The sequence below is a fragment of the Trachinotus anak genome, unplaced genomic scaffold, assembly GCF_046630095.1.
Source record: "Trachinotus anak isolate AG129_WGS33_773 ecotype Australia unplaced genomic scaffold, CSIRO_AGI_Tana_v1 ptg000045l, whole genome shotgun sequence".
In the NCBI taxonomy this organism is placed as follows: Eukaryota; Metazoa; Chordata; class Actinopteri; order Carangiformes; family Carangidae; genus Trachinotus; species Trachinotus anak.
The window spans coordinates 364,906-508,564 of NW_027273896.1; the positions used below are offsets into that span (position 1 = coordinate 364,906).

General features: G+C 42.7%; 7 protein-coding genes and 3 long non-coding RNA genes across 15 annotated transcripts in view; 5 read left to right on the forward strand and 5 right to left on the reverse strand.

Annotated features, from left to right (window-relative positions):
* Positions 1-9,922: 9,922 nt before the first annotated feature.
* On the reverse strand, positions 9,923-17,184 carry LOC139615297 (uncharacterized). Its single transcript, XM_071473117.1, has 6 exons — positions 14,075-17,184; positions 11,617-11,661; positions 11,444-11,535; positions 10,781-10,891; positions 10,197-10,473; positions 9,923-10,060 (listed from the first exon to the last, which is right to left on the reverse strand). The coding sequence occupies exons 1-6, from the start codon at positions 14,102-14,104 to the stop codon at positions 9,971-9,973; spliced, it is 645 nt and encodes a 214-aa protein (XP_071329218.1). The 5' UTR covers positions 14,105-17,184; the 3' UTR covers positions 9,923-9,970.
* A 12,040-nt stretch (positions 17,185-29,224) lies between these two features.
* Positions 29,225-30,603, forward strand: LOC139615298 (uncharacterized). Its single transcript, XR_011687332.1, has 3 exons — positions 29,225-29,261; positions 29,343-29,549; positions 29,625-30,603. It is a non-coding gene; the product is annotated as an uncharacterized lncRNA (long non-coding RNA).
* Positions 30,604-41,096: 10,493 nt separating this feature from the next.
* On the reverse strand, positions 41,097-49,143 carry LOC139615263 (uncharacterized; the record flags this gene model as incomplete). Its single annotated transcript, XM_071473069.1, has 2 exons — positions 41,097-44,357; positions 44,859-49,143. A coding segment is annotated over one exon (693 nt), but the record flags the coding sequence as incomplete, so codon positions are not given.
* A 10,339-nt stretch (positions 49,144-59,482) lies between these two features.
* On the forward strand, positions 59,483-60,662 carry LOC139615291 (uncharacterized). Its single transcript, XR_011687331.1, has 3 exons — positions 59,483-59,702; positions 59,784-59,860; positions 59,942-60,662. It is a non-coding gene; the product is annotated as an uncharacterized lncRNA (long non-coding RNA).
* An 11,411-nt stretch (positions 60,663-72,073) lies between these two features.
* Positions 72,074-75,512, forward strand: LOC139615290 (uncharacterized). The gene is made up of 4 exons (XR_011687330.1): positions 72,074-72,391; positions 73,217-73,263; positions 73,626-73,677; positions 74,926-75,512. It is a non-coding gene; the product is annotated as an uncharacterized lncRNA (long non-coding RNA).
* Positions 75,513-80,279: 4,767 nt separating this feature from the next.
* Positions 80,280-85,021, forward strand: LOC139615289 (adenosine receptor A2b-like). The gene is made up of 2 exons (XM_071473108.1): positions 80,280-82,040; positions 83,403-85,021. Exons 1-2 carry the CDS (start codon positions 81,239-81,241, stop codon positions 83,696-83,698), a joined length of 1,098 nt encoding a protein of 365 aa, XP_071329209.1. The 5' UTR covers positions 80,280-81,238; the 3' UTR covers positions 83,699-85,021.
* Positions 85,022-89,682: 4,661 nt separating this feature from the next.
* On the forward strand, positions 89,683-99,954 carry ccdc65 (coiled-coil domain containing 65). Of its 4 annotated transcripts, XM_071473115.1 has the most exons (9): positions 89,686-90,407; positions 91,635-91,793; positions 92,976-93,143; positions 93,244-93,413; positions 94,084-94,234; positions 94,340-94,525; positions 94,950-95,168; positions 98,811-98,942; positions 99,052-99,954. In XM_071473115.1, the coding sequence occupies exons 2-9, from the start codon at positions 91,665-91,667 to the stop codon at positions 99,352-99,354; spliced, it is 1,458 nt and encodes a 485-aa protein (XP_071329216.1). In that variant the 5' UTR covers positions 89,686-90,407; positions 91,635-91,664; the 3' UTR covers positions 99,355-99,954. The 4 variants fall into 4 exon arrangements, with proteins under 4 accessions (XP_071329213.1, XP_071329216.1, XP_071329215.1 ...); XM_071473112.1 differs by having other exon boundaries at positions 89,683-90,407; positions 94,084-94,525; XM_071473114.1 differs by lacking the exon at positions 89,686-90,407 and adding an exon at positions 90,415-90,743 and having other exon boundaries at positions 94,084-94,525.
* A 9,608-nt stretch (positions 99,955-109,562) lies between these two features.
* LOC139615269 (acidic mammalian chitinase-like) lies at positions 109,563-114,300 on the reverse strand. Its single transcript, XM_071473080.1, has 12 exons — positions 114,110-114,300; positions 113,941-113,998; positions 113,828-113,854; positions 113,530-113,734; positions 113,197-113,253; positions 112,343-112,508; positions 112,110-112,234; positions 111,892-112,015; positions 111,559-111,741; positions 111,358-111,474; positions 111,136-111,268; positions 109,563-110,427 (listed from the first exon to the last, which is right to left on the reverse strand). The coding sequence occupies exons 2-12, from the start codon at positions 113,963-113,965 to the stop codon at positions 110,180-110,182; spliced, it is 1,410 nt and encodes a 469-aa protein (XP_071329181.1). The 5' UTR covers positions 113,966-113,998; positions 114,110-114,300; the 3' UTR covers positions 109,563-110,179.
* Positions 114,301-117,554: 3,254 nt separating this feature from the next.
* Positions 117,555-124,333, reverse strand: LOC139615270 (chitinase-3-like protein 1). 3 transcript variants are annotated; one of them, XM_071473081.1, is made up of 12 exons: positions 124,196-124,333; positions 123,373-123,433; positions 123,234-123,260; positions 122,931-123,135; positions 122,714-122,770; positions 119,937-120,102; positions 119,722-119,846; positions 119,491-119,614; positions 118,724-118,906; positions 118,513-118,629; positions 118,265-118,397; positions 117,555-118,087 (listed from the first exon to the last, which is right to left on the reverse strand). In XM_071473081.1, the coding sequence occupies exons 1-12, from the start codon at positions 124,316-124,318 to the stop codon at positions 117,756-117,758; spliced, it is 1,653 nt and encodes a 550-aa protein (XP_071329182.1). In that variant the 5' UTR covers positions 124,319-124,333; the 3' UTR covers positions 117,555-117,755. The 3 variants fall into 3 exon arrangements, with proteins under 3 accessions (XP_071329182.1, XP_071329184.1, XP_071329183.1); XM_071473083.1 differs by having other exon boundaries at positions 124,098-124,209; XM_071473082.1 differs by lacking the exon at positions 123,234-123,260 and having other exon boundaries at positions 122,931-123,145; positions 123,356-123,433.
* Positions 124,334-138,262: 13,929 nt separating this feature from the next.
* The window catches only part of LOC139615292 (acidic mammalian chitinase-like), a 7,601-nt gene continuing 2,204 nt past the window's right edge, over positions 138,263-143,659 (reverse strand). Inside the window, exons 5-12 of the mRNA XM_071473110.1 lie at positions 142,396-142,452; positions 142,137-142,302; positions 141,048-141,172; positions 140,611-140,734; positions 139,670-139,852; positions 139,146-139,262; positions 138,873-138,999; positions 138,263-138,660 (exon numbers count right to left, since the gene is read on the reverse strand). Of these exons, the coding sequence (XP_071329211.1) occupies positions 138,452-138,660; positions 138,873-138,999; positions 139,146-139,262; positions 139,670-139,852; positions 140,611-140,734; positions 141,048-141,172; positions 142,137-142,302; positions 142,396-142,452 (1,108 nt within the window). The 3' untranslated portion in view covers positions 138,263-138,451. The remainder of the gene's footprint in view (positions 138,661-138,872; positions 139,000-139,145; positions 139,263-139,669; positions 139,853-140,610; positions 140,735-141,047; positions 141,173-142,136; positions 142,303-142,395; positions 142,453-143,659) is intronic.

Genomic DNA, 143,659 nt, shown 5'->3' on the forward strand with positions numbered 1-143,659 from the left:
GAAACACCCAGGTTATAATAATCCAGCTCCATGGTCTCCTGTGGGCCTGGCTTCTGCCCCCTGGTGGCCTGGAGAGACATGGCAACACACAGATGTGAGTCAGTGTGTCCCTCCTGTCTGCAGCTGAGTGCTTCATGTCCGACAGTCCTCTAGTCAAAAGAGATGTGTTCGGTACCTTAAGGATGAAATAGATGACAGTGATCATCAACAGCAGACTCAGCAGCAGGGCGACCAGTCTGATGATAGGACCTGTTGGATCTCGCAACCACCAAGGCCGGTGCTGGAACAACTCCCCCACGAGATCGCTGCAGTGAGACGCTTCTACTCCTACCCCTCCCTCCCTTCCTCCACGGACACCTGTTGATTGTTGACTCGTCCGGGACCCAATCAAGGATGTCTCCATGGCAACTTGCTGTGTTATCGCGATGACACCCTGCGAACTGAGGCACTGATTGTGAACTAGACGAAGCGACTCTCCAGGCCTATGCACACACACACATTCACGGCACTCCGCACATGTACATATGCAACACACACCCCAACCCCCGACCCCCATCCCACGCCTTCGCCGCTTCCTCCCATCCAGTGCGGCGGGCGGGGTCCGATGGCTGCACCATAATGGCAGCGGCTAAGGCTGGCTGCCTGTCTGCACTGGAACCACCTCCTCCCCCCCTTCCCCCCTCTCCTGGAGCAAGTTGTTGCGTCGATATGTTGTAAAATGTGCTTATATATGTTTATGTTGCCGAGGGTTTTTCTTACCAACCCCCCCCCCCCCCCCCCCCGGAGTATAGTTTGGGTTTATTTCTTTTTTTTCTCCTCTCCTCTCCACATGTTTCTCCCCCTCCCCCCCCTTTTTGCTACAGTCATCCTGTTATGTTATGTGTTGACGGGGTGATTGTTGTAATTTCGCTGCAATTGTACTTGTACTGTTACAGTGACAATAAAGCCACATCCATCCATCCATCCATCCATCCATCTGATGAAACACAACACGTGTACCTGTTTCAATTCAGTTCTTAGAGAACAAGGTCGTCTGATCCTCTCTGTACACTGATGATGATGATGGTTCTCTTTGATACAAAGTGGAATTGGGGCGAAGGCTATTTTAGTTTCAGTACTCTGGACAGTGCCGCACCAACACACGCCCCCTAATTTTACCAAACTCATTCCACCATTCCAGCACAAACACCACTTGCTCAGCTGTGGGCTTTAAAGGAATCATATTCCAAAATATTTAGACACCACAAAGCGTTAAACCACGAGGGGGGGTCACAAACACCAATCTGATTATTGTGGGGGGCTCACTGCTGTATAGGACCCCCACACCAGTGGTGGTTGTTAGCATCTCCTTGTGGCCATTTTGTGTCTCTAACTGAGCTCTATAACTTCCTAATAAGAAACGTGAACAGTCACCTGATACAAAGACACAGGTCCATGGGCCCCTAAGCCTTTTGGGCCCCTGGGTCTTTCCCCCATATAGTTTACATCTTTAAAGTGGACAAATCTCATTCTACCTCAGGTCCCATAAGTACTTGTGCTGGACCTGGTGTCTGAGGACTTTTTAATCATGTTGTCCACCTGAGCTTGACTCTGTGCTTCAGCTCACCTGAGACAGTGAGGGACAGCTGACGGCTCTCAGAGGAGAAGGTATGACCAAAAACATAGACATGATAAACACAGCAGTAGCTTCCTTGGTGGGTGGGCTCTGCAGCAGGAAACAGGAAGTGGGCAGAGTGATTGACAGCAGGCTGGATGTAGTTGTGCGTTGTGCTGAAGATGAGCTGGAAGAATCCTCCTGGGTACTGTGGCTTGACAGAGCAGTTGATGGTGAAGTTGGAGCCCCTGAACACACGAGAATACCCCTGCTGCTGGGCCTCGGAGACCCCGTCCATGGAGGACACAGAGATGATTGGCTGAACCAGCAGGTCTGTAAACAGAGAGATGATTGGCTGAATGTTAATAATGAGTTTCTGATTGGAGTTTGGTCCAGATGTCCTGATCCACAACCTGGCAAAGACAAACTTGTTCTTCTTAATGTTTTATAGCTGATCTATAAAGCATCAGTAAATGATTTATTAACTCTCAATAAATCAATTATTTAAACCGTATAAAGTCATGGAGCCTCATCATGTTTGGGGTGGGAAGTGTCCCAAATCCAATGTCTGTGACCTTTAGGATGCTGTTGTCCTATGTTTTCAGTTGAGTCCAGTGGAATCTACTGATGCCACTGTGGAATATTAGAAATATTAGCCACTGATAGGCTTACCTGAACAGGTGAGCTCCAGGATGGAGGAAGAGGAAGCTGATGATGAACACTCCCTCAGGGTAAATCCAGACTGAACACACTCAGAGCTCATCCTCCATACAGACCTCCCTGAGGACTCCTCTCTGCGTCTTGTTGAAACAGCAGATCCACAGTCCAGCTCTCTACAGGCTACAGCTGCTTCCTTCAAGGTCCAGTCATTGTCTTCCACTGGTCTCCACTCTCTATGTTTCACCTCCAGTGTACCTGCACAGCGACTGGCTCCTCCCACCAACCTGACAGGCCCTGAACACAAAGAAGAGAGTCATCAGTAAAACAAGTAAAGTGAGTTTGATGAGAACAGAAACGAACCAAATCAAAGCTGCAGCTCCTCTTCTACCTGAGCAGGTGAGTCCAACAGCTTTGCCAGGTGAGCAAGTGGTTCTAGCTGAGCCTGAGCTTCTACAGTCCAGGAAAGCAGACTCATGGCCTCCACACTGGAACTCTTTGGTCCACATTGGAGCCTCCACTTCTCCATAGAGCGCCCCCTGGAGGACTGAAGGACGCCCACAGCCAAGCTGCCTACAGACCACCTCTGCATCCTGCTGGTCAAAGTCAGCTTCACACACTGAGGACCACCACTGGTGAGACTGGTTAGACTGGTGAGACTTGACCTCCAGTCTGCCTGAACACAGACTGGTCCCATTCACCAGCCTGACAGAGTCTGCAGAGAGGGGGAACATTTAAAATTCACCTTTATTTCCCATAATTCAAACTTTCAAATCATTAGTCATCATCACAGTCCAGGTGTTGAATCACTCTGTAAAGACTTAAGTCAACCAACAACCTGGACTCAACATCTTCACTAGCACTACATAGCAAATTAAAGAATCGTCACTAGCACTTATTGCTGTGCTAACACTTCTTATCGCACTTAACCTTGATTGTTCCCCTTTCTGTAAGTCGCTTTGGATAAAAGCGTCTGCTAAATGACTAAATGTAAATGTAAAAAGTAAATCTTCACTAATAACTAACTTTACCATTAGCAATTAAAGACACTAACATTTGTCTTACTGCTAACTTACACAGTCATCTTCGTCCCAAAGTAATGTCTGAGTTCAAGGTTTGTTTATTTGCACATGGTCCCTTCTTTATTTTTATTGGTGTTATAGTGTGACAAAAACACACACACACACACAAGACGACACAGAAAACAAGTGTTGACCTATAAAACCCACAATAGGCGAACATACAGACAATATTATGCAGCTATTATACTGATGTATATGGTGATGTAAAATGTTGGCTTAGTGTGCGTGTGTGTGTGTGTGCAGATCATGCCACCAACTGGGAAGGCGACATCCTCCCCCATCCAGCCCCCGGCCCTTCACACAGAGGCCCCAGAGGGAGACAGTCGGGGCGGGTCACTACAGGAGCTCCCCTCCCTCCACCTTCTCTCTCATTTTTTTCCCCCAATATCTTCACCATCATTTTCTTATCACGTCCCATACATATTGTAACATGCAGTAATTATACAACAATTTGGGGTAAAAAATACCTACATTACACATACTCACACAAACACATAGACTCACACTCAACCTGCACCAATATCAGAATACAAAAAAACATATATTTCCCTGTAATTGTTCAGAGTTTCCTGTCAGCTAAGGCCTATCTTTCTATCTTTTATGATATTCATGTGTGGTTTGCAGTAGGGATGTCCCGATTGATTGGCAGCCAATCATGATCATGATGGGAGTTTTTTGTTCTGCTCTGTGGAACAAAGTAAAAGCTTGTTGTTCACTGAATAAGGATGACAGTGGACTTTTTATCAGGTTACGCTGTTGCCTGTTGGAGGCCAGAACCGCTAAACCAGCTGCTACAACAAAACACAATAAATGATCAGTACTGGTGTGGATCGGCTGATCACACTCATAGATGATCAGTATCGGTATTGGCACTTGTGTCCCAAGTTTGCACAGTTGAAGAGAGTCTTTTGGCTTGCCCTCAGCAATGTTAGTTATTCTTTCCAGACCGAAACAGTCCAAAAGCTCCTTTCTCCACATTCTCAACGATGGAGCATCCATACAGTTCCACCATAGTGCAGTGGCTCTCCTGGCTTGAAGAAGTCAAGGGGTTTAGTCTTAAACATTTGACAAACATCCTTCCAGACGTTTTGGATCTTTGAACATTCCCATAGACAGTGACATGGAGTACCTTTCTCTTCCAAACTTTTCACATAAACATCTGGAATATGAGCAGACATATGATGAAACTTGACAGGAATTATCAACATTTTCATTTACCACTTGCATTGAAGCAGTTTAAAGCTTATTATTGTCTGTTTTTGCACTTTGAAACAAGCTATATTCCAGTTGATGGTGTCAATGTCTTGTATATCTAGTTTTTTCAGGCATTTCATTTATCTAGTGTTGATTCTGTACTACATGATACCAAAATGTGATCATATTTAGATATGTGGCCCTTCCCTTCTAAAATTACAGGTGTTATTTTCTCATGTTTTGATAAAGGTGGTATACACATTATCTTATCATACTCTGATGACATGAAGCTTTTTAACTGTAAAAAATTAAGTGTTTTAAGTGGTTTTAAGGATTGGATATGTATGACATACAGTGCATCCGGAAAGTATTCACAGCGCTTCACATTTTGTTATGTTACAGCCTTATTCCAAAGTGGATTAAATTCATTTTTTACCTCAAAATTCTATACACAACCCAAAAAAGACTAAGTGAACAAAGTTTGCTTTAAATTTTTGCAAATATATTAAAAATAAAAAACAAAAAAATATCACATATACATAAGTATTCACGGCCTTTGCCATGACACTCAAAATTGAGCTCAGGTGCATCCTGTTTCCACTGATCATCCTTCAGATGTTTCTACAACTTGATTGGAGTCCACCTGTGGTAAATTAAGTTGATTGGACATGATTTGGGAAGGCACACACCTGTCTATATAAGGTCCCATAGTTGACAGTGTATGTCAGAGGACAAACCAAGCCATGAAGTCCAAGGAATTGTCTGTAGACCCCTGAGCAAGGATTGTATCGAGGCACAGATCTGGGGAAGGGTACATAAACATTTCTGCAGCATTGAAGGTCCCAGTGGCCTTATTCATCCGTAAATGGAAGAACTGTGGAACCACCAGGACTCTTCCTAAAGCTGGCCGCCTGGCCAATCTGAGCAGTCGGGGTAGAAGGGCCTTAGTCAGGGAGGTGACCAAGAACCTGATGGTCACTCTGACAGTGCTCCAGCGTTGTTCTGTGGAGAGAGGAGAACCTTCCAGAAGGACAACCATTTCTGCAGCACTCCACCAATCAGGCCTGTATGGTAGAGTGGCCAGACGGAAGCCACTCAGTAAAAGGCACATGACAACCCACCTGGAGTTTGCCAAAAGGCACCTGAAGGACTCTCAGACCATGAGAAACAAAATTCTCTGGTCTGATGAAACACAGATTGAACTCTTTGGCCTGAATGCCAAGCGTCATGTCTGAGGAAACCAGGCACCACTCATCACCTGACCAATACCATCCCTACAGTGAAGCATGGTGGGTGCAGTATCATGCTGTGGGGATGTTTTTCAGCAGCAGGAACTGCAAGACCAGTCAAGGTTGAGGGAAAGATGAATGCCGCAATGTACAGAGACATCCTTGATGATAACCTGCTCCAGAGCACTCTGGACCTTGGACTGAGGCGAAGGTTCACCTTCCAACAGGACAACGACCCTAAGCACACAGCCAAGATAACAAAGGGGTGGCTTCGGGACAACTCTGTGAATGTCCTTGAGTGGCCCAGCCAGAGCCCAGACTTGAACCTGACTGAACATCTCTGGAGAGATCTGAAAACGGCTGTGCACCGACGCTCCCCATTCAACCTGATGGAGCTTGAGAGGTTCTGCAAAGAAGAACGGGAGAAACTGCCCAAAAACAGGTGTGCCAAGCTTGTGGTATCATACTCAAAAAGACTTGAGGCTGTAATTGCTGCCAAAGATGCTTCAACAAAGCATTGAGCAAAGGCTGTAAATACTTATGTACGTTATATTTTTGTTTTTTATTTTTAATAAATTTGCAAAAGGTTCAAGCAAACTTTTTTCACTTTGTTATTATGGGGTATTGTGTGTAGAATTTTGAGGTAAAAAATGAATGTAATCCATTTTGGAATAAGGCTGTAACATAACAAAATGTGGAAAAAGTGAAGCCCTGTGAATACTTTCCAGATGCACTGTAGTTGATCAAAAGGAAGTAAAACTGTCTACATAAAGATCCATCATTTTCTGGATACCTTTAATATTCCCTGACCTAAATCCTCTACAGGCATATCACCTGTATGTTTGTGTCCTGCATGTCAAACACATTTTTAATCAAAGGTTTCTTTAATGTTTTGATGTCCGAAGAGTATAGTTACAAATTCAAAGGTAGATCTGAAATGGACTCTTGCTGGATGCATACACTGGCTGGAGGCGCTGCTGTACAAAGATAATATGATGCTGAGCTCAGGCAAGGAAAGATTAGCATATTTGGCTTGCTACACCTGACAGGCCCCATGCCAGACACCACGCTGCTAAGGAGGCATCAGAAGCAGTGTGACTGGACACAGAAGTGTGGCAAACTTGGAGAAGTGAAGGCTAGGCTAGCAGCTAACCTGACCAAGCCAGCAGTCCCCTCAGTAATGCCAGCCAATGTTCGATCACTGGACTACATCAGACTTTTGAGAATTTCACTACAGAATGTGAGAGACTGTTGTGTCTATTTGTTCACTGAGACGTGGCTTAATGGCAGTGTTTGGGACACCACAATACAGCTGGTGGGGCTATCACTACACAGATAGCCTCTCTATCTGGCAAGCTACGTGGAGGAGGCCTGGCTGTATATGTGAACAAATCATGGTGTCATGACACTCAGGTAGTCTCCCAGCTCTGTTCACCACATGAGTTCATACTTGTGAAATGTCAACTGTTCTACTTGCTGGTGTTGGGATCTCAAGCCATGGGTTCTGAGAAGAGCAATGGAGAGGCCTACATGTCCCTCAAAAGCCTGAGTCTCAAGCCATGCATCCTGAAAGGAACAAAGGAGAGGCCTACATGCCTCTCCAGAAGCCTGAGTCTCAAACCATGCCTCATGGAAAGAACAAAGGAGAGGACTACATTTCCCTCCAGGCTACGGAGCCAAAACCACCCCCACAATTCACACCTATGTGTGAATTAGAGTTTTCAAAGAAAACTCAGCACCGGCATTGGTCGAGGCCAGGCATTCTCAGCAGGGATCCTCGGTGATGTCACTCAGGTAATAAAAGCGGCGCTGCGACCCTCCTCCTATGCTTAATTCCCATGCACCAGTTACAGTAGAGAGCTACTACAGCTCTCTCTGCGACTCGGCTGCTGAAAGGGAGCAATCTGCAACATTTGACCTTTTTCCACCACTTCTTAAAGCCCAGGTCACAGTCTTCAACTCGCGGGCCGAGCGCATAGACTGCTGTTTGTTTCCTTTTCTTTTCGGATCCGACGTAGATCACTGTGCAATCAGCTGATTTTACGTCCTGTGAGGACGAGCGCCGACTTTGTTAAGGACAAAACAAAGTTCACCGTCCCTCATCTGTGATCTTCCCGCTGCCGCCAAGGAACTCATCACTGTCATCGCCAGGAGAGCGAGACACGACCCGCCAAGCTCCCAGCCAAGGACTGAGCTGTGGAGAACCAGAGCAGACTTTCTGTTCTAACTCCGAAAGATCGGAGCAACTCACAGTAAGAGGCTGATGTCTGGGCAGAGACACAATTAGTGTCTAACCCATAACCTAACCGCGCGCCCGTGCCCAACGTAGCACTCTTCAGAGTGCTGCGCTTTTTACCTAACCTAACCCATGATGACCTTTAACCCTACCTCACTGTAAACCTAACAATAACCACCCCTGGACTTATTTTTTTCGAGTTGAGCTGTGTGACACTACTGCAGGGCGGCTGTGATGGAGTGAGCATGACTTGGCCACTGCTAGTCAGTGGCTGGGTAAACTTTTATTTTTTCTAACCCACACGACACACTTGGTGACCTTATCAGAACTAGAGGCTTAATCATAATCATATGTCCATGATGATTGATGTTATATACCTTATTGTCTTGAAGCTTGAAGGGGGATCCACACTGTCCAACAAGAATAAACAAAGAGTCCAGGACTTGGCATATGCATGGGACCTCCCATCCCTTACTGAGAACAACAGGAGGTGGCTTTTTGAGAAGCTGTTGATCCATGCTGTGAGTGAAAGTTTGAGAAATGTCTGTCTATCATAAGTCACACTTCATGTTTTTTTTGGTTTTTTAATCCTGTGCGTGATGTTTTGGTGATAAATACACATGGATAAGTTTCTAAAAAAATGTCTGACAAAATTAAAATGCTGCACTTATTCCTGATGGTTTCTGTTCTTGATGTCTTATTACTATTAACAGGTTATAGGACGTGTGACGAGGCAAATTAAGCAGCTGAGACGAGGTCTTAAAGAAACCCCAATGTGGACACTGGTGACCCAAAGACCTGACACAGTGGCCCTGCTTTTTCCTAAAGATGTGGCAGGGAATGTCAGCGCTGAGGTGAATTTAATTACTCTGATCTTTTAGTGATAAATTTGTAGTAAATATTATGGTTCATACCTGGTTGGCATCTATTACTGTCCGTTTTCAGTCTTGTTTTTGTTATTTATGTCTTCCTACATACATAACCCACAATTGACATCATAGGTCAAACATAACTGGTTGATACCCAAGAGTGCAAAGAGTATGCATTTAAGAATCAAAAATGATAAAAGTCTTTCTCATGCTATTTCTTTCAATGCAGATACTTCTTCAGCGAATCACATGGCCTCGTGAGGATGACAGCGATGATGAAGACTGTTCCATTGAAACCAAGTGCCGCGTGTCAGGCTATCTACGACAGTTCATAGCTAATGGTAGGTTCACTTGTCTTAGGGGTTTGGCTAATCTTCTATTCAATGTAAGCTGTTCATGCCATAGTTGGCTATTTATTTATGACTAATCATTATCCATTTAAATCTACTCCATAGCAACACCAACTGAACTGGCCAACCTAGTCAAATTCTGGACTGGATGGGAGGTCCTACCACAGAGTCTCTCTGTTGAAGTCATCGAGAGCAGATACCCCACAACCCACTTCAAAGGCTGGCTGAATTGTTGTATTTGTAGAACTATAACTTGAAGGGTAACCCACAGATGTTGTCCTTACTGGTTTGACACATCAGATGTATAAAATATCGAAGTTGTTAAATGGTGGACTGATTTTATTTTTACATTGTTACAGAGCTCAAAGTTCTTTGCAATATTACAAAATATCTGAAGCTCAACTGTCATAGAAAAATGTGGCATGTTAAATTACATGCTTACAGACAAACATTACATGTTTTGGTATGAGTGGCAGTTTAATGTATTGCTTATAACCAATCTCTTCACTCAACTAAACCATTGATGCAGGAGTTTAAAGTGGACTTGACTGTACTTTTCACTGATATAACTGAAGGGAACTGAAGTCTGCAAAAACATTAATAGATCAACACAAAACTGAAGTCTTTCTGATCAGTTCATTCAGAGGTCATGAAATTGCTCACAAAATTTAACAGCAGCAATGTAGATATCGGCACCAAAGGACTGAGATGCAGCTCTTGGGTCAACTGCATCTCTCAAAGATGTCAGTTGTCCATCGGTCATTGGGCATGCTGTGTGTGGAACAATGACAAGTGGTCATCACAAGGAAGTCCACTGTTTTCCCACTCAATGTCTGGAATATCCATGCCCTACAAATAGAGAGCATTTTAGATTGTATGAAGTAACAGTAGGCACACTTTAAAATACTTTATGCTCTTAGCTTCTAATTCAATAGCTTAAACATGTGAACCAAATGATTCATTCAAATCACATATTTGAACATACCTCTGTGTTATCTGGTTCTGGAACTGGGTAATGTGTACGACCGAGCTCCCACAGCTGGTTAGGGGTCATATGGCTCTCTGTTCTCAGTGGATGGTTGTCCCAACCATCGCGGAAAGTATCCAGGTCATCCTGCAGGCGTAGGAGGAACACAAAGTGGCAGCAAAAGAGGTGTGTTTCATTGGCGATGCTGAGGAAGCCCTCTTCTTCAAGGTAGAGGAGAACATCATAGTAGATGCAGGTTACAGCTGCCCACAGGTCTCTCCACAGCCACTCAGTCCTGGAAATTTTTAATTTAAAAAATACATTTTAAATATTTTTTTATCCACAGTGAGTGCACAAACATTTTAATTTAAAATATCTAACCTATTTAAAACCATTAATTTCTTCTTTACTTTGTATTTATGCATAACCCACTATACTTAGAACTTTCATACATACTGCATGTCATTACACCCTATGCAAATGTAACAAATAATAGTACATATTATACTCCTGTTAGCAATTGTATGCTAACATACTACCACTATATGGTATCAGTGAGGTGATTAGCAATTAGCATCTAGTATCTATTCTACTGAACAAACCGTTGGTTGTGAACACTCTTCCCGGATATAAAGCTGTTCCTTCCAGTGCCACGGACTGTAAACATGATGCGTGCAACATCCATGTTTTCAACTCCGTGATCTGCACGTACCCTAAAGGAGACACAAAACACTTTCAAAGATCATATATATGAAAAATTGGTTACATATAATTGGTTGATTAATGCAACTGTGCAATGAGAGTGGTTGAAGCATCTGAAAGTAAAATTCTGAAAATAAAATTTAACTGTTATTTATCATTCTAGTTTCGCATTCACAATCTTTCTTACCAAAAGTTAGGAAACAGGGGTAATATATGCTTTATATAGCCACAGAAATATATTATGAACCGTGCTTATCTTTGACCTGGTATTTTCCCTACCATACAACTCATCTCCCAGACACACAAGTTATTACTGTGCATTCAGTAGTGCTGTTCTAAATTCTAGCGTTCACTGAGACCAGTGAGTAAACAAAATCGTGTAGGAGATAAAGTTTAAGAAGTATTCAGATTTTAATTATTCCAAGTAAAGTTTTTTAACATACATCTTAACACTTCTCTGAAGGGGATGTTTTAGTACTGTAATTAAATAAATGTTGTTACTTTCCACCACTAATAGTGCTGCTGTAGTGCAAAATCCTGACGCTAACCCTATATTCATTTACCTGAGAGGAAAACCAAACTTCTCAACAGATTCTTGGAAGAATGCCAGGGTGGTTGATGCGAGGTTGTTGGAGGCTGCACCAAGATACATTATCTGCAGCACAAATGCAATTACACCTCTATGTGGCACTCAAGTAGAGAAATATGTGCACTTTGTCCAAACAATTCTACCAACCTTAGGAGAAAAGCCATCAATGCCTCCAAAGACAAAATGTTGTAGCTGAAAGAGAAAAAACATTTGTCAACTTGTAATGGGAAATTTTGGTATAACTCATGTGTGCCTATTCAAAACTGTGTAACCAATGACTGTGTGGATAGTTCTAATGAAGTTTTTGAACCTAACCTTTGTACACCCTTTATGGTTGTGTAAAAGACCTCTGTGTGAACTGATGAAGAACACATGTACACAATATATGTGGATGTCTTTGCCCTTCTTGTTGTGATAAGTGTGTTGTTCATTTGACCCCTGTGGAGACAGAGCTGTGAGTTACAGTGACATTGCGTTGGGGGAGAGGCAAGCAGGTGAAGACTCAGCACAGAGACAATCCCATGAGAGAGAGTATCGTATTTTGTCTTTGTGGAATGTGTTTTTGGAACTATAAGACTGTGGCCCTGGGTAACATCTTCAGGCCACTCACTCATTGACTGTACTGCTGTTCGGTTGTGTTTGTGTGACTCCATTCATGAATGTTTATTAAACTCAAGAAAGACAGCTGACGCGTGAAGATCTCCTTTTTCAACTCTTTATTGAACAAGGTAATAGTTTTTGCCACCACACTATAACATACTGCAAGTATGAGGTCCAAGAGGTTAGCTGTTATGGTGCATATACAGTGACATAAAAGAAGCAGTATAAAATGTGTCATGGTGCATACTGATAACAACTACATACTTTAAAAACACACTTTAAATTCATACACTTAGTCAAAAAGATTGCCAAATATGAATTTACCGAATCAATTTATGGTTCGTATCTATGTGCATCAAAGACTGGGGTCCTGGAACTGAGTAGGTCTGTCGAGCAATACATCCTACCTGGACCATTCGGTTAATGACACCAGTGGTGTCAACACAGTGCATGGAGGCTCTGATACAGTTATACTGCACCCTCAGTCCTCTGGCTTGCAGGAGGGCTTTCATCATTCGATACCCAGAGTTAGGCTGCCTAGATTTAATCTCTCTCACACACTGATCTAACTCGTCATCTGTCATAGTGCTATAGAGTGCCTTTACAGAGAGGTCAAACTCAGCCATGCGTCGGTACACTGTTCGTCTGGACATCCCCAAGAGTTTAGCTATACATGGAACAGACAGATTAAGTTCCAGAAGTTTGCTGAGGTAGTCTGGGGATATGGTCATCCGTTGTCGCCCAGCTGGTCCTTCCTCAAACTGCACAACTGCAATGTGTTGCTCCCTTTGCTCTTTCTCCAAATTGATGAGATTGTGTAGCTGTGTCAGTGCATCTAAAATAGCTGGACAAACAGTTACTTGACTGGACACAGCATTTAAAAACAAGTTCTTGTGTGCAAGTGAACTCTAAGAAGTCCAGAGTGGATATAAAAATGAATATTAGGCTGTATAAAAACTAATTACTGAGAAAAGACTGTAGCGCAAAAGCTGAGAAATGGTAACGTCGTAATAATTCCTATGACCACAGCTGGCCACAGTGGTCTACAACAGCTGTTTGAGAAGCGCAGTACAAGGAATACAACTCAAAAATGAACTAGGTTTGATTTTAATAAGTTGTAGGAAACCATCAAACACATAGTCTGAGGCGTTTCTTAAATATAGACCTAAGAGAACTGTAGTTTTCATGTAACAAAGAAAATTTATTTGATTAATCGAGTAATCGGATAAAAACATATTTTATACATTTTTTTGTCTTTTTTATTGCACTTTTCGCTCCATAACCTGTCATCTGTCAACACCCACCAGGAATGACGAGGACCCATGAGAGCTCACAAATTCGTACATAATAGTGCGATATAGCAGAATGTAGCTTCTATAAAGAGAACCATAAAACTATTTCCATCGAGAGGAGTAGAAGGAAAGAAAAGGGATGTGATGGGTCATAGATTACGTTGTGATTTTTGACCTCCACAATCAGCAGCTCTTCGTTCATGATGTCAACGTGATGAAATGTCTGAAAACCTCTGACCTGTTGACTTCAGGCCTACCTCCACCTAATATGACGTTTTCAAGGTGGTAATGCAGAGAAATATGATCTGCTGTGAACACAGTGTATTTTATTTTTAAAAATAACCAGATGTTTTATTTTGTTAATGCCGCCGTGCCGGAGTGGAGTCGGTACCGGCTGTGACAGAGCTGGACGGCTACGCAGCCGCAACTGGTGGAAACACACAAATTTACTAGAGTTAAAGCATATGAGACGCAACGCACACGCATCTGGTATTATCTTTGGTGTTAGCGCGTTGTGCTAACGTACATTAAAAGTAGTCTGTGTGCGCTTTAGCGTGCTTCCATCACCTTTCATCACCGGACGAAAAAAACAAGCCCCCCACCCCCATGCACACACGGCAGCACCAAAATGAAAACCCTGGCTAACTTACAGCAACCACGATATGCTGTCACCAACTGTCAAGGTTTAATGTACTGTCAGTGGTCAAACTCACCGAAGCACCATCTCTCCAGTCGCTTGCCATGGGTGAGAAGCCGGCTTCTTCTTCTGCTGCTTCTTCTTGTTCTTTCCTTCAGAGTCGGTGTCACATGACCAGTGGAGCGTAACCTGATTGGCTGGACGTTGGATGAATTGAGACAGGGATCGATTGCTTCTCCCTAGTGACCCGGATGTTAACTCTGTAACTTTTTACACTGAATTTTTTGCGACTGAATTTTTTGCGACTGAATTTTTCAAGACATTGAATTTTTTTTTTTTACACTGAATTTCATATTTAGATTGAATTTTTTGCGACTGAATTTTTTGAGATGAATTTTTTTTACACTGGTTTTATTTAGATGTTGAATTTTTTTTATATGTCGAATTTTAAAAAAAATGAATATTTTGAGACATCAAAAATTTTTTTACACTGAATTTATTTCAACATTGAAAAAGATCGGAGGTGAAAAAAAAATGAGTGCTTGAAATTTAATGGTTTTTAAAATTCAAAGTCTGATTTCGATGCTGAAAAAATTCAGTGTTAGAAATTCATATTCAAACTCTGATGGCACAGAAAAACTTCCATAGAAAATAAACACCAAACTGTATCTTTGCAAAAACAGCAGATGCAAATTGAAACATCAAATGCACACAATATCATATTTTCACATTATCCCAAGTTATAAGTCACATTTTCCATTTCCCCCCTTTAATAATACCACTCTGTAGTAAGAAACTACTAAATAACAAAATAATAATAGAAATAAATGTTACGACTGTAATAGGATTAGATATTCAAAATGAATATTTCTCCACCAGTTCGCCTTCTATCACCACTTCCTCGTCATCGTCTGTATCAGTCCTATGTAGTAAAGGCATCTGAACTTGATCTCCAGGCATCAAACCGCAACCCATCTCAATATCATAGCCTTCGCAAAGGTCAACAGTACCATACAGAAACAAAACATCACACACAATGATAGAAGAGCTGATACCACAAAATCTGAACCAACACTGCTCCCAACGGTCCTAATTTCTCCTGCAACCAAGCATTCACAGACCATCCAGCTCCTTCCGATGAGCCAAACGCATCCCTTATACGCTTCATTGCATCTATGACACTAGTCAGTTAAATTCAAAGCCACACATAGGCCACCTTGTTTGGCCAAAATATAGTCAAGAGCCATGTCATGTTTCAGCAACATCAGTCTGTGACTCCTTTGAGTATTTGACAAGTATTCAAACCCTCTTATAGTCTCATTTACAAAACCCTGTAGGGTGTAGGTAATATTATCAATGTGATCTGCCAAAAATGTCACACCATACCATGGAAATGATCCTATACCCCACTTCTCTCCTAGACTTATCCTCCAATGGTAGGACTCCAGATTGTGAAATTGTGCCAGTTCCCTTTTCTTCCTACTTCCAGAAATAGCATTAGATTGGACCTCATCAGGTACTTTTCCCTTCTGGACAGCAAGAACCTCATATGGGAGTTTTAGCGTTGCTATGTAACAGCATCCTGTCCACCCATACGGTAAAAAAATGCATGCTTTATCACCACAAACCCACCAAATATCCTTAAAATTCCCTATAGTCACGTTTCCAGGCAAAATTTGGTTCTGCACCATCAAAATTCTACTCTGTTTAAGATGGGGTACATAAAAGGTCACTTCATACAAGTCATCATTAGCCTTATGTCTATGCCTACCCAAATTCATCATATACTTGTTACAGTCTGATATTCCCATAAACATCCCAGGCCCATTATGAGTATCATTTGAACAAAAACAGTCTTTTGCCCTCACAGATTTCACATCCATTACATCAGGGACCGCTGTTATCATATTTTCATACTGATCAAGTAAATTCACATACGGTAATTCCCTCAACCAAGAACAATTATGTCTAGGTCTAAACAGATGCACTGACAAAGCCATCACTGTATCTTCAGCAGCTACACAGCCAAGTTGAACAACTGTCAGAGAAGTGTTTGGACCTGGAGGGACAATCTAAGCGTCAGAATTTGAGCATCGCGGGAGTCAAGGAAGGGGAAGAAATGGGCCAGAAAGCCAGGGATTTTGTGGCACAGTTGCTTATGGAGGTTTTACAGCTGGATGAAAAACCAGTGATCGACCGAGCCCACAGAGCCCTGAGACAGCGTCCCGGGGACAACGAGCCACCTTGGCACCTGATTCTAAGGGTGCACTACTGTCATCCTGCAAAAGGTCATGAAATCCAAAAGTCTCACTTATTGAGGGCAGCGAATCCAAGTCTTCAGAGACTTTCCACCCACTGTAGTTAAACGCAGAGCCGCCTTCACTCCGGCCAGGAAGTTGCTGCGAGACCAGCCTGGAGTTAAATTTGGTCTCCTATACCCAGCCAAGTTGAGAGTGACATATAATGGTAAAGACACCATGTTCACAGACCCTGAAGAGGCCCATCTGTATGCTGAATGCCACTTCGGTCAGGGTCGTACCTGAGGTGCACATTTAGGAGCATGGACCATTCACTTCTGATACAGACTGGAGATAAATGACAACTAGACCAGAAGTATTGTTAAAAACCACCTATGGACAATTACATAATAATAACATAGCCACAACCATGGTAACAATATTACTTTGACAGAATGGTCACTGAATTTGAGAGTATTAGGAACACAATGATGCCTTGATATTATAATCAATATTATTATTTCTGACTGCTATAGGCCTGGATTTCCCTATTATAATGTGAAATATTTTTATTTAATTTTTTTTAATTTTGTTTACTTATTTGATTTCTGCCTGCATGTCTACTAGAATGCATATTTCATTTGGTTTTTTTGAACAATTAGATTATTTCCTTGGACATTATTGCACAGCAGAGACAGCATGGCTTTAAGTCACTCAATGGAGGGGACACCCTGTTAATCCTAGGGGTTTGAATGAATTAATGACTGTAAGCCCTGGAGTTTTGTGTTTATTTCAATAAGGTCTGCTAAGACGTGGAAGTTTACATATCTTTTCAATGCTGTTAATGGGGGATATTTAATCGCTTTTGTAACTGAATAGGTTTTGTTGGAAATTTAACAACTGTAGGGCTACTAGCTATTGTAGGATTAAGAGTTCAACCACAATCAGTTGTTAGAGTTTCTTCTCTGTTAGAGAGGTTAGACTACACATTTCTGATGTTTTTGTTTTTCTGTTTATCTGTGTCTTGGGTGGGAGGGCGGATGGAGTGTCATTTAACTCATAGTTACACATATCCAGCAGAGTGGGGAGAGAGTCTATGGATGGATGCCTGCAACCACCCTACATAATGCACAATAATAACAACAGGAGGGATGATATAACATTCTACTCATGGAATGTTAATGGTGTTTACGAGTCAGTTAAAAGAGGCAAAGTGCTCGCTCACCTTAAATCCTTGCAGGCTGATGTCATTTTCTTACAGGAAACCCACCTGAAGAACGACTCGCATGCTAGGCCTCTCTCTCTCTCTCTCTCTCTCTCTCTCTCTCTCTCTCTCTCTTCTCTTCCCCCTGTCACAGTCACTGGAGCCGACAAAGGAGAACCCAGAAGCACGACAAAGAGACAGGCGAGTAGCAGGGGATAATCACTTTACTGGTTCCAGAAAACAGGCAGAGTCAAAACCAGGAGATCAGATTTAGGCAAACAAATCCAACAGGGAGCAGGCAGGTAATCGTAATCCGAGAAAACAGGCAAAACTGGGTCAGAACAGGAGGGCAGTACTAAGAAAACGCTGGAAAGCTTGGCAACAAAGAACACAAGACAATCTGGCAGGGAACAAATGAAAATGGACTGGTATATATACACAGAGGGACTAATGAGCAAATGGACTGCAGGTGAGGAGGAGATGGGCAGGGAAAACCAGGTGAGGGAAATGAGTAGATTGTAAGGCCGGGACGGAAGGCAGGGTCTGAAATGACAGGAGAGTTAGTGACATGGAACCAAAATAAAAACAAACTAAAGAGTTAGTGTAACTATGTTACAGAACCCCCCCCTCTAGGGACGGCTCCTGCCGTCCCACCCGGTTGATCAGGATGAGCCCGGTGGAAGTCCGTGATAAGAGCTGGATCCAGGATGCTGCGAGCAGGGACCCACGAGCGTTCCTCAGGGCCGTAACCCTCCCAGTCAACCAAGTACTGCACTCCTCTGCCACGTCGCCGGGATTTGATGAGCCGACTGACAGTGTATGCCGGTGCCCCATCAATGAGCCGGGGGGGAGGTGGGGGTTTGGAGGGGGGAAGAAGTGGGCTCTCATTAACAGGTTTGACCTTGGAAACATGGAATGTGGGGTTAATCCTCATGGATGATGGTAGACGGAGACGGACAGCCACAGGATTGATTATTTTAGAGACCGGGAACGGGCCCACAAAACGGGGAGCCAACTTCTTGGAGTCCACTCGGAGAGGAAGATCCCGTGTTGACAGCCAGACACGTTGTCCTGGGGTGTACCGGGGTGCAGGATTGCGATGTCGATTGGTTGATCGTTGGTAACGGGCGGAAGAGCGCAGGAGTGTGGAGCGGGCCTGCATCCAAGTGCGTCGACACCGTCGGATGAATGCCTGAACAGAGGGAACGCTGGCTTCACGTTCTTGTTCCGGAAAGAGTGGTGGTTGGTAGCCCCGGGAGCATTGGAAGGGTGAAAGACCAGTGGCTGAACTGGGCAGAGTATTATGAGCATACTCAATCCACAGGAGCTGCTCAGACCAGGAGGAGGGATTGCGGGAAGCAAGGCAGCGCAGAGCTGTCTCCATCTCTTGATTCATGCGTTCCGCTTGACCATTGGATTGTGGGTGAAAACCGGATGACAAACTGACAGTAGCCCCCAGCATCCTGCAAAACTCGGACCAAAAGTGAGAGGTGAATTGAGGTCCCCGGTCAGAGACCACATCAGATGGGAGACCATGTAGCCGGAACACATGCTGTAACAAAATTTCAGCCATTTCCTTGGCAGTGGGTAATTTGGGTAATGGTATGAGCCGGGCAGCTTTGGAAAAACGATCAATAACAGTGAGTATAACTGTGTTACCGTTAGAAGGTGGTAGGCCGGTGACAAAGTCCAAAGAAACGTGAGACCAGGGACGGCGAGGGACTGGCAGAGGATGAAGGAGACCGGATGGAGCTTGATGAGAGATCTTATATTGAGAGCAGATATGGCAAGCAGCAACAAACTCTCTGGTGTCCCTTTCCATGGAAGGCCACCAGAAGCGCTGTCGAAGAAGAGCCAAAGTGCGTCTCACCCCAGGATGGCAAGCCAGACGAGAAGAGTGCCCCCACTGGAGAACTTCTGAACGGAGACTGTCTGGAACAAACAATCGGTTCTCCGGACAAGCACTAGGAACAGGGTGTTCAGTGTGGGAGCGTTTCACCCTCTCCTTCACTTCCCAGGTTACTGCCCCGATGACGCATGTAGAGGAGAGAATACCTTCAGGCTGGGATGGGGAATCTTCTGACTGGAAGTGACGGGACAGGGCATCAGGCTTGACGTTCTTGGAACCCGGTCTGTACGAGAGAGAGAAGTCAAAACGGTTAAAGAAGAGAGCCCACCTAGCCTGACGAGAGTTAAGTCTCTTGGCTGATCGGATGTACTCCAGGTTTTTGTGGTCAGTCCAAACCACAAATGGTTGCTCCGCCCCCTCCAACCAGTGTCTCCATTCCTCCAGTGCAAGCTTGACCGCCAACAGCTCCCAGTTCCCAATGTCATAATTCTTCTCCGCTGGGGCCAGTTTCCGGGAGAAGAAAGCACATGGGTGAACCTTCTGGTCCTCAGCCGACCGCTGAGAAAGAACAGCCCCAACACCAGTGTCCGAGGCATCCACCTCCACTATAAACTGGCGAGCAGGGTCTGGAGAGATGAGAATAGGAGCAGAGGTGAAGCGTGACTTCAACTCACCAAAAGCCGCTTCAGCCACGGAGGACCACCGGAAGGGCTCAGTGAGGGAAGTGAGAGCGGTGAGGGGAGCTGCCACTGAACTGTAGTTACGAATGAACCTACGATAGAAGTTGGCAAATCCCAGGAAGCGTTGAAGCTCCTTGCGTGTGGATGGAGTTGGCCAGTCAGTGACTGCCTTGATCTTGGCCGGGTCCATCCGGATGTTGCCAGCGTTGATGATGAAACCCAGGAAGGATACCTCTGAAGTGTGAAATTCACACTTCTCTGCCTTGACAAAGAGCTGGTTTTCCAAGAGCCTCTGGAGGACTTGACGTACATGCACCACATGCTCCTCCCTGGACTTAGAGAAAATGAGAATATCATCCAAGTACACAAAAACAGATATGTTGAGCAGATCCCGCAGAACATCATTGACTAATCCCTGGAAGACTGCAGGAGCGTTAGTGAGCCCAAATGGCATTACCAAATACTCATAATGACCACTAGGAGTATTAAAGGCGGTCTTCCACTCATCACCCTCCCTGATTCTCACCAAATGATAAGCGTTGCGGAGGTCAAGTTTAGAGAAAATGGTAGCCCCTTGTAGTAGTTCAAAAGCAGAGGAGATTAATGAAAGAGGGTACCTGTTTTTTACAGTAATGTCATTAAGCCCCCTGAAGTCAATGCAAGGTCGTAGGGTCTTGTCCTTTTTTTCCACAAAGAAAAACCCTGCTCCAGCAGGAGACGATGATGGTCGTATGATCCCTGCCGTCAGGGAGTCATTGATGTATTTCTCCATAGTCTTTGTCTCAGGAACTGATAAGGAGAAGAGTCGCCCCCTAGGGGGAGATGTACCTGGGAGGAGGTCAATGGCACAATCATAAGGGCGATGTGGTGGCCCGGGCCTTGTTGAAAACCTCCTTCAAATCCAGGTAATCAAGGCTGGAGTTCAAAGGCAAGGGAACACTGCACCAGGAACGGCCTGCAGCTACCCGGAGCACCGGAATAACGTTCCGGAGGAGGCAAACGAGCATCTGATGTAGGAGGAGTCTGGACAGGAGGGCTGACAGGCGATGCAGGGTCCGGACCATGACCTGACAGCGAGAGCCTTTGGAGAAGTTCTTGAATGGTGCTCATGCCCCTATCGTGACGAGCCGCCATCTCCTGCAAACCGCCTGAAATGGAGGTAAGTTGTTCATTGTGGCGCTGAAGAGCACTGGCCTGTGCTCTCAGCTCATTACAGATGGAGTCAGTGTCGGCTGGGTTCATGGTGGCCAGATTGTTCTGTCACAGTCACTGGAGCTGACAAAGGAGAACCCAGAAGCACGACAAAGAGACAGGCGAGTAGCAGGGGATAATCACTTTACTGGTTCCAGAAAACAGGCAGAGTCAAAACCAGGAGATCAGATTTAGGCAAACAAATCCGACAGGGAGCAGGCAGGTATTCGTAATCCGAGAAAACAGGCAGAGTCAAAACCAGGAGATCAGATTTAGGCAAACAAATCCAACAGGGAGCAGGCAGGTAATCGTAATCCGAGAAAACAGGCAAAACTGGGTCAGAACAGGAGGGCAGTACTAAGAAAACGCTGGAAAGCTTGACAACAAAGAACACAAGACAATCTGGCAGGGAACAAATGAAAATGGACTGGTATATATACACAGAGGGACTAATGAGCAAATGGACTGCAGGTGAGGAGGAGATGGGCGGGGAAAACCAGGTGAGGGAAATGAGTAGATTGTAAGGCCGGGACGGAGGGCAGGGTCTGAAATGACAGGAGAGTTAGTGACATGGAACCAAAATAAAAACAAACTAAAGAGTTAGTGTAACTATGTTACACCCCCCCCCCCCCCCCCTTTCTATCTTCTCCTAAACCCAACCGGTCGAGGCAGACGGCCGCCCACCCTGAGCCCGGTTCTGTTGAAGGTTTCTTCCTGTTAAAAGGGAATTTTTCCTCCCCCCTGTCGCCAAGCGCTTGCTCGTTGTGGGAACTGTTGGGTTTTTTTCTGTAACAAAGTAAGGTCTTGACCTGACCCTGTAAAGTGCCTTGAGATAATGTATATTATGATTTGGCGCTATACAAATAAAATTGAATTGAATTGAATTGAATAGGCTCAGGTGTAGGTGGACACAACATATCTATCACTCCAACTTTTCAGTTAAGGCTCGTGGCACAGCCATCTTAATCCGTAGGGGGGTTCCCTTTAAACATCTGTCTACAATAGCAGATAAAGACGGGAAATATGTCATGGTTGTGGGGGAATTTCACTCTACACCTGTAACATTATTAAATATATATGGACCAAATAATGATGATCCAGAATTTTTCAAAAAGGTTTTTAATCTGATTCCAGATATCTCCAGTACTAATCTAATAATTGGTGGAGATTTTAATCTAGTTTTGGACACTTATTTGGATAGGTCTTCTTCACAGAGGGTGGAACCTGTCATGCCTCAGCTGGATAGCTGAGTTCTTTTTTGTTTCCCCCCAGTGTTCTTTGTCTTGTACTTCCTGTTTTATTCTGATACTCACCTCTTATCTCATTTCAGGTTCTTCACTTCCTGCCCTCATGTGTCTTCCCCTTGTGTGATTACCTGCCCTGCCCTAATGTGTTGCACCTGTGTCTCATTGTCTTCCCTCTCCCAGAGTATTTAGTCTCAGTGTTCCCTTCCTTCTGTGCCAGTTCGTCTTGTTCTGTTGTGACTACGGTCCAGCCTTTTTTCCCCCCATGAGCCTGATTAGTTCCTTGTCTTGTTTTTGGTTTTTGACCCTGCCTTTGCCTGCCGATTTGGATACCTTTGCTTCGCTGACTGATCACCCGTGTACCTACTTTGCCTTTATTAAAGGACTTATTGTGAACTTGCAAACTGTGTCTGTCTGCATCTGAGTCCGAGCCATGGTTCAGACCTGACAGAACCTTCCAAGGCCTCTAATCTTCTGAGATCTTATATTGAAAATATGTATGTTTTTGATGTGTGGCAGATTTCTAATGTTACTGGTAAAGAATATTCCTTTTACTCTTAAGTACATAATAGCTATACAAGGATAGACTTTTTCTTGGTTGATGGTAAACTAATGCCATTTTCCTACAATGCAAAATATCACAATATTATTATTTCCGATCACAGCCCGATATCATTTTCATTACAGCTTGGTGAGAATGCACCTGCCCAGAGAAATTGGAGATTCAATCCTCAACTAATCACAGATAAAAAGTTCTGTGAATATCTGGAATCAAACATTAAGTTATTTTTTGAAACTAACAACAATGAAAACACATCTCCTACACTGTTATGGGAAGCCTTTAAGGCTTACTTGAGACGGCACATTATTTCTTTTCAATCCTCTCTCAAGAAGCATAACAAGGCAAAACAACTAGAACTTGAGGAGGAAATCCGCCAACTCGATATGGAAAACACTCTGCGCCCATCATTAGAAAACCATACAAAAATATCAACTCTTAAATTTAAACTTAAGATATTATCAGATAGGATTGGGACGTGCGACGTGCTGCGGTAAGCGTATTGTGTCACTTCCGGTTGTTGGTGGTGTTGTGTTTGTTGCTGCTCTCCCTGAATTCAGCTGATCCTAGTTGTATCTTTGTATATAACCGCTAATTATCTGTTGTACTGTCGAACTTCTGTTCGATCACTCCTAGCTCTCTCCTTCTCTTCGTGAGATTCTCATTGAAACACAGCTGTTTACACGCTAGCTCTGTTAGCTACATTAGCTTAGCAGTTAGCGATGGCTTCTGTCTCTCCCTCTCCTGCTCTCTCTTGCTCAGCCTGCTTCATGTTTAGTTACTCCTCTGCCTCCTTTAGCGATAATGTTACATGTAATAAATGTAGTTTGTTTGCAGTTATGGAGGCGAGGCTCAATGATTTGGAATCTCGGCTCCGCACCGTGGAAACCACATCTTCAGCTTCTCCAGTTAGCCAGCCCCCAGTAGCTGGTGCGGACCGACCCAGTGTAGCTCCGTCTGTAGCTCCTTCTCTCCTCCCAGCAGCTCTCGAGCAGCCGGGAGGTCAGGGCGGCTGGGTGACTGTTCGTAACAAGAAGAGGCTTAGTCTTAAGCAAAAGCTCACGGCTCACCACCAACCTGTTCACGTTTCTAACAGGTTCTCCCCACTCAGCAACACACCCGCTGGGAAACAAACTCTGGTCATTGGTGACTCTATTCTGAGAAACGTGAAGTTAGCGACACCAGCAGCCATAGTCAAATGCATTCCTGGGGCCAGAGCGGGCGACATTGAATCAAACCTGAAGCTGCTGGCGAAGGATAAACGTAAATACAATACGATTGTAATGCACGTCGGCACTAATGACACCCGATTACGCCAATCGGAGATCACTAAGATTAATGTGGAGTCGGTGTGTACTTATGCTAAAACAATGTCGGACTCCGTAGTTTTCTCTGGGCCCCTACCCAACCTGACCAGCGATGACATGTACAGCCGCTTGTCATCGTTCAACCGCTGGTTATCGAGGTGGTGGTCTGCTAACGATGTGGGCTTTGTTGATAACTGGCAGACTTTATGGGGAAGACCTGGTCTGATTAGACGAGACGGCATACATCCCACGCTGGATGGAGCTGCTCTCTTATCTAGAAACTTCACTGAGTTTATTAGAAAGCCAAAGCCCTGACAAACCAGAGTTGAGACCAGGAGGCAGAGTCGCAGTCTTACACTCTTCTCTGCGCCTCTCTTAGAGCAGTCGCCTGCCATTCACCTCCTAAAAACTGTGTCTGTCTCCCGACCACCTACATTTAAATATAATAAATCAAAAGCGAACAGAGGAGGAGTTAGACATGAAAACCTAATAAAAATTAACACAACTGTTAGTCCAGAACCAAATAACAGGAAAATTAAATGTGGCTTATTGAATATCAGATCACTCTCATCTAAATCTCTACTAGTCAATGATCTGATAACTGATCATCATGTAGATCTGCTCTGTCTGACTGAAACCTGGCTGCAGCAGGATGAATATGTTAGTCTGAATGAATCAACACCCCCCACTCATGTTAACGTTCATATCCCTTGAAGCACAGGCCGAGGAGGAGGGGTGGCAGCCATTTATCACTCCAATTTACTAATAAATCCTAAGCCTAAGGTTAATCATAATTCATTTGAAAGCCTTATTCTTAGTCTGTCTCACCCAAACTGGAAGACACAAAAACCAGTCCTACTAGTTACTGTATATCGTCCACCTGCCCCTTACTCTGAGTTCTTATCTGAGTTCTCAGACTTTTTATCTGAGCTAGTTCTCAGCACAGATAAAGTTATCATGGTGGGTGATTTTAACATTCATGTAGATGTTGAAAGTGACAGTCTGAGTATTGCATTTAATTCATTATTAGACTCAATTGGCTTCTCTCAGCATGTTAATGAACCCACTCACTCTTTTAACCATACCCTTGACCTGGTTCTGACTTATGGGATTGACATTGAATATCTAACAGTTTCTCCCAGAAACCCTCTTTTATCTGACCATTCTCTGTTAACATTTTGAGTTTTCAGTCATGGACTACACAGCATCTGGGGAAAAAATCTATTACAGCAGGTGTCTCTCTGACAATACCATCAGCAAATTTAAAGAAAGGATCCCATCAGTACTTAGCCCACTGCCATGTATCAATGCAATAGGAAACAGCTCTCTTAACTTCACATCCACACAGGTTGATGATCTTGCTGACAGTACTGTAGCCTCACTGCGTGCAACTCTAGACACTGTGGCCCCTCTGAGGAAGAAGGTGGTGAGTCAGAGAAGGCTAGCTCCATGGTACAACTCAGAAACACGAGCTTTAAAGCAAAATTCAAGGAAGCTAGAAAGAAGGTGGCATTCTACTAACCTGGAAGAATCTCTAAAGGCTTGGAAAGACAGCCTATTGGCGTATAAAAAAAGCCTCCGTAAAGCCAGAACATCCTATTATTCATCATTGATAGAAGAAAACAAGAACAATCCCAGGTTTCTGTTCAGCACTGTAGCCAGGCTGACAGACAGCCACAGCTCTGTTGACCCATCTATACCTTTAGCCCTCAGCTGTAATGACTTTATGAGCTTCTTTACAGATAAAATTGTCTATGTTAGAGAAAAAATTCACCATCTCCTCCCCACAGCTGGCTCAGATGTACTGTCCAGTTCAGCAGCCTCTGAGTCCACTGTAAGTGGTTTATATTTTGACTGTTTCTCTCCTGTACATCTCTCTGAGCTCGTTTCAACAGTTTCGTCATCTAAACCATCGACTTGTCTTCTTGACCCCGTTCCAACAAGGTTGTTCAAAGAAGTTTTTCCTTTAATCGACACCTCTATATTAAGTCTGATTAACTTATCTTTATCAATTGGTTATGTACCGCAGGCTTTTAAAGTTGCAGTAATTAAACCTCTACTTAAAAAGCCTACTCTTGATCCAGATGTTTTAGCCAATTATAGACCTATATCCAACCTCCCCTTTATTTCCAAAATCCTTGAGAAGGTTGTTGCAAACCAGTTATGTGATTATTTGCACAGGAATGGTTTGTTTGAAGATTTTCAGTCAGGTTTTAGAGTCCATCATAGCACAGAAACAGCTCTGGTTAAGGTTACCAATGATCTCCTCATAGCTTCAGACAATGGACTTGTCTCTGTACTTGTCCTACTAGATCTTAGTGCTGCATTTGACACCATCGATCATAAGATTTTATTACAGAGACTAGAACATATGGTCAGCATCAAAGGAACCACACTAAGCTGGTTTAAGTCATATCTGTCAGATAGACTCCAGTGTGTTCATGTTAATAATGACTCTTCTATCAACACTACAGTCAGTCATGGAGTTCCACAAGGTTCTGTGCTAGGACCAATGCTCTTCAGTCTATATATGCTCCCTCTGGGAAACATTATTAGGAGGCACCAGATGAATTTCCAATGTTAAGCAGGTGACACCCAGCTGTACTTATCCATGAAGCCAGGTGAGACTAACCAGGTAGCCAAGCTTCAGGTCTGTCTTAAGGACATAAAAATCTGGATGACCAGTAATTTCTTACTCTTAAATTCAGACAAAACTGAAGTTATTGTAATTGGCCCAAAACACCTCAGAGATACACTATGTGATAATATACTGACTCTGGATGACATCACCTTGGCCTCCAGTGCTACAGTCAGAAACCTTGGTGTCATTTTTGACCAGGACTTGTCCTTTACTTCACATATAAAGCAAGTCTCTAGGACAGCCTTCTTCCACCTGCGCAATATTGTAAAATCAGACCCATTCTATGTCTAAAGGATGCTGAAAAACTAGTTCATGCATTTGTTACCTCAAGACTGGACTACTGTAACTCTTTATTGTCAGGATGTCCCAAAAATTCAGTAAAAAGCCTCCAATTGATTCAGAATGCGGCAGCACGAGTTCTGACAGGAACTAGGAAACGAGATCACATCTCTCCTGTGTTAGCCTTGTCGTTTCTTAAGCAGCGATGATGTGATGATGATGAAGAAAACTCCACTGACACCGTCTTACTTGTATATAAAGAGGTTTATTACAAAGACGTCCAGCATCAAATCAAGCACTCGAGATTGCCTGAGAGAGGAGTCGAAGCCAATATGAATCTCCTCTGAATAACTGCTCTAACTCCCTGTCTATATAGGCTGGTTGTTTTCGTGAACCTAAGGTACAACATATGTCACCTAACTTACAGAAAAAGGGCTTCCTTACGTAAGATGGGTGAGTCTTCAATCTCTCATCCACACCTAGACCTTTTGACCTAGAAACCCCTAGACACGACCCCTAAATCTTTTTGCCCTAGAGCCCTCTGTCTTAGGCCATTAAATCTTATTGACCAGGGGACTACTAGCTAAACATACCAAATCCATAAATTCACACAACATAACATACAGAACTTCAGATACTACAGCCTCTCTGCATTGGCTCCCTGTAAAATCCAGGATAGAATTTAAAATCCTCCTCCTCACCTACAAAGCCATTAATGGTCAAGCACCATCGTACCTTGGAGAGCTTATAGTTCCCTATTTTCCCAATAGGATACTTCGCTCTCTAAATGCAGGTCAACTTGTGGTTCCCAGAATTTGTAAGAGTAGAATGGGGGGCAGAGCCTTCAGCTATCAGGCTCCTCTCCTGTGGAACCAGCTCCCAGTGTGGGTTCGGGAGGCAGACACCCTCTCTACCTTTAAGATCAGGCTTAAAACTGTCTTGTTTAGTAAAGCTTATAGTTAGGGCTGGCTCGGGTACGTCCTGGCCCATCCCTTAGATATGCTGCTATAGAGCTAGACTGCTGGGGGATTCCCATGATTCACTGGGCGCTCTTTCTCTATTTCTATCTCTCTCCCCCTCTCTCTCTCGATGACTTCAGGCCATTAACTTTGTATTTTTTCTGTCCCGTAGTTTGTGCTTCTCCTCTCTCTCCCTCTCTCTGTCCTCATTCTGCAGGTATCTCTGCCTCGGGAGCAGCAGGATCCAGATCCACCACTACTCATCTTTACTATTAACCACTGTTACCTGTCATTATTATTGATAACACCATTACCAACACAGCTGTTCCTGGTCTCTCTCTCTCTCTTCTCTCCCCTCTCCTCCCCCTCCCCCTCTTTCTATCTTCTCCTAAACCCAACCGGTCGAGGCAGACGGCCGCCCACCCTGAGCCCGGTTCTCTTGGAGGTTTCTTCCTGTTAAAAAGGAGTTTTTCCTCCCCCCTGTCGCCAAGCGCTTGCTCGTTGTGGTAACTGTTGGGTTTTTTTCTGTAACAAAGTAAGGTCTTGACCTTACCCTGTAAAGTGCCTTGAGATAATGTATATTATGATTTGGCGCTATACAAATAAAATTGAATTGAATTGAATTGAATTTGCAGAGCCTTTATTTTTACAAAACAGCGATATTTTGAATTGGGTGATAAACCACACAAATTACTGCCGAGACAGGTACAAAAACTTGAGAACGACAGGACTATCCACAAAATTAAGTCTGGTTCAGGAAATGTCCTTACATCTCCCAAGGATATTAATGACAGATTTAGACAGTTTTATGAAACACTACACACTTCTGAGGTTAATTCTGTAGGAGAAACAATGCAGTCATTTCTAGATAAATCTCCCGTCACTGAGTCAAGCGGACCGTGATACCTTAGGGGCAGACATCATGTAGCAGAATAAAGATTTGTTGTAGCGGCTTTTGGCTTAAGAGGATCTTTCTGTTAGATCACTAGGTAATTATTGGCCAATCACCATAAGTGGACGCACTATAAAAGCGGGTTACTCTCGTGTGCTTCTCCGTTCCTGCTGAGAGCGCGCACCTCGTTTCCGGTGCCCCTTGCTTCCGCTTTGCCGCAGGTAGGAGAGAATCTCCGTTGTTTGCACTTTGGCATGTCCTTGTTGCGAGGCTGCTTATATTGGTTGCTTATGACTTTATAGATCTCCTGGCTGTTGCTTCCCGTGTTCTGAGCAGTGAACTTCCTGCTGATCACCGCTGGTAGGTTCCTCCCCAGTTTCATTGTGCCGCAAATTTCCTGCCGGTGGCATTTTACAAACAGTTTTGCTTTAGGTAATGACTGCTGTATCAGACTAGCGCCTGCAGATTCCCTTGTCTTCCTGCGGGTGAGAGCTCACGCGGCCCGATTGGTATGTAGCCTACTCTAACATTAGTTTTCTATTTTATTTATTATTGTGGTCTAATTTGATCTACATGCATTGTAGGAGCTGGCTGCTGTTGCGTGCGCAGCCTTGTTGGAGCGACGGCGGCTGCCGTGGCGCACACACAGGGACGCTGCTGCTTTGCCTCTGGCTGTTGTTCGGCCTGTAATCGTTTAATGTGTCTGTGTTTATTTTAACTTGGGCCCGTTTTTTAAGTGTGAATGGGAAGAAATGTGATTGTGCAGGATTCTATTTTGCGATGTTCTGATTTATTTGTAATTTTGTATCTACTTTTCCGTATGGTTGTTTACTTTTCTTATTGTTTGTATTATTTGTGATTTATTACTTGTTTCAGTAATACAGCTGCCATCTAAGCAGCTTTAATCAGGTATGGTTTACGTTGTGTGAGTGCAGTCACACAGCTGTTCATCCACAAATAGTCTTGTAGTTTATTTTGTTATACATATGATTTGTAAGATGATATTACTCTTCATTTCATGTTAATTTATGTATCGTTATATATGTGCTGATTTATTAATTGAATTGATCATTTAGCACTAATTAGTTTATTTTCTTTAGTCTATTTTTTTATTAGTTTACTTTCCTTTTTTTTTCTTTGGTTACACCACTGGCAGGAGGCCCTTTTGAGAGCTGCTGATAACCAGTGTCAAGATTTCAGCATTTGGCCACTGCATGGTTTATATTTTATGTTGGAAGTTGTAATGCCCTAATTATGTTTTGTTTGTTTTAGGAGCTGGGTACCTGCGGTGGTGGTGGGGCTGGTGTCCTTCTTTGGTGGTGGAGCCCTCTTTTTGTGTGCAGTGTCTTGAGTCTCCCAGTGTTGACTCCACTTGTGTAGGTGTGTATGTACGTGTGCTTTCGGGTGACTTCTCCTGGGATCCCCCTTTTGTGGACCTACCCTACCACTAGTAAGCCCCCTAAGCTCCAGTTACTTTCAGTTACCCTGCTATTGAGTGAATTGTGTTTTTAATGATCATCCTTATGTTGCTAAATTGTTAATAAATATTATGGATGGATGGAACCATGTCTCCGGCCTCCTGAGTAGAACGAACCTGTATGCCTTTTTAAAATATCTGGTATCAATTGAGGGTTCACAATTCCTGGGGTGAAATTCCCAGGGTGGCGTTGTCGGATCACCGTATTTGTAATGTGTAAAACCTAGGGGTGTGTGTCTGTGTGTATTCTCCTCCCCCTAGCGCTCACGCCGCCACAATCACATGTAAAGAGCTATTGGCAACCATTGGTTCAATGAAAAACGGTAAAAGTCCCTGCCCTGATGGACTCAGCAATGAAATTTACAAGAGGTTTGGGGAATTGCTGGTTCCTTATCTGTGGAAAATGTACATCCTCGGGCAGCCCGGTAGTCGAGTGGTTAGGGCGCATACCATTTGAGCGCAAGACGCTCTTAGCAGGTAGTCACCAGTTCGACTCCACTGATCTCTAATAAAGGCGTAAAAAGCCCAAAAAAAAAAAAAAAAAAAAAAAAAAAAAAAAAAAAAAAAATGTACATCCAATCGTACGAGGATGGTATATTGCCCCAGACGCTGACCGAAGCCACTATCACCCTCCTTCCCAAAAAAGGGAAAGATTTGGAAGAAGTGGGTTCTTACAGGCCAATCTCATTATTAAATTCAGATAAAAAAAAAATTCTAGCCAAGACATTGGCCAGAAGATTTAATGTATTTTTGTGCAAGCTGATTCACCCAGACCAAACTGGGTTTATCCCACAAAGAAACTCTTTCTGATCCTTTCTGGCTGGGTAGGGGCACGAGGCAGGGCTGCCCACTTAGCCCTCTACTGTTCGCGTTAGCCATAGAACCGCTGGCCAAGACTATTCGCTCGCATCCAGATTGTCACGGTCACTGGAGCCGACAAAGGAGAACCCAGAAGCACGACAAAGAGGCAGGCGAGTAGCAAGGGAAGATCAGTTTACTAGTCCAAGAAAACAGGCAGAGTCAAAACCAGGAGATCAGAATCAGGCAAACAAATCCGACAAGGAGCAGGCAGGTATCCGTAGTCCAAGAAAACAGGCAGAACGGGGTCAGAGCAGGAAGGCAGTACTAGGAAATGCTGGCAAGCTTGGCAACGTAGAACACAAGACAATCTGGCAGGGAACAAATGAAAATGGACTGGTATATATACTGAGGACCTAATGAGCAAATGGACTGCAGGTGAGGAAGAGATGGGCGGGGAAACCCAGGTGAGGGAAATGAGTAGATTGTATGGCAGGGAAGGAAGGCAGGATCTGAAATGACAGGAGAGTTAGTGAAGTGACATGAAACCAAAATAAAAACAAACTAAGAGTTAGTGTAACTACGCTACACAGATATACATGGTTACAATACAGAATACACCAAGAATAAAATATCATTGTACGCGGACAACATTTTGTTATTTGCCATGCAGCCTAGGATTACAATTCCTTCATTTTTGAAAACATTTCAGCTGTTTGGTAGTTTCTCGGGGTACAAGATTAAGTGGGGCAAAAGCGAGCTACTACCAGTACAAGTTACAGATCAAGATTGGCTCAAACAGTTTCCTCTCAGAATAGCATCAGACAGTTTAACTTATTTGGGGATAGTAATTACCAAGAAGTATAATGATCTTTACAAGGCCAATTTCCCCACCCTGTTAAATAAATTAGGAAACAATATACAATTTTGGAAAACACTCCCCATTTTTCTGCTGGGCAGAGTGAATGCAATTAAGATGATTTTTCTCTCTCAGCTACTTTAGCTTTTTCAAAACCTACCTATTTACCTTGCCAAATCTTTTTTCATTAAATTGGACTCAATCATTCTCCCCTTTGTATGGAATTACAGGTCTCATAGAATAAGGAAAGACTGTCTACCTTATTCTATTAGAGCTGTTGTACTATCTCCCGTCCCAGTCAATAGATCTTGCACTGTTGCCCTTTTTTTTTTTTTTTTTTTTCTTTTTTTTTGTCCTGTCCTTTTTGTTTCGTCTGCTTTGTTGATGCAGGGCTCTGCTTATTTACTTGCTATTCATTTTTGTCATTACTCTTTTTTGTCAGTGATTACTTTTTCACCTTCTGTAAAAAACAAAGCAAACATAACTGTCGACTGTTAATTTCTCTGTTAAGTGATTGGTTTCCCAATAAACATATTTGAAACAGGACTCAAATCTTTTATCATAAGTACCACCTTACGAGTAATATGACCCTCTATCCAATAATTTTGAAATGGAACAAATTTAAACTCTGGTTCTAAATAAGTGCATGTGTATTCCCCTTGGTCTTCCCATGTAACATTACGCAGCACAAGTGAACAATCACCCCTAATTTTCAACTGCTTCATCTCATTGTACAAAAGATACTTCCTTTGATCAAGAGGCACAGTGTCAACTTCAGGTCCTGCTACCAACACATCTTCACCACGACTTTTATCCCACTTAGGAGGATTGTTAGCATCAACATTCCATCTTCTACATCGACAGGGAAGGTGAACCGCTCTTCCTAACTTAGCTCTAATCACAGTCTTCAAAGGAGTTGGCGTCATAAAAATCATTTGCGGCGCCACTGTAGTTAAATGCAACACATTTATATCTTCAGTAACCTTCAGCGCTGAAAGAGTTGAGTTCCATTCCATTTTTTCAGCTTTCGGCTGGAGAGTTGATGTCATCATTGTCAGTTCTCTTGTTTCCTCAACAGCTTGGAGCTCTGTACTCTTACTTTCATCTATGACCACTAGAGTCACTATACTAGCTCTGAGTCCTGTCTCTGACCCCTCACTCTCAAACTGTGGATCATAAAATGAACACATATAATCACCTTGATCTTCCTGCTGGGGCCTACGTACATAAAGACTACAATCTCCTTCAATCTTCAGTCTTCTCTTGTCATTAAGTAACACATACTTTCCTAATGTGTTACCAGGAGGCAGAGTCGCAGTCTTGCACTCTTCTCTGTGCCTCTCTTAGAGCAGTCGCCTGCCATTCACCCCCTAAAAACTGTGTCTGTCCCCCGACCACCTAAATTTAAATGTAATAAATCAAAAGTGAACAGAGGAGGAGTTAGACCTGAAAACCTAATAAAAATTAACACAACTGTTATTCCAGAACCAAATAACAGGAAAATTAAATGTGGATTATTGAATATCAGATCACTCTCATCTAAATCTCTACTAGTCAATGATCTCATAACTGATCATCACATTGATCTGCTCTGTCTGACTGAAACCTGGCTGCAGCAGGATGAATATGTAAGTTTAAATGAATCAACACCCCCCACCAGACGAAGAGGTAGCTGGCAAACACTCAAAGATGTACATTTATGAGCTCCACTGCATCATTTATATTGTCTCATAAGTTTTATATTTTGGAATGTATTAATGTATGTATTAAAAATTAGTTTTTACTGGATTAATAGGCACTGTGAAAGTTTAGACACACTAATACTGAAGTAAATATAAATTGTTGCACCAATATTGTGTGTCGTTGTCGTTTTCTCATTTTTTCTATACATTAATATTTGAATATTTGATTTTGAGAAGAAGAAACTGACCCTTGTGCAGTTGTACTTGTAAAAATTATTACCAATAACTGCATGGGGGGGGGGGGTTGTTTTTTTACTTGGAGGCAGAAGAAAAAGCTATAAACACAACATAGATGTTTATGTTCATGTTCATGTTTATTGTGATTATATGGAAACAAGAAAGTAAAGTTCATTTTCTCATCACTTTCCTATTTTCCCAAGTTTCTAGATTGGGCTGCAACTTTTAGGCAGCCATTGCATTCCATTCTTATGACTTAAATCTGCCCAGTGACAGATAAATAATCCTTTCCAGTCTCGTCTAATTCTTCAAGTTACATATTGAATGGTTATACAATTTAAAGTAGGAAGTGCTCTGAAAACTCTCTCCAGTGGTGCACTCAAGGACGCACTGACATTTGTGCTCATAAGCTAAGTGATCTGAAAATGAAACCCAGAAGAAGAAAAAGATGTTTAAGAAAAAAAAACACTTTAATAAGAATGCTGTGAATTTTGTACCTTTTTTTTGCTTCACTTTTTGTTCTAAAAGTGAATCATCATCTAATACAGCTCAAAAAGGCGGCCTGGTAGTTGAGTGGTTAGGGAGCGTACCATGTTGAGTACAAGACGCTATTAGCAGGGCAGTCACTGGTTCAACTCCCGACAGGTCTGACTCTTTCCTGCATGTCATTCCCCTCTCTCTACACCCTTTCCTGTCAGTCTCCACTAAGCTATAATAAAGGCATAAAAAAAAAACCCAAAAAACTATTTTTGTATCACTCTTGCAGGACTCAAAACATTTTGGATCCCTTCAATGATCACTGTAGTTAATAAAACAATTACCTGGCTGAACTTAACGCAGTCACCACAGAGAGTAACTGACTGATTCTGAACAGCCAGCAACAAGTGGTCGTGGGATTTTTACTGCTGGAGATGAATTTCAAGTTGCAATGATTGACTCTCTCCCATTGCTCTGCTAAAAACACAGGCAGCACTCTTACCCAGAGACAGAGAGAGAGAGGAAGAAAGAGAGAGGAAAGACGGCCCTTACAGCATACAGAAAGAGGTAGAGAAAGAGTTTGAGTTGAGAGAGCGTGAAGAGGCTGAGTGTGACAGCCCAAATGAGAGGAGGAGGAAAAGGAGGAAGAGGGACTGAGTGGAAGGGACAAGGGAGGGAGAAAGTGAGAGGGGGGATGGACTGGGATTGAGGGAAGGGAGCATCAGAAACGGGGAAAGTAGATGAGAGGGAGAACTGAGGGAGACAGGAGAAGAGAGGAGAGCAAAGGGAAAGGAGAGCAAAAAAAGGGGAGGAAAGCTCAGCAAATCAGCCCAGTAACATTCCTCTCACAGCTGCACTGATCTAGGCTGGGAGGGGAAGTTTAACTTGCCGGGAGAAAAAAAAAAACAAGAAATTGTATTTTTATTTTTTTCTGTGGGTAGGGGGAATCAGAGAGCTTCAGCAGCCTCCAAGTGTCCTCCAGGGGAAGATGAATTCAGACTCCGGAGACCAGAGTGGTGGAGACCTCTCTCCAGGTAAGCCTCACTGAGCCTCAAGACCGTTACTGCAACTACAACATTAGTTTCTGACATGTTGTGGTAATTTGACTTTGAGCAAATACACTCTACATTGAAGTGTGTTAGTTATCCACAGAGTCAGCAAGTTCTTTCCTCCTGTTTTTCAGCACGTTTTCACCATTTTTCAGCCTTTTTTTGAGCCTGCACCTTCATGAGCTCTACCATTTTCTTCACAATTCAGACTCCTTACACTGATCAGCAGTTTGCCTTCACTTATAAATATTTCTTTAATGCCCCCTAAGTCAAGAATCACAGCATTTTTCAGCTTTAAGAGTCTTTCACACTTTATCCAGCATCTGTAATTCATAGCTGCTCTGACACTCTGATGCTGGTGACTGGCAGAGTCTCGTTGAGTCTGTGGATAAAAGCCGGCTCAGTCACCACCTGGAACAGACAAGCTCCAACACGTGCAGCCGGTTTGTTCATCAACACATCCAACTGCAGAAAGAGCGCAGCCTCCCTGAATGCTAAAATCGGTTTCCTCTCTGTGTAGCACTCAGGGATAATGAGTCTCTGTTCACTGGAAGTTCTGTGAGGTTGTTTCATAAAAAAAAAAAAAAAAAAGATCTGTTGAAGATGTTTTATGGTGTCAGAGGACAGGGCAAAGATTTATTGCAACGACTTGCACATTAAACATGCAGATACACAGAAGTTAAGAGTCTCTCATTGGAGATTTTGCAGCATTTCAAGTGTGTGGGCAAATGTACTGAACTGTGATCCTGTGGAAAATTCAAGTCAGGAGATGAAACAGCCTCCTGGAAATAAGTTTGAATTCAAAGATTATGAATCAAATGTATCTCCAGGAGGTTTTCATGCACATGATGAGTTTAGTGTTGATTAGAGAACTGCGGGCTCCTCTAAAATGATTCTCCAATAGGCATGTGTACAGACTGTTCTTGGATACTACAGCATTAGCAGATCTGCTGAAGGTGTCAGATAATAAACATATAATATATCAGGGCATGTTGTTGCCCTAGGTAATGATTGTTTAATAAAGTTGACAGTGCTATGGCTGTTCACCTGTTTATTTGCCAGCTTGGAGCTTTGTATGTTAATGATGCTCTGTTGAACTCTGACCATCTGTCTGTGCATTGGGCCCATTGTCTGTCTGTCCTTTGGTCCATTTGCAAATGGAGTGGAACTTTAATATGAGCTCTAGACACATCTTCGGTAGGTGATGACATATATGTATCATCAGCTAATTTCAGGCAGACAGATCAAGGTTAAAACATCAACCAGGACTCTCCTATGAAGCACTGGTGCAGCATGGCTAAACCAATATGTAGAGACACTTTAGCCATTTCACTTTCACGTGAAGTGATGTACACTGTTTTCCAGTGAAATCATGGAAACATTCTTCATTTTTCTACAGATGCTGTGATCTGCTAAAGCTTCCAGCAATGTAAAATGGCCAACTCTTTGCAGTGTAAGATGAAATAACTCTTTTAGGCTTGTCTTTCTGGCCGATAAATAATGTTAGACATGTTGAAAAGGTTGAGGGTGACATGAAAGCAGAATGACTTTGTCAGGAGAAAGCAAGATGTTGTATTTTCAGCACAGAAAGTCAAAGAAAACACATTAGTTTGAATGGTTAAACTCATGAGAACATTGTTGCTAGGTGACTGGGAATAGGTCACAGATAAATCATCAGAGATTTCCACTTGAAAATAAATACAACATCAAATGGAGGTAGATAATAACACTACATGTGCCTGGAGTAGATTCTGTTGGTAGAATAGTTGATCTTCTTTGTTGATTTATGATATGATCCTTGCAGGTGATGGGCCTGTGCTGACAGTAAACTTTTCTGTTCATCCTATTATCTCACCCTACAAATGCAAGAAAATTCACAAAAGGCACAAGAGAATTTTCTCAGGGGAGACTTGTGCGTAATAATTGACATTTTTTATGACAGGTGATCATGTGAGAGTCATTATTTGGACTATGGAGACAGAGCAATCTTTTTTTTTTCTTTATTGTTTTTCTGTCTGCCCCGCTGTTCTCTGCAGCTTTTGTTCTGTTGAAGCTTTAAATCCAGCCACAATACACCGAGCTCCTCTGTACAGCAACTACTGTAAAAGAAAAACTGTTTAGACCCTACACACACACACACACACACACACACACAACACACAAACGACACCAGGAGAGCTGGTTCTGGAAAATTGTAACATGAACTGAGAAAAAAAAGAAAACAGAAGTGAAGCTGTAAGTGGAAAAGGCAACTCAGGAGAAAGTGTTTTTTTCTTCTTGCTGCAGTGACAGACAAATCCTAAAACTCTAGGTCCAGGTCCCTGACCGCTGTATGAGTGCATTTTCCCTTGTATGCACATGCATGAGCTGACAAAATAATACTGTGGCATTTCATAGTGTTTGTGGGACATTTGCACAGAGAATTGTTTCCCCACGACTGAGCCATTACTGAAACATGGACTCAGAAGGCAGTTGCATTTTGACAAGGCCTCCTAGACACTCACTGAGGAGGAGGAGGAGGAGGAGGAGGCTTTGGTTTCACTGGAGGGCCAGTTGAAGCAAAGCAAATAGTTGCCAGTGTCTGGTGTGAGGCAAACTGTTTGAGGGAGGGAAGGCTGGATTGGCGTCAGTGGAGCATTGAGCTTGTACAGGTATCTAGAGCTATGAATGCTGTACATAGAAGCTGTGATGCAGGCACTTGTATGTGTGTTGTTTTATTGTTTTATAGTGTACTTTATCACTTGTGTTGAATTAAATTCATAATCATTGCTAGAAATTTTTGAGGGAAGTTGTTTCTTCATTTATTTCTGGTTCCTGGTTTCAACTTAGACTTTATTGTTCACACATTTTGCCATTTGTGCCTGACATGTTTGTGGAAACCACTGCAGTCTGGGTTTCTCTTACCTACCATCTCCTAACATGACCTTACCATGCAGATTATTTAAAGTTAAATGGGGACTTTGGTAGCGTACCAAGGCCACATCATCATAATTAGAAATGCTCATTGAATGGGGCACCAGTCTCTGAAGAGACAAAATTTATGAATCCATAAATTCAATTGATCAGTCTGATATCAGAAGTCGTGACTTCTTGATTCAATGGATCTCCAGTCTCTACTTCAAAGAAACACAACAGCGCAACGATTGGTTTTCAGAGCTTTATTAGCCACACTCCTATTTACAGGGTAAATTCAATGATTACCATGATGAAAATGGAGCAGAAGACCAGTTTTAAGTGATGTATTTACAAATATGATATGCAACTAAATTGTAAGTTATAATTGTAGCTATGAATAGGACATAGGGTTAGGGTTAAGGGACAATAGCTATTAAAAGCAGCACTAGCAACAGGTCTAAGAGATGTCATTTATTATATTTATTTCTCCTTGGGGGATCTTATAACTCCAATTAAAAAAAGAATAAAATTAAAAAGATGCATAATGATAAAAAACTGTAAAAAAAAAAAAAAAAAAAAAAAGTGAGGATAAGAAAATATAAACAAATATATAAATAACTAAAATTGGTATTAGGCACTCTCCCCTCTGAGGTTAAGGTTAGAAAAGGGGCCCAGATCAGGGTTAAAGAAAATTAATAAAATAATGCAATGATAAAAAATAAAAAAAGTTAAAATAAGATTAAGAGAGCCAGGAATCTGTCACTTAAGGTGAACAGCGACGCTATTTTATGCCCTGTGCTGGGGGAGAGAGAAGAAAGGACTGTTAAAGTCATAAGATATTTATTTACTTATTCCCTTTGTTAATAAAAAATCCAAATTAAAAAACACAACCGGCTAAATTTCTATCCCAAGTTATTTTGTAGATTTAATTACTTTTAAAACAAACAATCGCTTACTTAAAAGCCATTTTCCACACTGTAAAATTCATCCAAAAATAAATAATAAAATAATGAAAAATAAGTATTCCAAAATACAAGACATTGAGTTTAAATTTGTAAAATCACACTCATTTTTATTGCTTGGTAAATTTTAAACGATTGGTTATAGTTTTAAAGGAAATCTCCAGATTTTTGAATAAAATATATTAAAAGTATTATTATTATTTTTCATTTGGTCCTAGTGGATCTATAGTTTGTAAAGTGTTGATCCAATCTCTCTCCCTTCTTCTGCGCAGAGCTCTCGACCAGTTGTTATTGTTTTCAGGCCCAAAAAGATGTAATTATCCGGGCCATGGTTTCTGAAGTGGTTCTAGAGAATAGTGGAATTGTCTGTTTTATGGAATTGATATATATGTTAATAAATTCTGGTCTTCAAATTGTTCCCTGTTTCACCTATGTATATATTTTTGCAAATGGTGCATTGAATGGCATATACTACATTTCTGACATCTTCCCTAAAGGTCTGTCTGATCGGAGAGCCTCAGTCAGAGAATCTATTTTCTATGTAGATCAAGTTAATAAACTTTGGATTCCTGGGCCATGACCTTTCTTGACCTTTCATTGCTGTATAAACTAAGATGTCTTTAAGATTCCTGTTTCTCCTGTAAGTGATGATGATCTTAAAATCCCTCAATTCTTGGACCTGGTTCTGTGCATCCTGGAAATTAGCCTTCAGTGTGGAATTGAGCTGTGACAATTGTGGTGTGCAAGTGACTACAAAGGGAATGTCAGGCATGTTATTTTTCCTGCTAGTGTATTCCCCGGATGATTCAAATAGTCTCCTCACCTCGCTTCTGATGGTAGCCTCTGGGTCTCAGGGCAGTGAAGAGAGTGGTGGTGGCAGTCTCTACATCCTGTTTATGGGTGCAGATTCTGTGAAACCTGATGAGTTGGGATTTTATGAGACCCTTGATGGGGATGAAAACAAGTCTTGTGGAGCAAAGCATGCCTGTCTGTATCCTTGAACTAGACCTTTTGAATTATGGTTAAAGTCACAGAAGAAGGCTTGTGTGTCTAAAAATTCAACTTGGTGTGGCTGAATGTTATGTTTGTGGGAGATTTTAGGGTGATGACTGTTTAAAATCTACATAAATTCACTGAATTATGTTAGTGAGTGAGGCCACAAACCAAAGATGTCATCTAAATATCTCAAATAGAGAGATGATGTTTCCTGCCTTTTTGGAATGCTGTGGTTTCCCAGTCTGCCATATAGATGTCTGCATGAGCCAGTGAATACACTGAAAAAAATGTTTTGTTGAATTTACTTAATTTTTTTATGGTAAGTGGTTACACTAAATAAATATATCTAAATCCAGATATAACTTTTAAGTTGACTGTACTTATAATTTATAAGTCATTTTTAAATGTTTTATCTTTGTAATTTTAGCTCAACAACTTTGAGTAAATATTAGTCTAATTTCCTCAGTAATTCCAACTAAACTCGTGTTAAATATACTTAAATACTTTGTATTACTATTAACCATTTTTCTATTGTACATTTAGATCAATGAAATTCTGTAGTTACTACATATTAAAATTAAGTTGATTCTAATTAAACATTTTTAATTATCATTAGTAGTTTCAATAAATTCAAAATTGAGAAAACCACAAAATGTGTTTAAACAATTGTTTATTTTGTCCCTAAGCATTTAACTATGTCCGAGTACAATTACCAAGAACCAGCATATATTCAACAGAATATATGCTGCAGAATGAGGACAGAGAGAGGGAGAGAGAGGAGAAGCACAAACTACGGGAGAGAAAAAATACAAAGTTAATGGCATGAAGTTATCGAGAGAGAAAGGGGGAGAGAGACAGAAATAGAGAGAGAGCGCCCAGTGAATCATGGGAATCCCCCAGCAGTTTAGCTCTATAGCAGCATAGCTAAGGGATGGGTCAGGACATACCCGAGCCAGCCCTAACTATAAGCTTTACTAAACAAGACCGTTTTAAGCCTGATCTTAAAGGTAGAGAGGGGGTCTGCCTCCCGAACCCACACTGGGAGCTGGTTCCACAGGAGAGGAGCCTGATAGCTGAAGGCTCTGCCCCCATTCTGCTCTTACAAACTCTGGGAACCACAAGTTGACCTGCATTTAGAGAGCGAAGTGTCCTATTGGGAAAATAGGGAACTATAAGCTCTCCAAGGTACGATGGTGCCTGACCATGAATGGCTTTGTAAGTGAGGAGGAGGATTTTAAATTCGATTCTAGAGTTTACAGGGAGCCAATGCAGAGAGGCTAACACAGGAGAGATGTGATCTCGTTTCCTAGTTCCTGTCAGTACTCGTGCTGCCGCATTCTGGATCAGTTGGAGGCTTTTTACTGGATTTTTGGGACATCCTGACAATAAAGAGTTACAGTAGTCCAGTCTTGAGGTAACAAATGCATGAACTAGTTTTTCAGCTTCCTTTAGACATAGAATGGGTCTGATTTTAGCAATATTGCGCAGGTGGAAGAAGGCTGTCCTAGAGACTTTCTTTATATGTGAAGTAAAGGACAAGTCCTGGTCAAAAATGACACCAAGGTTTCTGACTGTAGCACTGGAGGCCAAGGTGATGTCATCCAAAGTCAGTATATATGCTTGCTACTTTTTTGAGTGTATAAAATGTTATACTCACTACTCTCTTACCCTCTATAATCAGATACATGAGAAGGCTTTTAATTGCTCAGGTTCTGTTAACATAAAATACATAATAAAAAATTATACATTCATAAGTGCAGTCTCCTGACCAGACAGAGCACAATTTTTGTTCTCCCAAACAAGTTCCTGTAATGTAACTCAGTGGTAAACCTTTCTTGAGTTGCTTAACATCTTTTTTTTTTTTTAAATGTACCTGTTACCATCTATTTAAAAAAATTAACACAAGAACATAACTTCCAGTTCCAGTACCACTCATTAACAAAAACCAAACCGTACCAGAACTGTCCACAGCTAGGAAACAACAAACACAGATGACCTGACTGAGATTTCAATACACTGCAAACACGTCTTTGCTGAGTGTTACAATTTTCATTTCAAATGAATATTCCCTCATATATGTTAGGTGTACTGTCCTAACAAGTGGTTGTGTAAATACTTCAATCCTGCACACACATGTTTCCTCATCTTGCTCATTTACTTGCAACACTTTCTGAAGCTGCATTTGACATAACATAATCAATAAACAATACAACAAAGCAGCTTAACTGTGTTGATGAAATAAATGCCCATGGTTGTCTTCTGCATGTCCCTCTGGATGTCATCTGCTTCGATGTCCTGTATATTTAAGGAAAATCCGAGAAAAGGGAAAACATTTGAATTCCATATACTTTACATGATGATAAACAATCATCACTGACATGAAGCTTTGGGATCAAATGTAGTAAAATAGAGTATTGCCCATTACTGACACTCCAAAAAAGCAGTAATTTTACCATATTTACTTTGTGGATTAACACAATCTATCTACTAGCTGTTGATTTACACTATACGTTGACTACAGAAAAATAACCCAGAGTTCTGTACAGCTGTGAAAAATAAGTACATCCCATGGAAATTGTTGGCTTTTTTTGACATACAGTTCAGACCCGAAGTATTTGAACAGTTACACAGTTTTTGTTCTTTAGGCTCTGAGCTTCACCACATTCCGTTTGAAATAAAATAATGTATACTACATTAAAGTGCAGGGTCTCAGCTTGAATTTCAATTCAATTTTCAATTCAATTCAATTTTATTTGTATAGCGCCAAATCATAATATACATTATCTCAAGGCACTTTACAGGGTCAGGTCAAGACCTTACTTTGTTACAGAGAAAAAACCCAACAGTTCCCACAAAGAGCAAGCGCTTGGCGACAGGGGGGAGGAAAAACTCCCTTTTAACAGGAAGAAACCTCCAACAGAACCGGGCTCAGGGTGGGGGGCGGCCGTCTGCCTGGACCGGTTGGGTTTAGGAGAAGATAAAAAGAGGGGGTGGGGGGAGGAGAGAGGAGAGAAGAGAGAGAGAGAGAGACCAGGAACAGCTGTGTAGGTAATGGTGTTATCAATAATGATGACAGATAACAGTGGTTGATAGTAAAGATGAGTAGTGGTGGATCTGGATCCTGCTGCTCCTGAGGCAGAGATACCTGCAGAATGAGGACAGAGAGAGGGAGAGAGAGGAGAAGCACAAACTACGGGAGAGAAAAAAAATACAAAGTTAATGGCATGAAGTCATCGAGAGAGAGAGAGGGGGAGAGACAGAAATAGAGAGAGAGCGCCCAGTGAATCATGGGAATCCCCCAGCAGTCTAGCTCTATAGCAGCATAGCTAAGGGATGGGTCAGGACATACCCGAGCCAACCCTAACTATAAGCTTTACTAAACAGGACAGTTTTAAGCCTGATCTTAAAGGTAGAGAGGGTGAATTTGAGCCAGTTTACATCAATACAGAAATAACTGTGTGGGAGATATAGCCCTGTTAACATATAGTGCCCAGGGTTGACTGAGATTTGAGAGTTGCCATTTAAATTTAGGTGGAGTTGTCTGTCAATATGAGGAGTGAAGAAGTGACCATGAAAGTAAAGAAAATAATAATGAGGCTCAAAAAAGCAAAAATCTATCAGAGAGATATCAAAATCAGCAGCTGGGTCTAAAAAGCAGGTGTGTGTCTGTCAGACATGGAGGAGACCCAATGACTTGTAATAAGTAATGGGCAGGTGACTTTAGAATCTTAAAACATTTTATATAAGTCACAGTACATCTAACTGGAAAAAGCATTTACACTGACTTACCATATACTCCCGAATTAGATGCCCATCATCCTCTCCAAGGTAGACACAAAGTGCCTTGAGGACTGCTGCCCTTTTGTGATTAACATCACTTGTAGCCTGTGTAAAGGGATTCCATTGATTAATACAGATAATACACACATATATAACTACAAAAATATTTGAAATTTGAAAGTGAGAGGTATTAATGTGTAGGATGAAAGCACTGTTTTAACTTTATTTATTCAGGGATATTCACTGACAACAATGTTGTCCTCTTTACAGGTAGGTGCTTAGTACATCCAGTTTGATCTGCTGGCCACTGACCTAAGCATTGTCAAACACATTGCTCAAGGCAGGTGTTGCACTTTCACTGTCCCCACCTGAGAAACCATGACTGAATTGGTACCTTTCTGATCAGAAGTCTGCCTCTGTAGTCCATGTGCCACTATTGCCTCAATAAGACCATAATGTTTCCTTAGAAATGTTTCTTGCACCTTGCAAATAATCTAGACTATTACTGAGGCAAAATGGGGATTCATCTGGTACTAGATACAATAACAGTAACTGTGAAAGTGGGTATATGAAAAATTCTATACAACATTATATACACATATTTACCTCTTGTAAGATCTTTAGAGGTTTGGCTAGTTTCTGGCCAGAAACACCCCCCTTCTTCTGGAAAACGGATGTCAGCTGAGGTAAAAGATTGTCCAACTGTGACATGAAGGTTGATTCAAGTGGAAGCGTTGTAATATGCTGGAACTTGGCATTTGTCTGTTATACAGAAGAAAATGACAGAAGAACACTTTGTTCAGTCATTGGTGTAAGGATATTTTGGAGCTAATGTATCCCATTAAAAGGATGTATTCTAATTTTGACCTCTTCATCAACTAAGATTATATCCATAGCATATGCATTAGTATGCAGCATGTTTTAGTCAATTTATAGCCGTTAATCTAGGAGGTGAAATCAACACTGCATTTGTAGAATATATAGTTATTTAAACCTAGCAAATTTTTCTCTTCAAAGGACAAGTGACAAGATGTAATGTGGAAAAACATGCAAATGGTATAAAAACAGAGTGAATATTGGACTTGCATGTAGTACATCATGGACACAAACAACTCTCTATATGAATGCTCTGTACCTGCTGAATGTGTATAGTAAACAGGCAACTGTTTGCTATACACATTCACTATATCAACTTTATATGTCAGAGGTTCTGTTCATAGCTTGCTGTGAAGGTCTTCTGCCCCCAAATGGCCAAAATTAATTACTGCATTGTATTCAAATTGCAGCACCAAGCACTGCTTTCTCTACAGGGGATTTATTTTTTTCAAATTTTTGTCACCTTTTATGTTACCTTATTAGTCTTTACATTTTAAGTTATGCAGTGAAATGACACAATGAGAAGAGGCACAATTGGGGAAAAAGCAGTTGTATCTTTACCTCATCAACATGGAAAAGTGCAGGCCACCTGGCTTTGAACTCTCCGGCAGCTGGATTTCCCTGCACAACCTCTCTTCTTCGGTAGGAGAATGTTTATGACATCTTCTCTCTCACAGTTGACGCACTGTTCCTTTGTTTGACGTCATTCAGAAGTTCGGATCTCACATTTTCTAGACTTTCATCTGTTTCCCCAGCAGGATGTGAAGGACAATAGTTGACTTCAGCCTTTTTAGGTTTCTTTATATTTTTGGCTGGAAGGCATTCATCGTTGGCTTTGTTTTTCAAAGCATTTAAAGTAATTTCAGGACAGCCAATGTTTCGCATCTTTGTCCTGTAATTAGCCATTTTGTATCTCAGACTAATCATCCAGGCATAGTAACCAGTGGAAGATGTCTCTTGCAAACAGGGAAATTTTTTGATTAGTGCCCCTGCTACCTCATCTATTTGGTGATTTTATGGATATGCCGTACAGAAGAAAATCTCCTCAGCTAGCTTTTCTAAGATGTCAAACTTCAGCCCTGGAGAAATCTTCAGTCTAGTGCCAGTTTCTCTGAAGTTCTCATTTCCACGCTGAAGCTGCACCTCTACATCATATGGAAAGTGAGGAATAGTGAATTCACGCGGCCATGCATGTGCTCTCAGCTCGCTGTCTGAATGTGACAGAATGGTGGTGTTGTCTGAGTCTGATGAGGACAATGACGACACACTGTGAGTTGTTTGAATGCTTACTGGACTTCCAAAAGACCCAGGAGTGCTTGGAGCACTCTGCTTCAAAGACAATGGACTCATATCCACATAATTTGGCATGTACACCAGCTTGATTGTACTTCTGTCTTGAACGTCTTGTACCGACGTAACGTTCATGAACTCATTATTGAAGTCAGGGTCCATGAATTGAATATGAAAGTCTCTTTCAATTCCAAATGCTTGGCGAATTGTATTGTGTAACTCCGTCAAAGTTTTTGGCATTCCTGAAGGGAGATCAAGTCTTCTAAAGTCACTGTCTTCTACGATGACTCTAAGCTTCAGATGCTCTGCCATTCTTCAATCTAATTGTTAAAGGAGAAAAAATAAAATGTTGTTAAATTGATATTTGGCACTATTGTCACTTAAATATAACTTTTTTTTAGGGAGTGAGGTAGAGTAGGAACATACTGCAACACAATTTTATTGTGCGGTTAAACCACAATTTATTTTACCATTATTGTCTTTCTTTGTGTTCGCATACCAACCAAAAACCCTGAAGTTGTTTTGATTTTTGTGCTTTATGTTGCAGTTTGTCCTTTTATTATAATATATTTTAACTGACAGATTTGAATGTTAGTTTTCATTGTGTTAGTCACGTATGTATTCCTTAACATGTATATTTCTAGTATAAATGGCAACATGAGGGTAATTTGTCAGAGAACTGGCTATGTTCCATCAGAAAATTCTCACAAGGATTTTTTTTTTCTATCTTTACTAAAAACAATATTAGTCTTCATGTAAGAAATTTTAGGTAGCCCTCTTGTTACCATGTGTATTAGTGTATGAACTCATGGAACACATGAACACGACATGAATTACCATGATGTAACCTTGTGTATGTATGAATCTTTTAAGTGTCACCATTCGCCGGCCTCCAATCCTGTCATCTACCAAGGGGTACTGGTCTACCAGGGAGAATGAGGGAGACTTGTGATGTAGGACATAACTCAAACGCCCTAAAATGCTCCCTATACCAAGCACTCAACTCTTTAGCAATGAAGCTCAAGCTTTTCTCCACAACAACCACCTGGACAACTTCTGCAAATTCTGGCAAGCCACCAGCAGAGCCATAAACAACAATCATGCCATTCCTGTAGTTCACTCCATTAAGAGATGCATTCTTTCTGAGCTGAATGTGAGTAATATCAGGGTATTTTAGCTTCAAAAACTTCCGTACATCCTGATGCAAAATGTCAACAGAGACAGTTGAGACAGCTGAGACAGTCAAGCTAGACTTTTCGGTTGTGGTTGACGCCAAGTGATATGCCATCATGAACTGATGTTTCATCGAGTATGTTTTTAAAGCAGCGTGTGGGGCGAACAACCTGCTTTTAAAAAAAAAAAAAAAAAACTGCTTTGCCTCAAACCTCATTGTCCACATACCAACTAGTGGACCAAAAAAAAGGACCATCTGTGGATATTGTGGATTATGTTCTACAAAATGATGTTTCGGTAACAGCTTTACACCCGGAAACACCTCTTGTAACCTACATCTGTGGTCACAGATTCTGGCTTCAAGGAAAGCAATTGATTGTGCTGTGTGTACTGGCGCAACAACTAGTTCAACAATATCTTTTGTCAGGGCTAAACAATGGCTCGGACTCAGATGCAGATTGACACAGTAAGCGAGTTCACAATGTCCTTTAATCAGGCAAAAGTCGGTACACTGGAGATCAGTCCGCGGAGCAAAGGTATCAAAATCGGTGGGCAAAGGCAGGGTCAAAAACCAAAAACTAGACAAGACACGAGTAAGGCACACGGGGAATAAAGGCTGGAACGTAGTCATACAGAACTAGACGAACTGGCACAGAAGGGAGGGAACACAGAGACTAAATACTCAGGGAGAGGGAAGACAATGAGACACAGGTGCAGCACATTAGGGCAGGGCAGGTAATCACATGAGGGGAGGACACATGAGGGCAGGAAGTGAGGAACCTGAAACGAGAAAAGAGGTGAGTCTCAAAATAAAACAGGAAGTACAAGACAACACACTAGGGGAAACAAAAAAGGGAACTCAGCTATTCAGCTGAGGCATGACAGTACCCCCCCCTCCACGGCCGGCTCCAGACGGCCCAGGTTCGCCAGGGTGGGCCCGATGGAAGTCCCGGATGAGGGAGGGATCCACAATGTTGCTGGCGGATACCCAGGAACGCTCCTCAGGGCCGTACCCCTCCCAGTCAACCAGGTACTGGAACCCCCGGCCCCGATGCCGGACTGCCAGGAGCTTGCGGACGGTGTAAACAGGGCCACCATCGATGAACCGGGGGGGAGGAGGGGGTCTGGAGGCAGGGACCAGAGGACTCTCTACGGCTGGTTTGATCCTACTCACGTGGAAGACTGGGTGGACTCTCATGGCTCTGGGGAGTTTGAGCTTGACCGCAACTGGGTTTATGACTTTGGAAATGGGGAATGGCCCGACGAACCTGGGAGCGAGTTTCTGGGACTCCACTCTGAGAGGCAGGTCTTTTGTGGAAAGCCATACCCTTTGACCGCTCCTGTACGTGGGGGCAGGGGTCCGCCGCCGGTCAGCCGCCTTCTTGTAACTCTCAGAATTGCGTAGCAGGGAGCGTCGGGCCCGGGCCCAGGTGTGACGGCAGCGGCGGACTAGAGCCAGAGCTGAGGGCACACCAACCTCCCTGTCTAGAGCAGGGAAGAGAGGAGGCTGATAGCCATAGGCACACTGGAAGGGAGAGAGACCAGATGATGAACACGGGAGAGAATTGTGTGCATATTCTACCCAGGTGAGCTGTCTGCTCCATGTGTTGGGACTCTGTGAGGCTAGACAGCGTAGACTGGCCGTCTGACCGTTGGGTCTGGGGATGGTGGCCCGATGAGAGGCTGACAGAAGCTCCCAGGAGTGAGCAGAAAGCCCGCCAGAACTGTGCCACAAACTGCGGGCCCCGGTCAGACACAATGTCCCTGGGAAAGCCATGGAGGCAAAAAACATTATGTAACATCGCCTCGGCCGTCTCCTTGGCCGAGGGCAACTTAGGCAGGGGAACAAAGTGGACCATCTTAGAAAATCTATCCACCACCGTGAGGACAGTGGTGTTACCTTCGGAAAGGGGAAGTCCAGTAACAAAGTCCACGGAGATGTCTGACCAGGGATGATGTGGCACAGGGAGTGGGTGGAGCAGACCAGAGGATGGGCGTCGGGAGACCTTACAGCGAGCACACACAGGACAGGCTGCCACATACTCTGTCACCTCCTTCTCCATGGCTGGCCACCAGAACCGCTGTCGAATGACGAACAGAGTCCTGCGTACTCCAGGGTGACAGGATAACCGGGAAGAATGGGCCCAGTGGATGACCTGTGAACGCAAGGCAGGAGGCACAAATAGTCGTTTCGGCGGGCAGCCGGCCGGAGGGTGACAGTTCACATTAGCCTCGTTGACCCTCTTCTCAATGTCCCATGTGACGGAGCCCACAACACACGAGAGAGGAAGGATGGGAGCAGGATCATTAGAGGATTTTTCAGAAAGAAACAAACGTGAGAGAGCATCAGGCTTTAAGTTCTTAGAACCAGGACGATAGGAAAGGGTGAAATGGAACCGGTTGAAAAAGAGAGCCCACCTTGCCTGTCGAGAGTTGAGCCTCTTAGCCGTCCTCAGGTACTCGAGGTTCTTGTGATCCGTCCAGACGAGAAAAGGCTGCTCAGCCCCCTCCAACCAGTGTCTCCACTCCTCCAGTGCTACCTTTATAGCAAGCAGCTCGCGGTTGCCGACATCGTAATTCCTCTCAGAGGCCGACAGCTTGCGGGAAAGAAAGGCACAGGGATGTAATTTATTGTCCTTAACTGACCTCTGAGAGAGAGAACAGCTCCCACCCCCACATCAGAGGCATCCACCTCCACCACAAACTGCAGGCTGGGATCCGGCAGCTTGAGGATGGGAGCCGAGGTGAAGCTGGTCTTTAGCTTCTGGAAGGCGAGCTCAGCCCGGGGCTTCCACTGGAAGTTACACTTAGAAGAGGTCAGTGCATGAAGGGGGGCAGCAACAGAACTAAAATTTCTGATGAACTTCCTATAGAAATTAGCAAACCCCGGGAATCGTTGAACCTCCTTACGGCTTGTGGGAGTAGGCCAGTCAACAGCATTGACCTTTATGGGATCCATTCTGACCTCCCCCTCTGACACGATGAACCCCAGGAAAGACACAGAGGGCACATGAAATTCACACTTCACAGCTTTGACAAAGAGTTGGTGCTGGAGGAGGCGCTGGAGGACCCGCCAGACGTGCTGAACATGAGTCTGCTCATCAGGGGAAAAGATCAAGATGTCGTCAAGGTACACAAAAACAAATTCATTAAGCATGTCCCGAAGAACATCATTCACCAGGGCCTGGAAGACAGCAGGGGCATTTGTTAGTCCAAAAGGCATGACCAGGTACTCATAATGACCACTGGGAGTGTTAAATGCTGTCTTCCATTCATCCCCCTCCCTTATTCTAACTAGATGATAGGCATTTCTTAAGTCCAGCTTGGTGAAAACCTTAGCACCTTTTAGCTGTTCAAAGGCAGTGGAAATTAAAGGGAGGGGGTACCTGTTGCGACTGGTGATCTCATTGAGTCCTCTGTAGTCAATGCAGGGTCGCAGGGTTTTATCCTTCTTCTCTACAAAGAAGAACCCAGCGCCAGCAGGAGAAGAGGAAGGCCGAATAATCCCTGCAGCCAGGGATTCCTTGAGGTACTTTTCCATGGCCTGAGTCTCAGGAGCAGACAGTGAGTACAGCCGACCCTTGGGTGGGAAGGTACCAGGGAGCAGATTAATGGCGCAGTCATAGGGCCTGTGCGGGGGCAAAGAAGCAGCCCGGGCCTTACTGAAAACCTCCTTCAGGTCGTGGTAGCAGGTGGGAACCCCGGAAAGGTCGGGAAACTCTGAGTCTGGGCTGGAAGGGTTGAGAGAATGAAACTCTGACAGATGAGGCTGAGAGGGTGAAAAACAGTCCTAATCACAAGCCTTACCCCATGAAATGACCTGTCCAGTTTTCCAGTCAATATGAGGACTGTGGAGTGTGAGCCAGGGATATCCTAAGATCAGAGGGTGCTGAGGAGCTTTAACGACATGAAAACTGATTCTTTCCGTGTGGGAGTCAGGAAAGGACAGGTGCAGTGACTGAGTGCGATGGGTTACCTTACATAGATGCCTGCCGTCCAAAGCGCTGGCATCCAAGGGCTGGTTGAGACGGAAGGTCTTGAGGCCCAGCTTCCTGACAAGACTAAAATCCATTAGGTTAGCATCAGAACCAGAGTCAACTAAAACTGGGTGTTTAAGAGTACACATAGGGGAGGTTAGATGCACAAGAGGTTGCAAACGAGAGGGATTGGAAACAGTCAACATATGGCTCACTAATGCCTTCACCTTGACTGGTGAACCCGATCCTTTTAACGGGCAGAAGGCGATGAAGTGGCCCAGTTGACCGCAGTAAATGCAGCGTCCCTCTGAAACTCGTCGCAGGCGTTCCTCAGGAGTCAGGCGGGTTCGGCCAAGCTGCATAGGTTCCTCCGTAGCGGAGGGGAGCGCAGAGGTAGAGTCGGCAGGAGGTGTGCGTCGCCAGGAAGGAAAGGAAGAAGAGTCTCCAGCTTGCTGCCTCCGCTGGTTCTGCGGGGAACTGCCGGGTCTGGTTCGGTCTCTCTCCCTTTCATACAGGCGCTTGTCGATCTTAACAGCCAGAGCGATAAGGGAATCCAGCTCTGCAGGAAGGTTGAGGGGGGCTAACTGGTCCTTGAGAATGTCAGACAGTCCATCAAGAAATGCATCAAACAAGGCTGGTTGGTTCCACTCACTCTCTGCTGCTAGAGTGCGGAACTCAATGGCGTAATCAGAGACCCTCTTTTTACCCTGTCGCAGTCTAACCAGAGCTCGGGCTGCCTCCCGCCCCGGAGCTGTCTGCTGGAATATCTGGGTGAAGGTCTTGGAGAACAGCGACAGAGAATTGCAAATAGGCGATTTCTGACTCCACTCGGCCGTCGCCCAGGCCTCCGCTCTCCCAGTCAGGTGAGAAATGATGTATGCAATCCTTGAGCGATCAGAGGGAAAGGCAGCAGCCTGAAGCTCAAAGTGCAAATCACACTGGGTTAAAAAAGTTCCGCAATCACCGGAGTCTCCGGAGAAGCGCTCGGGTCTGGAAAGATGGAGAGGCAAAGACGGAGTAGCAGGCGTAGGAAAGGCAGCATCGGGCCCAGCTCCCGCTGGCGCCGTCGGTGTTGAATCGGCTGAAGCCGGCAGGTTCTGCATCCTCTGCATATTATCAACGAGAAGACTGATCTGAGTTCCGAAAGCTGTCAGGAGGGACTCCTGACGATTAGTCAGCTCCTTCATTTCATGGCGAAGGAGGCTGATTTGTTCGTCTTGGCTGTGGATCTTGCAGACCTGTGCCTGGAGCATGGCGCGCACTGCGTCTGAATCTGCTGAGTCCATGTTTTGGCCAGTTCGTACTGTCAGGGCTGAACAATGGCTCGGACTCAGATGCAGATTGACACAGTAAGCGAGTTCACAATGTCCTTTAATCAGGCAAAAGTCGGTACACTGGAGATCAGTCCGCGGAGCAAAAGTATCAAAATCGGTGGGCAAAGGCAGGGTCAAAAACCAAAAACTAGACAAGACACGAGTAAGGCACACGGGGAATAAAGGCTGGAACGTAGTCATACAGAACTAGACGAACTGGCACAGAAAGGAGGGAACACAGAGACTAAATACTCAGGGAGAGGGAAGACAATGAGACACAGGTGCAGCACATTAGGGCAGGGCAGGTAATCACACGAGGGGAGGACACATGAGGGCAGGAAGTGAGGAACCTGAAACGAGAAAAGAGGTGAGTCTCAAAATAAAACAGGAAGTACAAGACAACACACTAGGGGAAACAAAAAAGGGAACTCAGCTATCCAGCTGAGGCATGACATCTTTAAGGTCCAAAATGACCTGCCAAGCTGGCTCATCTGGGGGCACCAACTGTCCAACCAAAAATGGAAGGAATCTTAAAAGACTCCAATTTTCGTGAGCATTTCCTCCAATACTTCTGTTCAGCATGAATGTCCTAGGAATAGCATGAGGACGGTTACTCTTGTCTGCCCATTTGTAAGAAAATTTCAGAATGGACCCATTGAGATTGTCAAGTGTGAAATATTTTTTCGAAATTAACAGATTTAGGCAATGTGCCAACTCAACTGGTAATATGCCTTCAAAGATGTCATGGGCAATATCTGGAGGGTAGCCAGTGCAAACATTGAAATGAGAAAGATGTGCGGAGAAAACACACTGCCTTTTAACACCGTAACATGGTTTTGCATTGCCCTGTGCTGAACTAACATGCATTTCATGTATCTCTTTGCGTCTGAGAGCAAATGCACCTGAACTCACCTCCTTCTCCTGAATTTGAGACTTTTGTGCCACACAAAACTGCCAAATGTATTCACCTACAAACCTCTCAATAAATCCTGAAATTCCATGCACTGCCAAATTGTCTGCTATGACACACTGTATTGTGCCCTTAACAAAATCTCCAAGATGTGCAATAAAAATACCTTGACTTTCCAAAGTCACAAGATCCTGCAACAAGGGCTCTAAGACCTTTTCATATCCATAACTCCTCACATCTTCAGATCTGCAGAGTAAAGCCAAATAAATGGAAGACAACGAGGAACGGCAACCAGGTGGCAAATTGCTGAGATTCCAATAAACAGCACAGATCTTGTGCTTTTTACGAGATGTGCCAAGTGGATTACAAATCTCAAAATCATCCACATACAAATTCAGTAACACGCGCAACTCACCTCCTGATAAAAAACTGTTTTCCTTGAAAAACAAACCATCTCTAAAAGACCTGTATATCACTTCTCTTCCTCATTCTTCTGATATGAGACTACTATCTAACACTTTGTTCAGAATGTGACCACCAGTGAAAAGCTGCTGCAAAGCCTTCAATACCGGAACATATTGCAGTGTTCTTTTACCTTTTTCATCCAAAATATATTCTATTGGTTCCACAACTTTAAAATTGTCTTTGTAGAAGTTTCTTGCACTTAAAGGATGTTGCCAAAGGACAACTGTCAGGTTTAAACATCCCAAAACATTATTAAAATACAAAGAGAGAAGACACAGAGTTAGAGCTCTTTTTACTCGCGAGGAGAACGGACAGAGATGTACTCAGTTACACTCTCCAACCCGCTCTGAGTACATCTTGCCGTCTCCTCTTTTTTATTTCCTTAGGGTGGTCCCTAGTTACATGAGAGATGCAGCCTCTAAAGGATGGGGAAAACACAGGCTGCACTCCTTATCTGAAAAACGTTATGAGAATGCTTTCTATTCTAGCAGGTGTGTTCAAGGTCTAAGACCGTGCTATTCTATCAGTTGCATAGTTTCTCAGTACATCCCTCTGCTCTAATTAAAGGAGTTTCATGTTTATCTCTTCAGTGTGGTTTCACTCTGTGCCCCGTCCTTGACTCTGCATGGGAGTCCTCCTGATGAATCTGAAAGACAGCTTGCACAACATTCTACATAGTCACACACACACAGGCATATGTATAACTCTTAAATAGTGTAAGCAAATGTAAGATAACTTTTATGTATAATAATTCCAACAACAACCTTTACCAATTGACTTGTACACAGGATTAGATGTACACAGAGCAGATACAATCCTTTCCTTTCCCTGTTCTCTGCTGTTTTCCCATCCCTAATGTGTTTGTTTGTCCCCAGTTTGTTCTCTGTGCTTGTCTTTTGTTTGTGTGTGTGTGTGTGTGTGTGTGTGTGTGTGTGTGCTGGGTGTGGCTTTCCTGATCCTGCTCCCACCAGTCTCCATACTCACCTGCATCTCATCATGTAATCAACTCCACAACCAGCTGCAGTATTTAAGGACTTGTCCTACTCACCATTTTTTACCAGATTGTTCACATCATGTAGTATAAATGCTATGACCAAGCTCTGATTCTTAACATTTTGCTCTGTGTTGTTCTGGACTTTTTGGTAATCCTGTTGTTCCCTGTTCTTTAGGTCCATACCTCTGCAACCCTGCCGCCTGCCATGCTCAGCCCAGTCTTGCCTTGCCTGCTTCGATTTTTGTTTGCCTGCGCTGCTACCTGTCTACAGCCTCTCACCCCCAACACCATCACCAGCCCTATTTCCCCCACATTCTACAAAATTTTTACAAATTTTTTTTTTTTTTTTTTTTTTTTTTTAAGTTGATGTTCATGACTGAGTGAACTGACCAGGAAGTGTATGGATAGCGCCTTGATAAAAGCTACCTGAATTCTCTAAATTCTAAGAAAAGCTGCATTAGTATTTGTTTTGCCTCTGATTTGTTTGTCCTGCGTATTTTCACAAAAAATTGTTGGCTTTGAAAATAACATGTATTATTTGTAAAAATCTACATGTAAAAGAAACAGGAATTAAATTAATGCCTGGCTCATGATAAAATAATATTTTTGTATTATTACAGTAATCATATTAGCTTAATTGTAATTATATTGCTTAGATACTGCTATAAATCCAGACTGTATCTTTTTTGCGATCATCTAAAGATAACTTCAAATATTATCCCCAACGTAAGTAATGCTGACAAATGATCTGATTAAAGAGCCTGGTCTGTGAAACCTGAGGGCTTAATAAGACCTTCCTATCCAATTTTCATTGGGTCACATATTTCTTTTAGGGCAGAAAAAAGCACTGCCTCACTTCAATCCCCCCCAGTTGCAAGCAATTTAGTACCACTGTTGTTTTTATTCAGCAATATTTATCTAGGACCCGATGGCATGCAAAGTTAAAACATCTAACAGCTGTGATTAAAACTATTTTTTCTCCTATTAGCCAGGCATTCTCAGCATATATTAATACTTTAGGGTTCAACTTACATTCACCAACTCCTGAGTATGCCACTTGATTTTGCAATGGATATTGAGACCCTAGAAGTGTGAAAAGAAGTATGTGGTCAATGTCCTTTTGAATTATCTTGATTTTTTTATATGACAAACATGAGTGCACATGTTGTGTAAAATGAAGAACCAGGTCTGAGCCAGATATGACACCGGACTTCTACTGTAGCAAAGGTCTCTCAGAAGTACTTAAAGGAGTCAAAAAGATGTTCATAAGGCACTGAAGACCTTCAGGGCTTGATGCAGTAGAGTTTAACCCTTGTAACAAGTCATAAACCTGATCAATCCAGAGCATCCTATACAGTGTGAAAGTAAATACTTTGTCACAGCTGAAGCAAAACAACGCGAAGTATCATCATCTGGCCATTGCGACTCCATATCCCCGTTGGCCACTGCAGCAGTAGGCCGAGGCCAAGTGTGCTGCCACATTAGTCGGCCGGTGTGTCATTGTGTATTATGTATTGGTGTAAGTTTTTACTGTTCCAGTCAGTCTCTGTCATGGCCATCTCCGCGTACCCGTCATTCGGGGTGTAGGCCAGTCCACCTGCTGAAGACCAGACCAGGCCTTTTGCAGTCCCACCATGCAGTCTCCACCACTGGAAAGCCTTACCAATGTTAATGTTGTTTGGCCTTGCCTGATCATAGCACTTATTTTTCAAATTTTATTACTCTGGCCTTTTCCTCTTTGGCTGTTCCCTGGCAATCTATCCATCTTGACAATGCAATTATGTTGTGGACTATATTCTGCCGTCACAACACCACCGGTAGAAATGTTGTCCATGCGCTCACCTTCACCTCCAGTCTCTGCACTGGTCTCTTGTCTGCAATCTCCCAGTCAATCCCATTGAAAGCTCCACATGGTCTGACAGCGATGGAAGAGTGCAATGCACCTTCCTCTTCCCTTGGTACTCATTGAATTGGCACTGTCCATCCCCCTTTTGCCCATCTCCCCTTTTCTCTGTTTCTTTCCCTCATTCTGTGCACAAGCATGAACACCCTTGTTGCTGTCTGGCTGGAATAGTGCTATGTGACTCAATTCAAGCCACTTTGCTTATTTCTCATTCACAGAGCCAAGGCTGTGTAGAAATACACACAGCACACACACAGAAAGGACAGCTAGCAACCACAATGCAATATTAACCGAATTTGATAAAAAAGTGTATTAAATTACAATTGTACAATCTCTTATTCTACCTTTAAGTGAGAACTCTAGCACACTGACGAATGACCTCTCAATAATGGACTGACAATTCCATACTATAGTATTTAGCTGTCAACCACATGATAGTGGGCCTATGTCAGTCTTCCTTTTATTCTATTTACAGTGATAGAATATGCTGCGTTTTGTAATGTTTGGATACCAGAAATCTATCATTCCCCATTTCTCTACTACACACAGAAGCTAGACGCTGGTACTGAACAGCACGCCAATATGTGAATGGTAAAGAAGCTTCATATGAAGATTAAATCCTTGCAGTGAATCCAAAACAGGAGTGGATGTAGATTGAATCTCCCATTCAATCTACATCCACTGGAGGATGGATAGGTAGGGATGTGTAGGATGTGTATGCTCTATCATACAGCAATGACAGTTTGTAAGATGTTTGATGTAAAATGGACAGCAAAATAGAAAAAGCTCAACATCAGATCTTTGATATAATTAAGTGACTGTTGCCTCAGTTATGTTTCTTTTTTAATGTAAACAAATGCAGCATGAAACTTCACCAGGGTTGCTGACCATATGCCTATGGTTAAAACAAACAAACAAACAAACAAAAACATTGTCACTGCATCAGAAGGTGCTGATGCCGCCTGGTTTCACACTATGGTGGTTTTAACACTCCAAACGCGGACTTCTTCAGGTTTAATCCATTTGTTTTCCAACAATGATGATAACAATAAACACAAATACAATAGTTCATGATTCATAATTATATAAAATAAAGGTATGGCTATAACAAACATGAACATGCCCCTAGAGGTGGCAATGTCTATCTGTTAGTCAGTCAATCCACCACAACCTAAATAGCTCAATGACTGTTTTAACTGTTACAATTGTTAACAGAGATTTCTGGTTCCCAGAGGATGAATCCTACTGATGTTGATAGTACCCAGACTTTTCCTCTGGTGGCACCATGAGGTTGCTATTTGGTTTAGAGTAAAAAGACTGAACAACTGTTGAATGGATTCAAATTTGCTACACACATTCATGTTCCTGTTAGGCTGATTTGTAATAAGTTTGGTGACATTTCATGTAGTCTAAATCATCAGGTCCAAATTTCACATACTTTAAAACTAACAACATTCCCCCAGCCTCAGCTGTATTTTGTATTTAATGCTATTTAACAAAGGTTAACATGCTCTAAATTGCTTATATCGGCTGGCAACATACAAGCTGTGATGTGTAATTAGTTTTTGTCTGGCTCATTTTGACATGTTTCACTAATCAAAATGAATTTCATACTTGCACCCATGCATGAGCATGTTAGAGAACATATAAACTTATCTGCACATTATAGTGATGGGAATTCCGGCTCTTTTTAGAGAACCGGCTCTTTTGGCTCGGCTCACTAAAAAGAGCCGACTCTTTCGACTCCCAAGCGGCTCTTCGGGTTGTTTTGTTGCTTTAATTTATTATCAACAACAATATAAAATTATGCACAAAATGAATTACTAATGTAATGGCTGAAAAAGAGTAAAAAACAAGTTTCAAAATTATTTATTTTTATTTATAATTATTATTATTATTATTTATAATCATGTCTAATCTGCTTTTCATACCAGTAATGCAACAAGAACAAGAAGAAGTACTACTACTACTACTACTACTACTACGACTACTACTACTACTACTACTAATAATAATAACAATAACAATAACAATAATAATAATAATAATAATAATAATAATAATAATAATAATAATAATAATAATAATAATAATAATGCAATAACATTTCCACACTCACCTGTCTGCACCGATCTCCACAGTGACCTGCTCAAATGGCTCCAGAACAGTGCATGCCTCCTGTAGTACCTCCCATTCCTCTTGGCTCAGAGGGTCGACCAGTGCATTTGTGGCCGGAGCACGGCTTACTCCTCCTCACAGTGGGGCGCCGTGTCACCCTGTGGCACTGATTTGTGGGCGGGGAGCGCACCTTTATATATAGGGGCCTGGGTACACCTGGCGCACTCTCTCTCTTCCTGTTCCGCTCGTCCGTGGTGGTGGCTGTAGCCTGGAGTGGCGTGGTGAAGCCGTGTGGCGTGCTGGCACCAGAGCGTCTTCAGCGTTTTGCCATAATAACGCACGCTCTGCCCTTCAGCGCAGTGCAGCGTGCCCAGCATCGGTGCGTCTTTGGCGTGTCGCCAGAACGACGCACGCTCTCCTTCGGCGCACGGGTAAGGGGCATTGGCGCACACTGCTGCTTTCTCTCCCACTCACGTGTTGACTGTTTGGTGATATGGCTGTTTCTGCTACAGTGTGGCGGACTGCTGGAGTCACGGGGCTAGGCTGCCCTGCTGGGGGCCGGTCGGCGTTGTGGCGCGGTCTCCACGTGGTAAGTCGGCGTCGTCCGCCTCTCGTTTCAGCCTGTTATGCTGCTCCCGACTGATTGTTTTGTCCTGCTCTGTTGTCCTAGACCTCTCGGCGCTCTGTAATGCCCTGCTGGTGAGGCCCAGAAACTATTAAAGCCACCATTTCCTGGACCCACTGCTGTTTTGGCTGCGTTGGTTCATCCTGACTGTTTTGGCTCACTGAAGCCGTTTTGACGCCTCAGCTCTTCTGAGCTGTGGGGAAGTGACGTACTAAGGCTCTCTGCAGAGTTTGTGTCAGGGCCTATTGCTATTTTTAAGGATTCTGTTTAGTTCATTAATCAACCTTGAAAAGATTTATTTTGTATTCATTTGTTTAATTTGTTGAACATTATTGACTGTTTGTTTGTTGTTTAAGGAATATTATTTACCTTGTTGATGGTTTGTTTCGTTGTTGTTAATTACTGAAAGTATAGTGTGTGTGTGTGTGTGTGTGTGTGTGTTAGGTAGCAATCAAAGGCCATATTAACTGGGAGGCCAGTTTTATAACTTGCTTTCTTGTCTTTGTGGACAGGTGCGGAGGGCCAGGCGGCGACCCAATTCCTGGTGGTGGTATTTTCTTCACGAACCCCTTGCAGGTGTGTGTGTTTGCAGTGTCACGGGTGTTTTTGGTTAGTTATTCCTCCCCCTTGATTTGATTTTGGGCCGCCGTAGCCTCCACAGCCCTGTTCATTCTGCTCTGTGGCCCCAGTACGTAATTACGAGCCAGTATTGTTCAAGTGATATTTTAATTGGTTGTAAAATAAACTATTTTTCTACTTTTCTAAATACGTCTCTGCCCGTGGTATACGGACCTGTGTAGACCGGTGTATAGTAAATTTAACCATCTAACATCTATCCATCTCATAAACTATCTCCTGGGGCGAAACTCCCCAGGTGGCGTTGTCGGTACACCCCTTTCCCACCCCTCCACTCGCCACACATTGATAACTGCCAGGGTAGAGATGACTGCAGCCTTGGACTCCAGAATCCGTTTTAGCATATGAAAGGTGGAGTTCCACCTTGTGATACATTCTTGTTTGAGGTCCAGCTCAGGCATGCCCATCTGTTGTTGGGTAGATTTGAGCTTGTGTGTGGCTGTTGTGCTCCTGTGGAAAAATTCCACTATCGCCTTCACTTTGTCCACAGCTGGCTTCATCACCTTCAAAGCATCTCTTACAACCAGGTTAATTGTGTGTGCAAGACATGGGTGGTGGGTCCATTTCAGGATTTTAATTGCTTTTGTTATGTTAGCTGCATTGTCAGTAACACAGCAAACCACTTTGTTTTCCACATCCCACTCTTTTGCCACTTTGAGCAGCTCTTCTGCTAAGTTCTCAGAAGTGTGTCTGTTGCTGAACTCAAAACAATCCAGAAGACAGGACACCATTTTATAATTTTCAATAAAGTGACACGTTACTGACAAGAAGGATGTAGTGGTTTGGGATGTCCAGCTGTCAGTTGTTAGACAGACTGCTGTGGCTTTTTTAACCCTCTCTTGCAGTGATGCACGTTCTCTGTCATATAGGCCTAGGATGATTTTTTGGGAGAGTGTTTTCCTGCTTGGAATTGCATACATTGGATTGAGTGCATGAATAAACTTCCTGAATCCTTTATCATCCACAACTGAAAATGGTTGGAAATCAAGTGCAATCATTTTTGCCAGTTCTTCATCAATTGAGTTCTGTCTTGCTGGGAAAACAGGCTTCTGCAAAAACTGTCTCAGAGCTCTGGGTTGTAGGTTTAGGTGGTTGTGGTGGTATACTGCATGATGCTGTAGATACTGCAGCAGCAGCAACAGTTGCAGCAGACACACTGGCACCTTCATTTATATCACACTCAACTGACTGTGTTTTATCTTCCCATTGCACTGATGGGTGGACAGTTCTCGGGTGCCTGTGCAGGTTGTTTGTGGAGCCGGCTCTATATGATATTCTATTCTTGCAGACTCTACACTGCCTTTGTATTGTCAATAAAATTGAAATTGTTCCAGATTTTGCTTCTTTTCCTGGTGTCACTCATTTTCTTTACTATACCTTTCTAATGTGTTGATGTTGTCTCTTCTTGTTGCCCCTGGCTCTCTTTCTCTCTCTCCCTCCTGCTCTGTTCGTGTGCTTGTACTGCTGCGAGTGTAACTACCGCCCCTCCCCCGTCTGCTCAGCGCAAACACAAGGCACAAACACATATTGACCAATTACGTGCGGCTTGAAGAGAAAAGTGAGAGAGAGAGGGTGAGAGGAGGAAAAAAAAAAACCACGGCTCCCAATAAGGAGCTGACTCCCATCATTCACTTCAAAGAGCCGGCTGTAAGAACCGTTTCATTTGCAACCGACACATCACTGGCACATTGCAAGCAAAGTTGCCACCATTTGTGAGATGTGTGTAAGCAATGCCCACAACAGGCCAGGGATCATTCATCAACTAGTGCATTCATCCTAGTGCACAGTGGAGAGACAGACTTCTGTGTTGGTCTACACTGTGCTCCTTGTCTGGTGGTACCACTTGACCCAAAGGTCATTTTTCTGTGTTGGCATGATCCATACAGCTATCAAGTCCTCATAAATGGTCTTTCTTCCAAGTTGCTCCAAGTGGGTGATGGATAGTCATTTGACTTTTCTAGCCACCTCCTAAATCAGGGGTTGGCAACCCGCGGCTCCAGAGCCCCATGTGGCTCTTTCATCCCTCAGCTGTGGCTCCCTGTGGCTTTGGAAAATAAATAATGAATATTTAATTTAAATTTATTCTATTTTAGTTTGTTAGTTTTTTAAATGTAATTCTATATTTGAAAACATGGAATGCCATCCCGAAACTTAAATGAACATGAAAAAGTATGCATTTGGAGTCCTGTCGATCTTCAGCTCCACATACATATGTGAGCAGGTGTTCTCCAACATGAACTATATTAAAAACAAACATCGCCCACACCTCACAGACGAAAGCTTACAATCCTGTGTGAAGATGAAGGTGACGTCTTACAGCCCTGATGTGCACACGCTGTGCGCTGAGGTTCAGGAGCAGAAATTACATTAATCAGGTAAAATAAATATTTTAATTGGCTTTTATTTTGCAAATATATATTTTACATTGTTCAGTGAAATCCTTTTTTATTCAGGTTGACAGCTGACTGCACATTTAAGTACACGCGATAAAAGGATGACGGCACACAGAAGCAGACAGCATTTTTGGTTTGCTGCAGGTGGATAATTTAAGTCAGGCTTTTTATTTCATAAATGCAACACACTATAGTTTTTTTATACATAGCATAAAGGTAAAAACCGATATATGCAGTGTTATCTTCATTTTAGATGTCAAAAGGGTTTTGTGGCTCCCGGTGTTTTCTTTTCTGTGGGAAACGGGTCCAAATAGCTCTTTGAGTGTTTAAGGTTGCCGACCCCTGTCCTAAATTGAATACAGAAAGAAGTTGTGAAAATGTGTTTTTCAGCATTTAGCGCCACCAATTGTCCAGTGTTGAGACCCTCATGACCTCTCTTCTTTACCTGCAGACTCCTTTCTGACTTGAGAAGATCAATTACCTACCTAGCAAGCTCATATATTTTCAAAATTATGGCCAGTAACTGCGTCCATTCTAGTTTTAGTTGTTGTATCACACACTCCGGAATCCAAGAATTAGACTAATAAATTTAATTTTCGAATGTTCCTCAGGCTCTGTGTTTCAGCACAGTCATAAAGAAAAATAACAGATACTACATTAAAGTGCCAAGTCCCAGCTTTAATTTGAGTAAGTTCAATATAGAAAGAGCTATGTGCAGAATAGTCTGGCTCAGACTAGGCAAGGAAGGTGGTACAGTGCATCCGGAAAGTATTCACAGCGCTTCACTTTTTCCACATTTTTTTATGTTACAGCCTTATTCCAAAATGGATTAAATTAATTTTTTACCTCAAAAAATTCTACACACACTGGGCCACTCAAGGACATTCACAGAGTTGTCCCAAAGCCACTCCTTCGTTGTCTTGGCTGTGTGCTTAGGGTCGTTGTCCTGTAGGAAGATGAACCTTCGCCCCAGTCTGAGGTCCAGAGCGCTCTGGAGCAGGTTCTCATCAAGGATGTCTCTGTACATTGCTGCATTCATCTTTCCCCACAGCATGATGCTGCCACCACCATGCTTCACTGTAGGGATGGTATTGGTCAGGTGATGAGCGGTGCCTGGTTTCCTCCAGACATGACGCTTGGCTTTCAGGCCAAAGAGTTCAATCTTTGTTTCATCAGACCAGAGAATTTTGTTTCTCATGGTCTGAGAGTCCTTCAGGTGCCTTTTGGTGAACTCCAGGCAGGCTGTCATGTGTCTTTTACTGAGGAGTGGCTTCCGTCTGGCCACTCTACCATACAGGCCTGATTGGTGGAGTGCTGCAGAAATGGTTGTCCTTCTGGAAGCTTCTCCTCTCTCCACAGAGCAACGCTGGAGCACTGTCAGAGTGACCATCGGGTTCTTGGTCACCTCCCAGACTAAGGCCCTTCTGCCCCGATCGCTCAGATTGGTCGGGCGGCCAGCTCTAGGAAGAGTCCTGGTGGTTCCAAACGTCTTCCATTTACAGATGATGGAGGCCACTGTGCTCATTGGGACCTTCAATGCTGCAGGAATGTTTCTGTACCCTTCCCCAGATCTGTGCCTCCATACAATCCTGTCACGGAGGTCTACAGACAATTCCTTGGACTTCATGGCTTGGTTTGTGCTCTGACATGCACTGTCAACTATGGGACCTTATATAGACAGGTGTGTGCCTTTCCAAATCGTGTCCAATCAACTGAATTTACCACCGGTGGACTCCAATCAAGTTGTAGAAACATCTGAAGGATGATCAGTGGAAACAGGAAGCACCTGAGCTCAATTTTGAGTGTCATGGCAAAGGCTGTGAATACTTATGTACATGTGATTTTTTTTTGTTTTTTATTTTTAATATATTTGCAAAAATTTAAAGCAAACTTTTTTCACTTTGTCATTATGGGGTATTGTGTGTAGAGGTAAAAAATTAATTTAATCCATTTTGGAATAAGGCTGTAACATAACAAAATGTGGAAAAAGTGAATACTTTCTGGATGCACTGTAATTCTGCAAATAACATTTTCTCCTTTGGAGCCTGCAGATGAAGCCTGAAGATAACCCTTTTCACAGTCTGGGGCTGAACATTCTACCAGCAGATGAACATTTTTCTGGTCATTCAGTGTCACTTTTAAATGTAAAATAGCAATAAATAAGGGGATTTTCCCAATAGACGTATTTAATAATTCATATTAATTATTAAGCTTGACAGTAGTCCTGAGGCTGGGGATAAAACATTGACGGTGGGTGCATTACATTGATTCTGCATTAATCTTTTTATGCCGTCTTCAAACTGTGAGATGAACCATTCTGCATCTGCAACTTCAACACACTTTATGTGTTTTGTGCTTTATCTGCTTTATGGGTTTGTGTGAACTGGTGTGTATGCCACAAAATAGCACAATCATTATCATACATCATAAACATACTCTACAGTATGTCCACTATGCTGCAGAGTATATAATGGCTATATCACATTTAATTTATTTTACTGATTTAATTGCATTAGGATTTAAACATAAATTAGATTTGGACTTTTTCTGTAATTGGATTATCAAACCCTTTTGTTTTTGATTTTCTACCAAAGGTTCCACTGTTAATTTAGCAACATTAGCAGCAGCTTGAGCCATGGTAATGTCAATCGGTCTGTGATAGGATGGACTGGCTTGAAATTTTTTCCAGACATTCATGGTGGATGGAGATGTATCCTAAGGACTCTGATCCCCTTTTTCCTCTTGTGACGCCATGCAGTTAGAATATTAATTTGTCCAGTACTTTGGTTTATGACTGAATACATACAGAGGAATGGCATTCCCATCTGCCACAGTGTAGAATTTAACATTTAGATCTATGCAATGCTGTGCAGACTCTTAGCCTTGCAATTATCCACCCCAACCCCCCAATCTACATTTGTTATTTCATTACACATCCCACTCATAAAAAGATGCCTTTTTAAACTCAATTGAGCTTATCTTTCTAGTTTTTACTTGTCTTACTTGTCAGAGGACTTGGTTTGGGCGGGATATTTCAGTCCATTAAAACACTGAATGTTATATTAGATTATATAAATGAACTTGATTGTACTGGAGTAACTGCTTGATTATGTTATTTTAGGCTTGAATTAAAAAATAACTACATTATTATTATTGCCATAAATGTAATGGGCAGCCTATACAAGTACAATTTTCACTCAGTGTGCTCATTGCCAGTCACTGCATGTTAGTCAGAATCAAAGGTTTGACACACACATGGATGATATCACGTAATATAAATTTCTCTGCACAGTCAACAGGAACCAACAGATGAAAGAGAAAAGTGACCAGCTGTGCTCACAGACTTTGACTAAAGCTATCTAGTATTGTCATTTGTTTAGTGAACCGGTCATTATACAAGGTATTAAGTAAGTGATGCATGTACAGTCTTTTACTTACTGGAGGGTACCTTACCTGTTTTTGCTAAAGGAGTGGTCTCCTCTCTTCCCTGACCTCTTGGCCATGCCTGACATAACGGCATCTGGGTGGTGTCTAGTGCAGTCAGTATTTAGAAACTAAACAATTTCAAGGTAAATAGAGTCTCTTGGTTTTTCACATTCATATTTTTAACAATACTGCAATACACTCTATATTAGAGCATGCTTTGGCTTATTCACCCTCACAAATGAAGTACACATATCATTTTATTTAGCTGACCAAAGACCACTGTGCATCGCTAGATGTCACAATATTAATTATCAAACCCGCCTGTTTTTAACCAAATTTGCATATATATATATATATATATATATATATATATATATATATATATATGCTTATGTAAATGTAAGAGGCTTATACCGGAAGAGCTGTGAGGCCAAAATGCATTTATGAGACATCACCTGAAAGGTAACATCTTCTAGCTCCAAAAATTTGCTTGTTTTGCCTGTGACTAAAACACATCCTAAACTACAGCGGCGCTGTCATATATGATAACCATTACCAGGATATACTTTATACAAGAACAATGAAATCCCATTATATTTCCGCTACATCTTGTCAGAAACTCCTGTGTTAAGTTTCAGGCTTGTGGGCCTGATATGGGGGCTGTGGCCTTTTTAGTTTATTTTTTCACTGGTGCCCAAAAACCTCTCTAAAAGGAAAATTGTGGAGGAGTGTGCTTCATCTCTCTAATATGAAACAATAGAAGCATGCTGAAGCATTTTGATTTCTAAAAAACCTTTTGAAACCATTCAAAACAGAGCTGAACCTTCTCTCTTTCTATACTTCTGCCTGCAGCCTTTCCACAGGCTTCAAACCTCTCACAGCCTATTTGCATTGTCTCAGAAGTGCCCACCCCCCCTTGTTTGGTCTTATTGGACGTATAAGGTGTCTGTCATCAAGCTAGAGTGCTTGACAAAGGCAGCAATCAATAGCAGGGCTTTCTCTGACTAAAATAATGGAGGACAGACAACATGACTTCTAGACCTCCTCAAAAGTAGGAAGTCACCACCACAAAAACGCTGGTTTTGCTGGTACATTATGTTGGTAGATATTAATAATAAATCATATTTATGTGCTTATTGTTAGCACAAAATGAACTGAATATTTGAATTCTAAAGACTCTAACTGATCTAATGAGGCATGGCCTGCCCAGATTGATTAATGTTTAAGCATTTACTCCTTCAGAACACGTTCAGAATGAACAGGCCTGTCCCTGCTCCAATGGCCTATGAGGTTAAAACCCTACTGTACATATTCTTCAGTGATCTATACTACAGTTCTCTCCTCTTGTTTATTCTTATTTTACTCTGCAGCGTTAAGTGTTGCTCACAACACACCTCAACAAAGTACAAAAGTCCAAAGAATTACTTCTAAGAGCAATGACATTTTGCTGGCTCTTTGATGAAAACTGATAGGAAAAAAAAAACAGGGAAGGCTTGTTTACTGATGTTGTAATTCACCTTGTTTAGTTTCCAACAGCAGCCTCTATATCCTTGCCCTGCTGAACCAGCCTCCCCCTTCAACACCACACCATCCACATGGGCTGAGATCAAGGTAGACAAGGCAAAACCCACCTCAGCCCTAGGTTTGATGGTTTGAATGACATACCCTACATGGATAATTAACACTGCCCAATAAGGCTTAGAATACTGTCACTAAAAGCTGCAGTATAAAAATCAAGTTGAAATACTTTGAAATCTGGACAGATTGTTTTCATTTAAGGCCAGTGGTGAGAAACTGGCCTCAAAATAAAACTCCTGTGCTGCTGACCAGCAGGCTTACCGAGGGATTGTGTTGTTGCCCTGCTTTTGTGGTTGTGTGTAAGTTGCAGCCACTGGCATTGAATTGAAGGTCAAAGCAATGGGTGCAGCTTTTCTGGCAACTTAAGGTTTTGCATTATAGAAACTTTTAAGAATGAAAAAACATTACCACGCACACAGAGCATAAAAACAACAGTGTTATTTTTTGTACAGCATTTAATATTGGAATAGTTAACACAGCTCCATCAGACATAGTCACATTCACACACTTTTATTCATTCATTCTGCTCAATGCACAGTATTAAGAGCAAGATTTGCCCTCTTTGGCTGATCACTTTTTCAATGTCTGACAACCCTTTTTTGAGGAGTCATGACACAGATTAAGACCCCAGTTGCATAAGAATGACTAAAGATTAGTTAGTTGAATTCAATGGTGAGTCACTGAAAAACACTGAAAATAAAAAGACATTTGGTGATATTCAATACCCAGGCCTATTAAATGAGGTGAATAGCTCTTATGTAAGGCTGAAATTCTAGCCCTAGTTTAGGTATTTTGGTATGAGGGAGAGAAGCTGAGGCACTATGACATACAAACATTGTGTAACAGGGTCAGTATGTGCTGCTTAAATTACCCGGTATTTTTTAGTAATGTGGAGCACCAGATTGCTATCTTTTAGTCCAGACACAGTATTTAGGAATGGAGCAGGTTTCTCTGCACATCCCTGAGGTAAGGTTGTTTTAATTGACTGGACTTCATCAATAAAGTCCCACTGTTGTCTTGTTGCTTCTGTCTCACCTCTGATATATACAGTAATATATATCTTATATACATATAAGGCGTCCATGAAACATAAAGGAAACCTGTCCCCATTATCAGCAAAAACATTCAATATTAGATTGAAGTCACTTTAATTAAATTAAAGCATTCTCTCCAAAAATAGGAGGATTATGCAGCAGTAGAGCCATATGAATATTATTTGTATGTAACTGCTCAGTTAAATCTGAATAAGAAGCATCTACATTTCTTCTTTCTTTGATATGCAATACATTATTATGTTGATTATGTATAAGCAGTCCACTTACAATATTTTCCCAATTCAGTTTCTGCACTTATCTCACAGCATGGAATGGTTTTCCTTATTTGAGTCCACAGGGAAAACATATTGGAGTATAGGCACAAAGATGATATATCTTATACACCACTTTAATAACTTCCAACCTGCCAGGATGGTTTTGTCTGTGCTGGCACAAGCCTGTTATCAGTTAGACAGAGTGTCAAGACAGACATCAAGTTTTCACACAATCTCCCATCAAACCTCCCCACTATACTTATACTATCTCTCCTAAACATTGTGCATCAACCCTCACTGGAAGAATTAGATAGCTGCCTACACAAACATTGACACACACACATGCACAGACAGTGGCTACTTTCTTCATCATCAGGAAATGTTGTACAGGAGGTGGCCAATGGAGGAGTCCACCCACTCACAGGATATTCAATTGCAAGCATGTGCAAATTCATCCTTTCTCTGTCTCACTCATGTTCATATCAACTACATTCACACACACACACACACACACACACATCTTTGGGCAAGCACTGTTTGTGTGTGCACACCCACACATCTAGACCCAACATAGACACAGACACATAAACACACTCTCTCTTTCTGTCACATAAAAAGACCTCATGCTTTGAGCTACACAAAAAATTACTGTAAAACCAGCTGAATTTATGAATGAATTGAGACTATATAAAAATGAGTGCATTTCCTTGAAAATGGGCATTCGATTACTCTGTTTGTTAATTTTGCAGCGTCATGATGCCAAGCAGTAAATATTCCGCACCTAATGGAGCAAAAGTGGAACATTTTAGGGAAATAAATGGATGGAAAGTAATGAAATACATTTACTCAACTATTGCTTTTTTAAAGTATTTTTGGGGGGTTTTTAATGCCTTTTTATAAGATAGGTACAGTGAGAGAGTGACAGAAAAGTTGGGGAGAGAGAGAGGATGACACATGGTAAGTGCCCGTGGGTCGTATTTGAACCGCAGGCCGCTGTGGTTAGGATGAAGCCTTAATGATACGCACTCTACCAGGTGAGCCACCAAGGCGCCCCCTATATACTCAACTATTGTACTTTACTATACCATTGTAACATTTTATGTTACTCTATACCAACTATGCTCCACTATATTTCATCATTTTGTACTTTTTTCCCCCACTACATTTATTTGACGGTTATAGTTAATAATCAACAAATAAATTATGACATATATTAAACTGCCCGAGTGTATAAATTAGTTGAAATTATCTTTATATTTACCAACTGCAAAATAAAGTGATAAATAATTATAATCTAATAATTTTGCATAATGAGTACTTTACTACTTTTGGTTCTAGTATATTTTGATGCTTGTACCTTTACTCTGGTGATATTTTGAATGCCTGACTTGTGACAGAGTATTTCTACACTGTTAATTTTAATTAAAATTTTTTTAGTAAAAGATCTGAGTACTTATTCCACCATAGGGTACCGGCATTCCTTATGAGAAAAAGTAGGCTACAATAAACCATTTACACTAAGTATGATATGTAGCAGCTACACTGAAAAAAGGGAAATATTGGGTCTTTGAATTTACAAAAGTGTAGTTAGTAAAAGTAACACAGCTTATTTAGATTCTGTTTGTGAGCATGATTTAATCAAGTAGACTCAAGTTGTTTATAGAGGTTGTTGAACTAACTAGTTTCTTGCAAGTTGGTTGAATTTAATAAAATTTAAAAAACAAACTCATTGTAATCAAGTTTAGTCTGCTGGAAATGGAAAACGTTCAAACGACGCCAGGAAGTGTCATTAATCCCTCCAGAACAGAAGGGTACCGGTAGTTGGGTTAGAGATGGGATTTATGGCTCTTTGGAGGGAGCCGGATCTTTGGGATCCATTCATTTCAAAGAGCCATTGAAAAGACTGGCTCATTTGGCTCATTTGGCTCATTTGGCTCATTTTTATATTTATTCACTTTTAAGATGCCAGCCTGGGCTTAATTCATTTTATCCTGGAAATAATCACAGGGAGGAATGATGGGCTGAGATTTGGATCAGAATAATTTCGAACTCAGATTTCCCACCAATATTTGAGTTTGAATTATTCTGAAATATTGATTATAGCTTCATTTGACATGTGTGGACAAGATTTTAAAGTCTGATATGGATTCATTGTAAATATTCCACTGCCATATCCCTCTGAGTTGACAGTGAGATCACTATTTACCCTTTGTATAAAGTGTGTGTATGTGTGTAAAACTACTTTGACTTGTGTTATTCATGCAACACCTAAACACTTATAAATACACAATTAAAAACAAAGCAGGCTACAATGAAGTTCCATGCAAAAGCTTTTAGTGCAAAATTTCCACACAAGAACATTTTTAACAATACAGAAAAACTCAAAACAATATTTTAAAATTATATAATAAAGGCTTATAATAAAGATTAAAGGTGCTGTAAAAAAATACTAAGTTGTTGGTCAGTAACATCATGTCTTGTTTTAGTGCAAATTTTAGAGAAAAACGTTTCACACAAGAATATTTTGATAGAAAACTCAAAAACAATACTTCAAGTATTAGAAAAATAGATAAAACTACAATAAATTAGAGAAAAAAATGTGCATACAGCCCACTAGTACTACTAATACAAACTGTACAATGGACTAGTGAACTGTCCTGAGGTGCATATAGTTGCTTTGTAAAAAAAAAAAAATAGAGCTAAACCCTGAGGAGGACTCCTGAACTGTCCTTCCTGACTATACCTGACCTACAAAAGCAGGAGATCAGTCTCATGCGACATTTGCATATGAAATATGAAATATGAAATAAGCTCCTCCATAATATGCAAATATTGCATGAGTTGTTGCTCCTCCCCACGCTCTCTCCGCCTCAGTGGAGGAGCAGGGAGGAGCTTGTGTGAGCGTCTGTGTGAGCCACAGGTGTGCACTCAGGTGAGAGCGAGAAAAGAACGGCTCCCAACCACACGCGCCTCTGTTCCCACCGTTCACGTGAATCAGCCGGTCACAAGATTCGGTTCGTTCGTGAACGTGAACTCTAAGTTGGGTGTCAACAAAAAGACCAAGAAGAAGATCCCTCAGAAAGAAAGACCGCGAGCAATGTCGGAAAGTGTACAAGCTTTGCAGCAAGAGGTCACGACCCAATATCTGTAAAAGTAAGTTCTTCAAACTTCTATCGTTCCTGTAAGAGTTACTTGGGCGACAGTCCACTTGAGCGCTGTTTTCAAACAGTATGGTAATATAACAATTAACGCTACAACAGCCTGTTAACTCTGTACTTTTAGCCTATTTGCATTACATGTTTAGCTAACCCCCGCTAGCTAATGTAACGTGACTGTAGACGGTAACGCTGACCGTCAGTGTGCTTTCCTCTGCTGACGACAGTCACGTTACAGCCGGTGGAGAGCAGCCGTTAGCCGCTGTGAGGGGATTTACCCGCCTCTGCTCCAGACTGGGACTATTTCTGGCGGGGGAGGAGGGAAATCAGAGCTACGAAGTTATATTGAAGTTATTATGAACTCCTGACATTTAGGATAGTATGTGTGTGCGTGTGTACGCGGTTAAAATGCTGTTGTGGCTGGGATGTGTTGCTCCAGACACAACGCCATACATTAAAAATCGAGCTCAACGTGTCTGTTCATAATTCCCTCTCCATCAGAGCTCTGTTTCATGTCCTAATGTTCGTCTGAAATAAATGAAATAGAGCCATAATTATGTCTGTGCAATAAACCAACCTGGCATTGAAAACACGGCAGTAATATTCTCTCTCCCAGAAATCTTAGTTTTTAATCTTGCTATTGCATGTGTCCAGAAAGTGTAATTAAAATAATGTCTGCATCTAGCACCTTTGCGTAATGACTTTGTTGTACTAGTAATTTGTAATTGTTTTAATTGATTTAATTGTGTGTGTGTGTGTGTGTGTGTGTGTGTGTGTGTTTTTACTGAGACACCTGACTGATGCTAAATATTTTCTTTCACAGGTTCACTGTCCGATTTGTATATCATACACTCAAAAGGCTCTGTAATGGTAGGTACTCACACATTAATTTAAGCCCTAAATTTGCATCTTCATTTACCTTGAGATACATTTTTAAAAGAACGTGAGGTATTGATAAAATGTGAATTGTAGTTTGTTTTTTTTTTTTTGTGGTTTTTTTTTTTTTTTTTTTCATTATTGATTTGATTATAATTGAAAATACGGACTTGCTTTATTCTGCCAAATATTGTTGCTCTAAACAAGCAAGTGTTACTCCTTGTGTTTAAAGACCTATTGAATTTATTTGGACATTTTTCCATCTTGTTTTGAATTTTGGTACTGAGCCTTTTTGTTCTGACTTGCATTTGGGGGATGAATGATATGACTAATGATGATCTTGATGTATGTTGCAGGACTAGGTCCAGAGAATGTGGAGTTGTAAGGGGTGTGCAGAAACTGTATCAAGTAGGTTTAAAGCTTTTACATCACTACAAGTTAAAGCATCCACATTTTGGACGTAGTTCTCGCTATCCATGTACATACCAGCACTGTCCATGCACATTTAAGACGTGGAATGCCCTTATTGTCCACCAAAGTAAAATCCACACCACAGGTGTCCCTCACAAAAAATAGGCTATATTCAGTTGTCACATTTGTAGTTGTATTGATTTAGCATCAGAGAAGGATTATTTTTCTCATATGAATGCACATCTCAAACGAAACGAGACTGTCATTTGTATGTTTTTAGGCTGTGACTTTAAGACAAACATTTATTGTACTTTTAAATCACACAAAAACTGAAAACACTCCAATCACACATTGGTTGATTTTAAACCAGAAGTAGTTATAACTACAAGGATATCATCTGTGAGTGAATTGGAAGCAAATAGTGAGGAGTGTGTTGAGCAGTCAGATACTGCCATTCCTTCAAACACTCATTCTCAAACTGAAGACTTGCAGAAGGTCATTGAGCATAGATTTGCAGCTGCTTTGCTGAAGTTAGAACATTTGGTCCATGTGCCGACTTCAGCTGTAGATGAATTTCTTGGAGAACTCCATCATTTGATCTGTTCTGCCCCTGTGCCATTATCTTGTGACACTGTGCGTGACATCTTTCATCAGAGAAACCTCTCTGATGATGAACTTGTAATTAGAGAAACTGTTGATGCAATTTGTTCTGGTAATCCAGTGCAAAGGTCCATGCAAAAAGGTGGCTGTCTAAGTACAGCCTATCTGCATAAGCAGTATAACAAGGATAACTTTGGGGTTATAGAGCCAGTTGAATACATTCTCGATGCCAAAAACAAACGCAGTTTCCAATATGTCCCAATATTGAAGTCCTTACAGCAGCTGTTAAGTAGAGGGGATATCATTACAAAAGTTGTTGAGGGTCATCAAAGACAGGAAGGCACATATTCGGGTGTGACACATCAGTACAGATCTGCAAGGGACGGCTCTCTATATAAGGAAAATTGTTTCTTCGCTGGAGAAAAGCCAAGGATCATCCTAAATTTTTATGTTGATGACTTTGAAACGTGTAACCCACTTGGCACCTCACGAAAGAAGCATAAGCTTTGTGCTGTTTATTGGGTATTGGCTAACTTGCCTCCGGGGTCTCACTCTGCTTTGTTGTCTATCTACTTGTCAGTATTGTGCAAAACCGATGATGTGAACACCTATGGTTATGAAAAAATCTTTCAACCTCTTCTACAGGATCTAAAAACTCTTGAGGAGCTCGGTGTTTATGTCCCACTGTTAGGTGAGTCACTTAAAGGTACAGTATTCAGTGTAGTGGCTGACAACCTGGGAGCTCACAGTGTTGCAGGATTTTTGCAGAGTTTTTCAGTGGAATACTGTTGCAGATTTTGCACAGGAAGCAGCAGTGATATTCAAGCACATTCAGTTGCATCTGGTGCTTTTAGTCTAAGAACCAAGGAGCTCCATCAGACCCATGTCAGACAAGTCAAAGATACAGGTACAAGTTGTTTTGGAGTGAAAAGGGAATGTGTCTTCACACAAAATCTGTCTCATTTTCATGTCATCTTTGGTTATCCTCCTCATCTTGCCCATGATGTGTTTGAGGGTATAATCCCAGTAGATCTTGCTCGTTGCTTGACAGTGCTAATCTCAAAAAAGTACTTCACATTAGCAGACCGGAACACTGCCATATTGAAGTTTTCGTACAAATGGGCTGACAGGACAAACAAACCTCATGTTGTGTCGCAGACTTTCTCCAGCAGAAACAGTGGGTGGAAACGCCCATGAAAATTGGAGTTTGCCCAGGTTCTTGCCTTTTTTAGTGGCCTGCATGGCTCATCCTCATGGATCTGAAGGACATCACTGAGCTTGTTGTTGCCCCCGTACACAGTGATGACTCACTAGCTTTTTTGGAAAGCAAAATCCTGGAGCACAGGCAGCAGTACCAAACACTTTTCCCAGACATGAAGCTCGTCCCAAAACACCATTATTTGGAGCATTACCCCCAAATAATTAGGCTGTTTGGTCCAGTTGTAGGACAGTGGACGATGCGTTTTGAGGCTAAGCACAGCTTTTTCAAGCAGATAATCAGGCATACAAGCTGTTTCAAAAATGTTCGACTTTCCTTAGCCTCAAAGCATCAACTGATGATCGGTTACCATTTGAGCTCTCCATATCTGAACAAATCAGACCTAGAGGTTTCAGCTGTATCAACTCTACCAGTAGACCTTCTCAGAGAGGAGATAGTGCAAGTCATCAGGCAAAACTCTTTCTGTCCTCATTCTGCAGGTCTCTCTGCCTCTGGAGCAGCAGGATCCAGATCCACCACTACTCATCATTACTATTAACCACTGTTACCTGTCATTATTATTGATAACACCATTACCTACACAGCTGTTCCTGGTCTCTCTCTCTCTCTCTCTTCTCTCCTCTCTCCTCCCCCCACCCCCTCTTTTTATCTTCTCCTAAACCCAACCGGTCGAGGCAGACCCCCCAACCCTGAGCCCGGTTCTGTTGGAGGTTTCTTCCTGATAAAAGGAAGTTTTTCCTCCCCCTTATCGCCAAGCGCTTGCTCTTTGTGGGAACTGTTGGGTTTTCTCTGTAACAAAGTAAGGTCTTGACCTGACCCTGTAAAGAGCCTTGAGATAATGTACATTATGATTTGGTGCTATACAAATAAAATTGAATTGAATTGAATTGAAAAGTTCCCAGACACACCTGAGGTCCAGCTTGCAAAGTGTGTGACCACCAAGGGCATAACATATAGGAAGGGGATGATACTGGCTCACAGAGCAACAGGTGGACTGCCAGATTTCTGTGAAATTGAACAAATCTGCATCTTACACCAGAGTGTATTTTACATTGTCAATGAGCTCTGTGGCTGGTACCAAGAGCATTACAGAGCCTTTGAACTCAGTACATCACCAACAAAAACATTTACACTTGTGGCAGCCAGTGAACTCCTTGATACCTATCCACTTGTTGATTACAAGATTGGATTAGCTCAGATGGTGACTTTGAAAAGACATATTGAAATAAAAAGTGGTGTGCAATAATTGAGGGGAGGGTTTATGACTGTGTGTGTGCGTGCGTGTATGTCAGAATTTGTGTGATATGTAAGTCATTAAAAAGCTTTAAATTAGGATTCATGGGGTTGTTATTTCAGTGAAAATGTTAGAGATTTAAAAGTCTTACATTTAAATTCATGGTCTTAATTTGTTCTAACCTAGCTTCATAATTCTGCGCAGGGTGTCTGCAGGTCATTGAAGTGCTAAAATGTCTGAAATTCAATTAAATAAATATTAGTTATCTATTCTAATATTTTTTCCCACCATACTACTATATTTTATATTGGATTTGGCATGATGTGTGATTAATATTCTTTGTGTTTCTGCAGAATAAAGGACTTTGAAGATGGCCATGCCTGTGATCGTGAAGATTTTACTGACTGATGGCAGCTGTCAGAGGCTGACTCTTGCACATGGACTCCCTGAATCTCTTGAAGACCTTATGGCTGAAGTGGAAAAACAGTGTAACCTTGAGGGAGACATCAGACTTCAGTTTATGGACTCTTTGTTTGGGAATGAGTTCATGAACCTAACTTCTGTTTCAGAGGTGGAGGACAGAGGGACTCTAAGAGTAATTGATTTGTCAATGCCCACAATGCAACATGAGAGCACTCCAGTCTTACACCTTCAAGCATCAAGTCCTTGCTCAGCAAATGACTCATCACTGCCAGAAGAAGTTGTGGATACAGATATACTATCATCAAATGAGTCCACAAGCTCACGGTCTTCCTGGCCAACTGTGTTTCATGTACCTAAGTTATCCTATGATGCAGAATTAAAACTTCAGCAGGCAGGTGTAGTTTACATTCAAAATTGCACTGTACTCATTCCAGATCCCAAGTTGAAGTCAGCCATCCTTGATGGGTTAGTCCAGGAAATTGTGCAGTATAAAGTCTATGTTAGTGATAAGGAGATGGAGCAAGTAGCCCAGAGTCTCATCAAGAAACATCCATGTCTAACTGAGAAGGGGTCCAGTACTGGCTATGGTGGATGGAAGATGAGTCTCAAATATAAATTATCCAACTACCGCACACAACGGAGAAAACTGGGATGCCCAGAAGTGACAGTGAACTCTTTAAAAAACAAACCTGTTGAAAAGCGCAGCGCAGCCTTTGGCATCAAAAAGGCAAAGAGAGCAGAAGTAAATTTTTGCCCAACATACCCATCAGCAGAAACTGAGGAGAGTCTAGAAGCCATGCGGAAAGCTTTATTTTGGATGACAAAGCACTTGCGTTGAAAAACAGGCTCTCTGAGTGAACTGTTCAAACTTGACTGCACCTTTGTTTATTTCTCTGTGACATTACTTTTTTTTGCAAATCTACTTTAAGGTTAACCCTCATGGTTATTTATTTTTATTTTTTTAATGAACACCAGCTCTTACTTGCCTAATTCAGTTTGTCGCATACATTTGGTTTTCTGGGTTACAGGGTTTCCCAGTCTGTTGAGTTGGAGATTATTGAATTTGCACTTGTTAACGTGGTGACAAACATCTTTAAGTGTGCTGTATTTACATTTGTATTTGACACTGTTTTGCAATCTGATGTTTACATCAAACACAGTTCAACATGGTAAAAATGAGACATCCCTGTGTCCAGTGTGGACCACATCTGAGAACATACATGCATGTTAACTGACACCCTCTAAAAAGTTGTTGTGTCTGATGCTTTATTGTGGTCTTGAGCTAAGATAATGTCTCGTTCTCTCATGTTCAGTGGAACAAATATTTGGCACGCTGCAAAAACCAAAATCAACGAGCTGCTATAATTAAAGTCTGATTTTCTGACACTTAAGCTGACACCAGATGGAAAACCAATCACTTTTATTACTGTTGTTATTTTATATTTGCTCTTGATGATGCACTAGTACTGTTAACAATGTTTTTAATGTACTACTGTAAGTGACTGAAGTTTTTTTGTTTGTTTTAAATCCACTGGTATTATAATGGTTACAGTATTGTATTTCTATGCTGAAGTTACTGTTGGAACAATACAGTAAAGTTTTTCAATGCAATCGGGTTTGATTTTTGTATTTGCACACAACACAAAACTGATGTCTGCTGGCTTTAAAAAAAATCAAGTTACATTAGAGACCTAACCTGGGTTGTAAGGAAATAATAAAATTACTTCTCAGTTACATAATACATTTAAATAATATTAGCATTAACAAATCAAGTTTGTTATATTTGAAAATCACATATCCCGAACATGATATAATCGCTTTCATACTGCTTAGTTCATTGGTGTTTTGGTATCTTAAAAAAAATAAGTTAACCAACTTGATTATTTTAAATTCCTGAACATGACTGGAATATGTTGGCTTAACAAGTAAATAATTCATTGAGAAAAATAAGGATATTTTTTCAGTCTTAAACATTCTTATCATGTGGGACTGATGTACACATTAAAATCAAGTAAATCCAAAGGATTCTTTTTTTCAGTGTATATCTGTGACCGTCCAGTGCTTCCTTTCAAAATGAGACAGAATCAGGTAAGAGGTGTGTAAGTGACTGTGCAATAAACATGAAGGAGTGCAACTGGGGGAGGACTGAGAATATTAATCTTGAGCCTGAATCCATCCTCTCCTCCAGGCCTCATGTTAGACGTCACCAAGAGAAAGCCCTTCATTAGGACAGCAAGAAACACATATGTCAAACGCAGATAGCTGTCAGTTCTCCCCTAGGGGATCTGGCTGTGGTAGCAGAACAGAAAAGCTGCGTCTTAGGTCCATAGACTGTATATACATGTATATTTACAGTCTTACCTATGTGTGCAGGCTGTCTTTTATAGGAAAGGTTCAGGGAGAGATCAGGGAAATTGGACCATGATTGGTTGTGAGACATCAGGCTGACAGAATGTGCATCTATGGTGGGACCTTTTTGGTACCGATGAATTGCTGACTGACTCATTGTTATTGCGGGTGATGAAACCTGCCATAGTGGGGTCACCTGCAAACTTGGAGCTTGATGGTGGTTTTGAATACAGTTGGAAGTGACATTTTCATTTGTTTCCACTTTTGTTTGCAACAAATAGAAACATTTTAAAATTAATTGAAAACATGTATGGATCTCTGCTTTACAAGATATTGTGTCCTGCAATGTTACTGCTAAATGAAATGTACAACTCATCTACCTCTGTCAGAGCCAAGATGACACAAGATGACTTGTCACACTTTGCACTCTGAATTTTCATCACAACACTCCACTCCAAATACTAACCGTATTGATATTATATATCATATTCATACAATATTTGTATCCATCTTTTTGCACTTTCCATTTACATATGCATATACATAGTATATTATTATTTATATCTGCCATTCTGTATTTTTATTTCTTTCTGTCTACCTCTGTATTTTATTCTATTGTATATTTTGTATTATAATACACCGGACAGCTGTAACAAACCAATTTCCCTTCGGGGATGAATAAAGTCATCTATCTATCTATCTATCTATCTATCTATCTATCTATGAGAGATATCGGATACATGTAATTCTTAATAGAATGTACTGTAGAGGCCAGACTGAACACATACATGGCACCTTTATTAATGCCAATTAGTGAGACAACCTTACTTCATGCAATGAAAGCCCAGCAGGGTAGAAACAGTCTTGTTAATTGTAATTAATAAAGCCACAGAGAGAGCATACAGGCCAGAGCTTCTACACAGTCTTATTCCAGCAACTTGGCTTAATGTGCTAATGGATAAAACTAGATTTGGCAGAATCCTCTTGCATCTAAAAAGCCTGCACTAAGGTGGCCCTAAGAGCTCATGGCACTGCAATTTAAGAAAACACATGCAAATGGGCAAAACACAAACAAATTCAGAAAAATTCTTCATCAGTTTGACAACATATGTGCGGCAAATACTCACAACAATACCAAATATACAAACACAACGCAAATACTCACAACACAACCAAATACACAAACTATGTACACAGAACCACATGCACAGGTATGCATACATTAGTATATCGACACTTTTTTTTTTTTATAAACAAATGCACTGACACATTAATTCATAGTGAAATTCACATTTTCAGCATATGCATTGTGAGTATTTCTCAGTAATGATACAGTAAGTTGGACCCTCTCAGTATGTTATACATTATATCACTATGTCAAGATTACCTATAGCCTACCTTATCATATTTTAGATACATTGTGAGCTAATTGAAAGACCCATTATACAATTTACAAAATGACCGTCATAAGATTAATTTAAATCATAGATAGATTATGTTATGGGTAAAATAAACTGATAGTGCTGCAGTGGGTTTCTGAGAGAGGCCGCTGTAGTAGTTGGGATACCGCCAAACACTAATTGCTGCAGGTGTGTTGCTGATTGTTGCGATGGCAGTGAAAGGATACAAGCTGCAACCGATGTAACCTCACATCTTTGCTCATACACTTTATCTGTCTATTTTTGCCTCACGTTACTTATGATCAGGTCGCACTCATGTCACTGTGAAGAAAAATGTATACAACACTTAACTTCTCAACTCCTGACGACTCCAATTCTTCCGGAGTGGACCCTCTGAGACTGCAGGAGCTGGCTCACCGGTCCGTCAAAGTGAGCGTAATCATCGTTTTGGGCGTGATGATCACTTTGGGAAATGTTGCAGTTCTCCTGGTTATTACTTCATCCGTGGCTGGTTGGTCAAGAAACTCTCGGTACTTTCTCCTTTCTCTTACTGCTGCAGACTCTGCGTTTGGACTGCTGATCATGCCCTTGAATCTCTGTGTGAGTCTGCTAAAGGACTACACTGAAGGGCCGGATGCTCTTTGTCATGTCGTTGCTTTTTGTAATGCCACCGTTTACTCCACCTGCATGTATACACTGGCTACAATAAGCCTGGAGAGGTACATTGCAGTTTTTTACCCGCTGCAATATTCATCTCTGATGACAAGAAAAAGGACTCTGCTCCTGATTGCATTTTCCTGGTGCTTCCCTCCCGTTTTACTGTCGCCAATATCATTTCCAGATGGCATTATTGAGGTTCATTTTTCTACTGCATCACTGGTCTGCAATCCATCCTACTCTACAAATGTTGGATACTCCTTAAGTTTGACATGTTTTATATTTTTCCCCTGCTCCGTCGTGATGACATACGCAAACTTGAGAGTGTGGTGCGCTGCCAAGAAGCAGAGACTGAAACTGCGCAAATACGACTGTGCGAGTCGCAGCACACACAATGTGGCATCCAGAGTGCTTGTGCCAGTTATGGCAGCCTACTACACCTGCTGGACACCCTGCATGGCAGCTATGATCTACAATGGTAAGCAATACCAGTGGGAATAAACCTTTAAAGAAAGCGCTTTAAAGGCAGAGCTAAAAAAGGCATGAAAGGGCCAGTCATTTATTGGTTGGTTGGAATATTTACATGAATAGAAATTTAAGACTTCAGAACAGACAAAAACTCCCTAGCGTTATGGTAAAGGTTCATATTTACCTGTATCTCTCTTGTTTGGCTCCAGTCTGCACATTTACCACATTTTGGCTTATCTCTGATATATTTACTCAAATAACACAACAAAAACAAAGGTGTTCAACTTTAAGTAAATGCATGTCATGATCCAAACGTGCAATTAAAAATCTAAATGCATACATGTAAGAAAAGAAGACCTTATGCATTCAAAAGGATTGACTACTCCAAAAATGTAAAGTGTGTGTGTGTGTGTGTGTGTGTGTTGCTTATGCATCAGTGTAAACAGCTAAGATTCATCTGGAGAAAGTCAAATCTTATTGCTGTATACAAACAATACATGCTGTATAAGAGAATATTGTAGCTAATTCATCCTGTATCCATGTATAACTAAACTGGATGGCACTGACTGTTGTGAAATATAGAAAAACTTGCAAGACAGTTTTTGTGTGGCCAGGTTTTTCAAGTATAGAGGATAGTTTAGGGTTTTAGAATTAAAGCTCCTGATGTAGACCCAGTGACTAAAAACTGCAAAATTACTGGCTATTTAGGCACATATAGGAAATGGCATATGGCATTTTTTTTTTTAGCTTTAAGCTGTTTTGGGACACATTTTAAATCTGTGGACAGGGAAAACATGAATCAAAGTTCAAACAGGGGTTTACTGAGATTGCAGTATGATTTATGCTTAAGTCAAATTTCTGGTTTCAGAGGTTAGAGGTCAGTTTATGACTCAGACCTTTTTTTTTTTTACTTTTTCTCATTTATCCCAGCTATGTGCTATCTTGCAGTAAAAGTGGAGTCAAAGCTGAATATTTTTAGAAGTGAAGACCTTTTCCAAAGAGGCCTGTCATTCATCTGATATGGATGAAAATATCTGCAAAATGAAGCTGAAAGTCTTAACTTCAAAGTGTGGTACTGTCCAAATGACACTCTAAAGTGGTTGCGTCCACTCCAGCATATCTATCAGTTAATTTTGTACTTTTAGATCTAGACTTAAATGTTAAGTTGAGGTTATTGCCCTCAGGAGAAAGATTTACATCTCTGAGGGTGATCATAGACCAGCCATAGCTAGAATGTTTGTTTTGTTTGTTAGCTTTTAATTAAAAAGGTCAACAAAAGGTGAACCACTTTTGTTGTTCAGCTGTCTCTGTTGTTGTCATTCTGTGCCTTACTGCCTGCCTTAGTTTAGTCCTCATGCTTTCCGCTCCACAGCAGTCTCAGGTAGGAGTGCACCAGAGTGGATAGAGTTTGTGGTGGTATGGCTGCCAACCTCCAACGGTTTTCTCAACTGTATCTTCTACTTCTGGATAAACCGAAGCTTCCGCAGGAAATTCCACCACGTCCTCCAGAGGTGGACTCAGGCCCTTTGCCCCAAACTGGCTGGCACCCTCAGGTTCTGCAACACTTCAAAAACACAGTTTGTGTCAGGAATTCTGGATAACAACAACACTGTCCATGAGCGCTCTTCCAGTGTATCCTCCACCTGCACCTTGTTGACCTTAGCTTAGGATGTTTGCACCCGAAGAGCACCACTGGCATGGTAAAATACATAGTCAGTGACCTCTAAATTGTCTAATATTGTCTGGCTGAGCTGGTCAACTGAAGCTAAGTTATTGATATATTCTTACAGAAGGTATCATCGGTAAGAAATGATTCACATGGATTACAATGTTAATACAATGACTATGATGGGGGGTATTTGAAATAATCATTGCACAGTCTCTTATTTGAGTTTTTCTTACTTTTATTTTCTATCCATTTTCAGTCTAAAAATAGTGTTTGGTTGACTGGAACACAGGCTTGATGTATAACTTATTTGGATTTTTTGTTTTTCTCATGCCCGCAGTGTTACCAAGATTTGATGTACTGTCAGAGATGGCCTCTAATCCACCTTTTAGTTGTTTTATAGTTAGCCATCAAATTTGTCAGAAATCCCTACTATTATTTTGCTAACTGCTATATAATCAGTCTTTTAATAGTGTCATCCATTGCATATTAAGACTTGTCGCTGAGGTCAACAAATTTTACTTCAAACACTTGAGGTCAGTCTATTAGTTCATCACAAGAAATTAATATTTAGACTTTTATTCATATGAGACATTTGTGAATTAACATCACTTTCTGATTATAAGCACTTTGAAGAATTGAGGCCATCTATCTCTTCAGTTTAAACTGTGTGTTGAAGACCTTGGCATATAACAGCTGGGAGAAGTTAACCTTTAAGTCACGTTGTTTCAGTGTATGCAAGGGGAAAGTAATTAAGCAGCTACACTGCAGAAGGGTCACCACATTTGTGCTGGCAAAAGATAACTTGGGTAACTTCTGAGGCTGTGGTTGTTTGTGTAGAGATATTAGGCCCATAATCTTGCTCTCAGTATCGTCTGCCACAGTATGGATTCAACATGGTAATGCCCATGCCATCTTGGTCTGTATAAAGTTTCCTGTCATGGTGACTGTTGGTTTAGATTTAAAGTTGATCAAGAGTACAGTTGTCTAGAAACATCCAAACAGAAGTTCAAAATTGTTTTATGCAAGTTATTTTAGTCTTGAGGTTGCTGTTTGGTGTCACAATCATTAAAGGTTGAGCATTGGCAAATGCTTACCCTCTCCAAAAACTTGCAGACATTGTTCAAATGTGTTGAGCACCAGATAACATCTAAATGGAAACTATAAAGTAAAATTATGTGAGGAGAACGACTTAATAGTGACCTATGTATATATACATTTTGTTATGTTTCTGAATTCTTAATATTATGAAGAATGAACAAATAAAGTTTGATAATGTATTAGTTTATGGATCTATGAAATAAAGCATTATGCCTTTGAATCATGTCTTCATTTAGTTCAATATTTACAAATGTATAATTAGTAAAAAAAAAAAAAAAAAAAGCACATTATTGCATTACAGAATTGTAATTAAGTTAAAGAGAAAATTGTTTACTGATCAATCTATATCATAATTTTCAAAGTCATGCATGTTGTCCTACAAAACACATTCCTAAAGAACAAAACAGACCTGTCGAAAGAACAGTGAAGAATCTCATAAAGTTGTTCAGTGCTCTGGCAGTCTGTTACAACATAAGCTGCTCTACCTTATCAGACAAAATGGTGTTGTTTGCTTCCAGTGAACATCACTGCTTTATTATGCTGCACATTCAATTCAATTCAATTCAATTCAATTTTATTTGTATAGCACCAAATCATAATCTACATTATCTCAAGGCTCTTTACAGGGTCAGGTCAAGACCTTACTTTGTTACAGAGAAAAACCCAACAGTTCCCACAAAGAGCAAGCGCTTGGCGACAGGGGGGAGGAAAAACTCCCTTTTAACAGGAAGAAACCTCCAACAGAACCGGGCTCAGGGTGGGGGGGTCTGCCTCGACCGGTTGGGTTTAGGAGAAGATAAAAAGAGGGGGAGGGGGAGGAGAGGGGAGAGAAGAGAGAGAGAGAGAGAGACCAGGAAGAGCTGTGTAGGTAATGGTGTTATCAATAATGATGACAGGTAACAGTGGTTAATAGTAAAGATGAGTAGTGGTGGATCTGGATCCTGCTGCTCCAGAGGCAGAGAGACCTGCAGAATGAGGACAGAGAGAGGGAGAGAGAGACATATGTCTATAGTAGATATTGTTGATTTGATTTTCTTACTTATAGATTATTTTGCTGTCATTCATGGAAATGGAAGTGGAATGCACAATTCCTTGTGTTTCGTGCATGCATTTTTGTCTTGCAGAAATATGAAACATGAATTGAATTTATTACCTATCTATTATTACATATGTATTATTCTAACACAAACAAACAGCATACAGGATTAGATGACCAAGTGTAACCAAGTAAAAAAAAAAAATTCTATCTTTAAGTAAGTCTATGCACAAAAATTTGACTTGTCATTGGGTTTTGATCATGTTTGCACTCACTGTTGACTTGACTTGTATATCTGATGAAATGTCTTCAGATTAATAATTTGAATTTGATTATGCTAATTACTACCTACCAGTGCCATGTTAGATAACAGGTTGAGCCAGAGGTATGGAGTTAAAGGACATTATTGAAAATATCATCAGAGGTTGCTGCTTCTGCATAAATGGATGGGTACAAATTTGATTGATTGTGTGTCTGGTTTTGTTTCTACCAAAGGATGAACAACAGAACAACAGGTGTATGTATACATATGAGGCCAACAACTTATTTGTGAAGCAACTACAAGTAGTTTCACAAAATTTGTTTTAGCAAAGAATGAGGTGAGAGAGAAATGATAACAGACATATTTCCTTCATTCTTGTGATATGATGCTTATGAAATTTTGATATGAAGCAGGTGTAAGCATACAGTATTCAACAACTTATCTGGTTTATAAATTTTATAGCTTTTCACTCAACATCATTTGCAAGAAAACTGTTAAAATTACTATATTTTATTAATTCATATTGATGTGTTATGATCAAGGATTGTGTACAGGACTTGATAGGAAAGAAAATCTGACTTTATCTTTTGAGTGGATTTAATGCCTTAATGATGCAAGTCCTTCAGAATAAAGTAAAGTTAAAAAAAGGTAATATTTTTATTGAGAGGTGAGGATTTTCGTGAACCTTTTAGGCACTTGTCAAAGCTGCAAAGTCCACCTGGGATTCCCCCTGACACAGAAAGCCTGACATTGGTGTACTGTAATGTCAAAACATACTTGGAAAGAAAAAAAAAATTGCCCTTAAGTGGCGGCCCGGTAGTCGAGTGGTTAGGGTGCGTACCATGGTGAGCGCAAGAAGCTCCTAGCAGGCGGTCACCGGTTCGACTCCCAGCCCTTTCCTGCATGTCATGCCCCTCTCTCTCTACCCCCTTTCCTGTCAGTCTCCGCTGGACTATAATAAAGGCATAAAAACCTAAAAAAAAATAAATAAAAAAAAACATTTGCTTTTAATGTTATTCCATTATCCCATTATACTGTATACATATTCCATGAATAGGACACCTTTTCAGCTATCTTAAACACACTCATAGATATGATGTTTATCCCTGTTTTTCCAGCTGTTTATAATTTTTGCAGAGCAGGTCTCCCAGGACACTGGAGTGCTGTGCATGCTGTTGCCATGGCGCCGCGGATGTCTGCCTCGGTGTGTTGGTGCGCACTCTTTTGCCTTATTTTCTTTGTAAATTCAGTTTCTGCCTTGGTTTCCGGAGCTCTTTCACCAGAGAAGAGCTCATTAATATCAGAGAAACAACTCCAGAGGATCTTTTTTCCACCTTTCTCGACTCACCTGTGGAATTATTGGACATTTTGGTCAGAGGTCACTGACCGTCGCTCTCGCAGTGAAACGCCGGAGGAGAGGAAAACGTGCCGGTGCGCCTGCGCGTCTCCGTCGGCGCGCACTCCGCACACCTCTCCCAGGTATCTTTCTCTCCAAGGTGCGTTCACTGCCCAACAAGCTGGATGAACTTCAGCTACTGGTGCAGAAGAACAGAGACTTTTCTTCATCTTCCGTCCTGTGCTTCACGGAGACGTGGCTGTGTGGATCGATCCGGACTCTGCGCTGGAGCTGGCCGGCTTCCAGCTCTTCAGAGCGGATCGCGACACAGAGCTGTCCGGCAAAACCAAAGGTGGAGGAATCTGCTTTTATGCAAACAGTGGCTGGTGCAAAGACGTGACAGTGATCCTGCAGCACTGTTCTCCTGACCTGGAGACTTTCATCATAAACTGCAGGCCCTTCTACTCCCCCCGTGAGTTCACCTCAATCATCCTGGTCGGTGTTTACATCCCACCACAGGCCACAGCAGATACTGTGTGTGGACCAACCCGGACTCCGTAGTTATTGTCCTTGGTGACTTTAACAAAGGGAACCTCAGTCATGAACTGCCCAAATACAGACAGTTTGTTAATTGCCCGACCAGAGAGGGGAACACTCTGGACCACTGTTACACCACAATCAGTGGAGCTTATCACGCCGTCCCCCGGGCTGCACTGGGCCACTCTGACCATGTGATGGTCCACCTGATTCCCACATACAGGCAGAAACTAAAACTGTGTAAACCTGTTGTGAGGACATCGAAGCAGTGGAGCAGTGAAGCCATAGAGGATCTGCGGGCATGTTTGGACTGCACTGACTGGGAGGTGTTCAGGACTGCTTCCAACAGTCTGGATGAGTTCACAGAGGCTGTGACGTCATACATCAGCTTCTGTGAGGACTGCTGTATCCCATCACGCACCAGGGTGAGTTATAACAATGACAAACCCTGGTTCACAGCTAAGCTCAGTCAGCTCAGGAGGCAAAAGGAGGAAGCTTTCAGGAGTGGGGACAGGGACAGGTTTAAAGAGTCCAAGTACAGGTTTAGCAAGGCGGTGAGAGAAGCTAAACGACTGTACTCTGAGAAACTTCAGCTCCAGTTCTCAGCCAATGACTCTGCTTCTGTCTGGAAAGGGCTCAGACAGATCACTAACTACAAACCTAAACCCCCCCACTCCATTAACGACTTCCGTCTGGCCAACGATCTGAATGAGTTCTACTGCCGCTTTGAAAGACAGTGGGACAAGCCTGACACTAACCTCCACATCAGAGCCACATCAGAACCCCCCCCCTCCTCCCCTACCAAAGGAACGTCTCTCTCTATCCTGGAGAGAGATGTCAACAGGCTTTTTAAGAAGCAGAACCCCCACAAAGCAGCCGGTCCTGACTCTGTCTCTCCATCATCCCTGAAGCACTGTGCTGATCAGCTGTCTCCAGTGTTCACGGACATCTTCAACACCTCACTGGAGACCTGCCACGTGCCAGCCTGCTTCAAATCCTCCACCATCATCCCTGTCCCCAAAAAACCAAGGCCCACAGGACTAAATGACTACAGACCCATTGCCCTGACCTCTGTGGTCATGAAGACATTTGAGCGCCTTGTCCTGTCCCACCTCAAATCCATCACTGACCCACTCCTGGACCCCCTGCAGTTCGCCTACAGAGCCAACAGGTCTGTAGATGACGCCGTCAACATGGCTCTCCACTTCATCCTCCAGCACCTGGACTCCTCAGGGACCTATGCCAGGATCCTGTTTGTGGACTTCAGCTCTGCCTTCAACACCATCATCCCGGCTCTGCTGCAGGACAAGCTCTCCCAGCTGAGCGTGCCTGACTCCACCTGCAGGTGGATCACCGACTTCCTGTCTGACAGGAGGCAGCACGTGAAGCTAGGAAAGCACGTGTCTGACTCCCAGACCATCAGCACTGGATCCCCGCAAGGCTGCGTTCTTTCTCCTCTGCTCTTCTCCCTGTACACCAACACCTGCACCTCCAGCCATCAGTCTGTCAAGCTCCTGAAGTTTGCAGACGACACCACTCTCATTGGACTCATCTCTGATGGCGATGAGTCTGCCTACAGGTGGGAGACTGAGCGTCTGGTGACCTGGTGCAGGCAGAACAACCTAGAGCTTAACGCTCTGAAGACAGTGGAGATGATAGTGGACTTCAGGAAGAGCCCAGCCCCACCCACCCCCATCTCCCTGTGTGACTCCCCCGTGGCTACCGTGGAGCATTTCCGCTTCTTGGGAACCACCATCACACAGGATCTCAAATGGGAGCTAAACATCAGCTCCCTCATAAAAAAAGCTCAGCAGAGGATGTATTTCCTGAGGCAGTTGAAGAAGTTCAACCTGCCAAGGACTATGATGGTGAACTTCTACACCTCCATCATTGAGTCCATCCTCACCTCCTCCATCACCATCTGGTACGCTGCTGCCACGGAGAGGGACAATAACAGACTGCAGCGTATCATCCACTCTGCTGAGAAGGTGATTGGCTGCAATCTTCCGTCCCTCCAGGACCTGTACGCCTCAAGGACTCTGAGGCGTGCAGGGAAGATTGTAGCTGACTCCTCCCACCCTGGACACAAACTCTTTGTGACACTCCCCTCTGGCAGGAGGCTGCGGTCCTTCAGGACCAAAACCTCTCGCCACAAAAACAGCTTCTTCCCATCTGCTATTAGCCTTATCAACAAGGCTAGAGAGCCCCACTGTTGCTGATCAATTGCACCAATCACCAGAAAAAATTCCTTGTATGTGAAAACATACTTGGCAATAAAACTGATTCTGATTCTGAATGAATAACAGCAGGAGTCACATGACGGTCTGACGTGTGAGCAGAAGCGGTTGCTATGGAGACCGGAGACAAACACACCGCCTACTGCTGCTGCCTGCAAAAAGTCCGACAGGTTTGAAGGTGTTTTACTCTCAGTCTTCACAGGTGAGTTTAAACACTTTACACACGGTGCCGTTAAATTCGTTAAATATCGTAAAGTGTCGTTAAATACCAGGAGGCGGTGACGGAGAGCCTGACGTTAAATTCCCGTCTAAACGTGTAAATGAATAAACGTTAACGCTGTTTTACCTCAGCTCAGACTGCATCCATCAGGTCCCACAGATTTATATGTGGAGGAAACTCAACCTGAAGCCAACATGTCAGCAGAGTGAGAGACAGAAAACGATCCAGTGTTACCGAGCACCCGAAAACGTCTTTAACTCCTCACTAGGTTAATGATCTCACTGGCTTTTATCCTTGTGCAACACCTGGAACCACCAGGTGAGTTTCCTCCGGAGCAGCTGACCTGCAGACAGAGAAGCACAGACCTGGTCTGTGTGGACCCTGGTTCAGATTCTTCACAGCACATCATACTTTGAACCTCTGACTCCGCCTCTCTGTGATCACTGTAAAACATCATCTCTGATGGAGCTGATGGAGCTGTGACCTCTCTGGAAGGATGGAGGTGGTGGTGTCAGTGGGAAACAGAGACAGTGTTCAGATGCTGGTGCAGCCTGTTACATCTGTGTCTCTGTTGTATATGAGAGGCAGCAAACCAGCCAATGAATGTGCAGAACAGGGCTGGGTCATGGATTCATCTGGTTATTATTTCCTCAGTTCATTCATCATGATTTTGTCTATAAAATGTCTAGTTTGATGTGGAGGTTTACACTCAGGAATTCCTCCATTGATTGTGAAAAATATTTGCAGAGATTAATTTTCTATGAATTAACTAATCAATAAATCATCTAATGGCTTCAGCTCTAGTTCATTTCTTGTCTACACTCACCTGCAGACACAGGTAGTGAAGACAGGTTAACAGTGGCCTCAGACACACTTTACTGTGTCATAGAATCTGCCTGCGAGAGCTCCTGTACACAGGTGTGTGAGTCTGATCAGTTTACCACAGGTGGATAGAGACATCTGCAGGATAATCAAAGGAAACAGGAGGAAAAAACGTCTGTCAACACAGATCAGGGTGGGAGATTGTTTGTTACCAAACAAGTAGATTTACTCATTTTAAACAAACATAATCAAAGAGTGAACTGAGGACTTTCTGAGGCCACTGTAGTACTGCACATCATCACTACTGCAGGAAACAAGTGTCACCCTGACCCCCCTCAGCCCCTCACACACACCCTGTGTCCCTCTGCTTCCTATGACGCCTGACAGCTGAAACACCGTGTTTGACGAGGAGGGGCCATGCCGAAGAAAGCCAAGAAAGGTGGAGGAGGTAAAAGTGGTGGGAGGAGCGAGTTCCTGCAGCAGAGAGCTCAGGCTGAGGAGGAGATGGCCAAGAAAAGAGAGGAGACACTCACTCAGTTTCTAAAGGTAAATCATCAATCTCAGCCTCACTACTGAGAGGTGCAATGATCGAATGAAGGGAAAGGTTTGCTGTTCCTGTTTCAATTCAATTTTATTTGTATAGCACCAAATCATAATCTACATTATCTCAAGGCTCTTTACAGGGTCAGGTCAAGACCTTACTTTGTTACAGAGAAAACCCAACAGTTCCCACAGAGAGCAGCGCTTGGTGACAGGGGGGAGGAAAAACTCCCTTTTAACAGGAAGAAACCTCCAACAGAACCGGGCTCAGGGTGGGGGGGTCTGCCTGGACCGGTTGGGTTTAGGAGGAGATAAAAAAGGGGGGGTGGGGGGAGGAGAGAGGAGAAAAGAGAGAGAGAGAGAGACCAGGAACAGCTGTGTAGGTAATGGTGTTATCAATAATAATGACAGGTAACAGTGGTTAATAGTAAAGATGAGTAGTGGTGGATCTGGATCCTGCTGCTCCAGAATGAGGACAGAGAGAGGGAGAGAGAGGAGAAGCACAAACTACGGAGAGAGAAAAAAAAATACAAAGTTAATGGCATGAAGTCATCGAGAGAGAGAGAGAGAGAGAGAGACAGAAATAGAGAGAGAGCGCCCAGTGAATCATGGGAATCCCCCAGCAGTTTAGCTCTATAGCAGCATAACTAAGGGATGGGTCAGGACATACCTGAGCCAGCCCTAACTATAAGCTTTACTAAACAGGACAGTTTTAAGCCTGATCTTAAAGGTAGAGAGGGGGTCTGCCTCCTGAACCCACACTGGGAGCTGGTTCCACAGGAGAGGAGCCTGATAGCTGAAGGCTCTGCCCCCCATTCTACTCTTACAAACTCTGGGAACCACAAGTTGACCTGCATTTAGAGAGCGAAGTGTCCTATTGGGAAAATAGGGAACTATAAGCTCTCCAAGGTACGATGGTGCCTGACCATTAATGGCTTTGTAGGTGAGGAGGAGGATTTTAAATTCTATCCTGGAGTTTACAGGGAGCCAATGCAGAGAAGCTAACACAGGAGAGATGTGATCTCGTTTCCTAGTTCCTGTCAGTACTCGTGAAGTCGTGAAATAAGTCGTTTCAACTCAACATGTGGACAAATCAACAAAGCAGCCAAACAAAATGTCAAGTAGATGATTGAACAGGTTGTGATCCTCCATCATTATCATCAGACTGTCTGACTCTCTGTGAATCAGGACAAGTTGGAGAAGGAGGAGAAGAACACTGCAGAGAACCTGCGGAAACTGAATGAAAGCTGGAGGGCGATTCTCCGTCAGACTCGAGACCCTGAGCTCCGTCAGGAAATCACCATCTTCAGTCGGACGTTTGAGAGGCAGCTGGAGGGCCTGGACAGCGTCATCAAGGTGAGCCGCTGCTGCTGTGAGATTCAACCAGGCCCTCACAATGACATTAACCTGTTGACTCTCGGTACACTACATCACTTCCTGTTTGTTTGTCATGCAGGACCTGGCGTGTGACCTGCAGGAGAAGGAGCGCCGGTCGGCTCAGGAGCGCCGCGTTCACCTGCAGCGTTTGGAGCAACTGTGCGCTCTGCATGAAAAACGGATGGTGTTTGTCCAGCAGCACTGGGAGAGCAGCATGCAGCAGCTGAGCTCCAGGTTCAAGTCTGAGGGGTCAGTGATAGGGGCCACAGCGGCCCCTACAGACTGAACAGTCACCATCACTTCACATCACTGCCACCCCGAGTAAACATCACAGCACCTGTGTGAAGTATGACATCAGCAAAGAGCGTTTAATCAGTGACCACAGACAGACACAAAACATCACAAAAAGACACAAAATGACCACAAACAAACATAAAACATCACAAAAAGACACAAAATGACCACAAACAAACACAAAACACCACAAAGAGACAAAATGACCACAAACAAACACAACACATCACAAACAGACACAAAATGACCACAGACAGACACAAAACGACCACAAACAGACACAAAACGACCACAAACAGACACAAAACGACCACAAACAAACATAAAACATCACAAACAGACACAAAATGACCACAGACAGACACAAAACGACCACAAACAGACACAAAACGACCACAAACAGACACAAAATGACCACAAACAAACACAAAACGACTACAGACAGACACAGAGTGCCTACAAAAGCACAATTTGACTGAAGTTTGCAGGTCCAGGAGGTGGACATTTGGACATTTGAAATCAGGTTTAGATGTTGGTTAGATGTCACCAAACCCATCATGGATTATTATTATTAAGACTAATTGTTGGTGTGAACGGTGTGTGTGTGTGTGTGTGTGTGTTTCAGGAAGCAGATGTTGGCTCACTCTCAGCAGCAGCGAGCTGATGTTGAAGACGCAGCGCTCACTGTGGAGCAGCAACACAGAGAAGTGATGGAGGAAATCCTCAGACTGTACGGTGACGCCATTGCAGCGTACCAGAGCACTGTGGAGGAGAGGGTATCTCACAGAACCAGCTCCCCTACCTCCCTGAGCCAGATACGTGACAGGAGTCCTGACCAAGTCTCTGACATCTGTCTCCTGTCACTTCCTCCCACTGTCCAGGATGGCAAAGAGACGCTGAAGGAGACGTTAAAGGAGAAGGAGACACTGGGGGAGGAGAGACTTGAGATCCAGGAGGCTCTGCAGTTCTGCCACAACAAAAAAGAGAGAGTGGGAAACCTGGTTGTCAGAGAGCAGCTTTACTTTCAGATATTAGCTGAAAAAATGAAGGAGGTTAAAGGTCTTCAGGTCAGTGCAGAGGGAGTATACATCTGTTACAGCTGTTCTCTGTATATCATATTGATTTAAAACATATGATTCAGGGCCACATTTGTGTTTGATACAGAGTTCTGCAGAACTGAGTCCTAAAACCTGGACCTTAGTCACATGTCATCACTTCCTGTCCCCTGGTCCTGAGTCTCTGGTTGTTTGAATGTGTTTCTGGTTGATGACTGAAATCAAGTCTGTGTTTAACAGCAGCTCAAGAAGTTTTCAGGTTTGATTCCCTGACATAAAATGTGTTATCACTACACGAGTCACAGACACAGTCTCTGAAGGTCTCTCCAGAATCCTCGTGGACTGGATGATAGAGTATTCTGTCTGCTGCATGTTCAGCACAGGTTTAACGCCAGCTGTCCCTCAGGACGTGTCTCTGTCTCTGTGTCTCTGTCAGGACTCTGTCTTTCAGCTGAGGGTGAAGCTGAACTCCAGTCAGACAGAAAACCAGGCAGAGGAAAAGGAGCTGATGGCCTCCAGCAACGAGGTGGATAAAAAGACTGACCAGCTTCGCCAGCGGCTCGATCAGGGTCGCTCAGCAGCCAGGAAGCAGCTCATCCACCTCACCGTACACAGCAGCAACGCCACCAAGAAACTGCACGCGGTGATCGCCAAGGTGAAATCTGTCACTGTCTGTCTGCAGGCGGCACTCCAGCCAATGTTCCCTCTCAGCTGTGCACTTGCGCAATCGCGCACTGCTCACACATTCTCAGCGCACAAGAAAATCTATACAGCGCATAAAATAAAATTCAACATAAACTGTAAATTAATGAGAGCAATAACATTTTTTTCAGAATCAGAATCAGAATCAGTTTTATTGCCAAGTATGTTTTCACATACAAGGAATTTTTTCTGGTGATTGGTGCAATTGATCAGCAACAGTGGGGCTCTCTAGCCTTGTTGATAAGGCTAATAGCAGACGGGAAGAAGCTGTTTTTGTGGCGAGAGGTTTTGGTCCTGAAGGACCGCAGCCTCCTGCCAGAGGGGAGTGTCACAAAGAGTTTGTGTCCAGGGTGGGAGGAGTCAGCTACAATCTTCCCCGCACGCCTCAGAGTCCTTGAGGTGTACAGGTCCTGGAGGGACGGAAGATTGCAGCCAATCACCTTCTCCGCAGAGTGGATGATACGCTGCAGTCTGTTATTGTCCCTCTCCGTGGCAGCAGCGTACCAGATGGTGATGGAGGAGGTGAGGATGGACTCAATGATGGAGGTGTAGAAGTTCACCATCATAGTCCTTGGCAGGTTGAACTTCTTCAACTGCCTCAGGAAATACATCCTCTGCTGAGCTTTTTTGATGAGGGAGCTGATGTTTAGCTCCCATTTGAGATCCTGTGTGATGGTGGTTCCCAAGAAGCGGAAATGCTCCACGGTAGCCACGGGGGAGTCACACAGGGAGATGGGGGTGGGTGGGGCTGGGCTCTTCCTGAAGTCCACTATCATTTCCACTGTCTTCAGAGCGTTTAGCTCTAGGTTGTTCTGCCTGCACCAGGTCACCAGACGCTCAGTCTCCCACCTGTAGGCAGACTCATCGCCATCAGAGATGAGTCCAATGAGAGTGGTGTCGTCTGCAAACTTCAGGAGCTTGACAGACTGATGGCTGGAGGTGCAGGTGTTGGTGTACAGGGAGAAGAGCAGAGGAGAAAGAACGCAGCCTTGCGGGGATCCAGTGCTGATGGTCTGGGAGTCAGACACATGCTTTCCTAGCTTCACGTGCTGCCTCCTGTCAGACAGGAAGTCGGTGATCCACCTGCAGGTGGAGTCAGGCACGCTCAGCTGGGAGAGCTTGTCCTGCAGCAGAGCCGGGATGATGGTGTTGAAGGCAGAGCTGAAGTCCACAAACAGGATCCTGGCATAGGTCCCTGAGGAGTCCAGGTGCTGGAGGATGAAGTGGAGAGCCATGTTGATGGCGTCGTCTACAGACCTGTTGGCTCTGTAGGCGAACTGCAGGTGGTCCAGGAGTGGGTCAGTGATGGATTTGAGATGGGACAGGACAAGGCGCTCCAATGATTTCATGACCACAGAGGTCAGGGCAATGGGTTTGTAGTCATTTAGTCCTGTGGGCCTTGGTTTTTTGGGGACAGGGATGATGGTGGAGGATTTGAAGCAGGCTGGCACGTGGCAGGTCTCCAGTGAGGTGTTGAAGATGACCGTGAACACTGGAGACAGCTGATCAGCACAGTGCTTCAGGGATGATGGAGAGACAGAGTCAGGACCGGCTGCTTTGCGGGGGTTCTGCTTCTTAAAAAGCCTGTTGACATCTCTCTCCAGGATAGAGAGAGACGTTCCTTTGGTAGGGGAGGAGGGGGGTTCTGATGTGGCTCTGATGTGGAGGTTAGTGTCAGGCTTGTCCCATTGTCTTTCAAAGCGGCAGTAGAACTCATTCAGATCGTTGGCCAGACGGAAGTCGTTAATGGAGTGGGGGGGTTTAGGTTCGTAGTTTGTGATCTTTCTGAGCCCTTTCCAGACAGAAGCAGAGTCGTTGGCTGAGAACTGGAGCTGAAGTTTCTCAGAGTACAGTCGTTTAGCTTCTCTCACCGCTTTGCTAAACCTGTACTTGGACTCTTTAAACCTGTCCCTGTCCCCACTCCTGAAAGCTTCCTCCTTTTGCCTCCTGAGCTGACTGAGCTTAGCTGTGAACCAGGGTTTGTCATTGTTATAACTCACCCTGGTGCATGATGGGATACAGCAGTCCTCACAGAAGCTGATGTATGACGTCACAGCCTCTGTGAACTCATCCAGACTGTTGGAAGCAGTCCTGAACACCTCCCAGTCAGTGCAGTCCAAACATGCCCGCAGATCCTCTATGGCTTCACTGCTCCACTGCTTCCATGTCCTCACAACAGGTTTACACAGTTTTAGTTTCTGCCTGTATGTGGGAATCAGGTGGACCATGACATGGTCAGAGTGGCCCAGTGCAGCCCGGGGGACGGCGTGATAAGCACCACTGATTGTGGTGTAACAGTGGTCCAGAGTGTTCCCCTCTCTGGTCGGGCAATTAACAAACTGTCTGTATTTGGGCAGTTCGTGGCTGAGGTTCCCTTTGTTAAAGTCACCAAGGACAATAACTACGGAGTCCGGGTTGGTCCGCTCCACACGCAGTATCTGCTGTGGCCTGTGGTGGGATGTAAACACCGACCAGGATGATTGAGGTGAACTCACGGGGGGAGTAGAAGGGCCTGCAGTTTATGATGAAAGTCTCCAGGTCAGGAGAACAGTGCTGCAGGATCACTGTCACGTCTCTGCACCAGCCACTGTTTGCATAAAAGCAGATTCCTCCACCTTTGGTTTTGCCGGACAGCTCTGTGTCGCGATCCGCTCTGAAGAGCTGGAAGCCGGCCAGCTCCAGCGCAGAGTCCGGATCGATCCACACAGCCACGTCTCCGTGAAGCACAGGACGGAAGATGAGGAAAAGTCTCTGTTCCTCTGCACCAGTAGCTGAAGTTCATCCAGCTTGTTGGGCAGTGAACGCACCTTGGAGAGAAAGATACCTGGGAGCGGTGTGCGGAGTCCGCGCCGGCGGAGACGCGCAGGCGCACCGGCACGTTTTCCTCTCCTCCTGCGTTTCACTGCGAGAGCAACGGTCAGTGACCTCTGACCAAAATGTCCAATAATCCCACAGGTGAGTCGAGAAAGGTGGAAAAAAATCCACTGGAGTTGTTTCTCTGATATTAATGAGCTCTTCTCTGGTGAAAGAGCTCCGGAAACCAAAGCAGAAAACTGGGTTTACAAAGAAAATAAGGTGAAAAAATGCGCACCAACACACCGAGGCAGCATCCGCGGCGCCATGGCGACAGAATTTTTTCAGTAACTTTCTGCAGTGTAACACAGTGAGTGACAGATGTCCAGCCAATGATACGGTACAGTTCACTTACTCTACGCAGCCAATCACAGCATTGACATTGCTTACGTAGGTGCCCTTCCCATATGCGCCGCGGCACCGTGCAAGTTAGCGAGCTAACAACAGTGCTTTTCATTTTAAGTGGGCCAAATCACTTATATTAAAAGTAAACGAATGGAAATTGCTGCTGTAATTTGATTCTTTTAATAAGCCATGTAACTTGCTATGATCCCAGGTGTTGATCAGGTGTGATACAGGTGTGTGGCCACAGCGTGCACATCTGATGTTGCTCACCATGGTCCTCAGTGTGCTCAGGGAGCTTGTGTGTGCCCAGACACATGGAAAATTAGAGGGAACATTGGCTCCAGCTGCAGCATTTTCTCTGAGGGTCACCTGTTGTCTCTATGCTCCGGTGTTTCAGGGTGAGAGGGTTTTACGTGTGGCTGAAATGTGTCGAAAGCTGGAGAGGAAGCACGAAAAGCTCCTGACGTCATCATCGTCATCACCTGCAGAGAATCACAGATCTGTGACTGAGGAGGAGGAACCTGCAAAGGTAGGCTCTGATTCTGGTCTGAGGTCTCCTCTGGTGCAGTGCACCTGTGTGGAAACAAAGACAGACGGACAGACAGACGGCTCACACTGAGCTCTGTGTCTCTCTGTAGGAGTCGTCTGAGTTTCCACAGCTGCAGCAGTTGACGCAGCGCTTCAGCTTGGCCCTGCTGGTCCGACTCGCTCTGAGGAAACAGATGGAGGATCTGAGCCGACAGAACCAGCAGCTGAGGCTTCAGCTGCGTCAGCAGGTGGACGACATGAGCGTCGGCAACCACGCTCTCCACGCACGCCATGCTCCAATCACCATATCCCAGGCCCCGACCACAACAGTCCCAACGGGCACCAGCCGGCGCCGCCACATCACCAAGGCCATTCAAGTTGTCAAACATTCAGCTTCTCCAAAAACGTCCTGAATCATCTGATACACACAGTGTCATACAGAAAACCTGATCACTGATCAATATTCAGAATCAGTTTTCATTTAAAATACTTGAACTCAAGGTTCACTTACTTATGACATCAGAAAGTCTCTGCTGAGAGAGGGAGTCACAGCACACACACACACACACACACACAATAACTGATCAATAATAATGTTATGAGTTCGTAACAATAATAATTGTGTGTGTTGTGCTGCAGTTCACAATAATTTAAATGACTGATTATTGGTTTTTCCCTGATTAATCGATTAATTATTGGATGTGTGCAGTGTGGAGACACTGACGGGAACTGGTCCAAACTTTATTTTTTAAACGCTGAAAACAACATGAGGAAAAAACCAGAACATCCTCTTCATCATTCACTGGATAATGTGATCTCATTTGCTAAAATGTTTAATTAAGATGTTTGACCCGCTGTGGGTTACAACTAGAGCCTTGTGTTTTTATTTTATTTTCTCTGCCTACATTTGTTTAAACCTGACAATCTTGTAACCATGAACAGTTCCTGGTCTCACAGTGAGTGGATTCATTTTAATATTTAATCCTGATGAGAATAAACAGATGGATATCTGAGGTTTTAGGGAGTGTCCTTTTTGATTCCAGTTTTTTTTTTAATCCACTGTGAATTTGTCCAAAAACCACACATGTGTATGAAACCACATGTGACGTATCAATTGTGAAACAGCACATCACATGTGATAAGTCACGTGTGTTTTGAGTAGGGGAGGTCATCTGCACGTGAGGAAATAAACCCCTGACAATTCCTGTAAAATACAAAACGTACATGTAAATGAGCACAAACAGGATTGTTGCTGTAGTGTGTCAGATCAGTATCTGTGGACCTGCTTTCAAGGACTGTGTGTGTGTGTGTGTGTGTGTGTGTGTGTGTGTGTGTGAGGCTGGAGCCTGAGGACTTGATGGAGGATGAAGAGAAACACAACAAGCTGCAACACACCTGCTGAATGAGTCAGTGAATTCATCTAGTAAGTCAGAATATTTCCAGCAAAATGTAACAAAGAAATCAAATGTAAAATGAGTTATAGTGTTGTAAAACGTGAGGGATTTATTACGACAATATAAATGACTTTATTAGAACGTTAACACTGATGCATCAGTTTGTAGTCAGCACTTAACTGTTGGAGCCGATCTGATCCACAGACACAAGTGTGATCCACCAGTGTACATACGATCTTCAACAGAGAAAAAAAAAGCAATCAGAAAAATACCTCCGGTGGCAGCTCAACGGACTCAAAGATAAAGTTAAGACCACTGATGAGTTCTGGATGAACAAAGACGTTTGTAGCAGCCGGACCATAGACTGTCTTCAGGCTAAAGTCAAGACTCTTGAGGAAGAGCTGCCAGAACAGAGAGAGCTGCAAGACAGACTGCAAGAAAAAAATGACTCTGAGTCGTTGAAGGTGTCACAGCTTCAGCAGCAGCTCTCTCTGATGCAGCAGAAGTACAAGAAGCAAGTGACGAGCCTGGAAAAGCAACTGGCAGAAAAAGAAAATGAGAGACGACAATTCTTAAACTGTGGAGTTCAGAACAAATTAAAATACCAAAACCAGGAAACACACATACTGACACAGGCTCAGACCATAGACAGATATACAGAGACGCCACATTGGTTGCTTCAGCCTGTTGCTGTGATTCATCAACATCACCGCCATGTTTGACCAGTTCAGACTGGTCTGTAAAGAAATACAAGTCAACAGAGGAGCTGTGGTTTTTCTGGATAAAAACCACTATAACATTTACACTTGTTATTACCTTCAAGGCTTTAAGATCTTCATGGAATAAAAATCTAAGTTTAGTCTCCAGTAACGTGGTTAACCTGCGGTGCGGCTGTAAAAATATCACTGATGAGTAATGGATGTGTTTGTGGTGAAATGATTCACGTTCTGACCAACGACAGTGAAAACCAGTCACCTAGCGGCTGATCAGGAGGCGGGAAGAGTCCTGGTGGGTGGAGCTGAGAGAGAGATGTGATGATCAGCCCGGTGGAGCAGACCGACACTGTGGATTTGTGTAGCCTCATCTCCCTCCCTGTGTCCCCAGATACAGAGATTAAAGGATGTGATTTTTATCTTGACTGTCAGATATGTGATATTGTTCTTATCAGTCCCAACATAAAGAGCCATTAATATTACATGATAACCATCAGTGGGGGCTCTGCTGTAACCCTGTCGTGTTTTCATATGAATAATAATATTCACACAGAATCCAACAGCCTCACATACAGCAGTGATTATCATCTCAATAACACACACCTTGTGAAGTGAGTTAATATGTGGAAAGAAAATAAAGTGTTGTTTCTCTGATTCACTGCTTTGTTCTCAATGATGCCTCTCCTTCTCCTAATTCACTCGGTGACTTGCTCAACCACCACTCCTCTCAAATCCTGCATTTCAAAACCTTTAACATGATGGTTAGTGTACCTTTGAACATGATGGTTCAGTGTTGTGCGTATTACCACCTACCAACCTGCAATATTACAAAATACAGCTACACAGGCAGAACTTTTATTTTGAAATGTTTTTATTGACCTTGTTTTGATCCTTCAGTGTTGTATCTTGTACTACTACTGCAAATACTAAGCGAGCAGAACTAATGATGTATTTATTATGAGAAAGCCAAAGTTCTCGGAGAAAACTCACACTGACACGGTAGCATGAAGAATCAAACCTCAGCCGACCAGCTGGGCTCTCCCAGTGATGAAGGAGTTAGTTGGTTGAGGACTCCTCCTGCTTCTCCTTGTTCCTCTTCCTCAAACCAAAGAAGTGGCAGATACTTGCTTTCCTCTGTGCTGGCAGCTCCTGAAGGACTTGTAGAAGTGTGAGAAGCTCCTCCTCCTGCTCCTTCAGATCCTCTTTCTGTTGGGCAGTTTCTTTCCTGTTGGCCTGATTGACCTCAGCCCTGAGATTAGTGACAAGCCTGCAGTTGATTGAGGTCAGAATCTCCAGTTTAGATTTCTGGCCGTCTAGTTCCTTATGTAGGGCTTCCTGCCCAGTCTTCAGCCCCTGGATCAGCTCATCGTTCTCTCACCTCTTCAGCATGAAAAGGTGTCTTTCTGCCTCCAGTTGCTGCAGATGGTTGTATTTTTCCTGCTGCAGCTGCTTATTCAGCTCCAACCTGAAGGTCTGCTCCATCTGAAACACAGAGCAAAGACTCTCTACCTGTTTGGTCTTTTGTCTTCAGCCTGGTAGAGAGCCTGGCATCTTCTGTCTGGAGGACCCGACTGATCTCTTCCTCGGCTTTGAGCTTGGTGACAGGCTCATGCTTGGTTGAGGTCAGCTCCCTCACTTGTGCTTTCAGGTCCTCCAATTCCTGATGAAGGGCGTCCTGCTCACTCCTCAGCTCCTGGTCCTCTCTCTCCCTTTCAGCATGAGACTCTCCCTCTTCCTTGAGTTGCTGCTGAAAGAAATGAAGGTGAAATCCTCTGCCTGTTTGGACAGACACTTGAACTGATTGGTCTCAGTCTCAGCTTGGTGGAGAGCTCACTTACTGTTTCGTCCTGAAAGGAAATGTGTTGCTCAGCTTTCACGAGGTGAGCCTTCAATATGTCTGCCTGGGTGTCCAGGGCCTCATTAACGGTATCACGCCTCCTCACACACTCTGGAGCGAGAGGCTGATAAAAATCATTGAAAGGCCATAGTTGTCACTCTAAGTGATGTTTGGTCATGTTTGCTCAGAGACGTCTTTCAAAGAGCTCTTCTTTCTATCAGATTGGTTCTGGTTCTTCCCATAGTTACCGTGGTAACTTGCTGTTATGGTGGTAACAATGGTGAAAGAATCTAAATCTGTGTCTCAACTCAAGGGCCGCATCTTTCGTGGTCCTTTGTAGTCTGCTCTAAGGAGGATTTTCACCTTGTGTCACCAGCTGTGCCGTTGCCCTTACTGTGGAATGGGTGGATCTTTCACTGCCCAGGAAAAGAAGGAAACATTTCTCAGCCACTTTTGAAGGAGCCTTTTGAAATGTGACAGTCTGGTCGCAGCGTTGTGACACAGTCGTTCTTCAGGTGCAGCCTCTGACGGACGCAGTCCTTGAACTGGGACACAGCTCGTGTCTGTCTGTATTTTGATTTTCTCAATAACCCAATCATCATTTTATTTATTTCATTCATTTATTTGCACATTTAAGAAAATACAATTGTTTAAAAAGATATAAGAACACAAAGACATTCACACATATATACAGACACGTTTATTTACATACACTCGTGTACATTTCTTTAAAATGATAATATAAGAACAGTTACACATGCAAATGAAGACAACTCAGCAATTCACATCCATTCATTCAGAAATGTGTTAACCACAGAAACATAAAGCACATACGGAGTATCAGCCACTGTTTAGGATTGATGGCTAAAGATTTTACCCCATTTCTCCCACAGTTTGGTGTGGTCTTTCTTCAGACTGGAAACGTGCCCCAAGACACTTCAAACATCTGTATTATTTAATCTATGAAGAACAGCTGACACTAGTGAAAAGAGACTGAACAACACAAAGACCAACAGACAGATACTGTTACAGATGGAGTTGTTTTTTGAATCCTTATAAGATGCACCATTATGAATCTGTACTATCTTTGGTTATTCTAATTCAGTAGACATTATTTTTGGTTAAATAAAATTCCTTTGTTTTAGTTACCTCCACGCAGGTCTTCTCTTATTTGATCCGGGCCATCTCCGAGATGATCCAGAGAAAAGGAGGAAGCTGAGTAGAGGAAAGAAGCTCCCAAAAAGGGCTTAGTTTTTGAGATACCTCCACCTGAGGTAGAACAAAGCACAACCATGTTTTTTCATATCTTTGATATGTCTTTTTTTTATGAAACGGATGGTTGTATAAAAATATTTTACAGCAATTTTTTTTTATGATATTTGGATCCTCCCTAAAGCTAAAATAATGAAAGTTTTGGGTTCTTACACCCCTTGATAACTGTTTGCCTTGGAGTATTTGTCAGGCTGTGTTGTCACCATACAGATCTGACTCAATCAAAATGGACAGCAGTCCACCATCTCCATAGAGATTACCAATGCTTGCAAGATAAGCCATGGTGAAATGCATACCTCCCAGTCACATTGTTACCTTTCCATAAAGACAGGGTGGCTTGTGCCAAAGGATTTCTTGGGCTTTGCTGTAAATGTCAAGGTCTGCAGGAGAGCTGTGTAAGACGAATCAGTGCTGTGTAGATTGTCGATAATCACTCTTGTGAAAGGTATGTATCGCACAGCGACTACTGGAGTGCATTCATCTGTGAAGAATGCACTGAAAGCAGACCAGAATGGGATATTTTCCCCTTGATGATCTGGGCCAGCTTCCACAAGGTGTCTTTTCGTTCAGCTTGTGTGTTTACATGCAGGAGTTGTGATGGCTCATGTGTGGTTTGAGGCTCTGGTCTGGTGGGTGGTCATGTGTATCTAAATGGACAAATTAGTAAACATGACTTAGTAGTGCCATCATACAGTTACATCAATCACATTAATATGATCAATTCAGTTATGCATAGGAAATACACAGATACATAGTTTTGTGGCTTTCCTTGGTGGTGTCAAAGCCACATGAGAGGCATGAACGGTAGGGTTTCGTACAAGAATGAATAACGAGATGTATCTGTTTTCAAAAACAAAAGTTTACTAAAGAAAAAATCTATTTACATCCATCACTCCGTAGAAAAACTATGTGCTCCTGTTCATGGCTCTCATGTCCAACTGAAGCTGTCGGTGAAGTAATCTCCCTCAAATTCTAGCCCTCTAGAAATATATCATATAGACCAAAAATACAAACTAATGAAATTCAATCTTAATCTCAACCTATTTCTGCATCTAAAAATTATGGCTCCTACACATATAGATACATATATTCAGCTTACCTTTGAAATTCTTCTCCATCTACATCATAACTGTTAAAGCAGCGAGATACTTCTGTGGCAGTCTGACCTGGTCTCTATATAACTGTGGCCATTGCACATGTGGTCTGCTTCCCATCGAGAGTTTCCTCATTCTGATCAAAGTTGTCAATTGCCGCATCAATCATACCATGGTCTGAGACTCCACTGAGGCCACTGGGAATATAGATGTCTTCAAAACTGTCTCACTTCAGTGTATGGGACACAGTGACCTAAAGCATTTGATTCATTGATCAGTGCTTTGCTTCCAAATTCATGATGTATTATATGGCTAGACCTCATGTTATAGCTGTGTGCATCCAGCAGCATTGTGCGATGATATCTTGGCAGATTGCAAGAATGCACAGATTTTCCTTTGACGAATCCTCTCCACGTTTGGGCAGTTGTGTATGAATTTATATCAACACACAGTTCACAAACTGATAGAGTATGTTGGGTACATAATCCTAACATGCACTTAAAGACAGGTTTTCACTTGTTTTATCTCTGCCATGCTCTTCCTCAATACACCTGCTGCCATGTGTAATATGTGAGTTTCAGACATTGTTACATTAAATTTTTCATGCACTGCATTACTCTCAATTGTCTTCTTTTCTTTCAGTTGAGTTCTATTGGCATATTAGTAGAACAAGCCAAATCAGATTTTCCCGGCCGTTCAACAAACACAAGTTTATCCTTATAGTGATTCAGAAGTTTCTCCTTCAACTGCCATGAAGCATATTTATTCATGTCAGAAGAGAACATTTTTTAATTGTTGTCAAAGTTCTCTTTGAGGGAGCTGAGTGATGTTACAAACACGCCCCTGGTTAACAATGTTTGGTCAGTTTCCTCTGTGAGCCCATGGAAGGCCTTGTCATGGGCTGACATCTGTTTTTTATTTAGACACTTTCGTTCAGCTGCAGACACATTGCTGTCAGAGATGTAGTGTGCAAGATACTTGGCATCAAAAGCAGAGAGATCTTGATATGCAAACATTCGAAGTTGAACTTGCTCATCTGCTCTCTCTATTGCGGCATGAAGCACTTTGTCCCTGGTGGTCCTGCCAGTGCCAGTTATGATTGAGGTAAGGCTTACTGGTCTTACATGGTCTTTTCCACAAATGAAGCAGTCTCTGCAGACATTGAATGGTGGTGTATGATGCTCTACATACATTTTGAGATCCAATATATCTTCTTTGTGGGGAGCTTAAAATAACTGTTGGAAATGTTTGAATTGAATGTATTTATTTATTTTTAGTCAAGATTTGTTTTGCGTCCTTGTCTTGTATTTTTCACGGTGCATTGATGGCATATAAATAAATGTTCAATTTCCACCTATATTCCATGTGTGTTTAATGGTATGTATTTTCAAAATAGGCAGGTATATTTGTGAATTTCTTTTTTTGGTAAGTATCTGACCATTATTCCAAGAGATATATGTGAAATGGCAGACGCTGCCCCTTTCGTAGATCCAAATTTTTTGTTATTTTCGCTTTTGGAGAGGATCCAAATATCATCCAAAGAAAAACTTTTGCAGTACAATATTTTTATACAACCATCCATTTCATAAAATAGAGATATCAAAGATATGAAAAAACTTGCATGTGCTTTGTTCGAGTGGAAGTATCTCAGCTTTTGAAGGCTGTAGTTCCTCTACGAACTGTCTCTTTAGATTTCATGAACATTTCAGAAGTTACATTGACTTCAGAAAGAATCAGTCTGTTACTGCTCTGTTCAGCCAAATGAACTAGAGACACAGTAAACAGGCCCTATGCTGCTGCCCCTGCTTACTGTCAGCAGGTGGAGCAGTTTGGTTTGGTTTTCAATCAAGTTGAGCTTGAGAGTTTTGATATCAGTACAAGTTTCTCCTGTAGAGACATGATGATGATGATGATGGGTCCAGAGTGTGATGAGCTATCAAACATCAGAGTGTGATGTAGAATCACAGTCCTGGACGACGGCTGACAGAAGAAGAATAGGATCAGGTTGTGTGCTGACAGACTGACCCACGTCCACCTGACTTTGAGGACTGGTTCAGGTTGAGGACTGGTTGTTTAAGAAATGCTGCCAAAATCGGTTCATGTCCGAGCTTCAGAGACACAGAAACTATCATACGTGCTTTCATTTCGTCACCATCAGATTTTATGTAACAGTCTCCTCACAGTATAATACAGCAGCCAGACTACAACACAAACTAAGAAGAAACATCACATTACTTTCCTCCTTTCCACTAGTAGTTTGTCTGCATGTGTTTGTTTTGTTATTTTATCCTTGTGTTTCTGTGATTTGATAAGTGCAATATAAATAAACTTAATAATTATTATTATTTCTGTGGTGAGAAACCAGGACCTGGATGAAGACTGAACTAGACCTTCTTTGCTGTTCTACCTAACATGTGAAAACAGTTATAAAGTTATCAAAAGGTAAACTGTTGATTTATGGTGTCGGACCAGGGTTCAGTTCATCCACTGTACCTTTAATCAGTTCAGTTTATATTTTGCTAACGCCTCAGATGACAATGATCTCATGTCTCACATGTCTCAAATGACCTTTGACACATCTATTAATCTTAAAATGTTTTTCAGTAGGTATTGTTCACACTGTCTCCTCCTTGTATTAAAGAGGTGAAACCAACTTCTGAACTTAATTCAGTTCAATTCAATTCACTTTTATTTGTATAGCGCCAAATCATAATATACATTATCTCAAGGCTCTTTACAGGGTCAGGTCAAGACCTTACTTTGTTACAGAGAAAAACCCAACAGTTCCCACAAAGAGCAAGCGCTTGGTGACAGGGGGGAGGAAAAACTCCCTTTAACAGGAAGAAACCTCCAACAGAACCGGGCTCAGGGTGGGGGGGTCTGCCTCGACCGGTTGGGTTTAGGAGGAGATAAAAAGGGGGGGTGGGGGGAGGAGAGAGGAGAGAAGAGAGAGACCAGGAACAGCTGTGTAGGTGATGGTGTTATCAATAATAATGACAGATAACAGTGGTTAATAGTAAAGATGAGTAGTGGTGGATCTGGATCCTGCTGCTCCAGAGGCAGAGAGACCTGCAGAATGAGGACAGAGAGAGGGAGAGAGAGGAGAAGCACAAACTACAGGCGAGAAAAAAATACAAAGTTAGAGAATGAAGAGGACTGGCTGAGTTTTTACACTCTTTAAACTTGTAATAAATCCTCGGTTGAGTTTTAGGACACAGAGGGAATCACTGAGACTTAAGGTGGACTTTGCAGTTCCACTATGGAGACTAAACAAACAGCCACCACAGGCCACATAAAAGTGGACGTGGTTCTCAAAAACATAAGTATACATCCTGCTTGCTCTTCTCTTCTTCTGATATGCAGAAATGTATCAACCCCTGCCTGATGTTTCAGAGCTTCAGGGTCATGGGTCTGTCTCCATGAGGTCTGTCATGAATCACTTTGCAGATTTGAGTCACTTCATTCAGTTCAAAGATCTATAGTCATGTTGTTTCACTCAGGCTCTGTTCAGTGAGTATACCATTAGATGAACACATCAGTCAGTTATTTGCTAGTTAAAGCTACATTCAGTTTAGTACAAAACTTATACAAGCTCTGTACATGAGGTAGGACAGAGATCAGATCATGGTCCTGTGAATCAACAGAGCTCTGATGTTCAGGGTGAATCAGCAGTCTGTTATTATTATTATTATTATTTCAGTTGGATTTTTGTCGCATTTTTGCCCAATGGTTTGGATTGGAACTGAGCTCTTTCTGCCTCCTCTTTGAGTTCCTACAAGCAGAGGCAGAGTTGAGATAGTTCCTATCATGAGTCATAAACGCTTGTTGCTCTTTGTAGTGTAGAGACAGTAGCAGACTCATTATCTTGTCTGTGGTCTCATCTGCACCTTTGATGCTTTGTTATCACTGAGAAAACAAGTCATAAAGACCTATCATGACATGCATTCATTGTTGTCACCATTGAACCCCTGTAGTTCCTGAAACGTGTACGCAAACTCATTAGTGTTTGTCATATACATTTATTCATAGTTAATTTTATACTTAATTTGTACAAAGTTCCTGCATCTTTCTGTGTTGATATGACATCCCAGAGGGTTATTTCGTTAGACATACAAAATGTGTTTATACTCAACAAAGCAAGGTATCAATTAAGTTTTGATATCAGTACAAATATTGTCATGGTGACAGTGGTACTGAGTGACACCCAGCTCCACGACTCAACTGTGGTACCATTGAGGTTTGTGGAGGAAAGCATGGAGAAACGAACAGATTCAAATATATACACTGAAATAATGAGCCAGCACTCAGCAGTTAGTACCAAAGTACTTTGATGTTTTTACAAAGCTTCTACATATTTCACAAGAAAATATATTGTGTCTATGCCACTAGACAGTGGATAGAGGAGAACTTTTCCAGTCAGTTCAATAGCATCAGTTGTAATACACACTGTCTCCACCCATTGCTCCCTGGAGGAAAATGCTTCTGTCTTTTCTTTGTCTCACAGAAATAAATCAGCTCTTATTTGTAAATCCCTGAATCCTGACTAGTTTCTCCTAAACCCCTGCTTTTAGGAGAAATACGGAGCAAAAGAAGAGATCAAATCTGAGAAATCTGTCCAGTTTGAGGTTAACAGGAGAATCACAGGAAAAGCAGGAGATGTTCTGCTGAGCTTACAGGTCTTCATTTGATCACAATCACAGGTTCATGTGTTTGTTCAGGCTCATTTATAAACCAATCAAATTTTCATTAGGATCTTACTGATGTCTTCAGAGCTGATTCTTTCAGAGGAAAAAAGACTATCTGAAGGTCTTTAGGAACATGAAAAAATGGTCAAGATCTTATAGTGATGTTAAATTGAGCTATTGAGCTCAATAATGTCTAGGTCAGACAAAGAAGAGGTCTTATTGTGCATTTTCCTTTCCTCTGGCTCAGGGCCACACGCAGCACTTGCAGCTGTCATCAAAGACAGATCCGTTCCCACAGTGCCTGATGTGGGTGATGCCGCCAGCGCACATGTAGAAGCTGCTCTTGTCATCTGGGTTGGCGTACAGGCCGTCAGGTTTGCCGTTGCAGAAGCCGGGTCCTGGGGCGTGGGTGGTGGTGGTGGTGGTGGTGATTGGGGAAGATGTGGTAGCACCAGGTTTGGGAGTGGTGGTGGGGGGCAGTGGGGGCAGCTCTGGATGAGGGAGGGAGAAGAAGTATTTGTTACTAAATTGATTTGAAGGACTCAGATAAATGTCCATCAGTGTTGGTCTATAACTTGACTTTAACGAATAATCCAGGCAGCACTGCTCATTATTATTCCAGTCAGTTACAGGAGGTGAGTTGTTGTCAAGGCTCACAGTCAGGATTGTATCCCTCTCCTGATGCTGTTACCAGCAGAACACCATTTTGCATGTTATTCTCTTTGTTTGTGTAGCAGGATTATGCAAAAAGTACCGAATCAATTTGCACTGAACTTAGTGGAGGGATGGGTCATGGGATCCAGGATTTATTTATATCACTTTCATCAATTTCTCAGGAAATAATGTTTGGATCTTGATGTAAAAAATCTGACATATTTATGGTGTTAAGACTCAATCTGGATCCAATAATGATCTGGATCTGACAGACATGTGTAGGATGTGTGGCCTTGGCAGAAATATGCGCTCTACTCAGTGCCACTCTAGTTTCATATGGTAAATCACCTGCTATGTTACCTAGAATTAATAGGCCCTCATGATAACCCTAACTGGTCTAAATCGGTACCTAAAATACCTGACTTCAGAATTTAAATCACACCATGATATAAAAAACTGGAAAAAGCTGCTGGGAAAGCCGCTCCTGGTGGGATAAAAAAAAAAAGGATAACTGATAACGTTGAAGAAATATGTTATAAACTTACCAATGTTAAGAAGTTTGCGGAGATGAGACAGCAGAGGGTGGTTGCCCTGTCCGCAGAATCGTCCAGCAAAGTCATCCAAATCGAGGGCCCACACAAAGGCACCGCCAAACTTCTGCTCCTGCATGTATTGCACCTGTTGGGGCAAGAATAAACAGAAACTGGTGTAATTACTTTGGATACACTGTGAATGTGCTAAAAATATGGAGATGATGTTCCACCTACCTTGATCTCATAGCTCTCCCTGTTGTCAAATCCCACCCACTCATTGTTCTTGGTGGCGTATGGAACTTTCTGGTCCTCAATCCACTGAATGGTGGTGCCCTTCAAAAAACCACAGATCTACAACGTAGACAATATGATTAGCCATCAAAGCCATGTACATCATGTCGTAATGAGTTTACTCCAGCCTCATCTATACCTTACCTCATAGTATGACCAGAATCCAGCCTCTCGTGTGAATGGTCCGGCTGATGCAGGGCCGCTAGCTGGGGCACCAACACCGGTGTTTGAAGATGTCAGACGGAAGGTGCGACCGTAAGAAGCGAATCCCATTCTCAGCTTCTCCACTGGGGTGCCGTTGTCTCTCCAGTACTTCATGGCAAAGTCCTAAAAAAGTCAATGGAGGTGAAGTGAAACTCTTTAATAGAGCCCAACCACTACTGATTTTAGGAGAAAAATTGACCAACCAATATATCAGACTTTATTAAAAGGGTCCCCCTCCAGTTCATTTTTCTTCAGTCCCCAGTGTCTACTTACAGTGTTGAAGTAGATTAGGTGACCAGAATCCTCAGAGCCGCGGAACAGAGGGCTGTTGTGTCCAGTGAACTGCTCCCAAGTTCCATGGAAGTCATAGGTCATCACATTGATGAAGTCCAGCTCCCTGTAGACAGGGTAATTCAGAAAGACTCATTTCAAAAACCTCTCCACAACTCCCAGCTTTCTCTTTGAAGAGGCATTCAAGGAAGCACACTCACTTGGCGATCTCAGCAATCTCATATCCAGCATCGATGGTTCCCTTTCCAGCAGACACTGCAGCAGTCAGCATGAGCTGAGGATTGCCGGTGGCCTTGGCCTCTGCTGCATAGGCGGCAACGAGTTCCTGCAAACATGCATCACAGAAGAAATGAGATAGATGCACAGCATGATCTAACTCACATGACAGTAGCTGTGAGTCACAGACAGAAACTATAGAGGGCTCTGTACCCACCCTGCAGAGCAGAGTGAACCTCTGTTTGTCCTCTGGGGGACTTCCACGGGCACCAGGGTACTCCCAGTCCAGATCCAGACCATCAAATCCGTGAGTCCTCAGGAATTTAATAGAAGACTGGATGAATGTCTGACGGTTGGCTGGAGTGGACACCATGATGGAGAACCTGCAGGGAACAATGAGCTCTGTTAAAACTTTTAGGTGAAATATGCTAACAGCCTTAGCCTTTAGCAGCTCTTAACTTTTGGGAAACAACTGTTGCAGTTTTAAGATTAATTAAAATGTATTTTGTTATCAATACATTTTCATTATTAAGTTTCATCTCAATATCAACTAAACCATATTATCTGGTTAGCTCTCATGCTCTTGCTCTACACATGCATGAAAGCATTTAGAAGTATGAGAAGTGGCTAGGTGCTAGCAGTTTGATATAGCTTGCTATCAAGAAGAAATCTATATGATATACAAGCTATATTTAGCTTGTGTCTGTCACAATTAAAACTTCAAAAACTTCTTTTTTAAAAGGCCATTCAGTGTTTCACTAATTTAGCTACACTGATAGCAAAGTTATTCTGGCAAATATTTGGGCCACATATTGTGTTTCTTGTGGCTCAGTATATGCCTGACTTGGCCCAGTCTGGCCCACATACAGAATCACTGCCAGATACTAATTGCACATATGGATCTATTCTGGCAAATCTTCTTGACTGTCATCACTGGAGGATAACAAACCTTAGACTCGGACTGAGGACCAAGGCCAGAAGTTCATTTTTGCTATCTGGGCAATAGGACATTAGCACTATGGACTTGAATGTAAGTGATAACCAGCGTTTATGGTGTAAAATGTTACTCACTGTCTTGAACCAAAGTTCCAGCCACCAACAGCCAGCAGAGTCTTCAGATGAGGATTCCTGGAAAAGCAGAGACGGTCAATGTAATTTCCATGTCCCTTTGTCCAGGCATGTAATTATTGTATCAGGATACATGATACCATGTATCATTTGGGCTTAAGTGAAAGTGGTGCTTTAGCATTTTGCGATTGGAAACATCTTTGAGCTTGAATCAGCAAATATCACACGGTTATAGACTTCTACTGAAGGCACCAAACGTCTGTAAGTCCATGGGTTAGCCTAGCCTGACCTCTCACCTTTATGCCATACAAGGGTACCTCATATTTGGTCACTTACTTGGTCTTCAAGGCGTTGAAGGACTTGTAGAGGACATCATCATTCCACTCATAGGTAACCAGCTCATTGTTATGGTTGATGATGGAGAAGGCGTAGATCAGGGTAGTGCAAAGGAAGGGGTCCACATCTTGTGGCATATACTTGCCTTCACCAGGTCTGTACTGGGACCAGTTGGTGAAGTAGCACTCCATCTTGGAGGCAGATCCTGTGTTGGAGTAAAGGAGTGATGAAGAGGTCCCTGATTCCAGTAATGACATAAATTGAAACATCAAATCAAAGGACGAGTGTGAGGACTTACCCAGTTGGCATATCACTAGACATAAGCCTAAAGAACAAATACACATGGAATATGTTAATGAAGAATAATGTGTGTGTACATATATATAAACATACATACATGAAGTTGAGTACCTGCAAGAATAGTGAGCCTGGTCATCTTGAAGTCACTTTTCACACCTTCCCTGGATCACTGCAAGACAAAAAGTGAACCAAGGTCTGTGACTGAAGCAACACGAGAAAGTTACCACTCTGGAGAAAATCACAATCAAAGTTATAACTTTGTTTTCCCTTGTGAACGCACCTTAAAGAGAGAGGAGAGACCCAAACTGCAGCAGCAACTGTTGGCCTTTTATACGGCTGGAGGGAGGAGGTGCAGTGGCCTTTGACGATCAGGGTTCAATAAATGTAATGATTATTAGGACATGCTTTGATAAGATCTTGCAAAGTCTGAACAATAAGAAAGAACTTGGTGCAGAACACCCAGCACATGACCTGGTTGTAATTTAAGTCAGTGGAAATATCATTATCATTCATTCATTATCATATCGTTAATCAGCCTGAACGACCTTAGAGCTCTGTGGATCATAGTCCTGATATTTGACTTTGGTTTTTATGAACATCTTTTTGTTATGTTTGTTATTATTTGTTATGTATGTTGTCACGGTAACTTGACTAGAGATTAAAATGGATTAAATGGATTAAATAGGTCAATTGATGAGCCTAATGAATAACTCATTAATGACTAATGACTAAGAGAATGTTTAAAGATGATTGGACAGTTTACACTGGAGACAGAGACACACTCAGGAAACATGAGGAGAGAGATGGAAACTGAACCAGGGGTGTTGTGTTTACACCACCAGGTCACCATGATTCTAGAAATAAATTGATAAGCAAGTTCATTTAGATTTATAAAGGTGCCACTTTTTTATATTTTCTGATAAACATATGATTTTCAAAGTAAATTAATGTCGTATTTCAAAGAACTCAACCTTGTGTAAAAGTTCTTGATTTCACAATCATAATCAAAGCTGAGATGCATCATAACCAGTTCTGATATAGCTCCTACAGTAAATTAACAGCTTCAACTAGAAGAGCATTCAGAGAGCGCAGACCTCCACCACGGTCAGCGTCAAACATCACACACCAGACTCCAGAGATCTATGGTAAATGATCCAGATCTGCACCAACATTTAATGGCCCTGGTCCAGACCTCATCCGTCCAGTTTGGTGTAAATCAGCAGTGGGGCCCCTCCAATCTGCGTTCATCAACATTATGTAATAGATAATCTGACACTGATGAAAAATGTATCAAATCTAAGCACTTGTTTTCCCAAATTAGTAGAATTTTCAAAATATAGATTATAAAGAACAAGAACAATAAAAACCTAAAAATATCTATATGACTTCAGTGTTGTTACATAGTAAATAACCCACATTATCAGACCTGTACTCATGAACAAGTTTAGTATAACTGCGCCATGCTGGAAACTTAGCCAATGTGCGTGCAGCTTTTACTGAAAAAAGCTGGCAACACCACATTTTGAGACATTGCTGTGGAGTTAAGTTTGTCAGCCCTCAGGGGCCCCACAAGTAGCCTTGGGCCCCAAGCAGGTGCCTGCTTTGCCTGTTCATAAGCTGTACCGCTGTAAATCAATTCAGTAATTTTTACATAATCTTGCTGCCAAACAAACAGATACAGGTGATGACCTTCTCAGGGGAGTTAATTATTTTCTCTCTGACCGTTGACCATCAAGATGTTGCACAGCCAGCCATTTCTCTTTATGCTCCACAATAATCTGTGCAGACACTGAGATAAGTTTGGAGCTGACTGGTGCACCCTGGGACAACAGGGTGGAGTGATCAGCTACACCATCTATAAACCACAAAGACGGTTCCTTTACAGTGCTCTGACACAATGTCTGTCATATGTTTTGACTGGTTATGCAATCATGTCAAAATCATGACTGTGTTTCTTAAAACCACAAATACATCTTCTTGTGGATATCAACACTTCGAATAAAACGCTGGGTAGTGTAGAATTTGGGACCTTTAAAAAAAAATCTTGCACTGTCCTGAACGTTTTAGTCATCAATTTAAAAGATAGACTCCTCATTTTAGATTATATTTAGTTCTTGCATCTCTGTGGTTTAAATCCGCTTATTTTAATGACATGCACAGAATGAATGCAGTGTAATGTGATGTAAAGTATCTCTACACAGTGATCCAGCTGTTACACATACTGACAAACTGTCTCCATCTCCTTTGGCACAAACATCATGCACAGACACTGAGGAGTTGGTGCTGACACACCCCTATTACTTCACCCTCATAAAGACACACGTCTTCAGGGAGAAATAAAAGCTGGCACAAAGCTCCACTGTGACTAATATTGCACTATTTATCCTACATCCAGGAGCACTATACATTTTTACCCAGACTATCTCACAATGAATGAATCTTCCAGTTTCAGGGCCCATATGCCATCTCTTCTGCTGTGTTGGTGCAGTTGTGTTTTAAACTGTGTTTTGAATAGAAACCCTGCTTCATTTGAAAATGTCCAGCTTCACCCAATAAAGTAGCAAGACACTGAAAAGGGAAGGGAAGGTGAATCAAACATCTTTATAGTCTACTTAAAAATTGATCAACCTGCACACAGTTACAGAACTGCAAATTCAAATGTATATTTAAGTGACACATTAACCAGTTTTAATAAACATATATTTAAACTCACACTGGAAACATATAGAAACATATGGTGTACTTATGTAAAGACACAGGTGGATTCCAACAATTGGTTTGATTGGTTTTTCCTTTAAAAATAAATAATTACCATGACATATGAGACAGCAGAACTTTAGAGACTGAAGGTTCTGTGTCATAATAAAAAAATGTACATTTACTTTCCAGGTTTCATTAAACTAACATGAACAGAGACACACTATGTGTTTGCTTGAGGCCTAAAAATGTGTTAAAATCATTTTAATCTCATAAACTATATGCTGATTTGGGAATATTCTGCATTGTTTACCTCTCTGCTTCCTCCTTCTTTCCCACCTTTGCCTGACACCTTCCGCAGGTTTATTGGTCGTAAAAGGTAAATTGTATTAAACCATTGGCAGGAGTGTGTATCGAGTCATCTACACATACATATAAACAAAATGGAGGAACCATTGGTCAAAACAAGTAACTGTGACAAACAAACAAACCTTCTTCACTGTCTGTTATCTTAGACACAGGCCTGCTTGTCTCAGCTCAGCTCAGCTTGTGTTAATGGATAGGATAAATAGGATATATCAGTTATTTTACAGTTGTTAATTAGAAAATGACTTTGTCACAAGGGCGTTGAGAACATCGTCTAGCTTCAGCTCCTAATGTTTTTGTTCATTATGTTTTATATTACTGCTCTGAAAATGCAAAGTAAGTAGTTACTACAGTTGTCAAATATAGTGAAGTAAAAAGTACAATATTAAGTGGAGTACAGTGGAGTAGAAGTAAAGTAGCATAGAACAAAAATACTCAAGTGAGGTACAACTACTTCAAAACTATATTTAAGTACTTGAATAAATGTACTTTCCACCACTGGCATTTGGCGTGTTGGAGAGCAGACTTCCTCAAACTAGACCTCCAGACCAGGAGACACAGTCTAACTCCAGTTTGAACGTAAATAGAATTCATATGCAACATGTAGAAATGTGGGGGGTAAGGTGAAAACATAATCTTTGTTTTTAATGATTTTTCAGTGATTGTGATTTGCCATCACACTTTTATTCTGATGGGACATACATGTTTTAAATGTGACTTTTGATGTGTAATTTACAAGCTGTTTTCTAAAATCACAGTGTTACACCTTTTTATTGTCAAAAAGCACAAAACAGATGTTTCTCCAGATGCACTCAGCTTGTTTAGCCAATACTGAGATGTGAGACAGTGACAGTCCTCCACACTTAGGGCCACACACAGCACTTGCAGCTATCTTCAAAGACAGTGCCGTTTCCACACTTCCTCAGGTAGGTTCGGCCACCTGCACACACATAGAAGCTGGTCGTGTCATCTGGGTTGGCGTATATGCCATCTGGCTTGTCTTTGCAAAAGCCATGTCCTGGAATAGGGATGGTGGTCTTGGTTGATGGAGCAATGGTGGTGCCACTGGGTTTGCGAGTGGTTGTGGAGGCTGGTGCAGCAGTGGTAACAGCAGGTTTGGATGTTGTGGTAGCGGCTGGTTTTGTAGTAGTAACACTAGGTTTCTTGGTTGTGGTCGCTGGAACTGGAGGTGTCTCTGTGAGAGGTGAAACAAAGAGAAAGACAACATTATACCTAAAGGTCACATACAGCTTCTATAAAGAGTACCACAATAGTTCCCAAAAACCTGACAAGACCTTAATGCTGTGCACTTCATTATTCTTGTGTCTCCACAATCTGGAAAAACATAAATAAAAAGAGAAGCAAGACTCACCAACATCGAGGAGTTTGCGAAGATGGTACAGCAGAGGATAGTTTCCCTGTCCGCAGAACTCTCCTTTAAAGTCATCCAGATCCAGTGCCCACACAAAGGCACCGCCATACTTCATGTTGTTCATGTACTGAACCTGTTGGTTGAAGATTTGTCAGCCACAAAGTAAGGAAAATTAATTATATGTCTTGAATTCCACCGTGCAGATTAACCCTCAGTTGGTAATCCCTGTGTATTGATGTTCCACCTACCTTGATCTCATAGCTCTCCCTGGTGTCAAATCCCACCCACTCATTGTTTTTGCTGGCATAGGGAACCTTCTGGTCATCAATCCACTGAATGGTGGTGCCCTTCAGGAAGGTGCAGATCTGAGGGAATAGATTATGGAAATGTCACTGGATTGTTCCATGGTTCATCCCTTCTACTCGTGTTAGTTTGTATTTTATTTTGTTCGGACTTCACCTCATAGTAGGACCAGAATCCAGCTTCACGTGTAAAGGGACCAGCTGATGCAGCACCACTTGCTGGGGCTCCAACATTAGTATTTGATGATGTCAGACGGAAGGTGCGACCATAAGCAGCGAAACCCATCCTCAGCTTCTCCACTGGGGTTCCTTTGTCTCTCCAGTACTTCATGGCAAAGTCCTGAAATTGGAACAGAGGGATGAAGGATGTGAGACCTGGAATTCTTTATTAATGGAACCTGTCAGTGCTGTCAAGAACTGTCAAGAATCAATGGGGCATTCTAGTGTTGGGGAACCCGTGAAAGATGAAGCAGCAGAGGCAGAGATATCCTACTCTTCTAGTGCCCTGAATTAGGCAAACTCATACTGCAACCAACTGTATTTTCATGCCTGGTAAATCCATATTTTCCAAATTTAACAATCTCACTTTGTAAGACGACCAGATTGTCAGTCAAAAAAGTAGAACCTGGTCCAACTTTTGATGCAACTCATGTGTTGCTTTATGCAGGGCTGTTGTTGTACTGAATGCCTGTGAACAATTTCTAGTCTCCAAGCCCAATGTCACGATGCCATCATCACGGTTATTTTGGCAGAGTCAGAGAAGATATCATATGTTTATGTATAACTGTAGTTGTAGCTGAGTAGTACTCCACATAATTAGTAACATGTCTTCCGGTGTAAAATGAGTTGGGCTAACTTTTAAAGACTGATATGATAATGTCATTCATCAATATTAAGGCTCTTTTGCGCCACTCTGTCTCTTACAGTGTTAAAGTAGATGAGGTCACCCTTGTCCTGTGAGCCACGGTACAGAGGGCTGTTATGTCCAGTGGATCGTTCCCAAGCTCCATGGAAGTCATAGGTCATCACATTAATGAAGTCCAGGTGCCTGGAAATGCATATGGAACACTGATTAAGACCAGCTAATGAGCCAACCAATCATCAAAATCAAAGATCGATTTAAATTATCAGAATAAAATAAAAAGACTGCAGTACTTGGCGATTTCAGCGATCTCATATCCAGCATCGATGGTTCCCTTTCCAGCAGACACTGCAGCAGTCAGCATTAGCTGAGGCTTACCAGTGGCCTTGGCCTCAGCCGCATAGGCAGCAACGAGTTCCTGTGGATGGATTCAAGTAATAAGGCACGTTACATATGCGTGTTATTGATGCAATACACTGTATCTGTTCCCTAAGAGGTCATGATCCACCTTGCAGAGCAGACTGAATCTCTTCTTGTCCTCCGGGGGACTTCCACGAGATCCAGGGTACTCCCAGTCCAGATCCAGACCATCAAATCCATGAGTCCTCAGGAATTTGATGGTGGACTGGATGAATTTCTGACGGTTGGCTGGAGTGGACACCATGATGGAGAACCTGCAGGGACATTAGCTTGGTGTGAACTATGAAATGTGAGAAACATTTACACATTAAGTGTAATTAGTTGTTTATTTAATAATAATAATAATAATAATAAACTATAATTATAGAGCACTTTTTATAAAACAGATGTAGGTCAAAGTGTGTTACAATGAGAAATGGAATAGTACAATAAAATAAGGATGAATAAAAGGACAGTCAAACTCGACAAAACAAATATAAAACAAGATGAGAATACAAAAAATTAATTAATTAATAAAACAGGAATCAGTAACAATTGTGAAATATGAGAGAATTAATTAAAATCCAAGTTAAATAAATACGTTTTCAGCTGTCATTTAAAAATGTTCACAGAGCCTGCATCTCTTATAGCTCTTGGCAGGATTTTCCATAATTTTGGAGATTAGTTAAAAACGCTGCGCTGCCTGTTTTCTTGTGTGTAAAATTGTGTGTATCTAAAAGTCTGGCAGTGGAAGATCTAAGAGCTCTTGAAGGATTATAAAATTACACAGAATCTGCAGTGTAAGCTGGTCCCAAACTGTTAAGAGCTTTAAAAACAAGTAAAAGAACTTTAAAATATTTTCTGAAAGATACTGGGAGCCAGTGGAGTGAGGTTAAAACTGGGGTAATATGCTCTCTCTTCCTTTTTTTAGTTCAGGGTGTAGCTGCACAGTTCTGAATAAACTGAAGTCTTTCAATTGACTGCTTGGAAGACCAGTAAAAAGAGTTGCAATAATATAATCTAATTGAAATAAGAGCATGAATAAGTATTTCAGCAACTTTATGGGACAGGAATGGCTGTACTTTGGCAAAATTTCTTAAGTGATAAAAAGCTGTTCTGGTCACCTTCTTTATGTGTGAAATAAAATTATATTCAGAGTTTAAATGCCCAGGTATGTTACTTCTGATTTGACTAATGGGGCCAAGTTCCCAAGATCTTTTATCCTGTGGACCAACCAGAAGTTTTTTGGTTTTACCTTCATTTAGTTTCAGGAAGTTGTTGGTTCTCCAGTTTTTACTGCTGCTATACAGTGGTCAGGGTAGTTTGTGTTCCCTGATGATGTCTAAAGGGGGCATGTACAGGGAGAAAAGAAGTGGACCAAGACAACTTCCCTGAGCAACGCCCAAAGGCAAATCATGTTTTCTTAGCTGTTTCTCAATCTGCGATCTTCTCTGTACATTTGTTCTTGTGAAACGTCATCAGTCACAGCCCAAGAACTGTTCCAATTCAAAGTCCACATCTACCCACATACAGATAAATTGTGTGGACTTGGGACAGCTAAGTATCCCAGAACGCATTTTGTGCCAAAGCTGTCGGAGAAACCAAGCCAGGCCCAAAGCTGTGATAATTTTCACCCTAGAACAGTTTTTCTATCATCTCATGAAGTTCTGATATTTTTTTAGGCAAGAAAGTGGCCGTCTAGTTTCTGAATCTGTGTCAGTTTATCTGAATAACCTTGTTTGGAAATTTGGTCGGGTGTTTTCAGCGATGTGAGGACCGCCCTGCGGGGTCAGCTCGGCTGCCAGTGTGCGCCATAGCCCCTGTAGAAAAGTGTTATCTCTGCAGCCCTTTGGCAATTTACTGGCACCTCTGTGTTTGTAATGTTTTGATATATGATAAAATTGTCCCTCTAGAAGATTACATTTGGTCTCTGAGTTGAAATATAATATTTGTTGCTGCTGGTTAATCTGTGAAGATGAAACTAAAAATACGTGATTTCCTGGACAGTGTAACAACAGCTGCCTGTGTGGGCATCTTATATGTACAAATATACCACCACCTTTCAGTAAAAATACATCTATATAAACTAAATTGAACAGTGGCAGTGTGGTTTATATTAAACGGTGTTAGATTTTTTAAATATATTCCCTATGGGATATGAAAAGTGTATATTTTACTACATTCTGTCAATTCTGTTTCAAGGGATGTATTAGTAATATCTCTGAGAGATCCAGGTACGAAATCACGAAGAATTTGACATGACTGCTGTTTTTACCTTTGGATGATTATGTGAACATTTCTAACTCTTTCTGCTCTAATGTGACCGATTGGTTGATTGATTGATACCTTGGTGTTTGAGGACCCTTGGAGGGTACCCTGTTGGTGTGCGCATTAAGGTTTGGGGTTAAGGTTTTGTGTGTGGACAATAAGTTTAGTTTTAGATGTTACAGATGTTAATTGTTACACAGTTAGTGTTGCTGTTATTCACATTGTTTCTACAGTACTTCTATGGTTTACGGTTTCACTGTTCTTTTTGCACTAGAGTGAAGTCATGTGCACGGTTAGTACCATCCCTCCAGGACTGGTGCAAGGGAAAATCAGTCAATAATATTGATGGTGTACTTGTTGATACCAGTAAACTCATGAAAAATATAGTGCGATCAGCTTTGTGTAGCAGTTAGTTCATGTGATTTATCTTTATTGACTTCTTGTGAACTTTATCAAATTTGAGAGGATTTGACAGGAAGGTAAAAAGGGTTTCCTGATATCTTTTTTAGTAAATTTATTTTATTTTTTTATAAACGATTTCACAGTTTTCGGTCCATATCCAATGTCTGAGGCGTGTTAAAGAAACAGAAATTCACTGAACAGAACATAAATACTCACTGAGCTGAGCCAAAGTTCCAACCACCAACAGCCAGTAATGTCTTCAGACCAGGGTTCCTGTAAAGCAGCGATGTGATGTTATAAAGAATGTTTGAGTTAACAAGGCTGTTTATCACACAGTATGTGAACACAGTTAAACATGGAAATGTTCTGATTATTAAAGTTCTTGTCAGCTCCAGCAGCTGAGGAGAGTTTTTCAGAGTGTGGCAGGTCTTACTTGCTCTTCAAGCCATTGAAGGTCTTGTACAGGGTCTCATCGTTCCATTCATAGGTAACCAGCTCGTTTTTGTTGTTGATGATGGAGAAAGCATAAATCAGATGGGTGCACAGGAAGGGATCTACATTTTGGGGCGTGTATTTCCCAGTCCCAGGTCTGTACTGGGACCAGTTGGTGAAGTAGCACACCATCTGGGAGGCAGTTGCTGGAGACCAGTGAGAGAAAATCTGTGGTCAGTGATGCGTTCAATGTCACTACAATGGCAATACAAACTTCATAGTGACCTAGTTTTATTGAACTTACCCAACTGGCACATCGCCAGGCACAAAGCTACACAGAGGAATACAGACAGATTAATGACTTACATACTATCAGTGCTGTATGTGTCATGTCACTGATGCATCATGGTGCTGTAAAACACTGAGGCCTGACAAGAGTTTACCTGCTAGAACACTGAGCTTGGTCATCTTGATTTCAAAGCTCACAACTTCAACTTCAACTTTCTAAGACACAAAAACAAAGACAAAAAAGAAAATGAATATATGATCATGTATTAGCATGTATGACCTGTGAAGCAGTTTCATTTTGGTGCTTCAGAATTCCTCTTGAAACCTGAAGATCACAGTTTCTTCAGAGCTTGATGCTCTTAATAAAATCAAGCTAAGTTACATTAGTTACCTGAAAGATCTGTGACCTTTTCACATTTTGCAGGAAAAGCACAGGTGTACATAATAACATTAAAAATGGCTGCATTCCATTTAGGTGAGCTACAGCTACAGGGTCCTGGTGCTGCTCATGCAGCCATCTTTAACATTTCTTAACCATTTTCTGCCTCGACCAGTCAAAATGTCTGGAATTAAATCTATTACTGTTTCTTTTCTTTTTTTTTTCAGAAAATCACAATAATACCTCAATAACATGAATTAAACCTGAGGTCACATTTGAATGAATGTTCAGTCAGAACAGCTCAGTTTGTGAACGTTCAGAGCATTTTCCCTGTCACAGCCAATAAGCCCCTGGTTGCAGGTGTAACGTCATCTGGGTTTTATTTCCACATTTCAAGTCCAGCCCTACATCAATGGTAGAGCTTTTCCCAGTTTACAGGAAGCTCTGCATGCATTCATCCAATTTCATGTCCAATAAAAACACACTCAGAGGAAACCAAACCCGTGCAGTCACTGCCCAGTCTCTACAGTCTACAGTCTACAGTCAGGTAGCAGGTAGCAGGTAGTCAGGAGAAGAATTGCTGCTGCTGAATTCCTTACCTTGCAATCTCCATGGAACCAGTGAGTTCTCCAGCTTTTATATACATCACCACCTGCAAGGGGAGGGAGGTGGGCAGTAATGACGTATATTGCAGGTAGAAAAGGGGATAAGATAAGTAACATCAGACCACAGCTGACAGATGGTGATAAGCTATAGTATATGGTATAGCGATAGTGGAACAAAGCAGCATTCTTCAGTTCAAGATATGGGCTCAGTGTAGGTGGTGACCTGGCTCTCACTCAGGCTGCTCAGTAGGTTAAACACCAATGAAAAGGGAGATTTGACAAGGTGGCATTTCACTGATGGAAACCTTCACTCATTATGAGCTGCTCCATCAGAGAGAATCGGCTGATGCTGCAGCTGTTCTGCATCGGTCCTGTACAAACCAGAGCTCAGTGGAAACAAACTGAAGGCTGTTTGGCTCTTCACAGTCACGGTCTGGAACATCAAACTAGTTTTATATCATCATAGAATCTTAGAAGACATCATCACCCATGTTACACACACTGAGGCAGATGATTCCAGATGTGGACGGTCGAGTTTTAACAGTGAGAGAGAAACAACACTGTTCATCATTCTTATTAGAAGAATTCAGTATTTTGGGACATACATGAGAAGATCAATATAATCTCCCATCTACAGATCTGGAGTTAAGTCAATGGTTAGCCTAGCTTAGCTTCGCAGGGGAAACAGCCTGAGTCAGTCGAAAGCTGTGTTATTTTCACATGTATCCAGTTTGTTTAAACTACATATGAAAATGAATGTAAAAACGATTTTTTCTGATCTTTGTCATCATGGCGACAGTAATAAGGTTGTGGACCAGTCGTGGTCTGGTGAGGTTTAGGCACAGAAACTGTTACATCCAGGAAACTTGTCTCTCTGCTGCTGAAACTGGTTTCATGTCAGGAGGAAGAAGAGGAGCTGCTTTGTCTGTTGAAGTGATGGAGATGTGGGTAGCCACAGACCTCCTCACACTCCTCTCTTCACACTCACCACCCATGTTTTTTCCAGCTCATCATTGGTACCACTGTAGATTAGTCACACATGGGTAGATATGTGGACGTCTGCACCACAGCCTCCACAACCTTCCCATGATGAAATTTACATCATGCAGACTCATGTACCCTTATACAGTGTGGACATTGTTTCTCTTTATACTACGTCACCTGACCTCCTTTTGCTCCGTCATAATTACACTCGAGGTCACCGAACAGTAAAATGTAACTGTGGGTCATGATAAGCTGCTGCACAGGTGAGCTAAGGGCTTGTCTTTGACTGAGACCACCTCTCGAGGTGTGCTTCACCTGTGCACTGTGCTCCAGGTTTGTAAGTGTATTTTAGTCGTGATCACATGTTATTGAACAGGGATGCTTGAAAAAAACATGTAGACTGAAAGATGGCTGCCGGTAACGGCAGCAAGACTGGAGGTAAATCCACCACCTTAACAACCATTACCACTGATGAACATATATACTCTGCTGTATTAAAAGACAGTATGTGTGAGCAGTGAGAGCAGGAGAGACACAGACACATCAGGAGCTGAAACCTGCTGACACCAGAATGTAAACAGCCTGCGACGCAGTCCAGCCAGATACTGGGTTTTGACCCGGTCTTGTTTTACAGGAGGACAGTCTTATCTTCAGTTGTATGGATGGTCCCAAATCTGGCAACCGCACCATGACAACCACTTGTGCAGACACAAACCACTGTGTCTGCACAATTTAAAGAAACGAGAAACATCAGGTTAATCAGGTAGCTTCAGAGGTGCTGGTCGGGACACTTCTTTCTTCTCTGGACACCAGTGGTCTCTCCCTTCCACTCTTTACTCCACACACAGACACGAGGGTCAACTCTTCATTAATAAGCACATTCCCTAAAACACGGCCTTTTCCTTTGATGCAGATTTCCACTGGCAGCTGTTCAAGGACATGCACGTGGTTAATGATCACTGGCTCTCCTTAAACGCTCCATGTATATCAACATGTACATCGCTTAATCTGTCTTTTGTGGTCAGAAGCTGGAGAACATTAAGAAGCTCAGTTATTAGTAAATGTTGCTACATGTCTGATAACACCGTGGAACAGAGTTAAATGATTAATCTGTCTATTGATTACATGCTTATGTAACCCTCATGCGTGGTGTCACAGTGTGGTCTGTTTGACATGGTTTTGTATTTTCAGACTGTTTCATAATGAACAGCCACCAAAGTCCTCGGAGACAGAAGAGATCCTGTTATCAGGGCCTGCTGCAGAAGCAGAAGCACCTATCTAAACTACAGCTGATCTGATGTTTGAAGGTTTGATCCAGACACTACTGAAAACTACAGCGGCCCTTTAATCTTTGTGCTTTCTCTCTCTGAGGTGCTTGTCCTTGAGGGCCTCTGACAAAGCACCATGTAAGATGAAGACTGATATATCGATAAAGATACAGTGATAAATAAATAACAAGGCCTCTCTCAGTGCTCTTTTACAAATGTATTAACTGGAGACATTAAAAAAAACACAAAATACACAAAAACTAACACACAACCTGTGCAAGACAAACTGTTCACCTTAAGAAAAACAAAATGAAAAAGGAAACATATTAGTGCAAAAAATAAAACCAATCAACAAAACCTGTGATATTATAATGAGACTGACAATAATGTGGGAGTGCAAATAAATAACTGTGCACATAAATAACTGACTGTAGACATTTTGAAAAGCCATGTTACAGACACACATACAGTATCGGTGCATATGTGGTGTGTGGGGTATAAGAGAGTGGATGGAGGGAACATAGAGAACAAAGTTCTCCTCCTCTTAAAACTGTGCTGACGTTGCTGGATGAGACTTTTACTTTGGCGAGCAGGCCTCAGGCTTTGTGGTGAATTGATATGATAAGTTTCATCCACTGTGAATGGTTCTCAAGGTCATAGTGCAAAATTCCAAATTGCATGGATTGAAAAGTTCAAAGTTCATTTTATTCGTTCAGAGAATATCACTTTACAGTGCTCGTATCAGAATCATCATCTCGAAACATTACACACTGAAAGATAATCAAATATTAATGTTTAGATAACAATAAGAAATTCATTTTTCATTTCTATCAGTTCATTAACCACAATAAATGATTCAAGCTTCCTCAAGCAGCTGAAGAAGAACATGTGATTAACATGGTTATGTTAACAGAAATTCACATAATCATCTGTTGATCAGAATAAAACCAGACTGTTGTGGCTGATTTTCTTATGAAAGTCTTTAAACACAATGAAGAGGAGTAAGAAGAAATGTTACAATAGAGCTGTCCTTCAAATATAGTCTGGAATTTTTGGATTTGTCTCTTGACCTACAGTTACTATGACAACACCAGACGACATCCATCAGAGGAACACGGTGGAAGAGAAGGAGCATCAGGCTGAGTGACTGAGTCCAGACCCAGAAGTCTCTCTGAAGGCAGCACCAGAGACTGGATCTGGTTCAGGGTCAGGGAGACTTAGTGGAGGTGGCTGAGGAGCACAGTGATGAAGACCAGCTGCTGGATCCTGGACCATCTGTGAGGGTTCCCATACAGAAATGTGACATATACAGTATGTCTCTATATCAAGAGAGATGTTACCATATATGTAAACTATAAGGAGATATATTATTATCACATATATACATATATGAAGATATGAAGGTTTATAACATATATGAAATACCCATTGTAAAAGTAAAAATATCTATATGATGAATTTTGATATGGTATAAGATGTTGCAACCATATATAAAATTTATATGTTCAAGTTTATCAAAACAACATACATATAACATTTTTCTGTTGATATATATATATATATATATATATATATATATATATCAACACATGTTTACAGGCTTTGGGATGGATATATATTTATGTAACAATAGGTTTCATATATAATTTTCACATGTATGTGTTGGGATCGCAAGCCATGAGTTCTGAGAAGAACAATGGAGAGGCCTACAAGCCACTCCAAGGCCTGAGTGTCAAACCTGCATCCTGAAGGGAACAATAGAGAGGCCCGCGTGCTTCTCCTGAAGCCTGACTCGAGCCATGCCTCGTGGGGAGAACAAAGGAGTGGACTACATTTCCCTCCAGGCTATGGGCCAAAACCACCCCCACAATTCACACCTAGGTGTAAAATTGGAGTTTGAAAGAAAACTCTGCAACGGCATTGGCCGCGGCCAGGCATTCCCAGCAGGGATCCCCTGTGACGTCACTCAGGTGATAAAAGCTGCGCTGCGACCCTCCTCCTCCTCCTGCGCTTCATTCCCGTGCACCAGGTACAGTAGAGAGCTCCTCCAGCTCTCTCCGCGACTCGGCTGCTGAAAGGGAGCAATCTGCAACATCTGACCTTTTTCCACAACTTCTTCAAGCCCAGGTCACAGTCTGCAACTCGCAGGCCGAGCACAGATGCTGTGTTTCTCTTCTTTAGGATCCGACGTAGATCGCTGTGCAATCAGCTGATTTCACGTCCTGTGAGGACGAGCACCGACTTTGTTAAAGACGAACAAAGTTCACCGTCTCTCATCTGTGATCTTCCCGCTGCCGCCGAGGAACTCATCACTGTCACCACCAGGAGAGAGACACGACCCGCCGAGCTCCAGCCGAGGACCGAGCTCCGGCCGAGGACCGAGCTGTGGAGACCCAGAGACTTTCTGTTCTGACTCCGGAGGACCGGAGCAGCTCACAGTAAGAGGCTGATGTCTGGGCAGAGACACAGTTAGTGTAGCTGTTGTATTGTTGTATCTGACTGATAAGTGCTGCAGATCCTGTTGTTTAGATCGTTCACTGTGATCAGCTTAATAAGCCAAATATCACTAGTTAAAGGACCAATATCCGACCAGACGAGCTCCGGTTCTCTGGCTCCGTTATTGTGTAGTGATGTTGTGGTGATTATTAACTGTGGTGACGATCTCTTGTGGACTCTTTCCTCTCTCACCTCTATTCTCCCTCTTTCCTCCCAATCACACACCTCATCCACATCTCTCTCATTCAGGCCCGAGAGTGTGATCGCGTCATACACGTAAGGCTCAAGGCCCCTCCCACTGTTCTCGTGTTCACGCCACTCACGCTCTGCGGCCAGCCGCCATCTTGACTCTGGCGAGTACCTCATGCTGCCGCCATCTTGGTTCCTACTGACACGTCACTCACGTGACCTCGTCACATCCTCTCTCTCTCTCTCTCTCTCTCTCACACACACACACACGGTTGTATATATGTGTTTTGTCTGTAATCATCTAGTTAGTAACCAATGTTCGTTTTAGTTATAGTTGAATTATAATCGGTTTAATATTAAGTGATGTTATGTTGAATAATTATTACTCTTATTAATAAATCCTGTTATAATTTAACTCATCGTTGTCGGTGATTATTGTGATTATATTTGTGATAACAGCTGGATTCACGACAGTCAGTGCTCGAATTTACCCTTCAACCAACCTTCTGAGACTGTATTCTGAGCCATCAATTTGGTCATTGGTCCCTGGTGACAGGGTGGTGCCCCGAGGTTACTACTTGTAGTAAACATTTATATATATATTGGTGATTATCACTGATAATCATTAATATGATAAGCCAATAACCAAACTGCTCCTACCTGTGCCCCAACAAATTGGTGCCCCGTGTGAGGCTGTTGTTCAATTCCAGCTGTGTTACAATATTAACACAATAATCCATTATCGACAATTTAAAACATACTTGTGCAGAATTTTGAGATTAATTAAGCAATATTATAATAATATTATAATATACAAAATATTATAATAGTTATAAGAATTGTGTTTAATTTTCAAAATTATTTTTTTTAAGTTACTGATTAGTGATAAAGTGCATTTACACTAGTGACTTTGCTGTTGGGAGTGCATCAAGGAATTGATTGCCACATAGCACAGCATAGACTGTGTTCTTCTGTTCTGTTCTATATTGCGAGTCCTGTACTTTAACGCACACTAAAAACTAATTGCTCACAGAGGCACAGTGCCGCCGGGCCCCCTCTGCTGAGTTAAACTGCAACCATAGTTAATGTAACACATCGTTGGATAGTGTTACAGATTTTGTAAGCCACAGGTCAAAGCCTCACCTGTGCATTCTCAGTGGAATTTAAAACTTGCTTAGGATAGCAGTTTATTGTCGGGTATCGCTCTTCTTTTGAGAAGAAACAAAAGCAAAATGAGCAGAAATAATTCCCGTACACCAGGAGCTAGAGGCTCTCAGGAGGTAGACAACCAGCATCTGCAGAACGCGATCGCTGGCCTCATAAATGTTTCCACTGTAGATTTAAGTAACCTGAACAGATACACTGTTAGCATGTGCGATGAGGACATCCACGAGCTGGTTACTTATATGAAGAATCCAACTGGAGAGAAACGCACCATTTCACAGGTGCTCGGTCAGTTGGCATTGCTTTATCATCATAAAGCCCAGCTGCAAGCCACAGAACGCGCCCAGCAGCTTATGGCGTTGCAGACCAGCATTCAAGCTAAGCAACAGGCCAACAGGCGCCTACAGGAAAGCCTTAGATTCATGAGAGAAGAAATCTCTCAAGTGGAAAAAGCAAAGCATAGCCTCCAGCAGAGTTGTCGGGACCTGCACTATCAGCTCCAACCCATGGAAAACAGGATGGAAAGGGAGCGTGTAGAAACTCGGAGCCAGAGGGTATCAGACCCTGACCCATTTGAATCCAGTTCTGACCCACATGCAGCCTTCATCTTCAAGAAGACTGTTAAACGTCAGTCCTTGGCATTCCCAGAGGAAAAGCTGCGGGCTGAACTTCAGGCTTCCCGAGCATGGGAAACAGCCTCATTCAAGGAACGTTATGATGTCCGGCAGGCTGCTCAGACAGCCCAAGCCACACCTACTCACCCAAAGATGGTAAGTAGAAATGCGACAGACCTTCGTGCCAGAGCTGACTTGATCATTCCTGATCAACGCTCAACCCCAATGGCCCGCCACAGGGACCTAGATGCCTCGTACCCGAGGAGTGCACCTCAGGCTGTCAGCCAAAGCTCCGTTTTCCCTCCTGAAGGGTGGAGAACTTCTTCAATGAAGAGTGGACATCACTTCCAGTCCTTGAATAATGATAAGGATCTTGGGCCCTCATCAGCTGGCGAGCTATACGCATGGCGTAACCCACGCCCTCACCTTAACTGGACCCCTTCTCCACCACGAGAAGGGGGGCCACATCCTTCTTACTGGGATTGGAGGAACCAGCAGTCCTCAGACAACTCCGGTGATGCAGGTCTCTACCAAGAACAGGGCCTGCGCATATGCCAACTCGAATCCCTAGCAAGGGATATCGAGTGCTTTGACCCCAGCAACCGGGAGGCAACCATAGAGGATCATTTGAGGGAGGTAGAGCGCTGCCTCCTTGATATTCCTCACGCATCATTGCGTGAAAAACTCAGCTTGATCTGGAAGACAACACCCAGAAGTGTTCATGTCTTTATGGAGACTCTCCCATCAGCAATCAGGGACTGCTACTCTGCGCTCTGTCAGGCCCTGCGGGAGGAGTACTCCCTATCTACCGATCAAGTTTCTGCCACTCCCTGCGTCTTTGCCATCATGCAGGAAAAACTTGAACCTCAATCAGACAGCGTTCAAGCCACTCAGAACATTAAAGCGCCACCTAATGTTTCTGAGCTTAGTCTCTTGGGAGCCTGCGACGAGTCTCAGCAGCTTGTCGCAGACGATGCTGAGATAGCACGACCTCCCACCGAGCTCCATCATAAAGATAAGCCTTTTGAGTGGAGAGAACCTGAGGAGCAGTCCTCCCAGCTGATGGAAGAAAAACTCAGCTCTGCTCCCTGTCTGGTCCACCCTGACAAGGACAGGGAATTTAATCTGGAGGCCAGCTCTCCCCCCCAGTGTCTTAGCGCTGCTCTGACACAAAATCATGACACAGACAAGCAAATCATCACATATGCTAGCAGACCCCTCAGCAGTGTGGAGATTAAGTTCTCAGACTGTGAAAAGGCCCTTCTGCCTACTGTCTGTGCTGTGGAACACTTTCGCAGCAGCACTTTAGGCCAGAAAGTAATCATGGAGACATGTCACCAACCAGTGACAGTCCTGAACAGCCAGAGTTTGAGGGAGGGGCGGATGTCGAATAGCCGCATCGCCTCACAGAAGATGGCACTTCAAGGTTATGACACTGAAGTCAGATATGCCCAAAATCACAAGATGGCTCTGGGCCTGGACCTGGCTGAATGTCAACACCGTAACCGTGAGGAACAACCACGCTTGTCACCTCTTCCTGGCATCACTCCATCACTTCCCTCAAATCATGGATGCCATGATGAGAAGGTCTGCGAGAACCATCCAAAAAGCTTTGTGGATGGGTGGTCATTCCACCACGCAAGCCAACTCCAAACAGGAGTTGGTATGGTGTGTGCTGACCGCAGCATTCATCAGCCCAACCATCATCAATCAGGCCTGAAGACTAGTCAATACGCAGAAGTTGCTGCTGTCCTCATTGCTCCCCAGCAAGCCGCAAGGGTAGCCATAGTACAGTTAGCAATCTGCTCTGACTCTAGCTACGCCCGTTATAGCCTTGTCTCCCACTTCCCCATGTGGAAGGCAAATGGCATGAAAAACGCAAGGAACCAGGTGGTCAAACACTCTGAACTCCTTCTGGCCTGTGACCGACTTGTTGTGGACCGAGGTATGACCATTTATTTGGGAAAGGTAAAGGGTCATTCTCAAAGCTCGGGCCCAGACAAGGACGGTAACGATGAGGCCAACCGTCTAGCCAAACTAGGCGCAGAGCAGGGCACGCCCTGGGAGTTTCAGACTGATTGGCTACCAGCACCTCAAAAACGCGATGTGAATGCCATTACCCGCCGCCAAGCTACAGAACAACAGGAAAATCCCCAGACCAGTGGACAGACCTTGCACCTAGGCCAGAAACCTGGAGATGCAGACTTGGTCACCAGGCAGGAACAGAACCCTGCCATTCAAACTATCCGACAGGTAGTAGCCAACCTGCCTTCACAAGGCACCTCACCTGTCACACCTGATGAGACCAAGGAGGTGCCAGCTCTCCATCAAACCTCACCACACTTGAGGTCTGAAAAGGGTTTGCTGGTTCATAGCCACAACGGGCAAGAACCGATCAGGTGGGTCGTCTCAATCAACCATAAGGGGGTGATGCTAGGCCACACCCACAACTCACCTGTTGACGGTCACCATGACTACAGAGCCAACCTCCAAACACTTCAGCAGGCTACATGCTGGCCACCAATGACCAGCGATACTAAACCTAATGTCCAAGGGTGCCTTACCAGCCGTCAATCTCAGCCGACCCAACCCTTAAACCAAGCTCCACCTCAGGGAAGGGGGGTCGCCTTTCAATGGTCCAACCTCCAAGTCAACTGGACTGGACCAGTCCCCAAATCTTCGCGAGGTAGCAGATACCTCCTTAAAGTCACCCGCACGTTCACAAAGTGCATGGAATGCCTCCCAGCACCAAAGGCCACCGCGGTCACAACTGCACTGTTCAAACACGAGAGCCAGTGTTCATCTTACATGGTGAACCCCAGTAGCCTGGTTGCTCTCAGACTCTTACTTAGTGGGTGGGTCATCACGGCAAGTGTAGCTCATATGATGTACAAGGTATATCCAGAAGCTGCAGGCTAAATTAGACTCCCTGCTCTGTGTCACACCACACTCCAACACAAAACCAACTCACTGATCCAAACCACTCCTTTCCCTTTCTCTCTCCTTTCTTGTCCACACTATTTGTTTTGTTTGGAACTATGATTTTAATGTGTTGGATAAAACCAGGTACTAGAATCAGCTAGACTGTTATTTCTATTTAGATGTCTCTGCCCAGATCTTGCCTCGGCTCTGCCCAGACATGATAGCCTCTATGAACTCTGAACTCTGAACATGAACCGTTTAATCCGCATTGTGTCTACCAGAAGGACACAATAAGGATTACCACCTCCAATCACATGGACTATTCGACCCTAGAGTTGCTCTAAAGACTGTGGCCGTCACCCCATTCTTCAGACCAAAGGGGGGATGTTGGGATCGCAAGCCATGAGTTCTGAGAAGAACAATGGAGAGGCCTACAAGCCACTCCAAGGCCTGAGTGTCAAACCATGCATCCTGAAGGGAACAATAGAGAGGCCCGCGTGCTTCTCCTGAAGCCTGACTCGAGCCATGCCTCGTGGGGAGAACAAAGGAGTGAACTACATTTCCCTTCAGGCTATGGGCCAAAACCACCCCCACAATTCACACCTAGGTGTAAAATTGGAGTTTGAAAGAAAACTCCGCAACGGCATTGGCTGAGGCCAGGCATTCCCAGCAGGGACCCCCGGTGACGTCACTCAGGTAATAAAAGCTGCGCTGCGACCCTCCTCCTCCTCCTGCGCTTATTCCCGTGCACCAGGTACAGTAGAGAGCTCCTCCAGCTCTCTCCGCGACTCGGCTGCTGAAAGGGAGCAATCTGCAAACATCTGACCTTTTTCCAGAACTTCTTCAAGCCCAGGTCACAGTCTGCAACTCGCAGGCCGAGCACAGACTGCTGTGTTTCTCTTCTTTAGGATCCGACGTAGGTCGCTGTGCAATCAGCTGATTTCAAGTCCTGTGAGGACGAGCGCCGACTTTGTTAAAGACAAAGTTCACCGTCTCTCATCTGTGATCTTCCCGCTGCCGCCGAGGAACTCATCACTGTCACCGCCAGGAGAGAGACACGACCCGCCGAGCTCCCAGCCGAGGACCGAGCTGTGGAGACCCAGAGACTTTCTGTTCTGACTCCGGAGGACCGGAGCAGCTCACAGTAAGAGGCTGATGTCTGGGCAGAGACACAGTTAGTGTAGCTGTTGTATTGATTTATCTGACTGATAAGTGCTGCAGATCCTGTTGTTTAGATCGTTCACTGTGATCAGCTTAATAAGCCAAATATCACTAGTTAAAGGACCAATATCCGACCAGACGAGCTCGGTTCTCTGGCTCTGTTATTGTGTAGTGATGTTGTGGTGATTATTAACTGTGGTGACGATCTCTTGTGGACTCTTTCCTCTCTCACCTCTATTCTCCCTCTTTCCTCCCAATCACGCACCTCATCCACATCTCTCTCTCATTCAGGCCCTAGAGTGTGATCGCGTCATACACGTGAGGCTCAAGGCCCCTCCCACTGTTCTCGTGTTCACGCCACTCACGCTCTGCGGCCAGCCGCCATCTTGGCTCTAGCGAGTACCTCACTCTGCCGCCATCTTAACACACACACACACACACGGTTGTACATATGTGTTTTGCCTGTAATCATCTAGTTAGTAACCAATGTTTGTTTTAGTTATAGTTGAATTATAATTGGTTTAATAGTAAGTGATGTTATGTTGAATAATTATTACTCTTATTAATAAATCCTGTTATAATTTAACTTGTCGTTGTCTGTGATTATTGTGATTATATTTGTGATAACAGCTGGATTCACAACAGTCAGTGCTCGAATTTACCCTTCAACCAACCTTCTGAGACTGTATTCTGAGCCATCAATTTGGTCATTGGTCCCTGGTGACAGGGTGGTGCCCCGAGGTTACTACTTGTAGTAAACATTTATATATATATTGGTGATTATCACTGATAATCATTAATATGATAAGCCAATAACCAAACTGCTCCTACCTGTGCCCCAACATATGTTTGTATGTTATATGTACATGTATTACATTTGTGTAGGGGTTTGACTGTGTGTGGAGAGAGGTCTGTCAGAGCAGCACTGCAGCAGTCCTTGGCTGTGACCTTGCTGGGGTCAGAGGTGAAGGTGATTTTGATGTTGATATCATGATGGAGACACTGATGGCTGACTGGCTGCGATGACTCAGAGTTAACAAAGAAAACCCAGTGACAGAGCTAAAGAAAAGACCCTCACCTGTACACCCATACTATGTTACACACCTGTGGGGAGGACACTGAACAGACAGAGGAAACTACACCACCTGGTGACAGAACCTGTGTGCTACTCCAGGTCAAGGCTCAGCTGTGTGTACTCTGACCAACACTGAACTCATTAGTGCAGTAAACCACATCCAGCTGGACTTGAACACATAAAGGTCAGGACTGGGCGGAGGATGAGGACTGTGCTGTGTGTTGACTGAAAACACAGAAGCAAACACTGACAATAACAGCGAATCAACGTGAGTCAGACTGAGGGACGACCGCAGCTGGTTCAGATGAGTTAAAAGATGAATCTGAGGTATAGTCTGTAACTTCTGCCTCCAGGGGTCTCTCAGTCAAAACAAGAACAAAAGACAGTGTGTGGTGATGGCATGAGCGTGGGATGATGGGAGTTGGAGTCCCCTCCTGGTCTGGCTCCTTCAGTGTCAGTGGTTCAGGAGGTTTTGACCTGGAGCTGAATTCTCCACAGTCTCCTCCTCTCCACAACAAACAGAGCAGCTGATCAGAACCAGTAAAAACACTGACTCAAACTGTTTCACATTTAAAGTCACTGATTGGTCGACACTCTTCAGTGACAGAGGACGTCTCTGATTGGCTGGAGCTGAGCCGTCTAACATTTCCTCAGTTCGTTTCTCTGATAACTTCAGATCCAGACGTCCGACGAATAAAATCCTTCATCTGGTTCAAACACAGAGCTGAAAAGCACCAAGGTGGAGAAAGAGGATCTGAAACATGAGACTTCAAACTGCATCAAAGTCAGTTTGAGCTTCTGTCAGACAAACACAACACAGACACATGAGCAGAGAGGATATGACGTCACTGAAAAGTAAGAGATTATAACTTTAATACATCAGGATAACTAAAATAACTGTTTCCTCTGACAGTGAAGACACATCAGTGTGTCTGATGACCACTGACGACAGTTTACACTATGACCCACATACAGCTCATCTCTACCTCACACACTCATACATTACAGTTTCTTCAATCACTAACAAACTAAAATTAAACATGAGGAAAAACCTCAGTTCATGTTCCCAAAACTCCAAACGACAGTTAGCTGTACACTACACACAGTACGAAACAGGAATCTGACAAAAAGTCTCTGTTCCCCCCAGTTCAAAACACTGCTCTTCCAAATACAGCACCCATGGAACAGTTGACCAACATACTGGTCACCAGGCCAAACACCTTAACTGTCGACTCAACACTGAGTGTCTAACAACACTGGAAGCAGCAGAGAGAGAGAGAGAGAGAGAGGGGTAGAGCATGGGGGGGGGGGGGGGGGGGGGGGACAAAGCTTTCTGATCCACGTTAGTCAACCATGTCACCAACATGATGACACTGAGAGGCTGAGTAGCTGGTTTCCTGTTTCCTCTGTCATCCACACAGTTAGGCTCCATTGACTCTGTACAATCCAGGATTCGTCCAATCACACAGTGACCAGCAGCTGTTGTGTGAAACCCATTTACGTTCAGGAATACAAATCCTCCACAGTGTACTGTGGGAAAGAAATGTCTTAATGCGACACTGACCAGTTAAAGGACAATGTTCAGAGGCTCTAGAAGCAGTAATATTGGTTTGATAAACGATGCAATAAGAGATGCAAAGGCTCAGCATCAGAACACAGTCTGTCCTGTGTTCTCCACTGAGACCAAGAGCACATGGACTTCAGAGACATTCTCAAAGAAGGTGTTGTGCAGTGTCTGTGTTTCTGCACATATTCCTGTAGACTTGAGGAGTTTCTCTCCGCAGAAGGCTCTTCATACAGACCTATGATGACAGGACCACCAAAGATCTTAGTGCTTTTGATTGAGCTCAACAGTCTGTAATTGTTTGGACAATAATCTGGGAAAATGAATGAAGTGTGTGTCATGTGGTTCAGAAGTCTGGTTCTGATAAGAGTTGTATGTATGAGGTGTTTTGCAGGTGCTGGGTGTCTGGTTTTGTGAAATGTGTTCAGTGTTTTGAGAAAATGAGCCTGTTTTCAAAGTTGTGTGAGTGTTTTACTGAGGATTGGACACAAATAATGGAAATACACCAGTGACCTTTACTAGAATTAGAATTAATGTAAGGATGTATAAATTATATTTATTAATTAACTAAAAGTTCAAAATATATAGAAAATGTAAAGAAAATTAAGTACAAGTGATCAGACATGTCTTTCATCAGGTTTATTTTGCTTTAAAGCAGATGAGTCAAGAGCAAAATGAGACAGAGATTCATTAAGGTTCACTTCCTGTTCTAATCCAGATCCATGAGGTGAATCAACAGATTTTATTCAAACATAATTCACTCTCTGTTACATTCAGGGACTCAGTGTGTGTTATAGCAGAAGGCTGTTTGACTCAGGGCCAGTTGCAGCATTTGCAGGAGTCCCAGTAGATGAGTCCGGGCTGGCAGCGGTGCAGGTAGGTGTTTCCCTGGAAGCACTGGAAGTAGGTGGTCTTATCAGCCACGTTCTCATACAGGCCATCCGGGCGGCCACGGCAGAAGTCGTCAGTGGGGTTCCTGGTAGTGGTGGGGGCCGGGGGGATGGTGGGCTTTGGGGGGAAGCCTGAGGAGTCAGATGTGAGGACAGAATCAGCAGAGGCTAAACCAGCACCAACAGTAAGGAGAGGGTTACGAAACGGAGAACGTTATGAAACACAACTATTAAACGAGCAATCAATGAAATACAGGAGGGCAGTTTTCATCGTTTTCAGGTGTCTGTTATTGCTAGCGATCAATAGTGAAAGGCAACAGAGTGAGCAGAGCTTTAGTTTTTACCCATGGACGCTCTGAGGTGGTTGATGAGGGGATACGCTCCAGCTGAGCAGAAGGATCCACCAAAGTCATCCATGTCCAGAGTCCACACATGAGCACCTCCCAGGTTGTTGGCCGTCATCCACTGGACCTGTAGGACGACCACATCAGTCACATCTAGAGATGGACTTAGACCTACTCTGTGTCTTAACCGTAGTTATTGTATAGTACCAGTGTTCATTAATAAACAGAGACAGACTGTAATTGAGACAGCGTTAGTAATAATGGAGCCTGTACCTTGGAAGAATAGCTACGCATGTCATCGTAGCCCACCCAGGAGCTGCCATAGGTGGCGTAAGGAACCTCCTGCTCAGAGATCCATTCAACTGTAGCACTGGAGATGAAGTCACAGATCTGGTGGCACATGAAGAGTTAGGTCAGACTCGTGAGGGCTGGGGATGGGCCAACTATACTGATGTCATCCTTTAAAGGAAAAGTTCACCCTCTATTCTACATTTACAATGTTAACTGTTCAGTCGTGTATTTTTCTTATTTTCATGGACAGCTGATCAAATGTAGATGTCACATTGAGATACAGTTGAATTAATCTGCAGAAATGTTGAAGTGTACAGAACAAGCAGGGCTGTGAGTTCTTCATGGCTTTAGAGGCAGAGTGGGTTTTCAGTTTGGGTGTTTTTGATTCGATTGCGGACATGCACCAGTGTCATTATAACATCAGTCAACACAGATGCAGCAGTCAGTATTGAATTTCAGCACAAACTCAGCTGATTATTACATGAATATACATGAATGTGCTGTACCTCATAGAAGGCCCAGAAGCCGGCAGTGCGGGTGTAAGGGCCAGCGTCTGCGGGGCCTTTAGCTGGAGCTCCCAGGCCGGTAGCAATGCTGCTCAGGCGGTAGGTACGTCCGTAGGTGGGGAAACCCAACAGCAGCTTCTCAGCTGATGCTCCCAGAGACAGCCAGTGGGATACAGAGGAGTTCTAACAAAAAGGATGTTGGGTATGTGAATAGACAACTATCTGCCAACAAAAATCTGATCTCTGCAGTCAGTATTATTATAATAGGACTCATTGTCATGAGGTTTGTGAGACCTCCTGCTCCTGAGGGGTCAAAAATGTGTGTGCATAACTGAGGTGGAACAATGACATAATGCTGGAAGTAGCATATTCATAACATCATCATGTCCTGTGATCATTTAGTCTAGTGACAGCTGGTTTCAGTCTACTGTCAGCTGGTTTCAGTCTAATGTCAGATGGTTTCAGTCTCATGTCAGCTTGTTTCAGTCTCGTGTCATCTGGTTTCAGTCTACTGTCAGCTGGTTTCAGTCTAGTGTCAGCTGTTTTCAGTCTAGTGTCAACTGGTTTCAGTCTAGTATCAGCTGGTTTGAGTAGACAATTACTACAACTACCTGGATGTCCATTTTAAGTTAAAGTGAACAAAGCAGCAGACAGGTTGGCGACAATCACAGTCACTTCGTGATCGTTATTTCCCGGCAGTGTTTGATATGGGATGACATCCTGTTGAAATTCATGCACTACACCAGTGAGTATACTGTGTACACAGTGCACTACACAGTACACTACATGTGATTATAATGTGTACACGGTGTACTACATGTGAGTATAATTTGTACACAGTGTACTACATGTGAGTATACTGTGTACACGGTGCACTACATGTGAGTGTACTGACTGATGTATCTGATTTGAGACACAGCAGTAGTTTGTGTGCGTCTTACGATATTGTGATGAATGTGTGAGCCGGTGTCCACAGAGCTGCGGTACAGGGGGCTGTTGTGTCCAGTAGCTGCCTCCCAGTGTCCATGGAAGTCGTAGGTCATGACATTGATGAAGTCAAGGTGGCTGTTGGGTTTGAAAGGTCAGCAGTAAAAGATTAGTCGTAGTATATATCCTAACTCCTGACAGTAGGAGGGATATCTGAGAGGAGTCCAGTGATCTGTCAGTGAACACTGGTCTCATGCTGAGTTCTTGTCATGTGTCCTACTAACATGTCCTTGAGAAGATACTGACACCTGTATCTGTCACACACAGTAAGTAGAGCTGGTTTAGTTTAAATTATCAGCACCAATACAATAGCTGTGTTTTACTGCTGATACCAGAACTACACCTTTTTGATACCTTACATTTGAGTTGCGTCCAGTGAAATCAAACTTACGGTGAAATCTTGCCGACTTCGTAAGCTCCGTTGATGGTGGGACGGAAAGAAGCAACGTTGGCCGACAGCAGCAGCTGAGTCTTCCTGTTTTCTCTGGCATCATCTTCAAAGGCAGTGGACAGCTCCTGTAGGCACACACCACTGTGTATGTCTGTCTCACACTACAACACTGAGTGGGACCAGTTTGTTCACTCGTTCACTGTGCTATATCATCATTTCTTGTTGTATTTCCATTAGTTTATCATACAATAACAAGAAAGTACAACTTTATAGATTAATTTCCTATTCTTCTTTTAAAATAACACTGACTAGCTCAAGGGTGGGGTCGTCCTAACAGGTAATCAAGACTCTGTCAGGCTGTACTTATAGGAGCTATATGTAAGTTTAGCTATTGCTACAATGTTAGCATCAGCAAATTTATTTAAAAAGGCGTACTACTTGAATGCTGTACTACAGTTATAACAGTAATTGCATAGGTGTTGACTGTGTTGGCTATGCAGCAATAGCAAAACTAAGAAACAGCTCCTTTAAGCACAGCTGTGCTTAAAGAGGTAAATTTTGATGGCAAACCAAAATAAATGCCCTCTGGTGGTGCCGAGGTGATGTCAAAATCAGACAGAATCACCAAGGTCAGTAGGATTCATCCTCAGCTGAAATGTTTTGGTCTGGTCAAAGGTGGTGGACTGACTGAATGTTCTAGAGCCATGATGCTAGCGTAGCTAAAAATCATGACATATCTATTTCTGGCTGGCTCATATGGGGTTTTGCATGTATTTCATTTTTTTTATCAAATATGTTTATTGTGTTTCAAACTATGAGCAGTAAACTGATTATTTTAGGATTTGAGGCCAGTCTTTAAAGCCACTACTGTGTGTGTTGGATTTATTGGCTGCATCTGGTGGTAGACTAAAGAAAAGCCACAGTGATGGTCCGTAGTGCACATGTAACCCCGCCCCCCCACCCCCCACCCCCCTCCCCCACCCCCACCCATAATCAATGATACCTATTGAATGGTAGTGATACATTCCTGCTTTTAAATGAAGGTCTGATTTTCAAAAACTAGTATTGAAAATTGGGGGACATGCTAACCGTGACCAGCAGAGTGAACCTCTCCTTGTCCTCCTGTGGGCTGCCATTCTGTCCCGGATATTCCCAGGCCAGGTTTAGCCCATCGAAGTTATGGGTGCGCAGGAAGCTGATGACCGACCTGATGAAGGCTGCACGACTCTCGGGTTTGGCGACCATGGTGATGAATCTAGTGGGGTGGAGACAATAAAAACTGTGGCATTCATTCTGCTGCCGAAGCAGGAGAGTGTGTGCGGTAGACTGTCGTAGCATTTGAACTTACGGGCTCATTCCATTGACTGTGCCTCCGACTGACAGCAGGGTCTTCAGAGCAGGATTGCTAAAAGCAGAGCAACAAGCAGAGTGTCTGGTCAAACATACGCTGATGACATCACCGTATTCCAATTTAACTTGATGATAGGAAGGAAGTCCTCCAACCCAAACGACCCTGTTGTACCCTCACATATGACCAATAGGAACATACCAGCAATCATTTGCTCCTATCATAATTAATGTGGCCACTAGAGGTCTCCTAACAGGAAAACCTGACTGTGGGTGGTAACAAACCGCTGCACAGACTACCTGTGGGCTCGTTGTTAAAGGAGGACAGTTTCTTTTCTACAGTTGACTGAAATTTAAGCACTTTTGTTTTCACTCCACTTTTCCATGAGTTGACATAAAAGATCTAAGACTTTTTCAACATTCAAGGATTTATTTCTCCTCAATTTTCTTCACAAGTGTCTTTACATCTGTGTTAGTGAGAATTTCTCTTTTGCCAGGATCATCCATCCACCTGACAGGTGTGGCAAGCCCAGATGCTGATGACACTGCAGGATTATTACACAGGTGAACCTCAGGCTGGTCACAATTAAAGGCCTCTTCAAAATGTGCAGTTTTATCACACACTTCCACAGATGTTGCATGTTTTGAGGAAGTGTATATTTGACATTATGAATGTTGACCAGAGCTGTTGCCCAGGAAATGAATGGTCATTTCACCATCAGCCAAAGTGTGACTGTACCCACTCATCATGTTTGAGATGATCTGGATCTGTGTGACCAGCGTGATCCACTTCCTGTAAATACCCAGCAACTTCACAAAGCCATTAAACAACCAACACCCTGATCAGCTCTGAACAGAGGAGCTGTGTCACACTGCAGGACACAAATGGTGGTTTCTGATCCATGACCTCCCCCCCCAAAAATGCTCATCTATCAACCAAGACATGTGAAACCCACAGTTCAGTCCCTAATAAATGTCTTTCATTCTCAGAATCTATTTGTGACACTAAACGACAATAAATTTGAACATGAATTTGAGCTAAAACTTGAGATTGAAAATAAGTGACATTTGGAGTTGATGGGTCATTTGGGGAAAGTGTTGCGAACCCTGCCTGCAGGTCAGTGTCTGATTGGACAGTTTCAACTCGGTGTGTTAGGTTGTTCTTGGCTGGTGAAGTCAACAATGTCAACAAAACACCCGCCCAAATGCTCTGGTGATGAAGGTGGATGGTACAAATGCTGCTATTTGATTGGCCAAATACTGTT

Excerpts from the sequence above, each read along its gene's own strand:
- LOC139615289 (XM_071473108.1), top strand. The coding sequence starts at position 81,239 with ATGTATACAACACTTAACTTCTCAACTCCTGACGACTCCAATTCTTCC. Across the intron at positions 82,041-83,402 it reads GGCAGCTATGATCTACAATG|CAGTCTCAGGTAGGAGTGCA; the intron begins GTAAGCAATACC and ends TCCGCTCCACAG.
- LOC139615270 (XM_071473081.1), bottom strand. The coding sequence starts at position 124,318 with ATGTTACTTATCTTATCCCCTTTTCTACCTGCAATATACGTCATTACT. Across the intron at positions 123,434-124,195 it reads GGTTCCATGGAGATTGCAAG|AAAGTTGAAGTTGAAGTTGT; the intron begins GTAAGGAATTCA and ends TTTGTGTCTTAG. Across the intron at positions 119,847-119,936 it reads GATTCAGTCTGCTCTGCAAG|GAACTCGTTGCTGCCTATGC; the intron begins GTGGATCATGAC and ends ATCCATCCACAG.
- LOC139615269 (XM_071473080.1), bottom strand. The coding sequence starts at position 113,965 with ATGACCAGGCTCACTATTCTTGCAG. Across the intron at positions 112,509-113,196 it reads TGGAACTTTGGTTCAAGACA|GTTCTCCATCATGGTGTCCA; the intron begins GTGAGTAACATT and ends TGTTCCCTGCAG. Across the intron at positions 111,742-111,891 it reads ACCTAATCTACTTCAACACT|GACTTTGCCATGAAGTACTG; the intron begins GTAAGTAGACAC and ends TGACTTTTTTAG.
- ccdc65 (XM_071473112.1), top strand. The coding sequence starts at position 91,665 with ATGCCGAAGAAAGCCAAGAAAGGTGGAGGAGGTAAAAGTGGTGGGAGG. Across the intron at positions 91,794-92,975 it reads CACTCACTCAGTTTCTAAAG|GACAAGTTGGAGAAGGAGGA; the intron begins GTAAATCATCAA and ends TCTGTGAATCAG. Across the intron at positions 95,169-98,810 it reads TGCACGCGGTGATCGCCAAG|GGTGAGAGGGTTTTACGTGT; the intron begins GTGAAATCTGTC and ends CCGGTGTTTCAG.
- LOC139615297 (XM_071473117.1), bottom strand. The coding sequence starts at position 14,104 with ATGGCAAGCGACTGGAGAGATGGTGCTTCG. Across the intron at positions 11,662-14,074 it reads ACTGGAGAGATGGTGCTTCG|CTACAACATTTTGTCTTTGG; the intron begins GTGAGTTTGACC and ends TTTCTCTTTCAG. Across the intron at positions 10,474-10,780 it reads AAGAGTGTTCACAACCAACG|GACTGAGTGGCTGTGGAGAG; the intron begins GTTTGTTCAGTA and ends AAAAATTTCCAG.